General features: G+C 39.5%; 3 protein-coding genes and 4 long non-coding RNA genes across 7 annotated transcripts in view; 6 read left to right on the plus strand and 1 right to left on the minus strand.

Annotated features, from left to right (window-relative positions):
* Positions 1-9768: 9768 nt before the first annotated feature.
* Positions 9769-14178, minus strand: LOC148045488 (uncharacterized). The gene is made up of 4 exons (XM_087715128.1): positions 14125-14178; positions 12998-13293; positions 12683-12934; positions 9769-9897 (listed from the first exon to the last, which is right to left on the minus strand). The coding sequence occupies exons 1-3, from the start codon at positions 14176-14178 to the stop codon at positions 12712-12714; spliced, it is 573 nt and encodes a 190-aa protein (XP_087571254.1). The 3' UTR covers positions 9769-9897; positions 12683-12711.
* An 11098-nt stretch (positions 14179-25276) lies between these two features.
* On the plus strand, positions 25277-27397 carry LOC148045489 (uncharacterized). The gene is made up of 3 exons (XR_015696592.1): positions 25277-25323; positions 26385-26452; positions 27259-27397. It is a non-coding gene; the product is annotated as an uncharacterized LOC148045489 (long non-coding RNA).
* A 56-nt stretch (positions 27398-27453) lies between these two features.
* On the plus strand, positions 27454-28893 carry LOC148045490 (uncharacterized). Its single transcript, XR_015696593.1, has 2 exons — positions 27454-27529; positions 28757-28893. It is a non-coding gene; the product is annotated as an uncharacterized LOC148045490 (long non-coding RNA).
* An 11045-nt stretch (positions 28894-39938) lies between these two features.
* Positions 39939-45900, plus strand: LOC148045491 (uncharacterized). The gene is made up of 4 exons (XR_015696594.1): positions 39939-39974; positions 43665-43742; positions 44814-44989; positions 45764-45900. It is a non-coding gene; the product is annotated as an uncharacterized LOC148045491 (long non-coding RNA).
* A 28604-nt stretch (positions 45901-74504) lies between these two features.
* On the plus strand, positions 74505-79734 carry LOC148045492 (uncharacterized). Its single transcript, XR_015696595.1, has 3 exons — positions 74505-74648; positions 77700-77777; positions 79023-79734. It is a non-coding gene; the product is annotated as an uncharacterized LOC148045492 (long non-coding RNA).
* A 16509-nt stretch (positions 79735-96243) lies between these two features.
* Positions 96244-113594, plus strand: AMTN (amelotin). Its single transcript, XM_014052023.2, has 9 exons — positions 96244-96297; positions 98784-98828; positions 100659-100715; positions 104018-104095; positions 105940-105996; positions 108988-109083; positions 110115-110150; positions 112308-112334; positions 113160-113594. Exons 1-9 carry the CDS (start codon positions 96244-96246, stop codon positions 113592-113594), a joined length of 885 nt encoding a protein of 294 aa, XP_013907498.2.
* A 19630-nt stretch (positions 113595-133224) lies between these two features.
* AMBN (ameloblastin) overlaps positions 133225-144179 on the plus strand; it is a 13479-nt gene continuing 2524 nt past the window's right edge. Inside the window, exons 1-10 of the mRNA XM_087715130.1 lie at positions 133225-133278; positions 134422-134472; positions 136789-136836; positions 138206-138322; positions 139554-139793; positions 140976-141014; positions 141161-141163; positions 141230-141289; positions 142004-142048; positions 143442-143483. Of these exons, the coding sequence (XP_087571256.1) occupies positions 133225-133278; positions 134422-134472; positions 136789-136836; positions 138206-138322; positions 139554-139793; positions 140976-141014; positions 141161-141163; positions 141230-141289; positions 142004-142048; positions 143442-143483 (699 nt within the window). The remainder of the gene's footprint in view (positions 133279-134421; positions 134473-136788; positions 136837-138205; positions 138323-139553; positions 139794-140975; positions 141015-141160; positions 141164-141229; positions 141290-142003; positions 142049-143441; positions 143484-144179) is intronic.

Genomic DNA, 144179 nt, shown 5'->3' on the forward strand with positions numbered 1-144179 from the left:
AATGATATATAATCTTGCAGATGGACAACCAAGCTGATTTTGAGAAAAAGAGACATTGTGTTGAGTTATGGGAGACAGTTTTCATTTTTATGCCCTGTCATACCTCAGTCAAAGAAAAGGATTTTTAAAAGCCCTGTGGAAATGACTGCAATGTTGAACCACGTCTCATGGTGCATTTCGGGCTCATTTCACTCCTCATCCAAAGGATCAGGTAGCTGGAAGAGGTTTCTGTGAATGAACTTCACAAAATGAAAATGTCAAGCAGGACTATCAGTTGGACAATGGCAGTATAAAATAACAAATCAGAGTCTGGCATTGGGGTAAACCTTATCATCTCTTGCTGGTCATTAGAGATGATGCTACGGGGCCATTGATCCTAGTTCCTGTGGCCGGGAGCAGAATGGATTCTTAATCCCTTGAAGTTCTGAATCAAAGAGGAGATATGGAGAGAAAGAAGGAGTTACCCTTTGAGTGGGGGCCTAAATCTGCTTTCCAAATAGAATGTCTTCCAGGCACTTTGAACCCATTGGGAATGGGGAATAAGTATAAGTTGAGAAAGGCTGCTAAGAACTAATAAACATAATTGATACCCTGTAGCATAATCAATGCTCTGTCACTCAAGGAATAATAACTAACTTAAGGGAACTCTTAGTCTAGTCATAAAGGTCTGAAATAATAATTCCTGATAATCTTTTTTCCCTTGTAGATTTTGCTGGGATGCTGTTTGCAAGATAACTAGAAGACATTATTTTGCTTCTAGCACAGCTGAATGATTGATCCTGATTTAGACTGACTTTTCAAAGCTTTGCAATGGTTCCTTTAAATAAATTTGACCAGCATTATATTCTTTCTTCTATATTTTTATTTATATGTGTGCATGTGTAGATGAGGATTTTTTGTTTACAAATGAGATGGGAAACAATTGCCAAATACTGGCCTTTGGAACTGGGTGGAATGGACAATTGGTCGCGGTTATCTAGCACTGCCTACTTCACCCCAGTCCTTCTGCCCCAGCCAACCCTCCATGGGAGTTTATCCATGGCTGCCCCTCCTCTGTCACACCTCCCCTACCACTCCTCCCCCATCGTTCCTCTGCTTCCATGTTGCCTTTGGAGATTGGGTACGAGACAAATCACCATGGCCAATTTGTCAGAGTTTGTTACAGAAATCACATCCAGAAAGCACATAGAGATAACTGATTCAGCAGGATTCATGAACTTCTTTATATACATAATAACACATGAGTAAATGTACAATACCAATAGTGGATTCTGCAATGTGGTCTAGTTACAGGCAAAACACAGGCAGAGGAGAGATTGGTTTCAATTCAGAGTTCAGAGCTTAATACAGATCAAGGGAACCTCCTCTATACAGGGCAGTTAAGCGACGCCTAAGCCACACCCAGGCTCCTTGCTGTTTCAGCTCCCAAACAGCCCTCATTGACTGACTTAGTTGCTATGCCTATACATTGCCTGACCTTTGTTACCATGTCCTATTCCAGCCAGTCCCCAATGGCTGACCTGTTGCTATGTCCTATTCCAGTTCATGAATGTTCTGATACAATTCTTCATGCAGGACAATTAACTGTGCAACCAGGTGGCCAATCCATGTGCTGGGTATTGGGCCTCTGCCTTCTCATTGGACACAGAGATGGATGGGATGGACAGCAGCTTCAGGCACCAGCTTTTTCGAAAGCCTGTATTCTGGGAGGTGGGGGACACGATGGTTACAATCAGGCCACTCCTCTTTGCCAGGTGCACCTTCCTGGTGGTGGTACATCACCCTGTCACTTCCAAAATGGAGGGCAATGGGCTTCACCCTGCCTCACCATCTTCACTGACTGCCCAGTGCAACACCATCACCTGAGACTTGGAAGGGAAAGTCTGCCCTGCAGACTCTATTTGCTCAACTATTGCCTTGCCTGGGACCAGTAGCAGTGATTGAGTCCACTGCCATGCTGGGCAGAATGGCAAGCAGATATGTAGAGAGAGGCACTTCCCTGTGCCTCTGCCTGACATGGAGGAGAAGGGGCAGAATCACTGTGCAGCCCAGGGTCCACCTGGGCCCCTCTTCCCTAACCATACCTCTTTGGATGGCCAGTGGTGGCCAGCCTCCACAGACCCTCCATGATAGGCTGTGTCCAGTAGGCTCCCTTCTCCCACCTCTCCAGCCAGGCTGAGCTCTGCCAAAGCTGGTGAGGCCAATCAGGGCAGCTGAGAATGGGCAGCCAGGCTTCAGTGTCCCTTGCAGGGAAGCCCCTCGGGTGCCCCAGAGACAGCAGGCAGGTGGTGGGTGGGGTATCTTCATTCCACAAGGTCTTCCCTGTAAAAGCACGTTCAGATATCAGCCTCCTCTCCAAAAGGCAGAATGCCCCAAAGGCATCAATGAATCTTCTGCATTAGCCTCTGTACTTGCTAGCAGCAGGAGGGAGGTCATAACTCTCACTTTCCCGAAAAAGTGACTTTCCAAATATGACGAGTAAAGCCTACTAAACAACTCTCTTCCATGAACAGGGGCTTCTTGCTCTCTGGGCAGGCTCAGAGCTCAAGAAAATAAACCAAGGTATTGCGTCTTTGACTTGAAACAGTTTCAAGGAAACCCACTTTGCTCCTCATCCCCCAACTCAGAAACAATCAAAGGATGGGGTGGGGAGAGTGATATTTACTGCAGAGCAGATATCCAATCTGGGATGAAAGTGTAGCAGATTCGAAGCCTCTTGAAAGCTCAGGGGCCCACCCCATCCGCTGCATCCTGCCAAAACATGGAGCCCTCCAAACATGCTGGATTAAACTCCCCATGGTCCACAGTCAGGATGGGCACTGCAGTCCAGCAGGCCTGGAAGGGACCAGTCTGGGCTAAGCTGCTCTATCTTTTTAGAAGCCTCAGGCAAAATTTCCCCTTCTGTGAATTGAGAAATACTTACTGTTGAGCATTATTTCTCAAGGAAGCTTTAGGACTACTTCTTTTTTTAAATAATATTTTTATTAAACAGGTTTTATTTTAAAGACAAAACTATTGTTTTGCAATTTCCTTCTGTATAACATTTCCATCAAGGTATATATCCATTGTAAATGTTCTTCTGCCCCCTTATTTCAGTTTCTCTTTGTCTATACATATGATGCTATTATATACATTCCTTAATTTACAACCCTTCATTCCGTTTATACAGGTGAAACTCGAAAAATTAGAATATCGTGCAAAAGTTCATTTATTTCAGTAATGCAACTTAAAAGGTAAAACTAATATATGAGATAGACATATTACATGCAAAACAAGATAGTTCAAGCTGTGATGTGTCATAATTGTGATGATTATGGCTTACAGCTTATGAAAACCCCAAATCCACTATCTCAGAAAATTAGAATATTACATGCAATCAATAAAACAAGGATTGTACATAGAAAAATATCGGACCTCTGAAAAGTATAAGCATGCATATGTACTCAGTACTTGGTTTGGGCCCCTTTGCAGCAATTACTACCTCAATGCAGCCTGGCATGGAAACTATTAGCCTGTGGCACTGCTGAGGTGTTATGGAAGACCAGGATGCTTCAATAGCGACCTTCAGCTCTTTTGCATTGTTTGGTCTCATGTCTCTCATCTTTCTCTTGGCAATCCCCATAGATTCTCTTTGGGCTTCAGGTCAGGTGAGTTTGCTGGCCAATCAAGCACAATAATCCCACAATCATTGAACCAGGTTTTGGTGCTTTTGGCAGTGTGGGCAGGTGCCAAGTCCTACTGGAAAATGAAGTCAGCATCCCCATAAAGCTTGTCTGCGTAAGGAAGCATGAAGTGCTCCAAAATCTCCTGGTAGATGGCTGCATTGACCCTGGACTTAATGAAGCACACTGGACTGACACCAGCAGATGACATGGCTCCCCAAATCAACACAGACTGTGGAAACTTCACACTGGACTTCAAGCATCTTGCAGTGTGTGCCTCTCCATTCTTCCTCTATACTCTGGGTCCTTGGTTTCCAAATGAGATGCATGAGATTCATGAGTTGCTCTCATCAGAAAAGAGGACTTTGGACCACCAAGCAAGAGACCAGGTCTGTTTTTCTTTAGCCCAGGTAAGACACTTCTAATGTTGTTTGTTGTTCAGGAGTGGCTTGACAAGAGGAATACGACATTTGAAGCTCATGTCCAGGATCCATCTGTGTGTGGTGGCTCTTGATGCACTGACTCCAGTCTTAGTCCACTCCTTGTGAAAGTCCCCAACACTTTCGAATGGCCTTTTCCTGACAATCCTCTCTAGGCTGCGGTCATCCCTGCTGCTTGTGCACCTTTTTCTTCCACACTTTTCTCTTCCACATAACTTTCTATTAATGTGCTTTGATACAGTTGGGAACATCCAACTTCTTTTGCAATTACCTTTTGAGACTTTCCCTCTTTATGGAGAGTGTCAATGATGATTTTCTGCACATCTGTCAGGTCAGCAGTCTTTCCCATGATTGTGATTCCTACTGAACCAGACTGAGAGACCATTTAAAGGCTCAGAAACCCTTTGCAGGTGTTATGGCTTAATTAGCTGATTAGAGTGGGACACTTTGAGCCTAGAATATTGCACCTTTTCACAATATTCTAATTTTCTGAGATTGTGGATTTGGGGTTTTCATGAACTGTAAACCATAATCATCACAATTATGACAAATCACGGCTTGAACTATCTTGCTTTGCATGTAATGAATCTATCTCATATATTAATTTCACCTTTTAAGTTGCATAAGTGAAATAAATGAACTTTTGCACGATATTCTAATGTTTTGAGTTTCACCTGTACATGTTTGTTCATCTTTACCTAACTCCTGTGTCTTCTTCTTTTAGTCTTGCCTTAAGCTTTACACTTATCCTCTAGCCATTTATGCCACACATTCCATACCATATAATATTCTGTTTCCTCCCTTTCTTTTATTTCTTTTGTAAATTTGTCCATCTCTGCACACTCTAACACTTTCATTATTCCCCTCTGTTGGAATATTGTTATTTTTCCAATTTTGTGCATATATTATTCTCACTGCCATTATGATATGTATAATTAAATATTGTGAGTTTTTTGGTGATATTTCCTTGTAGGTATTCCCATTAAAAATAGTTCTGGTTTCATATCTATTTGCTGTTTAGTAATTTCTTTGAGCTATTTTCTTATTTTATTTCAATATTGTTTAGGCTTTGGGCATAACCACCACATGTGGTAATATGTTCCTTGATTTTGCCTACATTTCCAACAGTCCAGTGATAGGTTCGGGTACATTTTAGCCAGTCTCGCTGGTGAGAGATGCCATCTATAGACCATTTTACACATATTTTCCTTGCAGGCTACTGCCATTGTCAATTTATAATTTTCATTCCAAATTTTTTCCCATTTCTCCAAATCATTACTGTAGCCAAAATTTTTGAGCCAAGTTATCATAATTTCTTTAATTACCTCCTCCTCCATTCTGTAATTCAATCAGTAGTTGCATAATTTCTTGATCAATTTATCCTCTGTACCAGTGGTGGGTTTCAAAAATTGTTTGAACCTACTCTGTGGGGTGTGGCCTCCTTTGTGGGAGTGGCTTGCTGCCCATGTGACCGTGTGGGAGTGGCTTGCCGCCCATGTGACCAGATATGAAGATGCCGACGACCCTTGTCAGAACCACCTTAAATTACCTCACACACAGCACTGGCATGCATAAGAATATGATGTAGACTTGTTTTTTAAAAGGCATCTTTAGTTTGCGTTAAAATAACTTCAACACATGCAATGTTCTGATTGCACCACAAGCGCAGTAGTCATCCTTACCTTTCACAGAGGCACTGAGTTTTACAAATATGAGCATGATAGTGTAGAATAATCATATCCAAGGACCCTTTCTCTTATCCCCAGTCATGAAATTCTGGGTTTTTTTTTCTTTTTTCTTTTAAGAAAGAAGCATTTTTCATTATTAGGCCCCATTGTCTTTAAAGAAGCCAACAGCTGCCATGAGTCAAATGAAAAACAGAGTGGAAAAACGGGGCCTAACAAGGGGAATGAAAATAACGAGACAAAAGTAGAGAAAGGGATTTTCTAAATAATTACTACCAACTGAGGAGAGATAGTATGTCAGGTGCAACCATTTTCCTAGGGAGGACTTCCATCCTTAAATAGAAGTGGGCAAAAAGATACACCCAGGAAGATGTACAAACTGAAAAAGAAGCAACGTAGGGGATAAAGAAAGAGAGAAATGTAGTTGCTTCTTGGAGAAGATGGGTAAACTTGGTAAGCCCCCTTTGTGGGCAGCCATTCCTAGCTGCTTGCGTCCAGCACTGTGGCTGAAGTGAACCCCCAAAGCCCCCGCTGCCACCGGAATATCTGCTGCCTCCTTCTCCTCCTCCTCCAACAGCACTGCCGGATTTGCCGCCCTACACTGCGGCTGAGGTGAAGCCATCAAAGCTCCCGCCAGCACCCCTGCTGGTGGCAGCGATGCCCCCTCTCCGCTCGGAGCACCTGAGCTGGGCCCCACGTTACCCCTGCCAATGCCTCCTCCTCCGCCGCTGTGCTTTTGAGAAACCATGAGGACTTTTTTCTTGCTCCCGCCCCCTTCGCTGCCTTCCTACTGGCTCCCGCGGCCTCATGGCTCCTCAAAAGCATGGCAGAGGAGGGGGGGGAGGGATAATGTGGGCCCAGCTCAGGTGCTCCGAGTGGAGGGGGAGGCATCGCTGCCATGGGTAGGGGTGCCAGCGGGGGCTTTGGGGCTTCACCTCAGCTACAGCGCCGGGCACAAGGGGCTAGGACTGGCTGCCCACAAAGAACCTCCCCGGGCTTGCTTTGCTGAAAATGCAGCAACTGGCGCTAGTTTGAGCAGCTGCGGCTGGCGCAAACTACAGTCAGTCACCCAGTGCTCAACAAAACAAGTTTGGGGAGGTCCTTTGCGGGTGGCCAGTTCTAGCCGCACCTTAGAGGGGGCGTTCCCGGAAGTTAATTACTTCTGGGTTCACTGACCAACTGGTCCGCAAGGACTGGCAAGGACCGGTAGGAACCCACCCCTGCTCTGTACCTTGTAAAAATTTATCTAGATCTTGTGGTTCGTTTTGGAATCTGTGCTGTTCTTTATCTTTCTTGTATCTAGCCTGTAACTCCATATATGGCCACCAATCAATGCCTATGCACTGTTCTTTTAGTTGTAATCTTGTTTTTAATTCCTCTTGATCGTTTAGTAAAGCTTTGTATCTTTTTATTTTATCTATGTCTAATACATTTTGATAGATTAATGCTTCCATCATTGATAGCAATTCAGAATCTTAATATAGTGGGTTTTTAAAAAATATTTTGCCATACTTGTAGCAAAGCATCCCTACTTAAATGTTTCTGGAAATAACTGTGGGTTTTATTTTTGCTGTCCCATATAAATGCATGCCATGCATTTCTATATAAAGACACATCATGGTCAAACCCGATTCCTGCTGTGGCATTTCAAAAGGATGCATTAAACCTGCCTTGCTGGATGTCAGATCGCTTGTCCATTACTGCCAATGAGCAAAGTTGCCTGCCATGAGAGGCAAAGGCTCCAGCAGGAGATTAAAATTTTATGGCTGTATCCCAGGGAAGGAGGTTGTCCTCAAACCTGGATCTAGCCAGCTGTTAACCAAACTCCCCAAATTGCCATCTCCAGTTGAGGCAGAATCTGGCCTGGAAGCAGGAAAGCAGGATCAAATTTTTCTAGGAATTTTCCCTGTCCATAATAATACAAGGAAGGTGGAAGGAAGGTAGAACCAAGACAGAAAACTTTCTTGGCTAAAAGAGAAAAGCAACGGGAAGTCCCCTCACTGTGTTTTGCAACAGGCAGGGTAGACCTGATTCACATACCCTGCATTCTTGTTTAAAAGCATAGTTTATAGAATAATCCTAAAGAGAAATGATGATCAACAGGTGGGTGAAATATCCCATTTTTATGGCTTGACAAATAAGTATTTCTTAATTCACAGAATGTGAAAAAAATTATTGAGGCTTCTAAAAAGATAGAGCATCTTAACCCAGACTAGTCCCTTCCAGGCCTAATGGATTTCACTGCCCATCCTGGCTGTGAACTGTGACGGCTTTAATCCAGTATGTGTCGAAGGCTCCATGTTTTGGTAGGATGCAGTTGATTGGCTGCATCCTGAATCTGCTACACTTTTATCCCAGGTTGGATCCCTGCTCTGCAGTAAATATCACTTCCCCCACCACATCCTTTCATTGTTTCTGAGTTGGGGGATGAGGAGCAGAGTGGGTTTGCTTGAAATTGCTTCAAATCAAAGGCACCACACCTTGGTTTATTTTCTTGAGCTCTGAGCCTGCCCAGAGAGGAAGAATCCTCTGTCCATGGAAGAGAATTGCTTAGTAGGCTTTTCCTTTCCTCCTTGGAAAGTCATTTATTGGGAAAGGGATAATTATGAACACTATTCCCTCTCACTGTTGATGAGTACAGAGGCATTGATGAAGCCCCCTCAAGTGGTGAAGGCACCCATCCAGTGCCTGGCTGCTGCCTCTCAGGGGGATTTCTGAGGGATTTCTCTGTGAGAGATGCTGTACTCTGTGAGAGATGCTGTACTCTGTGCAGGGGCACAAGGCAGGGGCCTTTCTATCAACTTCGAACAGAACTTGTCTGAAGCCATTTTACTATTCCTCAGTTGTCACACAGAAGGGGAAGGTGGTTGGAATGCCTTGCTAGACACAACAGAGAGCTTTCTTGTAAGAATCAAGGTCATCTCCACAGGGAACGGATCAAGTCAGGGAAGGAGTGCCTGGAGAGCCCCCCAATTGACACAATTGGCCAATGGGACTTGTGACACTTGAGGATGAGTTTTTATTCTTCTTTTAATTATACTGAAACAATGGGAACTATTTAGAGTTGGTTTTCCTTTAATCAATGCCAATATGATGTACTCAATAAAGAAGTCATTTGAGGTGGATTCGAGTCTCAGAGTTCGAATTTGTTTGAGTTCATTAGTTGGAACCTTGACATTTTCTTTGCCTCTCTCTATGATGGTGGGCTGTCCACCTGGCTGGCTAGCTGACTGGTCTGCCATAAAACTGAGCTTCATCTGTCATCGGACTGCAGCAGTGCCACTGATGCTGGGCAATACAGGAGCTGACTGAAGCTGCTCCGCAGGGCAGACTCTCCCCTCCGGGTCCAATGTGGTTGCATGGTAGTGGGCAGGCAGTGGGATGAGGAGGCAGGGTGGAGTCCATTGCCCTCTCTTTTGGTAGTGGCCAAGTGTTGTGCAGCTTCTGGGATTGCATGACTGGTTGGAGGAGCAGCCTGATTTCCCCACACAGCGACCACTGTGTCCCCTGTTTCCCAGGGCAGAGCTTTTTGAAAAAGCCCAGTGCCAGAGGCCTCTACCCACCCATGCAGCACCCTCTCTGCATGTCACATCCAATGGGAAGGCAGAGTCATACTCCTTGGCACATGAACTGGCCACCAAAATAAACAGCTAATTGTGCCACACAGTGAATTGTCCATGGCTAATTCTCTCAGCCAATCTCCTGGGACGACATGGAATTTGAGGCGTAATGGGGGAGGAGTGGCAATGGAGGAGCTATGGAGTAGGGGCAGCCAGGGATGAACTCCCATGGAGGGTTGGCTGGGGCCTGAGAACTGGGGTGAAGTAAGCAGCGCCAAGTGACTGTGGCCAATTATCCATTCCGCCCAGCACCAAAGGCCAGTCTTTAGCAAATGTTTCCCATCTCATTTGTAAACATACATATCCTCATTTACACATGCACAAATATAAATAAAAATATAGAAGAAAAAAAATAAAGCTGGCCAAATTTATTTAAAGGAACACCTTGCAATGCTTTAAAAAGGTCAGTCCAAATCAGGGTCATGCATTTAGCTGTGCCAGAAACAACAAATGTCTTCTAGGATTCTTGCAAACAGCATCTCAACAAAATCTACAGGGGAAAAAAGATTATCAGGAATTATTATTTCAGACCTTTATGACTAGACTAAGAGTTCCCTTAAGTTAGTTATTATTCCTTGAGTGACAGAGCATTGATTATGCTACAGGGTATTAATTATGTTCATTAGTTCTTAGCAGCCTTTCTCAACTTATACTTATTCCCCATTCCCAATGGGTTCAATGTGCCTGAAAGACATTCTACATGAAACCGCTGGGCGAGATCATCCGACGGCACGGGATAAAATACCACCAGTATGCGGACGATACACAGTTGTATCTGTCCGCCCCGTGCCAACTCAATGAAGCGATGGACGTGATGAGCCAGGGCCTTGAAGCTGTTAGAGACTGGATGGGGGTTAACAAGCTTGTACTCAATCCAGATAAGACCGAGTGGCTGCTGTGCTTCCCTCCCACTAATTGGCCAAGTGTTCCATCTCTCAGGCTGAGGGGTCAAATAATACGCCCCTCAGATAGGGTCCGCAACTTGGGAGTCCTCCTGGACCCACAGCTGACTTTTGAACACCATTTGTCAGCTGTGACCAGGGGGGCATTTGCCCAGGTTCGCCTGGTGCACCAGTTGCGTCCCTACCTGAACCGGGAGGCTCTCACAACAGTCACTCGTGCCCTTGTGACCTCTAGGCTGGAGTACTGCAATGTGCTCTACATGGGGCTGCCCTTGAAGAGTATTCGGAGACTTCAGCTGGTGCAGAATGCAGCTGCGCGAGCGATCGTGGGTGCGCCTCGTTTCACCCACGTAACACCTATCCTCCGCGAGCTGCACTGGCTGCCTGTTGATCTCCGGGTGCGCTTCAAGGTGCTAGTTGTTACCTACAAAGCCCTTCATGGTATTGGATCTGGGTACTTGAGAGACCGCCTACTGCCAATTACCTCCACTAGGCCAATAAGATCCCATAGATTAGGCCTCCTCCAAATTCCATCAGCCGGCCAATGTCGGCTGGCAACTACCCGGAGGAGAGCCTTCTCGGTGGCTGCTCCGACCCTCTGGAATGAACTCCCCGTGGAGATTCGTACCCTCACCACCCTCCAGACCTTCCGTATAGCCCTTAAAACCTGGCTGTCCCGACAGGCCTGGGGCTAGAGACCTCAACCCCACTCGAATAGGATGACTGTTGCGTTTTTAATGATGTATTGTCTTTATGTTTGTAACTTGTTTGTCCCCCCTCCCCCTGAATTGTGAGCCGCCCTGAGTCCCCCCAGGGAAAAGGGCGGCATACAAATAAAGCAATTCAATTCAATTCAATTCTATTTGGAAAGCAGATTTAGGCCCTCACTCAAAGGGTAACTCCTTCTTTCTCTCCATTTCTCCTCTTTGATTCAGAACACCAAGGGATTAAGAATCCACTCTGCTCCTGGCCACAGGAACAAGGATCAGTGGCCCCATAGCATCTTCTCTAACCACCAGCAAGAGACGATCAGGTTTGCCCCAATGCCAGACTCTGATTTGTCATTTTGTTCTGCCATTGTCCATCTGATGGCCCTGCTTCACATTTTCATTTTGTGAAGCTCATTTCCCAGAAAACTCTTCCAGCTACCTGATCCGTTGAATGAGAGGTGAAATGAGCCCAAAATGAGGAGTGGTTCAACACTGCAGTGCACTTCATTTCCACAGGCCTTTTGAAAATCCTTTTCTTTGACTGAGGTATGACAGGGCATAAAAATGAAAACTGTTTCCCATAACTCAACACAATGTCTCTTTTTCTCAAAATCAGCTTGGTTGTCCATCTGCAAGATTATATATCATTCAATGGGTAAAGCTCCTTTGCCATGGGCCAAGAGAAGTGGGAATGTTGCCAGAAACAATGTTACCAATGTTATGTGGATGGAGCAGCTGTGTTGTGCCTTTTATGTGAATGGAAAGTATTTATTTATTTTCTATAATATATTACAGAGAGTACAGTAAACAATATAGTACCCATTACTATTACTATACAATACTACCCAGTATATAATATATTACCCAGGAGTTAGGACTTTTTGTTATGAAATAAAACTATACTATCAAGGATACCACAACTTTAACTGAACGTATTCACTTTTTCATCTCTAGGCCTTCATCACATGACTGGGGTTCTGGTAATTGGGTGGATGGAGTAGCTGTGTTATGTCTTTTATGTGAATGTGGATGTATTTATTTTCTATAATATATTACATAGAACACAGTAAATAATATACTACCCAATATTATACAATATTACCCAGTATATAATATATTATTAAGGATTTAGGCCTTCTTGTTATGAAGTATAACTATACTATCAAGAACACCACAAACTTTGCTTCAACATATTCCCTTTTCCTTCACTGGTTGACAGAGGTTCTGGAAATTATTAGGTTTTTTTTTTTTAAAAAAAAAATAAGGTTCTACAATCTGAAAATGTTTGAGCATCTCTCCTACATTAGAAGCAAACTGGGAAAATGGTAAAAAATTGTTTGCTGGTTCTTGTAGAAAATAGCTTCAGTCAAAGATTTTGATCTCTTGGTACAGTATATAACTTATATAACCACCTATCTCTCACAGAGTGATCCTTGATGGCTTACAGCAAGGAAAACAAAAACACCAACCCCCCCTCCAACATGCACACTCCAACGTCCCAGAACCATTCATATTGTTAGTTCTCTGATTCCACTCCATCCTAGCCCAATGGTTGAGGTAACAGCTTTCCTGTCATTCAGGAAGGCTAAAAGTATCGGCCATCTTGGAATGGTAGTAAAATGTAGCCTTCAAGAATATTCCCTTCTGATATGACAGGACTTACCAATCAACAACACAGGTTTTGCTTCCACTTTACATGGCCTCCATGGGAGGGTGGTTCTCAGAATTCATGGGCCCCATGGGGCCTTCAGGACTCATGTCTTGGGGGTGGCTATCAGGACTCATGGGCCATGGAAAGCTTTCAGGCCTTATGGGTTGTGGAGGAGTCTCAGGAGATATGGGACCAGGGTGACCCTCAGGACCCATGGGCCACACAGGAACCATAGGCCCCTCAGGCCCTGGAGGACTTTGAGGTCTGGGAAGCCCTGCAGGCCTTGGAAATCCTGGAAGTCTGGGAGGTCCTAAACGTCCTGGAAACCCTGGAGTTCTGGGAGGTCCTAAAGGCCCGGGAAACCCTGGAGGATTGTAAGGTCCTGAAGGCTCTGGAAACCCTGGGGGTCTGGGAGGCCCTGGGGGTCTAGGAGGCCCAGCAGGAACATTATACACTAGTTTTATTAAAGCCATTATTAGAGGGTCAACTATCTCTTTTGGATAGTAAAAACTGGAACTTAAAGGTTGGTTTTGAGGTGGATTGCCCAGAGTTGGGTAGCTTGGATCTGATGGATTGAATGGGAATGGCCATTGTTCACTGCTTTCAATTTCTCTAGGGCGAGCCTGGAAGAGAAGGGAAAAATGAGGGGAAAAAATAAGATTAAAAAGATTAAAGATGAGATTACAAGTTGTAGATATAATGATTTTACAATATTTCAGTTGAGATGATAACTGTTTTTTATGAAATCATTCCATCACATCCAGTTCTATTTACAGAACTGATTCCCCAAGTCAAATCAAGCCAGCCATCATCAAAGATTGCAGCCCATCACCAGAGTTCAAGCAAGCATTTTGTTTGCCTTTATCCATGTATCTGGAAGTCAACAAGAAAAATCTGCTCCCCATTCTTAAGATGGCTTAGTAGGTCATGGGATTGTAGAAGCTGACCTTCCCTTCCAAGTCTTCAAGAGACATCGATCCAAATCCACCTTTGGAAAACTTTTAACAGGAAATGCTTACTTTGAAACCTCTACGGTATGTCAGTGTTTCTCAGCCTTGACATCTGTAAGATTTGTGGACTTCAACTCCTAGAATTCCTTAGTAAGCCATGCACACATCTTAAAGTATCAAGGTTGGGACACACTGCTCCGTGCTAATGAGGAACTTCTGGTTGAACTTCTGGTTGAAATCTCTGCAAGGTCTACAACTTCCTACATTGACTGAACATTTCTTTTCTTTCCCTCTCTCTGTCTCTCGGATTCCTCCACCCCAGCCTCTATTTGCAGTGTGAAATAATAATGTTGATTACTGAAGGGTCTTGAGAAAATGACTGTTCTGCCCAAGTCATTCCATAAGCACCACATGTCTCCTGACTCCCAAACTTTGTGTGTTTTTCAAGCATTAAATGAATCCTACATATTTCTGACATGCAATCACAATCTATAATGTGGATACCTCAAAAGGAACAATGATGACCAAAAGACAGGCAAGAAGGGCCACAATCTTCATTTTGTTGGATAAACCTATAAGAACAATTTATCATTAGTTATTAACAGTTAGGTAACTGAATGCCAAGTTAATTCATGCTCCTCAAGAAAAAATTTAGAACTCTACCATGAGATGGGCATCTGGAATTTTGTTTCCCAGATCTCAAGGCTCTATCCAATTGTGTTTAAGACAGTGATATAATTATGTGTTCATTTCTAATGAATATCAATGATAAAAAAAGCCTTTCTCTGGAAAACATTCTAATTATTTTAAAGCGAACATTGGCCCCTCCCATTGGCTGTATGAGAGTCCAAACTGAATCTTCTGATTTATATTTAAGAGAAAAATACACTGAGACATTAATGATCTCAAACAATGTGGATTCATTACACTTTTGAGATTATATCCTTCCAAAGCTTTTGGGCACAATCCTCTGAGTGGCTGCATTCAGGATATGGAGCCTCTTCATACCTATGACTATCAGTAAGTAATAGTGATTATAAGTCATAGTGGCATGTCATAGACATATGACATATCTAATATAGTGATATGTTATAGATTATAAATGATAGTGATCATAGTGATATGTCACAGGTTGTGACATAAGTCACAACCTATGGCTATCATTAAGTGTTGTATCTTATGATTCTTGATGAATGTATTCTATTTTATTTTTATTTATGTACACTGAGAGCATATGCACCAAAGACAAATTCCTTATGTGTCCACTCACACGTGGCCAATAAAGAATTCTATTCTATTCTATTCTATTCTATTCTATTCTATTCTATTCTATTCTATTCTATTCTATTCTATTCTACTCTACTCTACTCTACTCTACTCTACTCTACTCTACTCTACTCTACTCTACTCTACTCTATTCCTTCATGAGAAAACAATGGAATTTCCAGTGGACAGAGAAGAGCATGGGTGATTCAGTGACTGACTTCTTAATACCGAAGCTTTACCTGACTATGGCCATTGGAAATATAATAGAAAAAGTATTACTATTTTATGTAAATACTTCAATGTTCCTCTATTCATCATGGTAAAAAGAAGAGTTAAATTAAATAAATAAATAAACAGTACTCTCCTATGGTCCTATGACAATATGTCTGAGCTCCTGAATTTGGAATGTAAATGTGAAGGAATATAATCTTCCCATACATGAAACATTTGCTATCTAGAAGCTGAAGCTGATTTTGACTTGCTCTGACAAAGCAGGGGAAGAAAAGCGGGAAATAAAATAAGGAAGGGCAAAGAGCCTGCTCTTCTAAAAACATGACTGGCTATTTGACCACTTTAAAATGAATATTATATTTCTTATATGACCAAAATAATACAAGAAGCAATGCAATTTTAAAAACTGGGGTGCAAAGTAGCTATAAGTCAGGGGTGTCAAACTCATGACCCACAAGCTGGAGGCGTCACATGCTGGCTACCCCAAACCCCAGTTTAGTGAAAGGGAAAAAAGTTGTGATATTTCATGTTACGACAACGTGATGACACCCCTGCTAGAAGTAAATTGATTTTAGTGAACAGGTTAAGCAGGTGTGGCTATTTCTATATCCCTCATTCATTTAAAAGTATCTCAAAATGATCAAAGTTCACGAGCCGATATTTATGCAGCTCTTCATATCAGTAATTCTGTTTGCCAAATAATAGTTGAAGAAGCATTAAAACAAATATATTCGGACTTACCTTTTTCTTTGCAATGAAGTTTTTGTTCCGCACTGAGCAATGTTCTAAAGTGAAGTGGCAATGCTTATATATTCTCTGGGATTTCCTGGGATTAGGTAGATCATCTAACCACACATCTTCTGTGGTTAGAAGACTTTCGCTCTGATCTCTTCCAAATATGTATGTAATAATCTTCAAAATTGCTCTGTTTTGAAATCTTTTGTGGCTTCCAGAAGATGGTCCTGTGGAAAAGTTGGGCAAGAAATTTCTCGTTAGGAGTTGATGGTAGTGATGCAGCAACAGACTTAAAGGGTTTCTTTGAATACAAGTAAAGTTACCTTCAAGTCAAGCTGGTTTCATAATGACTCCATGAATATATATTCTTTTCCTATATTGACATGAAAATGCTTTGCCATTTCTTTGTTTTGGATTTTTTTTCTCACTTTCCCAATTTAGTCTATAACCCTAGAATTTCTTCAGACTCTCCAGTCCAATATGTTCCAGAATGTCATTTTATTTTACTTATTATTACATTTCTACATCACAGATATCACCTATGTTACTCACAATTTTACTCTGTGGTGAAAGCAAACTTCATAAGCCATTTGGTTCTGTACCTCCTTCCCTCTTCAGTTATGCTTGGTGTCCTTTCTTAGAATCTCGTGGTACTAGTTTATAATGTGTGTCTTTAATTAAGAGTCTGGTTAAGTAGAAATTGTGTGTGATTTATTCTAAGTCATATTGTTATCCTGCCTTTCATAAAGCTTTAAGGACGTTTTGGAGTTAAACACTTTAGACTTTTTGTGTAACTGTTTTCACATTCTTAATTGGTTTACATCCCCTCCATGAATACTCTGTGAGAGGCTTGTGGGTTCTGTTAAGGTAGAAAGCAGCATTAGGTTTCACATTTTGTTATCACTGGTTCACCCCGCATGCGCTTGCATGCTTCACATATGTGCTTTGCTTGCAAGAGTGCCTTCCACGAATGCACCTGGCCTCAAAAACATGCCTAAATAGGATGGCATAGAGCCATGGCGGGCCCACCTGTATTTTCCGCTACCGTTTCAGACAGGTCTTAACTGAGGAGCCAGACTAAGAATATCCACAATGCATTAATCATGATGAGACAACAAAAAAGGAATCCCATATTGGATGGGTTGTCACCTGGGGTAACAAGGGACATAGCAGTTGGTATCCCTGGCAGCTGCCAAAAAGTGAGCTACAGGCGATCTACTCCACAAAGTACTCATCAAGTAAATTCTATGGAAAGGGTTTCAAACATGTCATATAAGACAAGAGGAATCCTAGTTGCTGAGTGGCATTGTGCAGAGATATATTGAATAGCCACATGGAATGTCAGAGGAATGAATCAGGGTAAATCAGAAATTGTCAAATGAGAAATGATCAGATCAGAAATTGATCTACTTGGTGTCAGTGAGCTTCACTGCTCAGACGATGGCTTTTTCAAGTCTGAGCATTCATTCACTCTATTATTCAGAACATGATATGTGGAAAACAAATGGAGTGGTATTTACTGAAAGCAAATAAACCAGAACATGATGCCAAAGAACATGATGGCTGGACCCCATTAAAGCTGACACCAGCCAGAGCATAGAAAAATCTCAAAGAAGCAGTGCAAGATAGTAAGAAGTAGAGAGACTTGGCCCACAAAACCCCTAAGAGTCAGATCTGACTGAAGGAAAGGAAAAAGGAAAGGAAAAGGAAAGGAAATGGAAAAGAAGGAAAGGAAAAAGGAAAGGAAATGGGAAAGAAGAAAGGAAAGGATGAAGACGGGAAGGGAAGGGAAAAGAAAAAAGGGAAAAGGAAATAAGGAAAGGAAAGGAGAAAGGAAAAGAGAAAGGAAAGGAAAAAAGAAAGGAAAAGGAAAGGAAGATAGAAGAAGGACCGAAAGGGAAAGGAAAGAGTGGAATGGATTGGTACTGCTCAAAAACTAAGTCTCAAGATCCTGTGGATCCCTTTGGCTCAGGCAGTCCAACTCCATGCTGCTTCCCTCTTTCCGCAAAGCGAAGGAATCACAGAAATACTGCCGAGCCCAGAATGGGGCTTCAGATGACGCAATGCCTGAGAAACCCCAGATGTGCAGAGAAATGCAGCCTACAACCAGCAAATCGCATTTTCCCAGGAGCCGATGAAGCCCCAGAGGACCAATGGGAATTTTCCTTTCTGCAGCGTCATCGGTCTCCGGGTAGGGTCTTCCTTGATTTCACCAATCACTAGATGGAGGAGAGAGTTCAGTGCAGAGAGTGAAGGGAGGGAGGGAGGGAAGATATTTATGACTATATAAAATATAGTCATATTTTAAGACATTAAAAAACATTGCACAGCAGTTTGAAACTTCTGTGTGGTGTTTTCTTGTTATGTGTGCGGCCACGCAGCTTAGAGGAAACATTGATTAGGACTATTAGACCAAAAAATGGATGAACAATCTCAATACATAATCATTGACATACTCACTGCAGCCAGGATTGCTTTTGCACAAAACTGGGAAAAAATCAATACACCCACAGATGAAACAATAATTAGAAAAGTACTCGAATGTGCAGAGATGGACAAAATGACACTAGAACTAAAAGAAAGAGAAGAATCGGATTTTTATAAAATATGGAATAAAATTTATAAGTGGCTAGAAAACAGAAGCCAAAACAGAAAATAGAGAATGTAAATATATGGTGATATAAATAATAAATATTATTATAAGTGTTAGCACTACTGTTGTTATATTATAGGACAAAGTAAAAGCAATAGGAAGGCAATGCAGACTGGAGAATTATAAAGGCTAAACAAGAAAGCCGATACAGGAGGCTGTATAATTACTTTATATTGTTATGTATGTTTTGTGTTTTGTTTGTTCTTGTGGTGTTTTTCTTTCTGTTTTTAAAGATTAAAGCATTCAATAAAAATTATTAACAACAAAAAAGAAAATCTGAATAACAGCTTTGGTTTCACTGCCCCATTCTAATCTTCATTATCTGTCTGTTCTTTATTATCATTTTGTTTCCCTATTGTGCCTCATTTTAGTAAGCCTAAATCTACAAGATTGGTTCATACAAAGAGGATTGTTTAGTTAAGGCCCCAGAACTGTGATCCACCAGGTAAGTCATAAATATGGAGGATCAAGGAACTAAAGCATTAATTCCTCATTAAGCTCAGCGAGTAGTTTGGTTTATCTTGAAAATGAGTTAATGCCGTATGTTAGAGCTTGTGCTTATCTTGGATCTTTTCTTCAGAGTATCTGGCTGTTTTTCTGGATTATTTAAGATTCTTATGATTATAAAATTCCTCTTTTCAGTCTGAGGAACAATCTGGCTTCTGACTTCATCCATTTCCTTCAGTGGAAACTACAGTTGACCAAGATTTTTGACAATGCATGATGTCCCCAATGTCCTCATTACATGAGCTTTGCTTCAGAATTCAACTTTTGTTACATGTATGATCTGATTTTCCTCAACCACCTCTAGCTCACTTACATGGGATTTTCTCCTCATTTTTCCCCATAACAACACTGTGAGGGAAACTGATCTGACGTTAATTGGCTCATATCCACTCTGTAAACTCTGAAGACAAATGGGGAATTGAGTTTTTCAAGTCCTAGTCTAGCATCTCAATCACATCACTAAAATGCTCCTGGACTTGAAATGCCTATGGTGGCGGCAGTAGTAAATTCTGAAATGGACAAAAAGTTGAATTTGTTGACCTTCAGAAACCCTTCCAAAGTATAATTCTATGACTGAACCTCATTTTCTCCCCCCACTCCATATTCATGTTGTGTTTTGTTATTATGTCTAACTTGACTCTAGTTTGGAGGGGGGAAAGTGTATGAGCATCAGTGCAATGAAATGTCATCTTTCTTAGATATTGCTTTTGGGTGGAGAAGTGACATCAGACTTATTCTGTACTTGATAAAAAGGTCTCAGAAGTTTTGTTTGTACATCAACTGTGAAGAATTAGGAAGATTATACTGCTTAATCCAGTACTTGGTCTTCCTTTTCCTATTTGGTAAGAGAATGGAGCCTTGTTGAATTAAGATTATCAAACTGTGGGAAACAAAAGAATTTCTACACTTGTGTTTTTAGGATTTAGGACTAGATTTAGCTAAACCCTGAATCTTAAGGGATTGTGTTTCAGATTTGCATCTCAGTGTGACAAAGAAGAATCCCTGCAAAATGAAGCAGATTGAACCAGGAAGGTTTTTACAAGTGATGTGCTCTTTCATAATGTTGCAGAAAGTGTGGTTTCGAAAAAGATATATATTTTTCTTTGTAAGATAATCAAGGAATAATTCAATGTCTCTCAAATCTCCTCCTCATAACCAAGTTAAAATTCTCAAACTAGCAGAAAACTATACTGGTGGAAAATGTGCCCTTTGCACTGGGAATCCTTACCTTGCTTAGGCTCAATGCCAGCCAAGAGTGATGTCCTTTTGTGGACATTAAGGAAAGGGACTAGTATTTTTTTGTGATTTTTAAAGAAATACTTGGATCCTGGAAATACCTCTGAAAGTATTCATGGCAAAAATGTTGTCACCTTTTGTCTTCTTGATGCAAAAAATTTCTTGAATGATGATACAGCTAAGGACTCATTTATATTCTCTTATGTATTGGTTGGAAATAAAATGAAGATTAAGAATGTAACAGAAAATAACATTTTATTAGGCCTCTTCTTGCCATGGGTAGATGTTGGTGGGCAAAAATGACTTAGCAGTACTCTCAGCTTTCCCTTTTGAAAAGAAAAACAAGAATGCAAATGTCAGAGAATAATGGAATGGATCAGAATGAGCATTTTCAAAGTAACATTGATGTCATAAACCATGCAGAGGGTTAAAAATAAATGAGAACAATATTTAGAAATTATAACTATTTCAATATTACACATTAGAACTGTGATTCTGCAATTCCCTTCAATTCTCAGAGGAAGGTAGACTTGTTTGGACTTCCAAAGTCTGAGAGGACTAGAAGGACTTGATGAAGTAAGAGCTTCTGTGGAAATGATGCACTGTTCTAAACAAAAATCTGTATTTCACTCAGTTACATGAAACACTGTCACCCCAGATGGTCAGATCAATAAAACTCTTCAGTCAATTCTGACTATACCATATAGAATAGAATAGAATAGAATAGAATAGAATAACAGAATTGGAGGGGACCTGGAGGTCTTCTAGTCCAACCCCCTGCTCAGGGAGGAAACCCTGTACCATTTCAGAGAAATGGTTGTCCAATTTCTTCTTAAAATCTTCCAGTGTTGGAGGATTCACAACTTCTGGAGGCAAGTTGTTCCACTGGTTAATTGTTCTAATTGTCAGGAAATTTCTCCTCAGTTCTAAGTTGCTTCTCTCCTTGATTAGTTTCCATCCATTGCTTCTTCAAGTCCTTAAGAGAATAGCTTGACTCCCTCTTCATTGTGGCAACCACTGAGATATCATGGCTATCATGTCACAGCCCTTCTTTTCATCAAACTAGACATACCCAATTCCAGCAACCGTTCTTTATATGTTTTAGCCTCCAGGCCTCTAATCACCTTTGTTGCTCTTCTCTGCATTCTTTCTAGAGTCTCAACATCTTTTTTACATCATGGCAACCAAAACTTGATAAAGTATTCCAAATGTGGCCTTACCAAGACATTTTAAAGTGGTATTAACACTTCAGGTGATCTTGATTCTATCCCTTTGTTAATGCAGCCTAGAACTGTGTTGGCTTTCTTGGCAGCTGTATATAGATTTGGTGGAAAGACAACATATTTATATTTATATTTATATTTATTTCCCTTTCTGCAACATTGCCAAGCACCACAGAACTTGTCAAACCTTCCTGGTTTAATCTGCTTCATTTTGCATTGATTTTTCTTTGCCATAATGAGCTGCAAATGTGGAACAGCCCACAAAATTCAGGGTTTAGCAAAATCCAACCCTAAGCCCTAAAACCTCAAGTGTAAAAACTGTGGCTTCCCACAATTTTATCATCTTAATTCAAGAATGCTCCATTCTCTTAGCAAATAGATAACGGAGGTGGGTCAATCAGAGCAAATACTAGATTAAGGAGTATAATCTTCCTAATTCTCCACAGGTGATGGACTAACAAAAGTTCTGAGACAATTGTATTAAGGTCAGAGTACATATGATGTCACTTCTTCACCTAAAAGGAATATCTAAGAAAGGCAATGATTTTCTCTGAAACATTTCATTGCACTGTTACACATACAGTTTTCTTTCTCCTTAAAAACACCAAAGAAAAACATGGATATAGAAGAAAACTTTTGACGTTCAGTCAAAGAATTATAGATTGGAATGAATTCTGGAGATCACCTAAGTCAGCCCTTCACCCTATTTACTATAACAGGACGCATATCCTAGGTCAGATCTGCACACTTTATGGCCCCCAAACCTCATCCAACCCTTGACTGTCCCTGTTCCACATCTATGACATCATTTAGAAATTAGAAATCAAATTTAAATAAGCACCTCGCAGGAGACAGGAGAAGAAGTAGAGTTGGGTCTGGTTCTGTGTAGTTGATTAATGGGTGAGAAAGGGCAAGGTGAACAAATGTTTATCTGTGCCTGCACAGCGCTCACACCTCACTTGGAGCAGAACAAGGAGTTGAAGAAATGGAGTTTGAGGACATCAGAATAGGTTACATTGATTTGCCTCTCCACAACAGTCCCAGTGCGACTCTTTGGGAAAGGCTGCTCCAGGGAAGGGTTGAGTGCTTAATTAATTAGCCACCCCTCTGCTACATCAAGGGCATGAGTATTCTGGTAACAAGATTTAATTGAAGATTGATATGATGGTCTAAGGGAGGTGGGGCACAGTGGCTAAGATGCTGAGCTTGTCGATCAGAAAGGTCAGCAATTCGGCAGTTCGAATCCCTAGTACCGCGTAACAGAGTGAGCTCCCGTTACTTGTCCCAGCTTCTGCCCACCTAGCATTTCGAAAGCATGTAAAAATGTAAGTAGAAAAATAGGAACCACCTTTGGTGGGAAGGTAACAGTGTTCCATGCACCTTCAGCATTTAGTCATGCTGGCCACATGACCATGGAGACATTTTCGGACAGCCCTGGTTCTTCAGCTTTGAAACGAAAACGAGCATTGCCCCCTAGAGTTGGGAACAACTAGCATCTATGTGCAAGGGGAACCTTTACCTTCACCTTATACTGGTCTAGAATTCAAGAGACTAAAACCTCCAGAGTTTGAAGCTAGGAATTTGGGTCAATTCCTCTCAGCCCAATTTCCCTTACAGTGCTATAGTGGGACAAAATGAGAGAGAAAAACCCATGTAAATGAGCTAGAGTTGTCTAAAGAAAAGCAGATCACACATGCAACAAAAAATTAATTCTGTAGCAGAGCTCACCTTATGAACACCTGGGGGAGATTATGCAATGTCAAAAATCTTGATCAATTGTACATTTCATTGATGATGCTGAAACTTTAATGATGATAATGATGATGATGCATCTGTCTCAGAAACCAGATTCTTTCTAGGACAAGTCCAGTGAAAAGGTTTTTTATTAATGCAAGAATGCTAAACAAACTAGAAAAACAACATGATTCCCTAAAGAAATAAGCCAAACTAAGCATGTCCAATATGAAGCAGTCACTCCTTTTTTGACATAAGCCAAACAACTGCTTAGCTTAATGAGGAATCAAACTTTTAATTCCGGCATCCACAAGAGTTGTGGCTTACCTGTTGGATCACACTGCCAGAACCTTAACTGAATAGGCCTTTGTGTGTGAATCAGATTTGCAGATTTAAGCTTATCAAAATATAGAACAACTGTGGAGAAACTGACAATAAAGAACATGGGACAGATAATGAAGACTGGAATCATCCATAACCAGCTAGGTATGTATTTTTTTCTCCCAGTCAAACTGATTTTCTATTTCTGCTTGTATCTAATATTGTACAAGGTCTGTCTGTCTGTCTGTCTGTCTGTCTGTCATCTCTCTCTCTCTCTCTCTCTTTCTCTCTCTTCTTGCTTTTTTTCTTCGACAGGGAAATTGGAAAGTTGAGCTTATGAGAAATAAACATATTGATTTATAAACTTTATATTCTACATCCTCATTGCTGTTAAAAAAACATACCATATTGGAGTTGTGGTCTGAGGATATAAAAAAAAAAGACTGTGAAAACAATTTCAGTAACAAATCTAAAAATATGATTAAATGCAAAAGTTCCCTGAAGTTCTACGAAGCCAGGATAACAACATGACTTAGATTGAATCACAGAACATTCCTAATTAACCAGAATCTTAGTGAAGGACACAGGTCATAAACTGGTGTCAGAAACTTCTAAGAAATAAGCACATCCATAACTCAACAGGGAAGTATTTCTACAATCAAATTGTTTATACCTTTTCATTTACAGCAAACTAAAATTGTGGGTTACTTAGGTGAGATATGTGGTGTAGAAATTTATAAATAAAACAAAGTGTCTAAAGAAACTCTAGGGTTGTAGACTAAATTGGGAAATTGAGAAAAAAAATCCAGAACAAAGAAAGGACAGAGCATTTTCATGTCAATACTAGAAAAAAATATGGATCCATGGAGTTATTATGAACCCAGCTTGACTTGAAGGTAACTTTACCATGTTTCCCTGAAAATAAACCCGATCTTATTTGCTTTTGGGCCCCAAAATAAGCACCAGGTCTTGTTATTGGGGGATATCTTACCTATTCACCTAAGGACCACCGCAGCCTGGCCCCAACACCTGTTGCAATGTTGCCTGATTTCTTCTGTGCATCGCACTGATGCCACTGCTTGTGGCAGGAGGCCGCATGGCTCATTGCATAAGTGCTACTGTGAAGCATTCTGTCAAGAGCAGTGTCACCAGCATGATGCACCATATGGCACCTGGCAGCAAGTGGCTGCAGAAAAATTCAGGCAGTAGCCCTATAGGTATTGGGGCATGGGAGTTGGGCTACAATGGTCCTAGGGTGAGTGGGTGCAGGGTGCTTGGGACAGCTCCATCCCCCACCCCAACTTGATTTTTACTCATTTATCTTGCCCCACCTCATACAACCAGACGGTGGGATGGAGTTGCCGGGGTCTTAACTAGGGCTTATTTTTTGGGGTGGGGCTTATATTAGGTGCACATGTAAAAGCACAGATTGGGCCTTATTTTTGGGGTAGGTCATTTTTTGAAGAGGAAACACGGTACTTGTATTGAAAGAAACTCTTTAGGTCTGTTGCTAGACCACCATCATCAAATCTCAAGGAGATAATTCTAAAGTAACTTGCTCAACTTTGCCACAAAACCATCTTCTGGAAGCCACAAAAGATTTCAAAATGGGTTTTAAAAGGATGATTACATGTGTACTTGGGAGTGATTAGGGCAAAATTCCTCCAGCCCCAGAAGATGGTGTGGTTAGATGTTCATCCTAATCCCAGGAAGTTTCAGAGTGTATATAAGTGTTGCCATTACACCTCAGAACATCACTCAGAGAGAGCAGAACAGAAACTGCATTGCAAAGAAAAGGTAAGTCAGAATATATTTGTTTTAATGCTATTATTTGGCAAACAGATATGAAGAACTGCATAAATATTTGCTTTCAATTTTGATAGTTTTGAGATAATTTGAGTCAGTGTGGAATGTAGAAATAGCAACACAGGCTTGATCCTTTCACTGAACTCAATTTATCCATGGCTACATTCTTTATATAGTACTGCTTCTTATAATATTTTGATCTGCTCTTATAAGACATTATTCATTTTAAAATGATCAAAGAGTCATCAATGCTTTTAGCCGAGTAGGGCCTTTGTCCTCTCCTATTTCCTTTCCTTCTTTTCCTCCCCTGTTTTGTCAGAGCAAATGAAATCAAACTCATGTTCTCCTGAAGCAAAGGTTTCATGTATTAGAAAGATACATTCCTTCCCATTTAATTCCAAATTCAGGGCAGACCCATTGCTCTAGGAAATACCAATATTTTTTCTATTAATAGTTTATTTTCCATGCCAACATTCAGGTAAAGCTCGGGGATAAAGGAGTCAGAGAGCTCCCATGGTCTTCTCTATCTGTTGGAGATTCAGTTGTTGTTTTTTATGAAGGAAGGGGGTTAATAGACTGAATGTAGCCACTCAGACGATTCTCTCCAAAAGTTTTGGAAGGGTGTAGTATCAAAATTGTAATGGATCTGCATTGTTCAAGATCATTAATGTCTCTAGTGTCTTTTCCTCTTAAATATAAATCAGAATATTCAGTTTAGACTCTGATATAGCCAATGGAAGGGCCAATGTTTATATTTGCTTTTAAAATAATTAACACATTTTAAAATGCTGAAAGATATTTTTAAAAAAATCATTGATATTCATTAGAAATCCACACATTTATATTTACTTTCTTGAACACAATTGCATAGCATTTGTGCAGGTATCATTAGTGCCATGATATTTGGGAAGCAAAATTCCAGATATTCACCTCATGGTAGGACAGAGTTATAATAGTCATTTGGAGACCAACAGAATTTTCTTGATCACCATGAATTAACTTGATGTTCAGCTAACTAATCGTTAATAAATAAAAACTAATTGTTCTTACAGATTTATCCAACAAAATGAAGTTTCTGATTGTTTTTGCCTGTCTTTTGGCCATCATTCTCCCTCTTGAGGTACACATTAAGGATTGTGATCGCATGATAAAAATATCTAGGATTCATTTAATGCTTGAAAACTGCAAATGTTTGAGGGTCAGGGGGTCGTGTGGTATGTATGGAATAGATTGGGCAGAGCATTATTTTTTTCAAGATTTTTGCCTGAAGATTCAGTGAGGGAAGTCAGCATTATTATTCCACACTGCAAAAGGAGGCTGGGATGAAGCAATTGGATAGATAGAGAAAGGGAGAAAGAAGCAATGTTGAGTTCATATAGCAAGTTCATCACTTGCAGAGTTGAACTAGATTCTCCTTCTCATTAGCATGGAGCAGCGTTTCTCAACTTGGCAACTGTAAGATGTGTGGCAATGACTTGCTAGGAAATTCTGGGAGTTGAAGTCCACATATCTTCAAACAATGCTGAAATACACTGATCTACTGTGGATGTTTCAAAGTTAGTATTTCTTGTTGATAAAATTTCCAAAGGTGGATCTGAGGATGATGTCCTTAGCAGCCTACTAGGAAGATCAGTTTCCACAATCCCATCACCTTCCAAACCAACCGAAAACTGGGATCCAGATTTTTTTACATGTTCTTCTGGATACCTGGCTGAAAGCAATCAAAATGCTTGGTGCTCTTGTGATGGGATGCAATGTTTGCTGATGACTGGCTTGATTTGACTTGGGGAGTCAGTTCTGTAAATACCACATTTGATTGACTGCAATTATATCACAATAAATGACATATTTTAAAATAATTGTAACATTAATTACATTTGCTCATTTTAACCTGATGTCTTTCTCATTCTTCTCTTCCTCTCACAGGCCAGTAGTAGTAGTAGTGAAAGTGGAAGCCATGAAAGACGGAGATATCCATCTCGTCCTCCAGATATTTTAACCAAAGATTTAATTGAGGCCTTAATAAAGGCTCTAGCAGCTGTCCCACCACCCCCTCCCCCACCCCCTCCACCTCCGCCACCACCTCCGCCACCACCTCCGCCACCACCTCCGCCACCACCTCCGCCACCACCACCTCCGCCACCACCTCCACCACCACCTCCACCACCACCTCCAGCTAAGTGAAATCTATTGACAGGTATGTACTGTTGAGATATTTCACCTCAGAGGGCAATACATTGTGGGCTACTCCTGCTAGCATTTCATGATGACTGATCTAGTTACTTTCTAGAGGAAAAACTGGTTATTTTCTTAGGTAGTTGGCTAGGGTGGGATGGAATCAAGGAATTAGCATTATGAGTATGCTGGTGGCGATTGTGATTTTTGTAGTGGTGGTATTCAAAAACTTTTCCTACCAGTTCTGTGGGCATGCCTTAGTGGGCGTGGCTTGGTGGGGCAGCATTTGCTGTGAGTGACATTGAGTTGGCCATGCCTGCACAGTCATATGACCCATCCACAAAGCCACGCGCACAGAACCCGGTAGGAAAAGAAAATTGAACTTACAGCTATTGCAACCTGTTTCTTCATCCCACACTGTGACCTTACCTTCCTCCCATGGTTGGCTGCCAGGGAAGGCAAGCCAGGACTGACCTGTCACCACTGAGCCATTGCTGCTCGGCTCTCCACCAGTCCACATCTTGCCCCCCTTATCGTGAGATGCTTGCAGCTGCTGCCTCTCTTTTTCTTTGCAAAAAGCCTCCCAGCCATCGCCTCTTTGCCAGCTTGAACCAAGCCTTTGGGCAAGGTGACTGGTGAGGTGATTTGCTGGACCGCATGGCGAAGGGAACATATATAGCACGTGGGGACGGGGTGAGCATCGAGCGTCAAGCAGGGGATGAGGGTGGGCCCAGCCAGAGGTTGTATTTATTAATTTGGTGAACTAGTTAAAATTGCTGCTACTTGTCCGTCCAAACTGGTCCAAACCAGCTGAATACCACTCTGGGTGTTTGTTTTTACTGGTTGCTGTGGGCCATCTAGGATCACTCTGTGAAAGATAAATGATTACATCAGTTCTGCTCCTTACCAAAAGAATGAAAGCTTTGGATGAAGCCATCTTGCCCAAGAAGCATCAAAGACCTGTTTACAAAAGCCAACTTGGCTCTTCTGTAGATTGGGTGGGGGGCTTAAAATTGCAGAAACCAACTGAAAAATAAAAACCCTGGTAATTCCAAGAACCCCAGTCCTTTTAGAACCCTTTAGAACCCTTCTAAAAGTGAAGGACTAGTTTACAACCAAAGAGAATAAGTTATTCTGGAGCTGTGACAACTAACTTATGAATACAGCAGGCAATACTTAGTCTATTCATAAAGGGAGGAGTTCTGAAATAATACATAACAATCTATTTTTGTTGTTGTTGTTGTTGTAGATCTTGCCGAGATGATCTTTACAAGATACCTAGAAGATAACCTTTTGCTTCTGGCACAGTCCAATGAATGACCCTGATATAGATTGACTTTTTAAAGCTTTGCAATGCTTTCCTTTGAATAAATTTGAGCAGCATTACATTTCTTCTATTTTTTTCTTCTTTTGGTACATTTGTGGGTGTGAGTGTTTATGAATGAGATGAGAGACATTTCCCAAAAACTGCCCCGTGGAGCTGGGAACACTTTTTACTTCATCATTTTAAAGTTTATGATGGCAAAGAAAATAAAAATAAAAGGAAATTGAAGATGTTATTCTTCCAAAAGAAAGGCCAGTTATCAAATGCTGAAACTTTCTTACAATTTTTCAGCCTCATCATTAACATACATAAGTCAAAATAAAGCAATCATCAGGCCACAAAGCTTCCAGCAATTTCAATCACATCTAAATATAACTAAATTATATTTAATATAATTTAAATTTATTATATTCAACTCTAGTGGACTCTTGATGATATACATCCCCTGCTAGAAAACCTCCCGTAAAACAAGGTAAACCATAAAGCCAAACAGGCAGCCCAGGCTTAAATAAATAAACAGATTAATCTGATCTAACAAACAAAACAAAATATATATCTCTCTCCCTCTCCTTCCCTCCCTCCCTCCCTCCCTCCCTCCCTCTCTCCTCCCCAGTGTGCATGTTTTAAAACTGTATTTCTTTAAGTTTTGATTTCATAGAAGAAAAGCCTATAACTTGACTTTTTTGGGGAAAAAGGATGTTTGCGAAAGATATAAAAATATATCTGATTTTAGAGAGATTTGCAATAGTGGTGAATATCTGTAGCTGTGGTGTAGAGCTATTTAGAGAGATTGTCTGAGGGGTTTTTGTGCATCAGAGCAAATGGAAGTAAGCAATTATGCCAAAAATGGCTGTTTGGGAAATACAACTTTTTAATAAGATATTCAGAGAGCTGAAAAAAGAGAGACATCGCTGTTCCAGATTAAAATTATGCTCCATTCATTCAGGAACTTTATATTTGAGCTAGTTTTCCATTTTCCAGATGCTCCCTAGAATATTCAATGGCACATTATTGCTACCTGGAATAAGGCCCATACAGGTGTTAAAGCACCTTCCTTTTTAATATGAATATTGGGAAAAATAGCAGAACAGAACAGGCCACAATAAGTATTTTAAAATTAAAATTAATTTAAAAAACAGTGAAATACATTAAAGATAAATAAGAAAAAGTTAGCGATATATTTGATATAGTGCTGAGTAAAAATATATATTTTCTTCCTCCAGATTTTCTAAACTTTTGCATATTTTAAAAATTAATATTATCAGAGCTTTGATATATAAAATAAATTTAAGTGTACTAAGAACAACCAAGTATGGGATTTGTTTCATTTACTTCATAAACCAAGTGATCAAACATGTGATGTCCCAGTATGAAAAAAGATAATTGCATCATACTAAAGTAGGACATAAAGTGAGATTTGGACATTAAGAGTGAACATATGGGGTCAGGCTGGATAGCCTCTTAGGGCCCCTTTCATCTTGTTATTATAAAGTAAAAGACCAAGTTTGAAGCTTGCGGAAGAACAAGAAGTGTGAATGCCAAAACCGCAGAGTTCAGCTAAAGTTCTCACAAAACCACAAAGTTCAGCTAAAGTTCTCAGAAAGCCACGTAGCCATTATAAGACTAGAGCTCCATGCTCGAATACCTGCGGCCCATACAAAAGGGGAAACAAGACAGTAACCAATCAGAAATGGGTTAAGTGTTCCATGTTGCGCTGCTTTTGACAAAGTATAAGAATGTGTGCCTCCATTAGAAGAGTTGTTCAGAAGTTACATGCTTGCTTTGACTAGCTTTTCTGAACCTGACTGCCAAATAAACTTCTCCTTGATCCTGAAACATCTAAGTCCTGTTATTTGCTGCAACCATACTGCTGTCATCAATTAAAGGAGTAAAGGTAAAGGTTCCGCCACACATGCGTGCTAGCTGTTCCCAATTCTAGGGGGCAGTGCCCATCTGTGTTTCTAAGCTGAAGAGTCAGCGCTGTCCGAAGATGTCTCTGTGGTCATGTGGCCGGCATGACTAAACGGTGAATAGCAGTAGCAGTTAGACATATACCGCTTCATAGGGCTTTCAGCCCTCTCTAAGTGGTTTACAGAGTCAGCATATCGCCCCCACAGTCTGGGTCCTCATTTTACCCACCTCGGAAGGATGGAAGGCTGAGTCAACCTTGAGCCGGTGAGATTAGAACCGCTGAACTGCAGATAACAGTCAGTTGAAGTGGCCTGCACCCTAATCACTGCGCCACCTCGGCACACAGAGTGCTGTTACCTCCCCACCAAAGTGGTTCCTACTTTTCTACTTGCATTTTTACATGCTTTTGAACTGCTAGGTTGGCAGAAGCTCACTCCATTACATGGCACTAGGGATTCGAACAGCTAAACTGCTGACTTTTCTGATCAACAAGCTCAGCCTCTTAGCCACTGAAACACTGCATCCCTCCCAATTAAAGGAGTAACTGTGGCCAGTTATGTGAGAACTGACAAGAACCAGATAAATCCTAGATAAATTTCACAAACTATGGTTTCTTTCTCCACAGTTAAAGTCTCATATTGGAGATTTTACAGGCTGGTCATACTTGATTCAAATTCATTTATGGATAATCAGTCTTGATATGGAGACGATTTGGGACAATAGTAAATCCTCCCACAGGTAGCCATCCAACCTGTTGGAATCCTTCCAAGATTGCAGACCAGAGGTGGTATTCAGCAGATTCTGACCAGTTCTGGAGAACCAGTAGCTGAAATTTTGAGTAGTTCAGAGAACCGGTAAATACCACCTCTGACTGCCCCTGCCCGCATCTATTCTCTGTCTCCTGAGTCCCAGCTGATTAGGAGGGAATGGGGATTTTGCAGTAACCTTCCCTTGCCACATCAAGCCATGCGACACGCACCAAGCCATGCCTACCCAGCCACACCATGTCCACCAAGCCGTGCCCACAGAACCAGTAGTAAAAAATTTTGAATCCCACCACTGTTGCAAATCACAGAAATCACACAAACACAAAACATCCAGAAACTGCTGGCTTCTCTCATGTGAGCTAAAGTCAGTGTGAATGACTTTACCATTACAAAAGCTCTGCATGAAAATGGGATTCATAGGATACTAGTCATGGGCTTTCTGCTAAAACAAAGCAAGGTTATGGCATACACTTGAAAGTAAACCAGGAAGTGTATAATTGTGGAGTCTGTTTGGCAAGAACAAAGAATGCTTATTCATAGGGAATATGCAAGTGAAAAGCTTGTAACAATTCTGGGTGGTTAGAAAGCTGATAAAAGTAACAAAGAGGTCTTGCAGACCTCAGCTAGACATTAGGGATATAGATGGCATAGAGTCAATATAATGTGTATTAGGTAACTCCTGAAGCATTCGTTGGCCAAGGCTTAGAACATGGATAGCTAGAGACCAATAGAATAATTGTTAGATCATTACTAAAATGTTTATTAGATGATATTTCTTATATATGCTGCCTTATTCCGCTTTCTGCTTTAGTGAAAATGTATAAAGTTTTCTAAATTCTATGGTTTGGGATTCTTGGCATTTTGGCCAAGACCCCTTTTCTTGGAGCACTCCAATAAAAAGCAAAACAAAACCTACACCTCGTGTCTGGTATACTTCATCGGCCTTGGCACCAGGCTCAGACCCAAACTGGGGACAAGAGTAGCAGAACAGAATATTTAATTTTGGAACAAAATCAAACATACAAAATCCCTGTTGTATAATCTGAAGCTACCAGTGAGTTTAATTGTTGTGAACAATAGTGTTCTAGATAACTGAGTAAAATATAGTGTCTGGAACTGATAACCATGCATCATTTCCATGGAAGCTTTACCTCTTCCTTTATTAAGGAAAATATGTTTAGTAGTACTATAGGCAGCGCTACCATACTTTTCGGAGAATAAGACACACCAAGATTTTGAAGAGGCAATTTTTTTTAAAAAAACCAGTTTCTGCACTCTGCAGACCTCCAAAAATGGGCCCATTTTTGGTTAAAAAAAAAAGGGGGGGGGGCATGCATAGCATTTAGGAGGCTTGTAGAGTGCTCCTCGGAGCTGTGGGGAGGGCAAAAATGAGCAAAAAATGGGCCATTGTCATGAAAACAGGGCTGTTTTTCATTTAAAAAGGGCATCCATAGCCTTTAGGAGGCTTACAGAGTGCTCCCAGGGGTTGGGGGGGGGGGCAAAAACGAGCAAAAAATGGTCCATTTTTCACTCCTTTCTGCCCTCCGCAGCCCTCAGGAGCATTCTGGAAGCCTCCTAAAGGCTACGCACAGCCATTTTTGAGAAGGGGGCAGGGTTTAGGGAGGCCAAAAATGCTGTATTCAGTGTATAAGATGCACCCAGATTTTCATTCTTTTTTTGAAGGAAAAAGGTGCATCTTATACTCTGAAAAATATGGTATTTCAGGATTGCATGAAGAATTTCCCCAAAATCCTATAGTTTATAGCCTAACTATAATGAATGTTTCACATAAGCCATTAGTGCCACTCCAGCATGAACTTGCACAATAAGCTATGCCCACCAATCTTTCCATCTGTCAAAAACCTCCTCCTCTCTAGCCCCCAACACTATCCCACGTCAAGGAGAATAGATAGTGGATGTTTTCCCATGACTGATAATATTTTATTGAAGAGAAGAAAAGTTGGAGAAATCTATTTGTTTCTTTCTTTAATGAGCCCTGCATTCCACACATAAGAGGATCATCATGGCTGGTATTGATGAGGATTCCCAGTGGAGACTACATATTTTTTGCCAGTATAGTTTTCTGTTAGTTCAAGAATTTTAACTATTTTAACTTGGTTTGAGGAAGAACCCTTTGATTGAGATACATTGAATTATTCCTGTGATTAAACAGTAAATCTCTTAGTCAGCTGGTTCAATTCTTCTTCCTCCTCCCACCCAACATACTTACTATCCAAATATTTTATAAAGTAAGATCTACTTCTTTTTTACACCCTCCCTTTCTACAATATTATGAAGCATCACTTGTAAAACCTTCCTGGTTCAACCTGCTTCATTTTACAGGGATTCTTCTTTGCCACACAGAGCCAAAGTTCTGAAACAGCCCACAATCTCTTAATATTCAGGGTTTTGCAAAATCTACTCCTAAACCCTAAAAAACCAAGTGTAGTAACTCTCCTGTTTGTCACAGTTGTATTATCTTAATTCAAGAAATCCCCATTCTCTTAGCAAATAGGAAAAGGAAGACAACATTCTGGATAAAGGAGTGTAATCTTCCACAGGTAACAGTTAAACGGAACGTGATTTGTACAGAGTAAATTTAACATCACTTCTCCACCCAAAAGCAATATCTAAGAAAGTTAATGATCTATTCTGCAACATTTCATTGTGCTGTTCCACAGTTCCCCCCCCCCCCCTTAGACTAGTGTAACATTAGAGATTATATCAAAGCATAACATGAATATGGAGGAAAACATTTTGAGGTTCAGTCATGGAATTATACATTAGAAGGGATCCTGGAGATCAATTAATCCAACCTTTTGTCCAGTTTCAGAATTTACAACTACAGCAACTATATGCATATGGAGGCCATGAGCATTTTATTGATGAGATTAAATTGAAGATTGAGATGCTGGACTAGCCCAAATCTTGAATTAACTACAGAGTTTACAAAGTCAATTTGAGCCAATTATTCTCAGATCAGTTTTCATCACAGTGTCCTTATGGGACAAAATGAGGAGGAAATCTAAGTGAGTTAGAGTTGTCTGAGGAAAAGCAGATCATACGTACAACAAAAACTAAATTCTGAAGTTCTGAAGTTCGCCCATGAAGACTTGGGGGAAATCATGCAATGTCAAAAGTGTTGTTCACCTGTAAATTCCAATGAAGATTCTTAATCTTCATCTGCTTTAGAAGTTGAATTCTTCCTTGGATGAGGCACGTGAATAAGTTGAATTTATAGCCACAAGAATGCTAAACAATTTTTTAAAATTCTAATTTTTTTTATTTTATTTTATTTATTTTTTATTTTTTTGTATTTTATTTAACATTTATAGGCCGCCCTTTTCCCTGAGGGGACTCAGGGCGGCTTACAATAATGAGGGAAGGGGAGTGAAAGACAAAATACAACAAAAGAAAAGTGAAATAACAAAAAGTGCTAAAACACAACATTCACTCAGCATTCGGGAGGGGCAAGAAAATTATCCCCAGGCCTGACGGGCTAGCCAGGTCTTGAGGGCTGTGCGGAAGGCCTGGACTGTGGTCAGGGTACGGATCTCCACGGGGAGATTGTTCCATAGCGTCGGAGCAGCAACTGAGAAGGCTCTCCTCCAGGTGGTCGCCAGTCGGCACTGACTGGCGGATGGAATACGGAGGAGGCCCGCTCTATGCGATCTGATGGGACGCAGGGAGGTTATTGGCAGGAGGCGGTCTCTCAGATAGTCAGATCCACTACCATGGAGCGCTTTATGGGTGGTAAGTAAGACCTTGAATTGCACCCGGAGATCTACAGGTAGCCAGCGCAGCTCGCGGAGGATAGGTGTTATGTGGGCGAACCGAGGTGCGCCCACAATCACTCGCGCGGCCGCGTTCTGTACTAGCTGAAGTCTCCGGGTGCTCTTCAAGGGCAGCCCCATGTAGAGCACATTGCAGTATTCCAGCTTAGAGATCACAAGGGCTCGAGTGACTGTCGTGAGAGCCTCCCGATTCAGGTAGGGCCGCAACTGGCGCACCAGGCGAACCTGGGCAAATGCCCCCCTGGTCACAGCTGATAGGTGGTGATCAAAACTCAGCTGTGGATCCAGGAGGACTCCCAAGTTGCGGACCCTATCTGAGGGGTATAAGTTTTGTCCCCCCAGCCTGATTGATGGTACGGTGGTCAAATTATTGGGAGGAAAACACAACAGCCACTCGGTCTTGTCTGGGTTGAGCACCAGTTTGTTTGCTCTCATCCAGTCTTTAACAGCTTCCAGACCCTGGTTCATCACGTCCGCTTCATTGAGTTGGCACGGGGCGGACAGATACAGTTGTGTATCGTCCGCATATTGATGATACTTTATCCCGTGCCTCCGAATGATCTCGCCCAGCGGTTTCATGTATATGTTAAATAGGAGGGGGGACAAGACCGACCCCTGTGGCACCCCATATGTTAGGGGCCTCGGGGACGATCTCTGCCCACCCACCAACACCGACTGCGACCTGTCCGAGAGGTAGGAGGAGAACCACTGCAAGACAGTGCCGCCCACTCCCACCTCCCACAGTCGTCGCAGAAGGATACCATGGTCGATGGTATCGAAAGCCGCTGAGAGGTCAAGGAGAACTAGGATGGACGCAAAGCCTCCATCCCTAGCTCTCCAGAGATCATCGGTCAATGCGACCAAAGCGGTTTCTGTGCTGTAACCTGGTCTGAAGCCGGACTGGAAGGGGTCAAGATAGTTTGCTTCCTCCAAGGTACGCTGAAGCTGGAGAGCAACCACTTTCTCAACAACCTTCCCCACATAGGGAAGGTTGGAGACTGGACGGTAGTTATTAAGAACAGCTGGATCCAAAGACGGTTTCTTCAGAAGGGGCCTCACCACCGCTGCCTTAAGCTCGGTGGGGAAGTGCCCCTCCCGAAGAGATGCAACAACAACCGCTTGGATCCAGCCTCGTGTCACCTCACTGCTGTTGGCAACCAGCCAGGAGGGACACGGGTCCAGTACACAAGTGGAGGTACTCACAGCTCGCATAGCCTTGTCCACATCCCCAGAGGCAACTTCCTGAAACTCAACCCAGAGATTGTTTGCCAAGTCTTTCCCCTGTGTCTCAGCTGGCTCTGCAAGAGTGGAGTCCAGGTCCGCTCGAAACCGGGCAACTTTGTCCGCCAAGAACTGAACATACTCCTCAGCCTTACCCTGTAAGGGGTCCCCCGTCTCCCTCCTATTTAGGAGGGAGCGGGTTATCCTAAACAGGGCGGCTGGGCGGGACTCGGCGGACGCTACCAAGGAGGCAATGTATGTTCTTTTTGCCGATCTTAAAGCTCGGGTATACTCCTTGGTGCATGCTGTTACAAGTGCCCAGTTCAATTCGGACCTGTCTGATCTCCACAGGTGCTCTAGGCGTCTCCTCCGGCGCTTTATCTCCCGGAGCTCCTCGGTGAACCAAGGAGGCCTCCGGGGGCCGCTGACCCGGAGGGGCCGTAGTGGCGCAATCCGGTTTAGAGACCCAGAAGCTGCCGAGTGCCAGGCAGCGACAAGGGTCTCCACCGAACTGTGGGCGAGAGTATCTGGAATAACCCCAAGCTCCGTCTGGAACCTAACAGGGTCCATCAGTCGCTTGGGGCGGAACCACCTGGTCGGTTCCTCCTCCCTACGGTGGGGGTTTGGCCTCCGGAAGTCTAGCCTCAGTAGGCAGTGGTCTGACCACGACAGGGGTATGATCTCATTACCCCTCAGACCAAGATCATAACTCCACTGCTCCGAGAGGAATACGAGGTCGAGCGTGTGACCCGCTGAGTGGGTTGGGCCTCGAATTACCTGAGTCAAGCCCATGGCTGTCATGGAAGCCATGAACTCCTGCGCTCCATCAGAGCGTTCACCGAGCGAAGGCAGGTTGAAATCCCCCAGCACCATAAGTCTAGGGAACTCAACCGCCAGCTCGGCTACTGACTCGAGAAGCGAGGAGAGGGCTGTTGCAACGCAGTTTGGAGGCAGGTACGTAAGCAACAAACCCACTTGACCCTTGAGGTCCAGCTTCACCAGTAGGGACTCACACCCGACAAGCTCCGGAGCAGGGATCCTACGAGGTACTAAAGACTCCCGGACTACAATAGCCACACCGCCACCCCTTCCCTGGGTTCTCGGCTGATGCAGCACCTGAAATCCATCTGGGCACATCTCTACGAGGGGGACTCCTCCCTCCGTGCCCAGCCATGTTTCAGTAATACATGTCAGGTCTGCGCCCTCATCAATTATCAAGTCCCGGATGAGGGGGGCCTTATGAACCACAGACCTGGCATTTAGCGACAGCAGCCTGAGACCAGGGTCCTGATCACTCGCGCCATCTGACCTTGGAGTGGGACTCCTAGGGCCGGAAGGAGGGATCTCTGTAATATAGCGAACCCTCCTTCCCCAATGGTGGCCTGCCCTAAAGTCCCCGCCATATCTGCCTCTCCCTGTTATGACCGCAATGCTCCGACCCTCTCCCGTGGATATAGCCCCCCCAACCACCCCGGTGGCCCCCACATATCCCGCCAGGTCCTCCGAATCACTCATACCCAAGCTCTCACCCAAACAGTCCTCACTAAAAGGTTAAAAACACAAATACAACTATATAATAATAAAAAGTGAGATCATTCATATCATCTCAAACAATCCCATGCACTCAACATACCGATTAAAAGAAATATAAGAAAAAGTTGCGCAGTTTGTAATAGTCCCAAGGTGCCTTCCACCTCTCCTGAGGAGGGTAGCACCTTAATGGGAGCTCCGCTAAGGAGACCAATATCGTCCAAGGGAGGGGAGGATGGGGGACAAGGTAGGTCTGGGCAGCAGCTGTAACAGGGGGAGTCCAGGGGCTAACCATAGTGGGGAAAGTCTGATGGTTAAGTTCAGTTCCAGCCATCCCCTTGATGTTATTTCTAGGATAAATCTTAGGGTGGGGGAAAGAGTGTCTGTCTCTGATGGAAAAAGACAGGGGGAAGATGTTCTAATCACCAATCACACTCTCCTTCAATTCCGTCCCCTCGAGCGGTTTCCTCCCTCACCAGTTCTCTTCTTTTGGTTACAGCGTGAAGGCAGAGTAGATCTAAATATCAGCGGCAGCAACAGAGCCGGAAGGCCAATCAGCATAGTCAAAGGCCCAAATATGCAGAAGTCAGTTCACAATAGGAGTCGTACCGATCGTACCAGCCCCCTTAGTAGTCTAAGCCCAAGATTGAAAAGCAAAAGCTTCGTCCAAGGTGGAAGGAGGGGGGGGGGGTGCCCCATTCAGCAGCTGGGCTCCGGTGTTCTCAAAGGGGCCTCAGCAAACCAAAGAATTATCAGGCCAACAACGACATAAAGATGGTTATGGTAGTCGGGGCGGTGATCGTAATTAAGTCAGGCTCCCCCCGAAGCAGTTGGGCCGTAAAGAAATATTCTAAAGAAATAAGCCCAGCCAAACACAAGTCCTATTTTATAGCATTCACTAATTTTTCAAGATAAACCATACCACTTTGTCATCTTAATGAGGAATTAAATATTTAATTTCTGGACCTTCAAAATCTATTGCTTACCTGGTGGATCATAGCTTTAGGACCTTAACTGAAGAGACCTTAAGTGTGTGAATCAGACTTGCAGATTTAGGCTTATTAAAATGAGGAAGAACTGTAAATAAACTGGTAGCAAACAACATGAGACAGATAATCAGATTGGAATGGGATTGTGAAACCACAGCTTTTATTCAGATTTTCTACAAGTGCTATAGAAGGAGGAATCAATTGGTAACTAGGTATGCCTTATGTGTTTACTGCCAAAACTTCCTTAAAACTCTATGAAAGCAGGATAATGCTATGACTTAGATTGAATCACACATTTCTAATTAACCAGAATCTTAGTTAAAGATTTATTATACATTAGTATTAGACATTTTTAAGACACAACAGCAACCATAAGCAAACACGGAAGGATTTACATAACTGTATTGCTTGTATCTTTTAGCTCACCACAAAATACAATTGTGAGTTATATATGTGATAGAAATGTAATAATAAATAAAATAAAATTCTTGGACTGGAGAGGATAAAGAAATTCTAGGATGGTTGACTTAATTGGGAAATTGAGAAAAATCATGACAGACCAAAGAAATGGGAAAACAATTTTTATATCAATGCTAGAAAAGAATATTTATACACAGAGTAATTAGGAATTCAGTTTGACTTGAAGGTAACTTTCCTTTTGCTTAAACTCTCTTGCTGGTCAAGGTGTATTGCTGAACATTGCCACAAACTAATTTTCTCAACACCCCAAAGCATTTCAAACATGAATATATTGAAGATTATTACATGCACATTTGGAAGAGATTAAGGCAAAAGTCTTCTAATCTCAGCAGATGTGTTATTAGATGTTCCACCTAATCCCAGGAAGTTTCAGGGAGTACATAACCACTGATACTACATCTCAAAACATCACTCAGAGAGAACAAAGCAAGCCTACAACACAAAGAAAAAGGTAAGTCAGAAGTTTTTGGTTTTGATGCTTTTTATTTGGCACAGACTTACTGATAGGTAGAGCTGCATAAATATCAGCTTGTAAATTTTGATTGCTTTGAGATACTTTGAGTTCAGTGGGGGATATAGAAGCAGCAATACATGCTCAGCTACTGTATATCACTGAAAACAATTTACTCATAGCTACTTTGCACCCCAGTTCTTTATACTGCACTGCTTTTTCTAATGCAATGGTCAACTCTTACAACAAAACACATTCTTCTTAATATGATCAAATAGTCAGCCATACTTTTGGAAGAACAGAGTCTTTGCCCGTCCCTGTTTTATTTCTATCTTTTCTTGTCTTTTGTTTTCTTGTCTTTTCTGTGCTGTTACAGAGCAAGTCAAAATTAAATTCATTTTCTACTACAGCAAACATTTAATGTATGGGGAGGACACATTCCTTCAAATTAATATTCCAGATTCAGACCCATCATCCTAGGATTATGAGGACTCTAGTTTTTTTTGTTTTTTAATTGATATTTTAACTGCTATTTTATTTTTACCATGATGAATAAGGTACTTATAGAAAATAGCAATACTTTAAATTACTTCCAATGTTCACAGTCAGATGAAGTCACTGTATTCCAAAGAGAGACTGGACAACCATTTATCTGGAATGGTATACAGTCTCCTGATGAGGTCCCTTCCAACTCTTTTATTTAATGTTCTCCACTCTAAAATTGGGGTGAAATGCTACCAGTTCGATCCAGTTCACCTGAATTGATAGTAAAAAAAATGCTTAACAAAGTAAAAAAAGTTCCAATGAACAGCAGTGCTGCGTGATTGTAGGAACTTTTTTAAAGCTTTTTTTTTTTTTTTTTTGCATTTGTGGTCCATTTTTGGTTCCAGGAGACTTCCCTGAAGCCTGCTAGGCCAGAAACAGGGGGGGGGGAGTGCTATGAAAAAAAGGAAGGGAGGGAGGGAGGGAAAAAGGAGAGGGAGGAAGGACCACAAACCTGGCACTAGACGCAGCTTCATAGGATACCTTGAAAAAGCACACCAATCCAGGACAAAAGGGAGCTGGAGGTCATCTAGTCCAACTCCCCTGCTCCAGCAGGACATTGTTAAAGTGAGTTTCTGTCTTTTGACACCCCCCAGTCACATGACTAAATAGCCACCCCCACCCAAGTCTCATGACCCCCACCAAGTCATGCCCCCAGAACTGGTAGGAATTTTTTTTCCAGCACTGGTACAAAGAAATAAGAGAATTAGTCACTGACCTTCCTATGGTCTTCTTTGTCTGTTGGAAATTCAAGGTTTTTTTTTCATGAAGCAAGAAGGTCCATAGTCTGAATGCAGAAACTAAGTGGATTCTGCCCAAGAGCTTTAGAAAAGTATGTCAACAGTGCGATAGATTCAGATTGTTCAAGACCTTTAACATCTCTAGTGTTTCTGTCTCTTAAATATAAATTGAAAAATTCAGTTCAGACTCTGATGCAGCCAATGGAAAGGACCAATGTTTAGATTTGCTTTTAAAATAATTAGAATGATTTCAAGGAAATGCTGAATGAATAACATTGATATTCATTTGAAACCAACTCATGATTATATCACTTTCTTAAACACAACTCTATAGCATTTGCAAGTATAATTAGAGCCATGAAATCTGGGAAGCAAAATTCCAGATGTCTATTTCACAGTAGTATAAAGTGACCAGATTTTCAGATTGGTAAAGAGGGACACCTTTGACCGGGGGGGGGGGGGGGCTTGATTAAAATTTTTATATGGAGCAACAAAAATTTTCATACAACGCAAAAATAGTATTGTAATATTTTTTTTTATTTCAACATAACTACAATTTACAAATATAAATTGTAACTTTTGCCAAACATCAAAGTTTTGATCACGTGACCATGAGGATGCTGCAATGGTTGCTAAGTGTGAAAATGGTCGCTAAGTGTGAAAAATGGTCATCAGTCACTTTTTTCAATGCCATTGTAACTTTGGTCACTAAGCCATTATACCACCTTTCTTGCCACAGTTCTTAAGTGAATAACTGAGCTGGTATTTTGTATTTTGGATAGAATCTTTTTTTAAATAGCCTAAGACAATTTAAAAAAAGAATCCACACAGAATAAATTGAAGTAAAACATTTCAAACTATTCTTTCTATGCACAATATATTTCAAAGTATTGTGCATAGAATTTTTAAACATGGTTTCACTTAAATTAATTTTGGATGGAATCTTTTTTTAAATAGTCTAAGACCATTTAAAAAAAGAATCCAAACAAAATGTTAAAAAATCCTATGCATAATAAATAAAATATTATTTTAAAATACATTAAAAAAATAAAAGAAAAAAACCCAGCTCACATACCAGCAGGCTTGCACTACAAGTCAACCCAAAATGATGTAGATGTTAATACAAAAAACTGAGCAAATTGAAATGGTGAAATTGGTCAGGGAAATATTTTTCAAAGAAACTTTGCCACCATTTTGGAGCAGTCCTCCAACCTCCGTGCCCCTCCCCTCTGGAAAATCCAGGAAGTAACACTCCCAACCTCTCTAGCCACGTGTTTCCTGGAGCTCTATGGTACTTGGTCATTTTTTCTTATAAAAGGGAGTAAAAGGGGCGGGGGGGGGGTCCGTTTTGTTGCTTTAACATTTTAATATCTTCAATGAAAGTACTGAGACACAGAGAGAGAGGGATTAGACAGGGTATCTTTTGTCTTGCCCCGGTTAGGATTTCTTAAGCAAATCCACTGGGCTTTCAACATGAAGCCAGAAAATCGGGACCTTTTAAAAACGGCCCGGGACACGGGATAAATTGTTATAAAACGTGACCATCCCGCTGAAATCGGGATGTCTGGTCACCTTACGGTAGTAGAGACTGCTACTTTTCATCTAGTGTTGTAACTTAGATCTGGTAATGATAAAAGTAGATTTTACAGATAGAATGGAGATCACCAACAATTTAGTCTCAGCATTTTCTAATGCTAGGCTGTTGTTATTTTTAATGGTATTCTTTCATTCTTACATGTTGAATTTTAAAGGATTGTTACTTTATTTCTGGACACATAATGGGAAATTTGCTGGTATAGTTTGGAAATATATTGCCTACCAGATTTGAATTAAATACTGTACATTCAGAATGAACTCCCCGCAGAGATTCGGACCCTCACCTCTCTCCAGGCTTTCCGCAAAGCCATTAAAACCTGGCTGTGCTGGCAGGCCTGGGGTTGATGAGTTCCCTTCCCCTCTCAAATTGTGTGACTGTTAACTGTCTTTTTAAATTCTCTTTGTACTTTGTTTGTTGTATTCCCTTCTTGTTTACCCCCCCCCCTTGGGTTTGTTAGCCGCCCTGAGTCCCTCTGGGAATAGGGCGGCATATAAATACAATATAACCTTATAATACTTTTGTTTGTTTGTTTATTTGTTCATTTAAGAATAACCATTATTTTATAAAAATAGTTAATTTGTGTAAAACAAATTGTATTGATTATTACCTACCTTTCTGTAGCTTTGAAATCACAATTCTCTTCAGAAGGTTCATGAAGGTACAACTTGGAATCACATCTGTTCCTTTTCAGAAGACCATTTTCCCCCTAAAGCACGAAAATTAACTAGCATTCAGGATATGAAACCTTACATGTGTGACTTGTTCATTTTTTACTATAAGAGTTTTTTAAATATCTTATTGTTCTTACAGATTACAGGTTGGTAATCCAACAAAATGAAGATTGTGATTGTTCTTGCCTGTCTTTTGGCCATCATCGTTCCTTATGAGGTACACATTAAGGATTGTGATTGCATGATATAAATATATTGGATTCATTTAACATTTGGAAAAACTGCAAAATTTGGAGGCTGGGGGGTCATGTGGTGCTTATGGAATGAATTGAATAGAACCAGAGATGGTATGCTGCTGATTCACACTGGTTTGGGTGAACCGGTAGTGGCGACAGTGTGAGTCTCAGCCCATCCACCCAGATGTCATCACGGACCTTCTACGCATGAGCAGAAGGTTCTGCACATGCCCAGATATATATGTCCAGAGTGCTCGCGCTCCCACTCCCGAACCAGTAGTAAAGATAGGATACCATTACTAGGCAGAAGAGTCATTTTTTCAAGATTCTTGTCTGAAGGTTCAGTGAGAAAAGTCAACATTATTACTCCACAATGAAAAAGGAAGCTGGGATGGAGGAATCAGGGAGACAGAAAAAGGGAGAGAGAGGGAATGTTGAATTCATATAGCAAGCTCTTCACTTGCAGAGACTTGAACTAGTTTCTCCTTCTCATTAGCATGGGGCAGTGTTTCTTAACTTAGCAATTGTAAAATGGCTGGCCAAGGAACTCTGAGAGTTGAAGTCCACACATCTTATAGTTGCCAATGCTGAGAAACACTGGTCTACTGCACAGGTATCAAAGTATTTCTTGTTAAAAAAATTCCCAAAGGTGAATCGGAGGATGATAACCTTGAAGGCTTGAAAAGTGATGGCCTGGTTGGAAAGATCAACCTCTGTAATCCCATGACCTTCCAAACCAATTGAAAGTTGGGATCCAGATTTTTTTATATGGTCTTTTAGATACTTGGCTGGCTGAAGACCAATGTTTGTTTGATTGCTCTTGTGATGGGCTGCAATCTTTGCTGATCCATAAATAGTACTACTGATCTTACCTTTTGATTTGATCAAAAACAATTATCACAGAAAATGTTTTTTTTAAAATAATTATAATTACAACATTAAATACCTTTTCATTACAACATTAAAATCTAATTGCAACATTACAATATAATTACAACATAAAATATCTGTTTCAATGTCATGTATTCCTCATTCTTCCCCTTCTCTTCCAGGCTAGCAGTAGTGAAAGTGGAAGCATTGAAGAATGGATATACCCATCTTATCCATCATTTTCAAATTTTGCCCCTATGTATCCCCCAAACTATGGTGCCATGTTATTTGAGGAGTTAAAGAGGGCGGTAGCAGGTGTCATACCTCCTGCTAAGAAATAAACCTGTTCTGTTGACTGGTAAGTCTTGCAGAGATACTTCACCACAGAAAAGAATATACAGTGGGATGTTCCTATTATCATTTCATGATAATATATCCTTTTAACCTGTCTATTCCCACAAGCATTTGGCCAATATAGGATGCAGTCAAGGAATTAGCGCTATAAATGGTTCTGGGACCTTGGTATTTGTGTTTGCGGGGAAGAGTGTTGGTGGTTGCTGTTATTGGTTGCTGTGAGCCACCTAGAATCACTCTGTGGCAAATAGACACTCATAAAAGTTCCTCCCTTTATCAATAGAATTAAAGCTCAAAATCAGGGCTGGGGATTTTTATGACCTGTGAACTTCAATTCCCAGAATGCTGGGAATTGAAGTCTGCAGGTCATAAAGGGGGCATAGCTCCCTACCCCTATTTTAGATGAAGCCATTGCCCAGGAAACACCAAAGAACTTATAGATGCCAGCTTGGTTCTTCTGTAGAATAAATTGCAGAACCTGTTCTTTTTTTAAAACACACACACACGCACACACATACACACACACACACACACACACACACAAAAACTCCCAGAACCCCCAGTAAAGGCAAAGGCCTAGTTTAGAATCAAAGAGCAGAACAGTTATTCTGGAATGGGGACAATTAACTAATAAAGTAGGCAGGCAACACTTAGTCTATTCACGAAGGGAGGATTTCTGGAATAATACCTAATCATCATCATCATCATCATCATCATCATCATCATCATCATCATCATCATGGTTTTTTAACTGTTTGTTTTTACATTTCTGTTGTAGATCTTGCTGAAGTACTTTTTACAAGATACCTAGAAGACATCCTTTTGCTTCTGGCATACCCTGACAAATGATTCTGCTTTACATCGACTTTTTAAAAGCTTTGATGTTTTTATTTGAATAAATTTAATTGAATTACATTTCTTCTTGAAGATATTTTTTCACATAAGTATGCTTGTGGTGTGGTGTTTATGAATGACATGGGAAACATTTTCCAAAGATTGGCCTTTGGGGAGGAGACCTATTCTACCTCATCAGTTTAAAGGACTGAAAATAAAGTGTGCAGGTTTAAAAATTAAAAGAAAAGAAAAAGGAATTGAATATATTTTTCTTCTTTAAAAAAAGGCCAGTTATCAAGTTAACCCATATAACTGTATATGAAGTGATAGTCATGCAACAAAATGTCCACCAACTGCAATCACACAAACACACAAACACACACACACACAAACACACATACAAACACATGCCTTAGAGGCTGTACAAAGAGCACTATTAGGAAAACAAGTGAGCTATTATCAAAAAGAATTGTTTGGACACTTGATTCAGTGCTTTTGAAAACACTTTTTTTTCCTTTTAGATCCTAGCTGGTGATGATATTTAATTGAAAAAAAAAGAGATGCTGAAGTAGGATTGAGAAAATCAAGACCCCATTTGACCACAGAGCTTACAGATTGGAATTGTGGCCAGTTACTTTCAGATCAGCTTCCTTCAGTGTTGTAGTAGGACAAAGTGAGGGGATATCCCATGTAAGTGAGTCAGAGGAAAAGCAAGTCATACATGCAACAAAAACTGAATTCTGAAGCAGAGCTCATCTTATGTAAATATGGGGTAAATTATGCAGTGTAAAATATCTTGGCCAATTGTGGATTCCATGCTGAAACTTGATGAGGATTCATCTGATTCAGAGGCCAAATTCCTTCTAGAATCATAGAAGGGACCTTGGAGTCTGAGTGTAGCTTTTAAGATATTTGTTGTATGCGGATTGGGGGGGGGGGAGAGAATTCCAATTTACTTGAAGCTGATTTGACAGGAATTAACACCAGGTTTAAAGCTGCTTGACTATAATGGGAAACTTGACCACAAGAGGGAACTCAAGACTTGAACTTTGCTTGTACATTACACCTTAATAGGACAGTGATGATGTTTGACCACACAAGGGAGCCAAAGACCACAATATTGCCCATAAGTGCCTAAATTAAATGGAATTAACTTTATAATTCATATTTTTGTGACATTTTAGGAATGATCAATATGATGATGAGAAGAAACCAAGAAAGAAGAGATTCAAGTGAATCTGAACTCCTAAGAACTATTTTGTAGGAATATTCAAATAACACATATCAAGCATTTCAGGGAATGGGATCAAACCTTGAAAAAGTGATACGCTCTCAGTGGAAAACATTTATCATGTCAGCTAACTGGAGAAATTAAACAGATAAAAGATAGAGTGGATTTTTTTAGAGCACAAATCAGAGAAGAAAGACATTCAATATGAAGCTGATCTAGATGAGACAACCCTCTTGGCATTAAAGAGCACGGAAGTTCAGCTAAGATTTCAAGTAGTTCCAGAAATGTCTGCAGAAAAATTCGAGATTGACATTGAGAGTGATTAAATCCATGGCTTAATTAATAGGTTGGGAAGAAGAGACAATCAAAACAGTAATAGACAAAATATATAGAATAAATTTCTGATTTGAAAAGTACCATTTTTTAAAGTTCAATTTGTAGTAAGAAAAGCAAGAGAACAAGCCTTAGCTTATCACTTTAAATCTACAATGAAAATTGACAGTGTGGACATAATCATCCTGGAGGAAATCCCTGTCAGAATTTTGAGACTGAGAAAAGCTTATACCTTCTTAACAGACATCCTGAAGAAGAGAAAAATCCCATTCCAGTGGGAATGTTATTTACTTACCTAGTACAAAGATTTAGACTGAGTTCCATAGGAAAAGCCAAGGAATTGTTGATTGAATATAAACTAATTTTGTACTTAATGCAAGAAATGGATACCAATAAGCAGTTGAATATGGATCAACTTCAATCATCGGAATACAGAAAAACAAGAAGAGGTGGAGGGGGTGACTTTACACAACTTTGCTAAATTGCCCATAGATACAGAATAAATATATAACATGGAATATTTATAAGAGAAAAGACCCCATCCAAGCAGCAAATATTTTACTATTTGAGGAAACTATGTAAATGTTGATATAATTTGTTTGAAAGAAGCCCATATTCAGGTACAAGACAAAAAAAATCTAATAATTAAAATATTAGGTTGGGAATTTATCTCAGCTGGAGTATAAAAATATTAATGGAATTATCATGTACATAAAACCCCAATTTAAACTTATTATTATCAGATGAGCATAGTAGATTTGTAGTTGTAGAAGTGAAGCTTAATAAAATCAATAGTGAAAATGTATGTAACAAATGATGATAAAAAATTTTTTTGAATTAAAAACGTCCTCAAGATTTGACAGAACATCTATCTATCTGGGTAATTTATCAAAGATTTTCTTTGAGTTGATGAACAATTTATTATTGGTAGATTAGTGGAGATTTTAAAAATGGACTTGCTGGATAATATACTTTCTTTTCAGAATGGCAGAAATAATTCTCAAGAATTGATATGATACAGATCTCTAAAAACATCACAAATAATATTTTAAAAGTTGACTTTTTGCCTAAATCTTTTTCAGAACACAATCTAGTTCCTTTGATACTGAAATTTTCTTTTTGAATTATATATGAACATTACACAATGAGTTGATTAAAAAGGATTATTACAAGGAAATCAAATGAACATTTTGATAGTTTGAACAAATTTAATTGACTGTTTGGGATGCTAGTAAAGTGGTAATAATGGGTTACTTAAACAATAAAACCATTTAAAGGAGAAATCTTAGGAAAGGATGCAAAAGGATGAAAGTAGAAATAAAGAAATCAAAAGACACCAAGTGATTCTAAAACCTTATATCAGGTTAAATTACTACACAATTGTCCATGTTACAGTTTGAGAAATAGTATCTAGACTGAATTATGAGAAACAGAAGCATTTTGAATTTGCAAATAAATCAGGAAGATAACTGGTACACAAATTGAGACAGAAAGAAAAAAGAAAATGATAGAAGAAATACAAGAAGGTGACATGGTAATAACACATGATGATGTCATTAAAAAGTCTTTTTTATAATTTTTACTACAATCTTTATAAGAAACAGGAATTAAACACTCAAAATTATAGATGGTTATCTACAAACATTACCTATGCTCTCGCAAGCTGAAAGAGACAATTTATCAATAAACCAGCAAAACCTTTGAAATATCAGAAGCTATTTAAAAAATGAAAACAGGCAAAGATCTGGATCCAGATGTTCTCACAACTATAAACTATAAACATTTTGAGGACCATGTCCTACAACCATTAAAAGATATAATGAATGGTGTACTACAGGGAGCAAAGATGACTCCAACTTAGAAAGAAACCAACATTGTGCTTCTACCAAAGGAGGGTCAAGATGCCTTGAGGATTAAAAAAAATTGTAGCCCAATTTCATTAATAACTAATGGATTTTTTTTTGCTGAAATATTGACAAAAAGATTCAAGAATATCTTGTTCATGAAGACCAATCTGGCTTTTTGCCAAAAAGACAACTGAGAGCGAATGTGAAAATTGTTTGAATATTATTGAATATTTACAATATCACAATAAGAAGCAAGCAGTTCTAATATTTCTGCAGATAAAGTCTTTGACTATTGAAATTGGGTCTTTATATTTAAAATCTTGGAAGATAAGAACTTTGGGGGGAAATTTATTCAAGCAATTTTCAATTCACAGTGAGCAAATGTTATTATTAATGGAGATTTAACTAAACTGTGAAATTCAAAAGGACATACTGAGATAAGGGTATCTTCCCCCACTTTACCTATACTTCTTTGTCTTCCCTTTTCTTCTCTCATTTTCCGATCATTTTCATTTAGTCTTCTACTTTATATCTTGACAAGTTTAATAAAACTATTAAGAAATGAATTTAACCAAAATTCATAGAACAGTAGCAGAGCAGAACATTTAACATTTGAACAAAAAGAAACATACAAAATCTGCATTAAGTTCCAACAAAATCTGTATGGAGGAGTCTTGAAGTGACTGGTGAGTTTTATTGATCTGACCATCTGGGACAATAATATTCCAGATAATTGAGTGAAATCCAGATTTTTGTCTGGAACAGATAATAGTGTATCATTACCACGGAAGCTTTATCTCTTACTTATCAAGTCCTTCTAGACCTCTTGGAATTTGGAAATCCTAGGAAGTCTACCTACCTCTGAGACTTTAAAGGGGTTGCAGAATCAGACTTCTAATGTATACATAACACCGGAATAGTTATAATTTCTAAATATTGTTCTGATTTATCTTTAACCCTCTCCATGATTTATGATGTCAGTTTTACTTTGAAAGTGCTCATTCTGTGATGTTCTTTTTTCATCACAGAAAGGATAGATTACAGCTATGCTATTTTGCCCAATAACATCTAACCATGGCATGAATAGGTCCCAGCAACTTTGGGAAAATCAAAACATTTCTTTAAAATGACAAGAGGAGTGCCACACTGTGAGTTTTACCCTTTTTGCAGCATCATAGCACATATTCAAAAAGAGCAGATTTTATGTAGGAAAGTACAATACCACTTTCATTATTTACTTCCTTTTGATTTCCTCTGTAGACATTTGTGGATGCAATCTGTCTACTTCATTGATCCTGTATTTATTAGATTATCCCACTATTACTTTATATATAACTCAAGGTAGCTAACATACATAGTACTCCTTCCTCCATCTATTTTCCGCACAACAACTCTGAGTGGTGGATGGAACTAAGAATAATGACTGCCTCAATCTCATAGCCTCCTGGTTCCTAGGCCAACACCTGAACCTCTATACCAAGCTGGCTCTTTTTGATGTTGCAGTCAGATGACCTCTAGTGAGTAGGATCAGCTCAGCATGCTTCCTCTTTTCTGTCTCCTTGGCACTTTCTTTCCAGCAATTCTGCTTTAACCAACAGTGTGGTCCACTGCCTTCCCTCCTGTACTATGATTTCAGAAATCATAGTACAGTAATTATCTCTTTCTGAGTGATCTGGATCAATATGAATAACAGATGAGTATAGCATAGTATAGCCTTTATTGTCATTGTACATCTTGTATACAATGAAATTGGTTTTAGCCTCACTGGTGCAATCCATGACTAAAAATACAAACAACATAAATAGTATAAACAATAATCCCTATGCAAGAAATTAGGGGAAAAAAGAAAAAGAAAAACTAGTTATACATTTCCATGTGTGCGTGGAGTGATTGTGGTTGTGTTAAGAGTCTGAGAGCCCAAGGATAGAAACTATTTTTAAACCTATTTGTTCGGCTGGCTATGCTGCTATGTTTTCTGCCCATTGGTAGAAGTGTGAAGACTGACCAGGGTGTGAATCATCTCTGAGTATCTTCCTTACTTTGCTAAAACAGCGAGACCGAGCAATGCCATTCAGTGATGTTAGAGGGCAACCAATGGTTTCTTGTGCCAAATTGATCACTCTCTGTAGTGCCTTCCTGTCTGCAGCAGTTAAACCAGCATACCATACTGTAATGCAGTATATGAGGACACTTTCTATTGTGGACTGATAGAAAAAAGTCATCAGCCATTGTTCCACCTGATTTTTTTCACAGGACTCTAAGGAAATGAAGTTTCTGTTGGGCCTTTCCAATCACCAGAGACATATTGTTTTTCCAGGTGATCTTGATTAATAAACACTCCCAAGAATTTAAAAGAGGAGATATAGCAGAGATGGCTATAGCATGAAGCAGGAGAGAGAGCACCAGTTCTTTATTGGTTTGTGGTACAATGTCCTCACGATTGTCAGTCATTGTTATAGCTGTGTTTGAAAATGGGTTTCTCACTCTTTTGGAAGAGCACTAAATATATATCCAAAGGAATCCAGAGGAGTAGCTCTGGTCCTGTGCAAGTATTTTCTGCTGGTGCACTCAAAGAGAAGCCAACAATCAGCTGTTGTTAGACTTCTTTTAATTTAGGCTTAGTAGTAGTGCGGGATAGATCCATTTGAGGATTGCATTAAGGCTTTCTCCAAAAGAGCCCAATTACAAACTGAATATATCACATAAAACATTGCTGTCAACCCAGCCTGAATTCTGACAATGGGCAGAATGCCTGCCTATCTTTCCACCTGTCAAAATTATCCTTCTTTCTAGCTCCATCTCCCCCCCCCCCCCCCACAACAAGGAGAATGGATGGTGGGTGTTTTCTTACACCTGATGACATTTGGCTGGAGATTTAAAAAAAGAAAAATTGTGGGAAACTACTAATCTCTTTTATTAACGTGCCCTGCATTCCACACAGAAGGACATCACCAGTCGCTTGCATTGAGCTTATCCAGGATAAGGATTCCCAGTGGAGACCACACATTTTATGACTGTATAGTTTTCTGTTATTTCAAGAACTTTAACTTGGCTATGAGTTTATGAGGAAGAACCCTTTGATTGAGAAACACTGAATTATTCCTATGATAAAATAATAAATCTGTTAATCAGTTGACTCAATTCTTCTTCCTCCTCCCACCCAACATACTCATCATCCAAGTATTTCACAAAGAAAAATATATCTCTTTTTTTATACCCTTTCTTTCTGCAATATTACCAAGCAGCACATCACTTGTAAATCTTTCCTGGTTCCACCTACTGCATTTTGTAGGAATTCTTCTTTGCCTCAGGTAACCACAGATCTAAACAAACTTATATTCTCTTAATGTTAAAGGTTTAGCAAAAATCTAATCCTAAACCCTACAACTGCAAGTGTAGAAAATCTCTTGTTTTGTTAGTTTTATCAAAGCCCCATTCTCTTAGCAAATAGAAAAAGAAGTACAAACCCTGGATTAAGGAGTATAATTTTCCTAATTCTCCACAGGTGATGGTTAAACAAACCTCTGAGGTAATTGTATCACGAACAGAGTCTATTTGATGTCACTTCTCCATCCAAAAGGAATATCTAAGAAAGGTGATAATCTATAACAGTCCACTGCACTGCTGCTCAAACCAGTCTTTTATCTAGACTAGAGTAACATTAGAGATGATATCAAAGTACAATATGAAGTCATATTGATTGGAAAGAATCCTGGAGATCAACTAATCCAGCCCCTTGCTCAGTTCAAGAATTTACTGCAACAGCATCTACAGGTAGTCCTTGACTTATGACCACAACTAAGCTCAACATTTCTGATGTTAAGTGAAACATTTGTTTGCTGTTGTTGTTTATAGTTGTTGAATGAATCACTGCAGCTGTTTAGTTAGTAACACAGGTATGAAGTGAATCCAACTTCCCCGTTGACTTTGCTTGTCAGAAGGTCGCAAAAGGGGATCACATGACCTTGGGACACACAGCAATGGTCATAAATATGAATCAGCTGCCAAGTATCTGAATTTTGATCACATCATGGGGATGCTGCAAAGGTTGTAACTGTAAAAAATGAACATGTCACATTTTTCAGTGTTGTAACTTTGAATGGTCATTAAATGGACTGTTGTAACTCAAGAACTACCTCTATATGCTAGATCAAGGCCACGAGCATTCTGCTGATGGAATTAAACTGAATATTTAGATGCTGGACTAGGATTTAAGAGACTCAAATCTCCACTTCACTGAACAGTTTACAGAGTTAATTCGAGCCAGTCTTGAATAAAGCTTGGAATCTGGGCCAGTTAGTGTCAGCTCAGTTTACCTCACAGTGTTGTTGTGGGACAAAATGAGGAGAAAAACCCATGAAAGTGAGCCAGAGTTATCTGAGGAAAAGCAGGTTATACATGTGGCAAAAATTATGTTCTGGAGCTCACCTTATGAAAACATGTGGGAATTTACCAGTGGTGAAATTCATTTTTTTACTACCAGTTCTGTGGGTATGGCTTGGTGGGCATGGCTTGGTGGGCATGGCAGGAGAAGGATACTGCAAAATCTCCACTTCCGCTCCACTCTGGGGCCAGCCAGAGGTGGCATTTGCCAGTTCTCCGAACTACTCAAAACGTCTGCTACCGGTTCTCTGAACTACTCAAAATTTCCACTACCAGTTCTCAGAACCTATCAGAACCTGCTGGATTTCACCCCTGGAATTTGGAATTTATGCAATGTTAAAAAATACGGGCCAATGGTGGATTCCGTTGAAGATGCTGAAATTTAAATGATGATACATCTGACTAAGAGGCCGGATTTTTCCTAGGATGAGCAAGTGAATAGAGATAATTTATTACCACAAACATGTGGAACAATCTAGAAAAGCAGCCCGATATTCTAAAGAAATAAGCCAAGGCAGCGACAAGCCTTAATATACAGCATTCACTCATTTTTAAAGATGTGCCCATACCACTTGGTCAACTTAATGAGCAATTAAACCCTCAGGACCCTCAAGATTTTTGTTTTACCTGATGAGTCACAGTTCTAGGACCTTAATAGGCTTCTTTATGTGAATCAGACTTGCAGATTTAAGCTTATTAAAATATAGCATAAGCTGATAATAAGGAACATAAGAGAAACAATGATGGTTGGAATGGGGCTGTAAAACCACAGCTGTCATTCCAATTTTCTTTGTGTTCTATAGAAAGAGGGATCAATCCGTAACTAGGTATGTTCTTTCCCCCCCCCCAGTCAAACTGGACTTTCAATTTCTCCTTGTTGTGAGTCTCCCTTTATTTATTTATCAGCACAAATATAACATACATACATACATACATACATACATACATACATACATACATGTGTTTGTGTGTATGTGTATGTGTATGTGTATGTGTATGTGTATGTGTATGTGTATGCGTATGCGTATGCGTATGTGTATGTATGTATGTATGTATGTACGTATTCATTCACAGGTGTAGGTATGCTGGTCTTGTTGTATTTGGGTCTTTTCCCATGTAAGATTGAGATTGTCTTGGCAACGTTTCAGCGAGGTCTCGAGTGAATATATACATATACATATACATATACATATACATATACATATACATATACATATACATATACATATACATATACATATACATATACATATACATATACATATACATACACACACACACACACACAAACATATATATATATATATATATATATATATATATATATATATATATATATATATATATATATATATATATATATATATATATATATATATATATATATATATATATATATATATATATATATATATATATATATACAGTTATGTTCCAGCATAACTCCAGAATGCCTGGGCTGTTGACAATAAAAGGACTGAATTATATCTATAGAGTCAAGTAACAGTACTTTTGACAGTGATAGTGTGCATTTTGGATTCAAGTTCTGTTAAAATACACCCTGTTGTGCCTTAAAATAGCTGTACAGTACAGTGGAATTGCCATGGTAATGGCTTTGTATTAAAGGGGGCTCCCTTTAATACAGGATTCAGATAAATATATATCCGGGCTATGCCGGGTTATCAGCTAGTAATTAATAAAAATTCTGGTAGATATTGGACTGGAGAATAGAAAGTAATTTTAGGATTATGTACTAAATTGGGAAAATGAGAAAAAGCATTCCAGAACAAAGAAATGGAAAATCACTGCCATGTCAATACCAGAAAATAATATGTATTTATGGAATCATTCATTATGAATCCACTTTGACTTGAAGGTAATTTTCCATCTACTAAAAGAAGCTCTTCAGGTTTCTTGCTGGATCACCACTATCAATTCTTGAGAAGAAATTTTGCTGAACTTTACCACATTGCTCAACAAAATCATCTTCTGGAAGACCCAAAATATTTCCAAATGGGTTCTTGGAAGATTATTACATGCATATTTGTAAAAAGATTACAGCAAAAATCTTCTAATCCCAGAAACTGTGTTGTTAGACAATCTACCTAATCCCAGGAAATTTTGGAGAGTATATAACCACTGCCATTACATCTCGGAATATCATTCAGAGAGAGCAGAGCAAAAGCAGCATTGCAAAAGGTAAGTGAGAATATTTTTGTTTTGACACTTTCTCGGCAGTTATTTGGCAATCAGAATTACTGACATGAAGAGCTGCATAAATATCAGATGGTGAATTTTGATTGCTTTGAGATATTTTGAAATTGGTGGGGGATGTAGAAACAGCAACACATGCTTAACTATATCATTGAAATCAATTTACTTACAGCTACTTTGCAACCCAGTTCTTTATATTGAACTGCTTCTTCTAATATTATGGTTATTCAAAACACAGAAACTCAAATTACAGCATAGAGGTGTTCTGTTTATTTTTAAGCAAGTCTTACCAGAATACTAAAGGCATCCTGGAGGTCTTCCAATTCAATCCCCTGTTCAAGCAGGAAACTCTATACAATTTCAGATAAATTGTTGTCCAATCGCTTCTTAAAAACATCCAGTGAGGTAATACCCACAACTTCTGGAGGCAAGTCGTTCCAGTGATTTATTCTAACAGTCAGAAAATTTCTCCTTAGTTCTAGGTTGGTTTTCTCCTTGATTAGTTTCCATCCATTGCTTCTTTTCATGTTTTCAGGTGCTTTGGAAAATAGGTTGACCCCCCCCACCTTATATGTGGCATTCCATTAGATATTGGAATACCACTATCATATCACCGCTAGTCCTTTTTTTCATTAAACTAGACATACCCAATTCCTGCAACTGTTCTTTTCTTGTTTTAGCCTCCAGTCTCCTAACCATCTTTGTTGCTCTCTTTATAGAGTGTCAACAGCTTTTCTTACTATTGAATTTCATTTTGTTAGATAGGACCCAGTGTTCAAGTCTGTCAAGATTCCTCTGTATCAAGAGTATTGGAGTATTGGTTATTCCTGTCAGTTTGCTGTCATCTGCATATTTGATGAATTTCCCTTCTATACCCTTATTTAAATCATTGATGAAGATATTGAAGACTACAGGGGCAGAGCCTTAAGGTACCCCATCCATGTAGATGTAGTTCTATTAAGGATAGCACGTTGAATGCAGTTGGTCAGCCAGTTACCCAACTGGAACTGATGTTGTCTAACCCACATTTTCCTATCTTGTCAAGTAGTAGGTTTTGGTCTACTTTATCAAATGCTTTACTAAAGTCCAAGTATATAGTATCCACAACATTTTGTCAGTTGTTGAAGAATGCAATAAGACTTGTCTGGCACTATCTGTTTTGACAAACCCATGTTGGCTTCTGGTTATGCCATTTGTTTGCCTCTAGATGTTTGCAGATTTGCTGCTTGATTATCTTTTTCAGAATCTTTCTAGATACTGATGTCAGGCTGATAGGTCTGTAGTTTCCTAGATCCATTTTCCCCCATTTTTGAAGATAGGAACTACATCAGCTCTTTTCCAGTCCTCTGGCAGTGTTCTAGGTTCTTTGAAATATATGGTTCAGTAGTTCTTGAGATCTTGTCTGCAAATTCCTTCAGAACCTTGTTGTAATCCATCTGGTCCTGGTGATTTGATATTATTGACATCATTCATTTTAAAGTGACCAAACAGTCAATTATTCTTTTAGAAGAACGGGCCCTTTGCCCTTCCCTGTTTTATTCCCCACTTTTCTTCTCCTGATTTGACAGAGCAAGTCAAAATCAAATTCATCTTTTACGTTTGGGAAAGATACATTTCTTCAAATTTACATAAAGGAGAACATGAAAGTATAAGGTGACCAGACATCCCGATTTCAGCAGGACAGTCACGATTTATAACAATTTGTTTTGTGCCCCGGGGCATTTTTAAAAAGTCCCGATTTTCTGGCTTCATGTTGAAAGCCCAGTGGATTTCCTTAAGAAATCCTAACTGGGGCAAGATAAAAGACACTCTGTCTAACCTCTCTCTCTCTGTCTCAGTACTTTCATTGAAGATATTAAAACTTTAAAGCAAAAAAACGGACCCCCCCGTGCCCCTTTTACCTCATTTTATAAGAAAAGATGACCCAGTACCATAGAGCTCCAGGAAATACTTGGCTAGAGAGGTAGTGAGTGTTCCTTCCTGGATTTTCTGGAGGGGAGGGGCACGGAGGTTGGAGGTCGGCTCGTGTGGAAAAAATGGTGGCAAAGTTTCTTTGAAAAATATTTCCCCGACTAATTTCACCATTTTAATTTGCTCAGTTCTTTGTATTAACATCTACATCATTCTGGATTGACTTGGAGTGCTCACTTGTGCCTGCTGGTAAGTGAGCTGTTTTTTTTTCTTTTGTTTTTTTTAATGTATTTTAAAATAATATTTTATTTATTGTGCATAGGATTTTTTAAAATAGTTTTATTCTGTGTGGATTCTTTTTTTAAATTGTCTTAAACTATTTAAAAAAAGATTCTATCCAAAATAAATTGAAGTGAAACCATTTTTAAAAATTCTATGCACAATACTTTGAAATGTTTTACTTCAATTTATTCTGTGTGGATTCTTTTTTTAAATTGTCTTAGACTATTTTAAAAAAAGATTCTATCCAAAATACAAAATACCAGCTGCAGTTATTCACTTAAGAACTGTGGCAAGAAAGGTGGTATAGTGACCAAAGTTACAATGGCATTGAAAAAAGTGACTGATGACAATTTTTCACACTTAGTGACCATTTTCACACAGCAACCGTTGCAGCATCCTCATGGTCACGTGATCAAAATTTTGATCTTTGGCAACAGTTACAATTTAGATTTGTAAATTGTAGTTATGTTAAAATAAAAAAAATATTACAATACTATTTTTGCATTGTATGAAATATTTTTTTTAAAGTTGCAACTCCATGGAGTGGTTTAATAGTTTTAATAAATAACATATTTACTTTTATTAAAGTAATAAATTATATTAATGTTGTGTTAGTTTTTCCGGGTTAACAATATTTTTATTTTTCCATTTTCATAACATATAATCACATGATACTATTACATAGACAATATCATGTTGTAGGAGAAGACAATATACATGTGCGATCATATTACTTTGAAATCTAACACCCCTCATCAGGCCTAATATGCTTCCCCCCTCCCGCCCTCCCCCAAGCCCCCACAACGTACCCCCCCCGACTTCCCAGAACCCGTACACGGTATAGATATTTGACAAACACAGTCTAAGATATATTGGGGGGGGGGGGGGAAGAATAAGAAATTAATAACATCTTTGCGTTGAATTTAGCTCCTCCTTGCTAAACTAACTTTAAACAATTTAAATCATTCCTGATCTTAAGCATAGGCTATCTGGAATTTCTTAGTCCCATATTTATTTTGTATATAATTGATCCATTTTTTCCAGTCTCGTTTATATCTCTCATTTGAGTGGTCTTTAAGATATGCAGATATTTTAGCCATCTCAGCTAAATTTGTGACTTTCAATGTCCATTCTTGGATTGTAGGCAAGTCTTCCTTCTTCCAGTATTGCGCCACCAACAGTCTTGCTGCTGTTATTAAATGCAAAATCAAGTTAACCTCTACCGCTGCGCAGTCTGTAATTATACCTAACAGAAATAACTGAGGAGTAAACTTTATCCTTTTTTAAAGAATATTTTGTATAATCCACCATATTTTTATCCAATTGCCTTAACCTTTTGGCAACCACAAATTTTTTGTTGCTCCATATAAATTTTTTAATCAAGCCCCCACCCATCCCACCCCGGTCAAAGGTGTCCCTCTTTACCAATCTGAAAATCTGGTCACCTTATGAAAGTACTTACATAAAATAGTGATACTTTTTTCTATTAATGGTTTCCTTCCAATGCTCATAGTCAGATAAAGCTTAGGCACAAAGGAATTAAAGAATTAGTCACTGAGGCACCAAAAGTCTTCTCTGTCTGTTAGTAATTCAGAGTTTTTTCCCCCATGAATCAAGAGTTTCCATAGCCTGAATGCAGCCACTGAGAAGATTCTGCCCAAAAGGGTGAAAGGGTGTAATATCAAAAGTGCAAAGGATTCATATTGTTCAAGACCATTAATGTCTCTAGTGTCTCTTCTCTTAAATATAAATCAGAAGATTCAATTCAGATTCTGATACAGCCAATGGGAGGGATAAAAGTTTAGATTTGTTTTAAGATAATTAGGAGGTTTTTAAGAGAATGTTGAAAGCTTTTGTTATTGTTGACTAGCCGATAACCTACTGTTGCCCGTGTATTTATTTATAGGGGGAAAATGTCCAGACCAAATGTAATTTCTAATGTTGGATTTTCCCCTTTACCAGAGGGAGCCCCCTTATGGAATACTGTGAAGCTGTTACCATGGCAACTGCACTGCGCTGTACAGTAGAATCCATCTTATGGAAGTACAGTAGAAGCCAATTTAAGGCACAACAGGCTGTATCTTAACAGAACACACACCTTGAGGGGGTTTAGGGGTGTCTTAGCCCCACAGTATTTGTTTCCAGAGAGTAAGTCATCTGTGTAATTTGGTTGAAATTACTTGAGGCGTTCCAGAGTTATGCTGGAACACACAAACACACACACACTCACACACAGATATAGATGCATATTAATTAGAAATCAATGCATGATTATATCACTTCTTAAACACAAGATCTGGGAAGCAAAATTCCAGATGTCCATCTCATGGTAAAAGAGAGTTCTAATAGTCATTTGGATATCAACCATTTTTTTCTTGAGCAGCATAAATAAACTTGGCATTTAGTTAACTAATTATTAATAACTAATACAGTAACTATTTGATCTTACAGGTTTATCCAACAAAATGAAAATTGTGATTGTTCTTGCCTGTCTTCTCGCCCTTGTTGTTCCTTTAAAGGTACACATTATTTTATTGTGATTGCATAATAGAAATTTTAGGTTTTATTTAATGCCTGAAAAAAATGACAGTAAGAATGTGATGGTCGGGTGGTCATGTGCTGTTTATGGAGTGGGTTGAGCAGACAATCTTTTTTCAAGGTTCTTGCTTGAAGGTTCAGTGAGGGAAGTCAGCATTATGATTCCACACTGCAAAAAGGAGGCAGGGATGAAGGAATCAGGGAGAGAAAGGGAGAGAGCAGGAATGTAGAGTCCATATAGGAAGTTCATCATTTGCAGAGACTTGAACCAGATTCTCCTTCTCATGACCATGGAGCAGTGTTTCTCAACTTCATCAACTTTAAAGTGTGTGGAATGGCTGGCTGTGGAATTCTGGGAGTTGAAGACTACATATCTTATGATTGCTAATGCTGAGAAACACTGGCATACTTTAGAACCATGATAGTGAGCCTATGGCATGTGTGCCACCAATGGCACCTGGAGCCATATTTCTGGCATGCCAGCAGTCAGCTCTGGCACACATGTGCATGTTGGCCAGCTGATTTTTGGCCTTCCGGAGGGCCGGGGTAGGCAGTTTTTGTCCTCCCCAGGCTTCAGGAAAGCCTCCGGAGGTTGGGGAGGAGTCGTGCGCACATGCACAGGTGGGTGAGGACAATTGAATTGGTGTTTGCATGCACACACATGTGATAATGCACACATACACAATGTTAGCATGCCATAAGAAAAAAGGTTCGCCATCACTGCTTTAGAGGTCTCAAATTAAGTATTTCCTGTTAAAAATTTTCCCCGGGTGGATTTGGGATGATGTTCCTTGGAAGTTCATTTTTCATATGATCTTCCAGGAGCCCCAAAATATTTGGTGCTCTTATGATGAACTGCAATTCTAGCTGATTGATTTGGCTTGGGTAATCAGCTCCGTAAGTCCCATAGCTGATGGGCTGATTTGGTCATGGGGCTGCCCAATCCCAAAGGACTCTGGGAGGCTTACAAGAAATATAAAAACCACATAACGACAAAACAATTTAAAAACTACAGACACCCCTCATACATTCATTCTAGTCGGGGCCTCACCTCAGCAGTGAGGTCAACAGCCCCAGGCCTGCCGGAACAGCCAAGTTTTTACAGCTTTCCTGAAGGCCATGAGAGTGGGTATGGTCTGGATCTCTGGGGGTAGCTGGTTCCAGAGAGTCGGAGCAGCCACAGAGAAGGCTCTCCTCTGAGGGCCCGCCAGCCGACATTGTTTGGCCAATGGCATCTGAAGGAGGCCCAATCTGTGGGATCTTACTGGCCACTGGGAGGTATGTGTCAGCAGGCGGTCTCGAAGCTATCCTGGCCCTAAGCCATGTAGGGCTTTAAAGGTAATAACCAACACCTTGAATTGAGTCCAGAGACCAATTGGTAGCCAGTGCAGCTCACGGAGGACAGGTGTCCACACCCAATATCGCCCGCGGGGCCGCATTCTGAACTAACTGCAGTCTCCGAATGCTTTTCAAGGGTAGCCCCATGTAGAGTGCATTACAATAATCCAGCCTCGAGGTGACAAAGGTATAAGTGACTGTTAGAAGCGCATCCCGATCCAAATAAGGCTGCAATTGGTGCACAAAAAAAATGAAATGGTTTAAATTAATTGTAAACCCAAAATTAAATCCATTTATCCATTTTCATGTGATAGTTTCCTCATTCTTCTCCTTCCCTTCCAGGCCAGCAGTGAAAGTGGAAGCCATGAACGACGGAGATACCGATATCCATCTTATCCAGCTCCAAATTATGGCCCTTATCCAAACGCAATTGATGCTCTTTTAAAGTATGCTAGACCAGCCGGTAGAGGCCCTGCAGGGCCACCAGGAGCTCCAGGGGCCAGAGGCCCAGCGGGACCTGCTGGGCCTGCAGGGCCTGCTGGGCCTCCGGGGCCTGCTGGGCCTCCAGGTGGCCCAGGTCCTGCAGGACCTCCAGGCCCCCCAGGTCCTCCAGGAGGCCCAGGCCCTGCAGGTCCTCCAGGCCCCCCAGGCCCTCCAGGCCCCCCAGGTCCTCCTGGTCCCCCAGGACCCCCGGGTCCCCCAGGACCCCCAGGACCTCCAGGACCTCCCGGAGGCTAAACCTGTTTTGTTGACTGGTAAGTCCTTCTGAGACATTTCACCCTAAAAGGGGATGTCCTGTGGGCTACTTCTACTACCATTCCAAGATTATTTATCCTTTTAGCCTTCAGGGATAGGAAAGCTGTTCCCTGAAGCTCAGGTAGTATAGGATGGTTCGGGAACTTGGTATTTGTGTTGGAAGGTGGGATGGCTTTTTAAAAAATTAATTGGTTGCTGTGAACCATCTGGGGTCATCCTGTGAAAAATAGATGGTAATATAAATTCTGCCCTTTACCAAGCGAATTAAAGCTTTGGATGAAATCTCCTTGCCCAAGTACCACCAAACAGATGTTTACTGTTTACCTAGCTTGGTACTTCTGTAGCATAAGTGCTTAAACTTTTTCAGGTTACTAAACCTGATTTTTCATTTTTCATTTAAGAAACCTTGTAATTACCAGAACTCCAATCAAGGCCACTCCTAGTGATAGAAAAATGGTAGAAAAGTGATAGAAAACTAAACCCTGTGTTGTCCTTTATACTATAGTTTTACTTTATAACAAGGAGGCCTAAATCCTGGATAATAACTTATATACTGCGTAATCTCATATAGCAGGGGTCCCCAATTCATGGTCTGCAGCCCATTACTGGGCCTTGAACTGTTTGGAACCAGGTCATGGAAGTGGCGGGCAAGCATCTGCACCAGGGTTGGGTTCCGGCCGGCTTTATTGCTGGTTCGCTTGTGTGCACACTTTGTGTGTGTGTGCATGCCCTGGATGTGCACAGTGCACGCATAAGCAGTTCAATTAAAAGTGTTCTGTGCATGTGCAGAACTTAAAAACAAGATGGCAGCGCTTGCTGGTGAATAGAGAAGATGCTCCAGAGCCACTTATCACTGTTTCTGTGGCTGGGAGCAGAGTGTCCTATTTCCCTGATCCTTAGTCCCTTGATGTTCTGAATCAAAGAGGAGAAATGGAGAAAAAGAAATTAAGCCTATACAGGAATTACCCCTTGAGTGAGACTCTAGATCTGCCTTCCCCAACAACATGTTTTTCTGGTATGGGGAATCCATGGGGAAGACATCTGAATGGATACTTGATAAAGGCTGCTTAGAGCAAAGAACATAACAGTTATTCTGGAGCTGTGAGAACTAACTTACAAAGTAGGCGGGCAACACTTATTCTAGTTGTAGAGCTGAAAGTTCTGAAATAATACCTGATCATCTCCCCCCCCCCCTGTTTTGTAGATCTTGCTGAGATGCTCTGTGCAGGATATCTAGAAGACACCCATTTGCTTCTGGTACAACTGAACAAATGACCCTGATTTAGACTGACTTTTTAATTTTTGCTGTATTTTCTTTTAAATAAATTTGATTAGCATTACATTTCTTCTTCCAGATTTTTGTTTATATTCGTGTGTGTGTATGTGTAGGTGAGAGTGTTTATGAGTGAGATGGGAAACATTGTCCAAAGGGCATGTGTTTATCCCAAATGTGTTTAAACTCATAGATAATTGATCCACTACCTCTGCTGGAAGTTGGTTCCTAGCTTCCATTACTCCTTCTGTGAAGTAGTACTTTCTAACATTACTTTTGATGTTCCCTTGTTATATCCCTGTGTTCTTGATTTTTGCTTAATTTTGAAACTTCTGCCTTCTAGAACCTTATTCACACACTTAATATATTTAAATGTTTCAATCACCCTCCAAGCTCTACATATTCAATTCCTCCAATCTCTCCTGATACATTTTATTCATTAGATCTTGCATCATTTTTGTTGCCCATCTCTGGACTTGCTTGATCTTATCAATATCCTTTTTAATTGAGGTCTCCAGAACTGGGCAAGGTATTCCAAGTGGGATCCAACTAACGCCCTATATAGTGGGAGTAGGACCTCCTTTTTTGTGCTGGTGAACCCTGTAGTAATGCATCCCAGAATTTTATTTGCCTTCACAGTTGTCTGGCCACATTGTTTACTCACTTTGCAGTCAACTGCTATAAATGCACCAAAATCCTTTTCTTCTATTCTGCCTAACATTGTACCCCCAATAATACTATACCCTGCCAATGTCAGCGTTCCAAATACCATGCAGAATTAAATCAGAGTCGAAGCCAAAACTATGCTTAAAGTTCCAATTTAATAAGGCAGGCATGTTGGCATCATGTTGTGGGATTCCAACTCTGGAAGTTACATCAGAATCCCACCCAGTTAAAAGTTCATAATCTTGTCCCCACACCCACAGTCCATCATATGGTCCAATCTTCTTCTTCCACGCTGGCGTGACAAAGGATGACCTTGGCTTCTAGTAAAGAATGAAAATAATACATTCCACAATCCTACTCCTTCTATTCCCCTCTCCCATCAACTATACTTAAAGAAACAGCATAATGAAATAAGAGAAAGTGTGGCAGGCCAAAATTCTAAAAGGAATATAAATACAGGCCTGACAGCCAATGGATTCTTCTTCCCCAAATGCATGGCCTTACATTTAGAAAACCCAAAATACAATATTCACATTTTTAAAATTAATTTTCCAGCAATGCCAATTTTTTTTAATGTGCTTTGAATACCCCGCAGGAATATCAACTCTATTACCCGCCTTTTTGCCATCAGCAAAAAGACAAATCTTAACTAGCAATCCTTCTGTTACATCACTTAAAAACACTTTGAACAGAGCAGGACTTAGAACTGAGCTAGTGATACATCCGTTGTGACTGGTCTCTGGTCAGATAGTGCCCCATTAACAATCACACACTGGGCTCTATCTAGCCATGGAACCACACCCCAGCCTGTACAACTCGGTTCATTATGTTGCCATTCTGTTAGAACTGTATCAAATGCTTTTGCTAAAATCCAGATAGGCCATGTCCATGGCACCACTTTTATCCAAAACATTTGTAACATAGTTTAAAAAGTCAATCAGATTAGTTTGATACTTTCCACCCTCAATAAAGCCATGCTGCTTTGCGTCTAACAAGTTGTGCACTTTTAAATGTTCATTAATCATTTTTTCAGTAGTGATTCCATTGACTTCACTGCTATAGATGCTAAGCTCACTGGTCTAAAGTTTCCAGCTTCTTCCCTAGCTCCTTTCTTGTGAATGGGTAGAAAATTAGATCTTTACTAGTCCTGAAGAACTTCATCTGTTAAAAGAGACCAGTTAAATGGATCAGTTAATGATCGAGTGAACACACCTAGAACTTTCTTCAGAATTCTAGGATGAATACCATCCAAACCCTTTCCTTTATTAAGATTTAACTACCCGCCAACTCTAAAAAAGAACGTGTATTGCTAGGACTAGTGTGAACCTCCATCCTATTTTTGTTACTGGCATTTACTTCTTAGAAGACTGGGCATAAGTATTTGTTTAGATGGTTTGCTACAGTCAGGACAGGGGTGGGATTCTACTGGTTCAGACCAGTTTGGGCAAACCGGTAGCTCTGACTATCAGCTGGGAACGAACTGGTTTGCTCTGACTTTGAAGTAGGCCTGCCTGCCTGCCCCTGCACTATACTCGCCTATATTTCCTTTTCCAAAGCCCAGAGTGGCAGTGTCTGCCACTCCTCAGCTGTTTTCCTCACCAGCAGTAATGTGGAAAGTGAGTTTTTTGTAAATTGTGCACACACGTGCAGCATGCGCAAAGTGCGTGCTCAGTGGACCAGTTATTAAAGTGGTAGGATCACATCCCTGAGTCAGGGCATCCCTTAACTTAAGAATTGTTTGCATTAAAAAAAAACAATTTGGAGTTTACACAACTCCACCAGCAATCAGCACCCAAATCAGCGTAGATCAACTCAAAAGTTATCATCAGACCAACAATCAAGTAAACAATACCCCAATCAAGAAACTGCTAATGAAGCCAACATCAAAGAGTCTGGCCAAAGAATCTCTAAGACCACCCTCATCAACACTGACATGTCAAGCCACTAGATAGAATATAAACTGCACTTTTTACTAGCACTGATGGTGTTACCTAGGTTGGGTAATGAAACATCTGCAAGAAAACCACCAAGAGAGCCCCAAGGACCCCTCATGCACATTTTTCTCCTCCTGTCACTAATATACCTAAAAAGTTCCTGACCAATCAACCCAATACAATACAACCAGAAGTGGGTTGCTCCCGGTTAGACTCGGTTTGGGCGAACCGGCAATAATGGCGTGGGAGGCTCGGCCCACCTGCCTGGATGCTTCTGTGCATGTGCAGAAGCTTCTGTGCATGTGCAGAAGCATCGTGCGTGTGCGTGCAAGCACAAGCAAACCGGTAGTAAACCAGTTAGGAACCCACCGCTGAGCACAACCAACACAAACCCTAGAAAGAATCACATTGCCACAGCAAGTATATCTCAGAAACCACAACCACATGGAATCAACACAGCACACAAGCCAACAAAAAGCCCTTCAAAATATCTTCAGTAACTAAAAGTTTTAGCAACCCCAGAAGAAGAAAACAATAGTCGTCTACAACCAGAGGTGGGTTCCTACCAGTTCACACCTATTCGGTAGAACTGGTTCATCAAATCTACCGAACCGGTTAGAAGAGGTTCCACCAGTGGACCCGGAAAGCAGGCCACACCTACAGAAGAGGTTCAAAAAATTTTTGAAACCCACCACTGGTCCTTGGATATGATTATTCTACACTATCATGCTCATATTTATAAAACTCAGTGCCTCTGGTAAAGGATGACTACTGCGTTTGTGGTGCAATTAGAACATTGCGTGTGTTGTTTTAACACAAACCAAAGATGCCTTTTAAAAAACAGGTTTACATCATATTCTTATGCATGCCAGTGCTGTATGTGAGGTAATTTAAGGTGGCTCTGACAAGTGTCGTCGGCATCTTCATATTCGGTCACATGGGCGGCAAGCCACTCCCATCCGGTCACATGGGTGGCAAGCCACTCCCACAAAGGAGGCCAGACCCACAGAGTAGGTTCGAACAATTTTTGAAACCCACCACTGTCTACAACATACAATGAAAGAACTGCAACAACTACTATGTAGGACAAACAGGCAGAAGACTGGGACGGTGCATCCATGAACACCATATCGCAGTCAGAAGACATGATGAAAATTCTTTAATTTCACAAATATAGACAGATTTAACCATAGTTTGAATTGGGAAAATGTGACAATCCTAGACCAGGCTAAGTCCAAAAATGCCAGGGAATTTCTAGAAGCCTGGCACTCTGACAAATCAGACATCAAGAGACACATAGACATTAACAACATGTATAGTCGATGCAAAAGAGACAACCAACCAGCCCAAAAGAGAACAAAAAGACTCAAACATTTTTCCACTAGTAATCAGCACCCAGATTAGCATTGATTAACTTCAAGGTTAACTTCAGACCAATTTCTGACCAATAATCAAGTAAGCCATACCCTAATCAAGAAACAGCCAGAGTCATCAGTAAACAGCCCAACCAAAGCATCTCTAAGACCACACACACAGAGAGACAGGCAAGACAGCAGAATATAAACTGACAGCAAACAGCATCTTAACTAGCATTGATGATGTTACCCAGTTAGGGTAATGAAATGTCTGCAAGAAAACAAGTAAGCTCAGAGAGCAACCAAGCAACCATTTCAGTCCTGAGCAAGTTCTTAGAATTTGTTTCATTTATTTCAGTACAAATTAATCGAACATGTGATATCCCAATATGTAAAAAATTAATTGCCCCTTACCACTATAAAGTCAATTAAAGGGATAATCATGGCCAAATTGGCTGATTACTGGCTGGAGCCAGCTCTGTTTTAGATAAATCTCACAAACTTTGGTTCCTTTCTTTACAATGAAGTTCTCATCTCACAGGCTGGTCATACTTGGCTCAAAAGGAATATCTGAGGATTCAATTCATTTGTGATTATCAGTCTTGAGATGGAGAAGATTAGGTACAATAGTAAATCCTTCCATAGGTAGCTATCTAACCTGTTGGAATCCTTACAAGACTGCAGACCACAGAAATCACATAAACACATTACAGAACAAGATCCAAGAAGTTATGGCTTCTCTCATGTGGGCCAAAGTCAATGTGAATGACTCTTCCATTACAAAATGGTATGGTATGGTAATGGTATGCATGAAAATAGGATTCATTGAACAGTAGGAGAGTGGAATATTTTTAATTTTGGAACAAAATCAACAGACATAAATCTATGTTATGTAGTCTGAAGTGACTGCTGAATTTAATTGATCTGATCATCTTGGACAATAGTATTCTGGGTAAATGAGTGAAATACAGTGTCAGGAACTGATAAAAGCACACCATTTCCTTGGAAGCTTTACATCATATTTCACCAAGGCCTTCATGACCACTTAGAGCAGGGGTCAATTGAACCCAAAATTTTGGTTGCTAAGCAATAGCGTTGTTAAGTGAGTTTCATCACATTTTCCAAGTTGGCCATATCCACCCAGTCACACAACCACCAAGCCACTCCGACAAAACAGGCCACACCTACAGAATAGGTTCTAAAAAAAAATGAAACCCACCACTGGGTAAGATTCATATTTTAACACAGAAGATTCTTAAAGTAAATATAAAAATTAAACAAGACACTTCTCTTTTAGGCTTAATGGACCTGAAACATTGGCAGAAATATCTGGAACATTGCTATTAAATATGTTGGCAGTATCACGAATGCCTTAGGAAAAAAAATGAAACATTGATTTTGGGTTTGTTGATATGTTTAATTATTATAGAAAAGGCTAAGGGGGGACTACACCTAGACTAGAACTCAGAATTCTTTGATTTCCAGGCCAACACATTAGCCTTTATACCAAGCTGGCTCTTTTTGATGTTGCAGTCAGATGAACTCTAGTCAGTAGAATCAGTCTAGCACGCCTCCTCTGCTCTGTCTCCTTGTCACTTTCTTTCCAGCCATTCTGCTTTAAGCATAGTATGGTCCACTGTCTTTTTGTCAACTTTCAAAACTGCCTCTTGCTTAGAGAACTGGATCAGTGTGAATAACACCAGAGGAGTGGTGTCCGTAGCAGAAGCAGGAGAAAAATCTCCATCACTTTCTCTACTGCTTTATGTCCCTATGATGTCAGCCATTGTTTGAGTTGTGTTTGAAAATAGGTTTAGCACGCTTGGAAGAGTATATCTGTATATCCAAAAGAATCCAGAGGAATAACTCTGATTCCATCCAAGTATTTTCTGCTGGTTGCATTCAAAGAGAACCCAATAATCAGCTGCTGTTAGACTTCTTTTAACAAAGGTTTAGCAATAGTACAGAATAGAGCTATTTCAGGAATAGAGTCCAACTATAAACGGAATGTCTCACATAAGCCATTGGTGCCAATCCAGCATGAATTCCCACAATAAGATATGCCTGCCTATCTTTCCATCTGTCAAAATTCTTCTCCTCTTTAGCACCATCATCATCCCACTTCATGCAGAATGGATGGTGGATGTTTTCCCATGGCTGATGATATTTTATTGGAGAGAAGAAAAGTTGGAGAAATCTATTTGTTCCTTTCTATAATGAGCACTATTCCACACTTAAGGGCACCCTCACCAGTGACATTGATAAGGATTCCCAGTGGAGAGTACACATTTTACGCCAGTACAATTTTCTGTTTGTTCAAGAACTTTAACTTGGTTTGAGGAAGAACCCCTTGATTGAGAGACACTGAATTATTCCTGTGATTAAACAGTAAATCTCTTAGTCACTTGCTTCAATTCTTCTTCCTCCTCCCACCCAACATACTCACTATCCAAGTATTTTATAAAGTAAAGCATGCCTCTTTTTTACACCCTCCCTTCCTACAATAATATGAAGCATCACTTGTAAAACCTTCCTGGTTCAACTTGCTTCATTTTACAGGGATTCTTCTTTGCCACACAGAGCCAAAGATCTGAAACAGCTCACAAGTTCTTAATATTCAGGGTTTAGCAAAATCTAGTTCTAAACCTTAAAAACCCAAGTGCAGAAATTCTCCTGTTTGTTTTATCATCTTAATTCAAGAAATCCCCATTCTTTTGGCAAATAGGAAAAGGAAAAGGGATGTGTGTGTGACCAAATGCTGGATTAAGGCATATAAACTTCTTAATTCTCCATAGGTCGCAGTTAAACAAAAACTCTGAGACAATTGTATCATGAATAGAGTCCATTTGATGTCATTTCTCTACTCAAAAGGGATATCTAAGAAAGGTGATTAATTTCTCTGGAAAATGTCATTGTGTTGCTGAAAGCAGTTTTCCCCCTCTAGAGCAGAGTAACATCACAGGTAACATCAAAGCTCAACCAGGATATGGAAAGAGTATTTCTATGATTTATTCAAAGAATTATAGATTGAAATGGATCTTGGTAAGTTAAGAATTTACTGCTACAGCATCTCCAAGATATGGTCATCCAGTATATCCAGTGAAAGTAAAATCAAGGAAGTCTTTTGCAGAGCTAGGAAATGTTTCCTGTTGTCTCACTGGGCCCAAACAAGAGTAACTCATGTGTTTAACACTGTGCACCTGGATTACTGTAATATACTGTACATGGGGTTGCTTTTGAAGGCTCACTATAACTGCAGATGGTACAAACTGCAGTGCCCTATTTGTGGGTAGGTTACAGATATAGTTGCCAAGATGTTTGCAGTTGCCATTCAATATCCTGGTTTTAGTTTACCTACATGGTTTGCTTCCAGATGACTTTATCCAACCAGAATCAATCTGTCCTGCATATGCATGCTGAGATAAACTATTAGTAGTTCTCTACCCTTATGAAAAGAATGGTACATAGAGTAGCTATTTCTTTTTTAAAGTTTTCCCCTGTTTTATAATAGAATTCCATTTTGGAATCTCAACTGCCACACTAATGGCATTCTAGAAATGAGTTAAATGGGGCATTTTTGGAGCAGTTTCAGAAAGAAACTGCTGGCAAGGGGGATTCTATCAGGGTTATTTGTTTGAGTCTCCCAATTGCTTTATTGGTGTACAAAACTAATAAATAACCCTAATGAATAAGTACACTTCCTTGCTGTTCAAACCCATTGCTTCTTGTTCTGTGTTCTGAAACACATTTGAACAATTCTATTGTCTTCTCGATGACAGCTCTTCAAGTACTTGGAGACACTTTTCATGTTGTCTTGCAACTTTCTGTTTTACATACTAATGCTTCAATATTCCTTACAATTTCCTTTATACACCATATTATCTTGGTTGCTCCCCATTGGATGCAATTGTTTATTAAAATCCTTGGTAAAATGTGACACTGGATTTGGACCAATATTCCATGTAGAATTTTGAGCGACGTGAAGATGCTTGCCTCCCACTATGAAGGTTGAAAATTCAATCCCAGGTAGTAGCAGATATTTCTCTTCTACAATTGAAAGAAAAAGTACCTGCTATCAAATTCTGTATGGTGTCGGGAAGGGCATCTGGCTAGTAAACACTCAGCTCCATCCAGTTGCCTCAAAACCCCTGAATTAAGGGATTACAGCAGGGGTGGGTTGCTGTTGGTTTGGCCTGGTTCGGCTGAACCAGTAGTGGAATTCAGGCTGGGTTGCAGAACCGGCAGTGACCCAGGCCTGACACCCCCCCTCCCTTGAACCAGTTCTCCGGTGTCTTCTGCCATTGCTGGCATGGTTCTGTGCATGAGCAGAGCAATTTTTAGTCAAATGTGCATATGCAAGTAATGCATGGTTGGCGCACGCGCAGTGAACTGCTACTAACCAGTTCAGGAACCCTGGATTACAGAGTCATAGAAAGGGAGTTTATTCCATGTAGAATTTTACATTTACATCAATTGAAATGCATCTTGCAGGTTCTTTCTCTTTGTTGCAACTGATCAAGATATTCCTATCCCCTCCATTATTTCGAAAGCCTTCAAATGTGACAAAACTGAAAGTAGGCATGGTGATACATGTAATATTTAGTTTGGGAAAACAATGAAAGGTAACAATGGTGCATGTGTAAATATTTTTTTTTAATTTTTTAATTTTTATTTTATTTCCAAAGTTAAAGTACAAATTTCAGCATAACCAAAAAAAGAAAAACAACAACAAACAAAGCAAAAACTAAACAAGATGAAAATGTGCATAAAGAAACAACAAACATACATATAAATTATGTGCCCCTCCCCCCAGTTGAATACTGATTAGGCAGAATGGGATTGATTAAAAACAGCTCTAGATATTCCTCTGTACTACAATTAAAAATTGAACTATTAAAGTCCTACAGAAAGAAAGTTAATATGAAGAAAGTAATGTTTCTTGCCCTGAATTCAGGGAACATGTGGCTCTTCAGATATTATTTTATTTTAGTTCTTATCATCTCCAACTAGAATGTCCCAAAGGAGCTTTTTCAAAAGGCAACTGGACTTTCTTGTTTTTCTTTGAAGAAAAACAAGAGCTTCTTCAGTTCTTCTGGGATGAGAAGTGAAATGTCTTCAAAGAAAAACAAGAAAGTCCAGTTGCCTCTTGAAAAAGCACCTTTGGGACAACTATGACCTGGATGACTTGAGAATCTCTATAGACGTCCTCCAACTAGAATGGTCCATACAGAGTCTTTCACTTACAACCACAATTGGAACCAGCATTTCCATTGCTAAACAAGGCAATTATTAAACACCAATTTTACAATCTTTTTTGCTATGGTTGTTAAGCAAATCACATGGATGTCAAGTGAATCCAGCTTCTCCATTAACTTTGCTTCTCAGAAGCCAGCTGGAAAAGTCACAATGGCCATGACATGACCCTGGGACACTACAATCATTGTAAATACACACTAGTTGCCAAGCACCTGAATTTTGTTCACATGACCATAGGGAAGTTGCGATGGCCATAAATGTGAAGACCAGTCATGAATCGCTTTTTAAAATACCATTGTAACTTTGAACGGTCACTAACTGAATGATTGTAAGTTGAAGATACTAATTACAACACGTTTCCCCTTCATCCTTTTATACTTGCCTTTAATATAAGTTCTTATATTCTTCTGATCAGATACAAGCTAATAATGTGGAAGATGATGGCTACACACCACTTCCGGAGAACCGGTTGTTAACTTTCTGAGCAGTTTGGTGAGCTGGTTGTTGGAAGAAATCATTAGGGCAGAGATCCAATTGTTAAATTATTTGAATCCCACCACTGGCTATAGTCCTAATCTTACGATAAACAAGATTAAATATAGGTCCCATAACTTAGTGATAATATATACAGTATATCAAAGCCTGGAACATTCTGGTAATGAGATTTAATTGAAAAAGAGAGAGAGAGAGAGAGGGAGGAAGGGAGGGAGGGAGGGAGATATGGATGGATGCTGGAGTAGGCCTGAAGGAATTAAATCCCCCTTCGCTCTAGAACATACAGCTTGGAATTTAGGCCAGTTCCTCTCAGCTCAGTTGCCCTTATAGGTTATTGTGGGACAAAATGAAGAGAAAACCCCAATAAAGTGAGCTTGAGTTGTCTGAGGAAAAACAGGTGATACATGCAACAAAAACTAAATTCTGATGTTCAGCTCACCTTACAAAAACATGGAGGAAATCACGCAATGTCAAAAATCTTGACCAATGGTGAATTCCATTGAAGATATTGAAACATAAATGACGATACATCTGATTCAGAGGCCGGCTTCTTCCTAGGATAAGGCAAGTGAAAAGGGGAAATTTATTACCACAAGAATGCTAAAGAATCCAGAAAAACAGCCTGATTATCTAAAGAAATAAGACAAACACAAGCCCTAATTTACAGCATTCACTCATTTTTCAAGATAAGCCATATCTCTTGGTCAGCTTAATGAGGAATTAAACCTTTAGTTCCTGGACCCTCAAGATTTATGGCTTACCTGGTGGATCACAACTCCATGACCTTAACTGAATAGGCCTCTTTGTGTGAATCAGACGAGCAGATTTAGCCTTATAAAAATGAAGCAACATTGTCTTGAAGGCAGTTCTGTTCTTTTTGCAGTAGTTCACACAACTCTGGATCAACGGACCATAAAGAACATGAGACAAATGATGAAGCCTGGAATGGGGCAGTGAAACCACAGCTGTCATTCAGATTTTCTAGGAGTGCTATAGAAAGTGGGATCAACCTATAACTAGGTATGTCCTTTTTTTCTACAAACTGGCTTTCTATTTCTGCTTGTTGGAATTAACATTGTACAAAATCTATATAACTTTCACTAATTTTTTTCTAAAGAGAAATTGGAATCTGGGTTTTGAGAAATAAGCAGATTGATTGAATTATAAACTTTATAGCCCCTATTTCACTGCTTTAAAAAGAAAAACACCAATGTAATCCCAAATTGGGATTGTTATCTGGGAGGTTCAAACCAATTAAGAATGTGTACACAATGAAAAAGTCTAAAATGCATTTAAAATCAAAACTTCCTTAAACCTCTGTCAAGGTAGGATAACAATATGACTCAGATTGATTCACACAGCATTTCTAAATAATCAGAGCCTTAGACACATGCCATAGATGAATATCAAAAGCTTCTAAAACATACCACCAACCATAACGGAACAGGGAAGGATTTCCACAAGTGAATTGCTTATATCTTTTGACTTACCACAAGAAAAAATTGTGAATCACTTAGGTGAGGTGTGTAGTGTAGAAATTGGATAATAAATAAAATAAAATTCTGGCAGTTGTCAAACTACCAGATAGGTATTCTCATGATTTTTAATGGATAGGAGGGTATATGATGGTGGGAAACACTTTGCCAGACATCCAAATATTCTTGAGTTTATCTCAGTAGCAACTTGGTACAGCACGGGGCTTTATGAACAGATAAATATCAGGCTTAAGTGGGCTGCACCGTTGGCAACCAAGGTCCTCTCATATTTTGTACTAGCTATAGCTGCCAAGCCAAAGTCAGTTGCCAACTCATTAGAACACACTGCAGTAGTTCAATTTGTATGTGGCTTACATGACCAGGAACTGTTCTAGGTAGTAATCCAGCTGCTGTTCTCCTTGTTCCGCTCTTCACATAAGCAACTGGGGCATAGATAGATAAACTTTCTGGATATGACTGTACAGTTTGGGGGTTGAGGAATATGTTAGGAGAGCTGACACAAAATGAGAACTAGGGTTCTATGATCTGTGACTTCATCCAGGTACCAAAAGCTTTCTTCCTTCCCTGGCTTACTTTTGTCTTATTTCTGAGTACATGGATATTATTTCTGAGCAAATAATGGGCTACTCAATAATTCAGAATAGAGCTGTAAGGGACCTTGGAGGTCTTGTAGTCTAACTCCCTGCTCAAGCAGGAGACCCTATGCCATTTCAGACAAGTGGCTGTCCAGTCTCCTCTTAAAAACCTCCAATGATGAAGTAGCCACAATTTCTGAAGGCAAGGTGTTCCGCTGGTTAATTGTTCTCACTGTTAGGAAGTTTCTCCTTAATTTCAGGTTGTTTCTCTCCTTGATTAGTTTCCATCCATTGATGGTTGCCCTCTGGTCTTGCCCTGTGGTGCTTTGGGAAATAAGTTGACCCCCTCTTTGTTGTGGCAGCCCCTCAAATACTGAAATAATGCTATCATGTCACCCCCTAGTCCTTCTTTTCTCTAGCCTAGCCATATCCAGTTCCTGCAACCATTCTTCTTATGTTTTAGTCTCCAGCCTCTTAATCATCATAGTTGCTCTTCTCTGCACTTTTTCCAATACCTCAACATCTTTTTTGTAATGTGGTGACCAAAACTGAATAAATATTCCCAAAGTGGTCTTACTAAGGTTTTAAAAAGTGGAACTAATACTTCATGTGATTTCAATTTTATGCTTCTGTTTATACAACCAACGATTGTATTAGCTTTTTTTGGTTGCTTCCACACACTGCTGGCTCGTATTTAAGTGACTGTCCACTAGGACTCCAAGGTCCCTCTTACAGTTACTGTTTTTGAGCCAGGTTTCACCTAATCTGTACTTGTGCCTTTAGTTTTTCCTGCCTAAGTGTAAAACCTTGCTTTTCTCCACATTAAATTTCATTTTGTTGAATATTGTCCATTGTTCAAGTCTGTCAAGATATTTCTGGATCCTAAGCTTTTCTTCTGGAGTGTTGGTTATTCCTACCAGTTCAGTGTCATCTGCAAATTTCATGAATTTCCCTTCTATTCCCTCATCTAAGTCATTTATGAAGATATTGAAGAGTACTGGGCATAAGACGGAATCTTGTGGTACCCCACTGCTTCCTTCCTTCCATGTAGATATAGTGCAAGCAGTATTAAGGACTACTACTATGAGTAGTATTAAGGAGTAATCACTGAGCATGGTTTGTCAGCCAGTTACAAATCCATCTAGTGGTGATGCTGTATATCCCACATTTTTCTAGCTTACCAAGAAATACGTTGTGGTCTACTTTATTGAATGCTGTATAGCAATCTAAGTATACTATGTTCACAGCATTTCACTGGTCTACTAATTTAATCACTTTGTCAAAGAATGAAGTAAGATTGGTTTGGCATGACCTGTTTGGCATGATCTCTTAGGCATGATCTGTTTCAGCAACCCACATCTTATTTTTAATCTATTGGGTACATATGAGCCCAGAAATATTCTTGGAAATCACAAAATTTCAGAGGTGGATCCTTGTTTTAAAAGCTTTTATGTGAAACCTTGAAGAAAAAAGATAAGGGAAAGTGTTTAAGAATGAGAAGAGGAAGATATATTTGAAAAAAAGCAAAGGCACCTACATCCCGATTGCAATAGATAAGATCCATTTTCAATCAGAAACTGAGATGGCATTTGTTCCTTCATCTAAATTGCACCTCTCCCAATGGGGGCAATTACACCACACTATTTCTGATCGACAAATAATAGTAGATATGTAAATCCTTGTTATAGTGAACAAAATTTCTCAATTTTTCTCAGACTGAAACAGCTGTTTGGCCATAAATGCCACTTGGAGGAGCCTGATTTCCAACCCCAACCCCCATGTATTTGTCATATTACTGGTAAACATAGTATATTACTCCTTTTCATTTTACAGAATGTGGCTCAATATCCTGTTCAGCCCTCTTCAGGCCAATTCACAATGTTCCATGAACTGCAGGTGCTAGAGGCTAAGAAATGTTTTCTATCAAGGGGTGCAATTGGCACTTCCATTTTGTCATTGACCTGATTTTCCTTCTCTCTCTCTTTTTAATCCCTGCCAAGACATATCTTTAGAAGATGAGAGTCATCGTACCATTACTGCTATCTTTATTTTTCACTGTGGGTGTTTCTCAATTCCCTGTGAGTATAATGCCTGTATCATTTTCACAAGCTAATTTACTTGCTTTGATCCAAAATGTTTGAATGATTGCTGTAGAAATATTGGTTCACAAGACATTGCATCAAGTGTGGCTGCCGTATGTAGATACAAAGAAAAAAGGGTCTTGATGCTTGTATTCCAACCTACATCAAGGTTTTTTTTTTAAAAAAAAAACAATGTATGAATTTTGCTAAATATATGAATGACTTTTGATAGATTAGAAGGAATGCTGGATGAATTGATCAACGCCAGCAACTGTGGAAAGCAGGAATTGAAACTTCATTCAAAACCTTGATAAGTAATGAATATGGGTATTTTATGTCAATGAATGTCAGATGGAACCATCCATCAATCCACAGTATATTGCTGGAAAGGGATTGCCCTTGCTAAAATATTTCAAAGTGACTGAGATGTTCCTTTTCCCCTTAACACTGAAAAAACCTGGCATGCTTATTGCAATGCTGGGCTCTTGGATAAATAAAGATTTCTAGGTGCTCTTTGGAACACATGATTATGGTCACATAATGTTGTACCATCACATGGTGATTCCAAAAATCATTTTCAAAAATCTGCCATAGCTGTAAATACGACAGGCTCCTAAATTATTAAGCAGAAAAATAATATCATCTTTGAAAACCTAGATAAGAATGACCATCCTAGATCCAATCTGGTGAATTTCTATAAATTTTAAAATCAAATCAGTAGTATAGCACATGAGAAATCTGACAAGAGCTGCAGTGACGCAGTGGTTAGAATGCAATACTGCAGGCTACTTCTGCTGACTGCCAGCTGACTGCAATTTGGCAGTTCTAATCTCACCAGGCTCAAGTTTGACCTAGCCTTCCATCCTTCTATGGATGGTAAAATGAGGACCTGGATTGTTAGGGGCAATATGCTGACTCCGTAAACAGCTTAGAGAGTACGGTGAAGCACTGTAAAACGGTATATAAGTCTAAGTGCTATTGCTCTTATAAAGACTTGCCCTGGTCTGCTAAACTTTATCTGGCAGTGGCAGATATATTGTATAAAGAAAATAAATATAACTTTGGCATGGTCAGGCAATTCAGAGATTTGAAAATCGTTATAGAAAATGTGATATCAATGATCCAAACAATCCTCAGGTTTCTAAAGTGATGTCTTCAGAATCTTTCTATTCAGATAGGTATTTTAATCTGTCATTTATGTGAGAAGGAAATGATACAGTGATTTTTTTTCTATTTTCACAGGATCCTCGAATTCCACAAGAGAACCTAGACAGATATGCAAAGGCATATCTGAACTGGGTGAAATACTTATATCCCAACTTGATTGGCTCAGTTGACACACAGCCATATAATTTTGTTCCTTTTTATTATAACCCAGTGAAACCAGATGCAGATGAAGGAAGTGGTGGCGGCCCACCAGCAGATATTGAACCAAGAAGAAGGAGAAGCATCTTATTAAGAATGATTAAGAAGTAATAATTCAGAAAGAGAATATTTACGTGACACGGGGAGGGTTGAATCAGAGCATGAAAATGAAATGGGGATTAGGGTTAATTCAGCTTGTGTAGGTCTTCAGCTCTTGTTTTGTTTAACCACACCCCATTTTATCTCCAATACTGCAAACAGTATTAAAAGATAATTCAGGATATCCAAAGAAATGATGCAAATCTGAACTTGAGTTGGAATGTAATTATTCATTGTTCCTGTTATAATCTGCTTTGTGGAAAATAAGATGTGCTGATATTGTTCTCGCTTTTTTTTCTGTTTTCTTTTTGCCACAATTCACTAAATCAAAGATACTTAAGATTCAAGAATGGCTATTTTCTGCCTATGATAAAATACTTATGTAATCACTGGGAGTACATAAATGTTTAAATTAAAATGAATTTGAAAAACACGCTTTGAAATTTATATTTTCTTTAGAAGCTGGGCCAGGTTTAAGATATGAGGATCATGAGGAAAACGTTTGCATTACCTAGGAATCTTTAAGTAGTATGTATGAACTTCAAATAGAACATATGTGAGAGTATCTATTTATTTGCAGGATCCACTATAACCCATTTTCCAATTTTCCCACCTTTGGATCGATGATTTTCAAGAAGTAAAATACAAATATCTCATCTGATAACCATTACTTCCTTCCTATCAGAATACTCCTATCACAAAGAATATTGCTTTTGGCAATCATGGGCTGTATGTTTTATAATTTGGAGATGTTAGGGACAAATGAGGAAGTTAGGAGCCTCATCAACTCTAAGGGCAAAACTGTTGGAGGGCTAGCAACTCCAAATCCGACCGAACACTATTAAGAGCCTTTATTAGGACTTATTTAGTGGCGCTACGGGCGGCAAAATGTGCACATTTTTCCGCTCTTATTGCATCCGCAGAATCTCGCTCAGCCACCCTGTTTAGGATAACCCACTCCCTTTTGAAGGGGGAGGATGCGGGGGAACCCTTACAGGGAAGGGTTGAGGAATTTGCTCAGTTTCTGTCGGACAAAATCACTCAGATTCGGGCAGACCTTGACTCCACTTGGACAGTACCAGCGGAGATGCCGAGGGAGGGTCTTGATCAGATTTCCTGGAATGAGTTCCAGCTTGTCACTCCTGAGGAAGTGGACAAGGCCATGGGAGCAATGAGTGCCTCCACCTGTTTACTGGACCCGTGTCCCTCCTGGCTGGTCTCAACCAGCAGGGAGGTAACACGAGGCTGGCTCCAGATGATCACGAACGTGTCTTTGCAGGAGGGATCTTTCCCGCAACCTCTGAAGGAAGCGGTGGTAAAACCCCTCCTCAAGAAGCCTTCTCTGGACCCAGCTATTCTTAAGAACTACAGTCCGGTCTCCAACCTCCCTTTTTTGGGGAAGGTTGTTGAGAAGGTAGTGGCCCTTCAACTCCAACGCTCCTTGGATGAAGCAGATTATCTAGACTCCTTTCAGTCTGGTTTCAGGCCTGGATACTGCACCGAACCCACCTTGGTTGTGCTGACCGATGATCTCTGGTGGGCCAGGGATAGAGGACATTCCTCTATTCTGGTGCTCCTTGACCTCTCAGCGCCCTTCAATACCATTGACCATGGTATCCTTCTGCGACGGCTGGAAGAGGTGGGAGTGGGAGGCTCCGTTTTATGGTGGTTCTCCTCTTACCTCTCCGACAAGTCGCAGTCGGTGTTGGTGGGAGGGCAAAGGTCGACCCCTAGTCCCCTTAAATATGGGGTGTCGCAGGGCTCGGTCTTGTACCCCCTCCTATTCAATATCTACATGAAGCCACTGGGTGAGATCATTCATCGGCACGGGATTAAATACCATCAATATGCGGATGATACACAGGTGTATCTCTCTGCCCCATGCCAGTTCAGCATAGCGGTGGAAGTGATGTGCCAGTGCCTGGAAGCTGTCAGGGTCTGGATGGGAGTGAACAAACTTGCACTCAATCCTGACAAGACCGAGTGGCTGTGGATGCTGCCCCCCAAGGACAGCCCAGATAGTCCATCCCTAAGCCTGGGGGGGGGAAATGAAAATTTACACCCCTCAGAGAGGGTCCACAACTTGGGGATCCTCCTGGATCCGCAGCTGACATTAGAACATCACCTGTCGGCTGTGACCAGGGGGGCCTTTGCCCAGGTTCGCCTGGTGCACCAGTTGCGGCCCTATCTGGATTGGGAGGCAGTTCAAATGGTCACTTATCGCCCAGTCTCCAACCTTCCCTTCCTTGGGAAGGTTGTGGAGAAGGTGGTGGCCTTCCAGCTCCAACGGTCCTTGGAGGAAGCAAACTATCTCGACCCCTTCCAGTCAGGCTTCAGACCCGGTTACAGCACAGAAACCGCTTTGGTCGCATTGACCGATGATCTCTGGAGGGCCAGAGATGGAGGACATTCCTCCATCCTGGTCCTCCTTGACCTCTCAGCGGCTTTCGATACCATCGACCATGGTATCCTTCTGCGACGACTGCGGGAGGTGGGAGTGGGAGGCACCGTGTTGCGGTGGTTCTCCTCCTACCTCTCGGACAGGTCGCAGTCGGTGTTAGTGGGGGGGCAGAGATCGTCCCCTAGGCCCCTAACTTATGGGGTGCCTCAGGGCTCGGTCTTATCCCCCCTACTATTCAACATCTACATGAAACCGCTGGGAGAGATCATCCGCAGGCACGGGATCAGATACCATCAATATGCGGACGATACTCAATTGTATCTGTCCGCCCCGTGCCAACTCAATGAAGCGGCAGACGTGATGAACCGAGGCCTTGAAGCCGTTATGGACTGGATGAGGGTTAACAAGCTTGTGCTCAACCCAGAAAAGACCGAGTGGCTGTTGTGTTTCCCTCCCAAAGATTCCACCAATATTCCATCTCTCAGGCTGGGGGGTCAAATTCTATACCCCTCAGAGAGGGTTCGCAACTTGGGAGTCCTCCTGGATCCACAGCTATCGTTTGACCACCACTTGACGGCTGTGACCAGGGGGGCATTCGCCCAGGTTCGCCTGGTGCGCCAGTTGCGACCCTACCTGAATCGGGAGGCTCTCACAACGGTCACCCGGGCCCTTGTGACCTCTAGGCTGGAATACTGCAATGTGCTCTACATGGGGCTGCCCTTGAAGAGCATCCGGCAACTTCAGCTAGTACAGAACGCGGCCGCGCGAGTGATTGTGGGTGCACCTCGGTTCACCCACATAACACCTATCCTCCGCGAGCTGCGCTGGCTACCTGTCGAGCTCCGGATGCGCTTCAAGGTGTTACTAGTCACCCATAAAGCCCTACATGGTAGTGGATCTGGATACTTGAGAGACCGCCTTCTGCCAATTACCTCCCTGCGACCAATAAGATCACATAGATTAGGCCTCCTCCGTATTCCATCGGCCAGCCAATGCCGGCTGGCAACTACAAGGAGGAGGGCCTTCTCAGTAGTAGCCCCGACCCTTTGGAACGAGCTCCCCGTGGAGATTCGTACCCTCTCCACCGTCCAGGCCTTCCGCACAGCCCTTAAGAACTGGCTAGCCCGTCAGGCCTGGGGACAAGGATAGCCGCCCCTCCCGAATGATGAATGTATGTTGCTTACTATTTTATTATATGTTTCTATGTCAATGTCTGTATTCCCCCTCCCTGATTTTATGTGAGCCGCCCTGAGTCCCCTCAGGGAAAAGGGCGGCCTACAAATATTAATAAAATCTCTAAAAAATCTCTACTTATGCCCTCGTCACCTCAAGACTTGACTACTGTAATGCGCTCTACATGGGGCTGCCCCTGAAAAGTGTTCAGAGACTACAACTAGTCCAGAATGCAGCCGCCCGAGTGATACTGGGTGTACCAAGATACACCCAAGTTACACCTATCCTCTGCGAGCTGCACTGGCTTCCTATTGGTCTCCGAACGCGATTCAAGGTGCTGGTTATTACCTTTAAAGCCCTAGATGGCCTAGGACCTGGATATCTGCGAGGCCGCCTGCTTCTGCATACCTCCCAACGACCGATAAGATCGCACAGGGTGGGCCTTCTCCAGGTGCCATCAACCAGACAATGTCGGCTGGTGGCTCCCTGGGGGAGGGCCTTCTCTGTAGCCGCTCCGACCCTATGGAATGAACTACCCCCAGAGATCCGGACCCTACCCACTCTCATGACTTTCCGAAAGGCTATCAAAACCTGGCTATTCCGGCAGGCCTGGGGCTGTTGACCTCATGACTGAGGTCCAGCCCCGACCAGACTGGGTGCTTGATGTGGTTTTTTTTAAATCTGTTTCCTCTGTTTTTTTAATTCTTTATGTTTTTTAAAATTTACTTTCTGTAAGCTGCCCGGAGCCCTTCGGGATTGGGCGGCCTATAAATTTATTAAATACAAATACAAATACAAATAGACCTTGGAGCATTGGATACATGATTTTGGGTTCTGAAAAACTTAATATGGCTATTTGAGGTTGTCACTACTAAGTTTTACCTATTTCCTACCTGAAAATAACAAGAACTAGGCTGACAATTTTCAGGAACTGCACTGAGATGGGGTTTCGAAAGCTATCAAAAGAGGACTCTAGAATTAAAGCTCCGCACCCAAATTTTAGTGTTTCCTCCATCTTCCAGATACAAAGGAACTGAGTTGGCAGTCCTGGAACAATGTGTCAAACCTGCACAATTTTCAGATGTATGGACTTCAACCACAGCCAATTCTGGGAGCTGAAGTTCACACATCTTAAGGCTACCAAGGTTGAGAAACAATGTTCCAGAGAATTAAAACACATTAGAAATTAGCTGGACCATTTAGAGAGAATTAAAACTCAATGTTCAATTAAGTTCTTCATATTGTAAGTCCAAAAAAATGTGAGTTATGAGGCAAAAGGACACATTTCAAGCTCAAATCTTCTCCTGGATAAAATTAATTTGAGGAACTATTTCTTGAAGTTTTGCCTTTGCAAAAAATTTGTACAGCAACTTTGCCTTCCATTCTGTTGCTCCAGTGATTCCATAACTGATAGCTGAGAGAAGGTGATTTCCAATTTCTCCTCCTGTGGCCTGGGCAGGTTTTTTAATTGCCTCGATTTAGCTAACTAACATTTTCTCCTTCTTGCTGCCACAGAGCATGAGCTTTTGTGAGATTTCCACATGTAGTTTCATGAAAGGCTTAAGGGCAGTGTGATAAGAGCAACCACTGCCAACATCTCCTTTCTAGGGTAGAGGTAAGGGGTGGGGCAGAAAGGCTTTGTGATGGCACTTCTAGCACTTTCCAAGCTGAAGCCTCTATTTCTCAGTATTTCGGATAGGACAGTGGCAATGTTTGCATGAAAAGAAAGTCCTCAAGGATCTTAGGATAAAGGACAATAGTGGTGCTATGCTGGTGACAATTGTCCTAAATTGCTTAGAAGTATTCCAGCCAGGATACTTGTGGATTCTCACATCCATGGCTCATGAGAATCCAGTCATTATTATTACTTCTAATGCAGTGTAAAAGTGTGAACTCAACACTTCCATGAGGGTTCTGCAATTAGAGTAGCAGAGAAGAAGACCCCCTTTGACCCAGGCTAAGAAGGTGGTTAAGATGAGAGAAAAGCATCTCATGTGCTTAAATTTGATGGGTGGAATCCAATCCAATCTAATCATCTAATCTAGAGAAAGGAAGAAAGAAGATATAAGACTAAGCACACCCTGCCATACCTCAGAAACATTTTGGAAGCAGTAGAACACAGCTTCTGAGATCCGCAAGTGGGCATTGCACACTGCCCAGAGGCTATCATAAAAGGACAAATCAAGCATTGCAAATATTACTTGGAGATGGAAGATCTTCCAATGTAATCTACTGGATACCCAGGGTGGATTGCCCTTGTGAGTATGTAGAACAGATGGGGAGGTAGCTAACCTTAGATTGAAAGACCACAAGAGAGCAGCCAGACAAAGAGATCCGAACTTATTGATATCCTCACATTGCAGTGAACAAAGACACACATTCAATTTCACAGGTACAAAGATTGTTGGCCGAGCAAGTACAAAGATATCCAGGAAAATAATTGAAGTCTGGGAAACAGGCCCTTGTCAGTCAACAGGAGTGTTAATTTACACCAGACTATCAGGTACTTAGAAGGATTTAAGAGGACTTGGCAGCACAAGGAAACAACAGCCAATGACTTAATAGCCAGCCATCAAAACCCCAATCAAGGAAAAGAAAAAGCCCCACACAACCAGGCACTACATAAATACTATGCATAGAATAGCTCAACACACACATTTTGGTAGATAGAGGTTCCCTGGCTCCAGCATGAGTCCAAAAGTTTGGAAGACTAAGTCTCTGGTCCTGATGATCGACCCAGATGGAATCCTGGAATCTAATCTGGTTGTAATTTATTCACCCTATGTTGAAAAGGTAGACAGAAATCATCTTCATCATCTCTCTAGTAGTATATAGCTATTTGACAGTATTTTTTTTTCTAATTTCACATTTATAGTAGTAACAAGTTGAGAAAGCATTATTGCAAATGACAGACGGAAAATTCTGAAGCCACATTGCAAAGTAAAATATAAAACAAGACTTTATTATAGTAACTGCACTTCCTTAACATTGCCATCAGAGGGAGAAATAACACAAGCTACTGGATAATCATTTTTCTTTTATTAAAACAAAATCACACATTTTGTTACTTCTCAACAGAATTCTTCTGAGAGTATTAAATGTAAGGGTATAAGATGAAATCATGAAAAAAAATCCTCTTCTAAACAGCTATAAGAAAGGCAGATACTATAGTTGGAGCTGCAACGGGACTAGAAATGCTTTTAGCTTGTGCCTGTTTATTGAGTTAAAATCAGAATCATCAAAGAAAAATAAATTATCTTATCTGTTGTACCAAATCATAATGCTAATGATAAGATTATTCACTTTTAAGCAGTCTCACAATTTCACTCTGTGTGTGTGTGTGTGTGTGTGTGTGTGTGTGTGTGTGTGTGTATTTATATTCCTTCTTTATAGCTACCAAATATTTTGCAGTCTGGATTAATTGTAGTTTCCAAATAGTTGTTAAGGGCAACGCTATGTAAAGTACAGGAAGTCCTTGACTTACAACAGCTCATTTAGTGGTTAAAACGGCACTGGAAAAAGTAACTTACGACCGTTTTTCACAGTTATGACCATTTCAGCATTCCCCATAGTCACATGATCAAATTCAGATGCTTGGCAACTGACTCATATTTATGGCAGTGGCTGTGTCCCCAAGTTTTGTAAACTTCTTGCAAGCAAAGTAAAGAAAAAGAAAAGGAAGCTACATTCACTTAATCACCATGTTGCTAACTTAAAAACTGCAGTGACTTATTTAACAATGGTGGCAATAAAAGTCGCAAAATGGGACAAAACTCACCTAGCAATGTCTCACTTAGCAACAGAAATTTGGGACTCAATTGCAGTCATAAGCCGAGGAGTTCTTATATAGTATGTTGAAATAGTCTGTCTGGGTGGTAATGAAAGCATGAGCTCCTGTAACTCATCTCCTACACCAGGTAACGTCATGATGCAAAAACAGAGGCTGGGCAAAGGTTGTTCTAGCGATGGCCCTCATCTATTGTTCAAGCAGAAGCTGTGAATCCAGAAGGACCTGCAGATGACACTAGTGTTGATGGAGAATCCCAATATGCAAACAGAAACTCTATTTTTCTCTGCTTGTTCTCTTTCATCAAGACCCTTTCAGCCTTTTAGCACTGGGATAGGATGATGATATCTTATACAGAGTTGGCATCATCAATCTAAAGGGGGAATCACAGTCCAAACTGTCAGTTGACTTGTCTCACTGATATGGATACTAAAGAGCGGAGAAGAAAGAGTCAACCTCAGTGAGACTCCAAATTGCAAACACCACCAAGCTGATTTCTCATCGGTACCATAGACTAAAACCACCACATGAGGAAGGAATGGAACCACAATGCCTTCTATCCCCAACCCTTCTAAACAATCCAATGTCTTTTATGAGTAAAGTTTTATCTGGGTAGATTTAGCATCCTTATTCTGCAAAGAGCTGGGCATAATGATGTTCCCACATCATCTTTTTGCAAAGGGTTCAGGAAATTTAAACTATATTTTTATTGCATTATAACTTGAGCAGCTGTTACTGAGGGGCTAGTAAATTAAAGAAGTAAACAGATTGGCCATTTTGTGAAATAATTGATAGGAACCAAACTGAAGTTCAGACTGAAATGTTATACCAAATTTTAATTGAAACTTAAAACATGAATTTGTCCTCAACATCTACGACAAACCGTATTCTAATTTCTAAATATTTAAGGAGATGCTGTGTTTTAAACTGACACATTTTTTTAAAAAAGGGAAACAGGCAAGTAAATCAAGGAACTCACTTGGCTAAGCCAGTTAAGTGTAACAAGGATAAGGGCTAAGCCAGCTATGTATAACAAGGAAATAACATATGTAGAGTACCAAGGGGTATTTTCAAGGGACTGTTTTCTTAGAAGCTAAATGCATAAGCAAAGACACATAATTTTATTAGCAACATAGCTAGTATTTGATAATAGATGCTGGCCATTGTGCTCAAACACGTTATGAGGAACAAGAAAAGAAAGTTGCTGGTTGAGACAATGTCACTGATGGCAAGAGTTTCCACTTGTTAATAATGACTGATATCCCATCATAGCTTGGGACTGACTCTAACTTCTACCACTACTTTCCCTTCAATGTGTTTCTCTGATAATGGAAGTATCAGAGTTCTTGAACAATGTATTCTTAATTCTCAGAGAGACCTGAGACTTTCTAACTGCTGTATTTGAACTCCTATCAAGATTTGATCCATTAGAACTTAGCTGTATTTGGGAAGAGGGCTTGTCTTCTGAAAATGATGCACTGAGTGGAAAGGCAATCTTTTTCTCCACTGACAAACAGCTGATTTTGCCACCAAAGCTAGTTCTTTCATGGGGCACTCTCCAATTCGAACAGAAGCAACTAGGAATGATCTAAAATGACCCTCAGACTACTATGTACCTATCTGACAAGAGGAATCTTGCTGGTTGCTATTTTCAGTGGGAGTGGCTGGAGGATTGGCTCTCCATCTTTTCCTTTCAGCTGTTTGTTTTTTTAATGCACCTCAGTTTTAGCTGTATGTTTTGAAGTTTCTTTTTTCATTTTGATCGTCATCTTTTCCCTTGACACCGAAAATGGTAAAAGAGGAAATTAAGAAGATTTTCATCTTTAACTATTAATCAACTGGTTGAATGTTGAATTACTCCACCCCCTTGCAGAATTTTAATGTGAAGTTTTGGCATCTTTTTTAATGCTTTATTTTGGAGTTGCAAATCACTTTTTCTTTCATCAGTCAATGGTGATGTCTTGGATAGCAAAAGTGATCTGATTTGATTTACATTCACATTGAATTTTCACTACAATGATTTTGTATTCCATTAATTTTTAAAAGCTCTGGTCTTATTTTTCTAACCTCTGATGGGAATTTCCCCCTTTTTTCTATTCACTTTTTATGTGGGAAATATTATCTTAATTCTTTCTGTGTTCATTCTGTTATAGTACAGCTGCTACCCCACCCTTAAGAGGAACTGCTTAAGTTTGGTTGTGAAAGCTCAGCTATTGGGGAGTTTTGGACTATATTAAAAATGCAAATAATGCATCAACTTAATGTTAAAGCCTTTTGGGAAGCTTTTGAAAAAAATGCCTTTTAGTTTACAAGTTGAAGATGTACATAAAAAGTTTGATAAAATAGCAATTGTTTTAAATCAATCCAAATATGGCACTCAGACACAAATAAAGGAAACTAAACAAGGCTTACAATAAAATGGATTGGAATCTAATTTGTTGCTGGAAAATTTGAAGGAGAAGGTCCTAGTTTGAGAATTGAAGGTTTGTTGAAGAAGGCTGAAAGGGATCTGAATTCTAAAGACTTAGAGAGGACAGAATCAATAAGTGATGGACTAGACTTTCTTAAGGAGATTGATGAAGTTTGGGGAATGGACTTATTAAATCCAATCAGAGAACAATTGTCAAGAGATGCTGTGTTTCAACCTGTAGACAGATTTTTTTTTTTTTTTTTTTTTACAAAAAATGCTGTGGAGATATTTACAACAAAGAGTTATGATTTGGGGGAATGAGAGCCAATTGTTGGGAAATATCCCTGTCAAAATTTTAAGGAAAAGTTTTATCAATCAAGGATATTTGATCTTGGACAGACAATTGTGGCGGTTTATGGTATACAAGAAGCCATTGTGAACTCTCTGCAAATTAAATACAAAAATAGATTGTTAACAGGGCTTTGAAGTTTAACTTTGCTGTAGGCTTTATCTGTTAACTATGTTTTTGTTTTATATAATAGATAAATGCCAGGTCAAATTGGTTTCGTTAATGGAGTTGTAGACGTTAATAAACTGTAGGCCTTTTTTTTTACAAGAGGAGGACGACATTATTCTTGAAATATATCTGTCCGTATTCAACTGGGGAGACAATCTCTATATATACTTTGTTTTCTATGCACAGTTTTTGTATATATTGTTTAGTTTTGCTTTGTTCTTGTGTTTTTTTTCCTTTGTTTTTTCTATTTGCTTATATTTTAAATAAAAATATAAAAAAACAACTAAGTTGTGGGATGCTCACAACACCCATCTTTTACAGAAAAAAATGCACCATTTCTCTGCAAACCCATTTCATGCAGTATATTCTAAGCACTCTCCAAAACTCATCACAAATATTATGCCCCCATGTTTTCCCTAATCAATAAGTTGTTGTCTACTTTGGGAGACTTGTCCGGAAGCTTGATAATGGTTTTGAACACAGTGAAAATGGCACATCATCAACTTTGTGGCTACACATACCTTTCAGTGTCCTATTTTTTTGAAAACAAAACATGTTTGAAGAAAGAGATTCATTGCTTCTGCACAAACATCTCTTCTTAAAATATATCATACATTTCCCACTCATAATGTTTAAGAAACAATCCTTCCTACATTCCATGCACTAGAACTGCCAATAGTTCACATACAGCTAAGTCACAAGCCATAAACCTATTTCCTGAAATAGCAACTACAGCAGCAACATCTTGCTTGACAACATTCAAAGATTAGGTAAGGCCGGAGCATAGTAGGTGCAATAGAAGAAGGAAAAATGGATGAGGTCAGAGAAAAAGAAAAAGGTATACATTCATTTTTAATCAATGGATGAACAAGTGAATATTCTACCTTTGGCAGTGGTCAGTTAGATACTTCCTAGAAATCCATCAGAATTATAAAAGTTTTAATATACAGTAGAAGACGCATAATATATTCTTTGGTCACTATCGAATTTTAAAATCTGTTCCAAATTCATAAACATTGGTGTGCGTGCGCGCGCGCACACACACACATACACACACGTAAATATACATGCATACATACATGCACTGCCCACATTTTGAATCCATTTCAAAAGTAGAAAGCACAATTTAAAAGAGAAACTGATTAAAACTATTTATAAGTGTATTTCAAATTTTTAGATACAAATCGTCTTAGCTGATTTGTTTTCATTAATCAGTTTCTTGGTATTGAGGTCTAGTGAAAAATAATTGGGGGCAAATTAAGAGAGAAGTCTAGAGGCTACAACTACTGCTTAGTCTTATTCTTGAGGGAGATTGCTTACTCTTGTCCTACATAGATGGCATATGAACTCCTCTTTTTCACAAAAGTCATTTGAATGGTGCCTACAGATAATGTTTACATGCCATGGACTTTTCATGTCACTGGCATTTATTTAGATGTAGTTGTTTCTTGGTTATGTTATAGAGTACCCACAGCACCGGAGTATTATACCAAAAGTAAATAAATAAATAAAAGTGATACATAAGCTGAAGCAAAATTTCTATGGAGATTCTCAGGTCATGGTTGTCCCAAAGGTGCTTTTCCAAAAGGCAACTAGACTTTGTTTTTCTTTGAAGACATTTTCACTTCTCATCCAAAAAGCTTCTTAGGTTCTATCTGAATGGTGGAGGACAGAAGGATGTATATGCACTTATCTGGTCATTAGCACTCTTTATGAGAGTCATTGAGGCCACTTGGACATTTATCTGTGCTCTCAGGGTCAGCTGAATATTTGTTTGTTTGTTTGTTTATTGGATTTATATGCCGCCCTTCTCCCAAAGGACTCAGGGCGGCGTACAGCATTTAAAAAAAAGACATATTACAAAAGTTAAAAAAAATTAGATAGAGTATTCAAAAACAAACCCAATTAAGATTAACAATAACATTTAAAAAATTAGATTGAAATTAACAATAATCAATCATTTATTTTATTTTGTTCAGGCCAGGCCGGCTTGCTGGAAAAGCCAACTTTTTAGGGTGCTTCGGAAGGACCGGAGGTCGGGGATTATATGAAGCTCCGGGGGCAGCTCATTCCAGAGGGAAGCCAACTCTGTGGGATTGCACTGGATGGTGGGAGGCTACCGGTGGCAGTAGGTGGTCTCGCAGGTATCCTGGGCCTTAGTACCTTGAATCACACTCGGAAGACAACCGGAAATCAGTGCAGGCCTCCTAAAAGGGGCGTAACATGGGAGCACCTAGGTACCCCCATGATAATGTATTGTAAATGCATACGGAACCCTCTTATGACACAGTCCTTTCAGCAGTTCAAAGCACATTCCTTGCTCATCCTACATCATGTGTGGTAGCTTAATCTACTGTGAGACTGAACAGACACTTTATCTAGAAACAACCTTCCAAATCCCAAGTATTGGACAGCAGAATCACTTTACGTGGAACACGAGTAAAATGAATTGGAAAAACTATGGATGGATATTATCAATGCCATTCCCATGGAGCAACCTGGAAAGAGAAGAACAAGACTGTTATAGCCCCAAACAGTTTCTAAACAATTTTTTTCTGTTTGGGAGGGTAACATCTTTCCCCCCCTCAATAAATGATCTGTTCTCCCCAGTGAGACAGGAGTTTTCTTGATTTCAGACAGACTGATTTTTGATGACTGAGCCCTGCGTCAAGATGGATTTGAAATTATTTTTGTAGTCATTAGACATACAGGAAAGGAAGCTCTTAACTGGCAAAACAGTACCAAAACTATTTTCAGAGATCAGTAGGGGATTAGGAGTACCTTGTGAATCAGATGTGTTGATTGGTTTCTGCCATTATATATAGTTACGCTAAGTCTGTTGTGAATCGTGCTTCTGCTTACTGTACAAATCTACAGAATAATTCATTTATTACATGCAGTTCTTAACCTAGAAAGAAAATATTTGTTTCTCTGCACTCTACAGAACAGGTAGAGAAGTAAAATTATACACCATTAGTTGGAGCTGTCATTTTCCACTCTGTTATCACACAAAAAAATTAACCCTGCTTTCTATCTTGCTGATGCTGCATTCATCTCTATTACAATTTTGTTTTATAGTCTAAAAGACAATTTAGCTCTGCATAACCATTAATTTTAATGGGATGGCCACTTACCCAATTACCAGATTAGGTGTGGGATTGATACAAGAAAGAACTTGTTAAAATGGTCCTTTTGGAGGGTGGATGTGGAGGTGGAAGGGGACTAAGAAAGATGGAGCGGTAAAGGTGAGAAGGCAAGAAGAAGAAGAAATGAATAGCCTGGCCAAGACTCAATACTAAACCAGAAATCAGGTTTATTAGAAACCAATATACGTGTTTGATTGCTCCATTGCTACAGTTTTGTCCGTCTTGCCAATGGCAGTCCCTGGATTGCAGATCATATGTTGTTTTCAGTCATAAAAAGTTTGGACGATGCAATCAGAGCAATAACATTTAGATTTATATACCGTTTTACAGTGTTTTACAGCCCTCTCTAAGAAGTTTACCGAGTCAGCATATTGCCCCCAACAATCTGGGTCCTCATTTTACCCACCTCGGAAGGATGGAAGGCTGAGTCAATCTTGAGTCTGGTGAGATTTGAACTGCCAAATTGCAGGCAGCCAGCAGTCAGCAGAAGTAGCCTGCAACACTGCACTCTAACCCCTGTGCCACTACAGCTCCAAGGGTATAACTTGCTTTTCTCACCAGCCAGCTGAAAAATGGGGCAAAAAGATCCTTGGTTTCTATCAATAGAAATAAAGAAAATGCTTCACTGATTTCTCTTTCCTGCCAATATTTACCCTCCTTTCCCCAACTTGATCAACTCATTGGCAAAAGAAAGTAGCAATCCTGAGCAGAGGTGAGACAAGCTTAACGTAAGTGAGATGATGTTTTCTTTTCATTCCCAGAGTTGTGCTCAAAAGTCTCTGTTTCCCACAGTGGAAAACCAGGAATGTGTGAACAGGTTACTGAAGGGGAAGCTTACGTGCATTCATTCCCCTACCATCCACCCACACATCCGTTCTGTCTAAGTTTGCTGGAGAAGGTAAAGAACAAAAAATGTGGATGACTGTCACGCATGTGTACTGTATGTTGTCCATGCTTATCTTGTGACACAGACATATAATAGTATATACAGCCTCTACTCCATAAAATAATGAAACAATTGGGCCAAAATATTTGTTCATTCCTCAGCTAAATAAACTAAATATACTGGGATTTACAAACCAGAGGTTAAAATAGAATTTAGTCCAAGTAAAGCAACAAGAGTTGCTATTAAAAGACTGCTAGAAGGGCTGAAATAATAGTAGGATATAAAATGCTCCATTAAAACTTTCATTGTGTTATTGTAAAATTGACATAATAATCATTACAGAACATTGTGTACAGGCCTGGTAAAAAGAACACACTGGAAGAATTTATGCAATATCTTATCCAGCTAAAAATCCCTGGTGAAGCTTCCTTGATGTAGAATAACCAATGTAACTATTCATATATGAACATCTGTATTCGTTCCAAGAGCATAGTCAGATGGCTGTATTCATATATTATCTTCCTGCTCCATTATCAAGCTTTTTTCTGTCTCAGGAACAAGCTGTCATGTGGTGCTGTCCTTACAGTTTTATTGCAGAATGTGTTAAGGAAAGGGAGTAGATTCCCCAGGCTTCCCGCACTCTGAGTGTTACCTGCTGACAGAGAAAACATCAACCAGTCACTTACTTTAAAGTGTGATGGAGGCTATAGGTAAACTGCCTGGGATAAACCATCTCAAATTGCTTGATGGCTAAGTTGCTCTAATAGCAGTAGCATTTAGACTTATATACTGCTTCACAAGGCTTTACAGCCTTGTCTAAGCAATTTACAGAGTCCAGATATTGTCCCCCCAAAATCTGGGTCCTCATTTTACTGACCTCAGAAGGACAGAAGGCTGAGTCAACTTTGAGCCACTCACAATCGAACTCCTGGCACTGAGCAATGATCTAGCATGTATTCTAACCACTGCACCACTGCGATCACTTGGGTTTCTTTCCGAATAAGAGTTTAGCACTCTTTTGAAAGAGTGCTAAACTTATATTAAATGCAAGACTGACTGATTCATATATAACAGTTGGACAGGAAGGATTGCAAGAAGCTCTTACTTCCTTTATCCATACCCTTCCTTCACATCTGCAACCTGTTAGCCCAGCAGGCATGAAGTAGGCACAAAGTAGATATGAAGTAGATATAAAGTCAACCTGTTAGTCTAGCAGGCCTGAAGTAAGGTAAAGTAAGAAGGGGTGATCATTAATAAGCATGCTGTTATTTATTTATTTAGCATATGGTATATCATACATGGACTAGCAATATATATTAACTTTTCATCTAGATTAGTAGAACACAATAAAATATAAATGCTTAAAAGATCTATGTTTAAATACCAATATCTAGGCCATTTAACCATTAACAGATACTGGACCGGTATATGCCCACTGTTTACAGACAGTCATGGTGTGATCTACAGTTTGACGTAGGACCCCACAGCAAGCCATATCTACTACTCTAAACAGAATTCTACATAAGAGGCCATTTTCTATTGCTTATGGAGAATAGCATTACACCAGCACTGTGGGTATATTGGAAAGCCATTAAGACCTGGTGATTCCCTAAGGTGTTTTTTCAAATGGCAACTGGACTTTGTTTTTCCTTGAAGATGTTTCACTTCTCATCCAAGAAGCTTCTTCAGTTCTCCAGTCAGAGAACTGAAGAACTCCAAACATTTTTTAAAAGATCACCAAGAACTGACAAGCACATTAGAACCTGTCAACCATTATTTGGGCAGCTGCTTCTGTGGAAGTAAGGTATGACCACATCATCAGTCACATGGTTGATGGAGGATTCTAATGTCCACAGCAAAAACAGTGTCTGGAGAAGGGGAAAAGCTCTCCTTTAAAACTGGAACAGCTAAAGAGAATTTCAAGATCCTTCAACTGTAAACTGGGGACGAAGCAAGCAAAGACAACATCATGAGAACTTTGGATTTAAACATAGTTTGTGAAGCATGTTTGTGATTCAGTTGGAAACCACCTCAAGAAGATCTCTTTTGGAGCCCAAACTAGATGCTCAAAAATAGGTTTTTTTAAAAAAAAATGCAGTACAGGGGAACTCAGACATCGGGGTATCTAAACAGTAAGTGGATGGCCATTTTTAAGTTGTGATCTTCTATACCGTTCTGATCTAGACTGAGAACCTGGTATACACAAGATGCTTTTAGACTACAAATCATGCTATTGTTCATCTACTCTGACCCTGAAAAAGTGGGCTCGATTTTCTTTAGCCCATTCAATATATTATTCCATTTCTTCTCAGAAAGGAAAAAAAAAAATCCCTCCATGACCACAGACATTCTGCGACATAATGATACTTACTGATAATAAGATGTTGGGTACTGCGTGATACACAAATTATCACCTGTGGGTTTTACTCTGATGACTACCCACCTGAATAGGAGTTTAAATTCATGCAAGAGGGGACAGATACCATTCAGAAGGGTTCCAGCTACTGAGGGAAGAGCTTTAACGAAACTCTAGGCACCAACCTGTTGTTCTGTTTACATCTGGAAGAGAATTGTGGGGTAAGAGTCAAGTTTGATAATGGTGAATAATGATGCTTATAAGATACTAGAGGGAAATAAAAACAAATTTCTGATTCCTTCATACAGATACCGTCTTGAAATATGAAGATTATAATTTTACTTCTTTCTCTTTTGGGGCTGACATTCTCCATTCCAGTAAGTTATCTTTAAAATTTTGCATGTGTTTCTTTTGGTGGTGTACCTTCTTAGCAAGCTGAAAGTGTATTATGTACTTCATAAAGCATAGAGCCAAGTTTCACCCTGATGCCAAAAAGACTTGTTCTCTGTAAATCTAAGATTGCACCAGCACCAAATCCTTCCCCATCTTTCAAAATTTGGGATTTTAATTTGTATAAAGTAATTTGGTTCTTTATCTGATCTTACCTATTCTCATTAGGTAGCAAAATCTCATGGATTAACAGCTGTAAAAATGTCCAATTACAAACATTTCTAAATAGAGTTTCAGTTTTCTTGAGGCTATTCTGGGGTATATTTGTTCTCCACACATCCTAGGGAGAGAACTACAGATGTCTTTATTTTACATTGTTGTAGGAAGGAGAACTGGGAGCAAGGCATGTGCTGAATTTTAAGCTTTGTCAAGATTTTGTGGGGTTTTTAAATGATGTTTGGAAGAGGAAGTTTGCAATTGTTTCTTTCAGTTTGTTTTTCAGATAGCTTGTCTTCAGGATATATATATATGCCTTCTGGGCAGCTTGGAACAATCTTAACCACTTGGGTTAAAATGTATAAAATAATCCCTCACCTTCTCTTTTGAAGGAGAGATGAGAAAATCACACTCTTATAGTCAACTCGATCCCTTAGATTTCACATGTGAAAAGTCTGGTGCATTGAGAAATATCTAAACAACGATAATACTCTACTATTTGTGCAATGTCTGTGCATGGGCTTATGTACATGTTCAGAGATTGAAAGTAATATAATATTCTGCTGGCTGAATTGAAAATGAGAACAAAAATAATATATTACCTTCAGAAGATGTGGGTGTTCCATCACTGGAGGCTTTCAAAAAGAGAGTGGACAACAATTTGTCTGAAATGGTTTAGGGTCTTCTGCTTGAGCAGGGAGTGTGGACTAGAAGATCTCTGAGGCCCCTTCCAATTGTTCTATGTTCTAACAAGTTTCAGTATTCTAGGACTGTACTTCTTCATGTGTTTTTATTTTGTTGAAATAAAGTTAGGGGGGGGAGAGGAATAAAGAGAAGTTGAGAGGAAAAAGAGAGACTGAATCAGAGCCTCCCTATCTTTCCTTTTAATGTTTTAAGGGCCCTGGAGCAAGCCTAAGAAACTGGAAAAAAAAATTTTTGAAGGACTTTAAACTTATTTAACATCCTTTAAGGAAGTTACCAAACATATTTATATATTGAGCATTGATTCTATTACAAACACACAGAGAAGTGTGAACTAGAACAGAAATAAAATGCATAATGTTAAGCAGAACTATAACCAAGGGGGAGACAAGAGTGAAGGAGAAAGATGGTAAAAAGGAAAGAGAGAAAAGGAGAGACACAGAGAGGGAGAAAAAATGGTTAGTGATAAAAGAAACCAATAGCAGACAATATCCATATGCTGAGAAAACATCAAACATGTGAGTCCATTGAAGATACCAGGAGTTGAGCAAAACTCAATTGAACTCCCAGGTGACCTGACTTTCTTTATTCTATATATTTGTAGGACTAAATCAGTGTCCCTCAATTTTCTTTTCTCAAAGAAAAAAGTTTAAAGCTTTGTAGGGTCACTTTAAGTTGGCCTCCAAGAGGTCCCCCATCTTTGTGGCTATGTAAAGTGAGGCCAGGAGGAGCAGATTTGGTTCTTAGCAGCTGCTCTGATCAAATGGATGAAAGGAAAATAGAGAATGGCCTAGGAAAGGACATTGATTAGGAAATTATCTTATTGCTCACAGCAATTTACACCTTAGTGCCTTTCCTGAGCACTATTCTAGGAAAATAATCTAAAAAATAGTAAGAGCAAAGAGCCTCTCTAGCCATGAATTTTGGTGTCTTTCAAACTGGTGATTGTCTTAGGGTTGGAAATCCCAGGAGAATTTCTCAGTACTACATTAAAATGTTTTGGTGATGTGTTGGTAATTTAACAGTTGAGGAAAGCTGTGAATAGTTAAGACTCTGTGATTCTCTTTTACCTCTGTGCTTTTAAAGAGCCACCAGAAAAGGAGTGAACACTCATTGAGAAATGAATCATATGTTATGTTAATGTTTCTCTGGCAACCAATACAACCTTAATATCGCTGGGAGTGTGCAAATAACTCCCCAGAATATTCATATGTATGGTATAACAAAGTGCCTGGTACACAATGCATGTCATAATTTTTTGTACTCAAAGAATGTAAATGAGGGTCAGTCTTATGTTTTTGATTCATTATGGGTGGTTAATGGAAATCTTATTTTTGTAGCTCCCTAGCCTTGGACAAAGCTGTGAGAATGGTGTAGTATTGTTCCTCCTAGGTGATACAGAACATGCTTCTAACACTGAAGTGTTAGAAGGAGTCTTTGTAAGAGGCTACTGCAGCAAATCTTAGCTTGAATAATGACTTAGGTGGAGACTAAATTGCATAAGATTAAGACATATTGGTATGCTTCATTTAGAATTTATGTTCTTTCTCCTCAGATCAACCACATTGGTGGGATTCTGGCTACAAGCAGCAGCAAAGAAGTAAATAACGTAGGGGTGACAGTGGGGGAGGGGGGGCTGCAGGATTGTTTGTTGCAAAAGCAGTGTGTGTGTTTGCATGATCATCGCAGGTTCTGAATTGTTTAATTATCTAGAAAATGTTGACACATTATTATGAGGCCTAGGTTCCTCTACTTTGGTTCTGAGCTGTTAGTTTCCTTAGCCACCTTCCCTGCTTTGGCTCACCTTATCTCTTGTTATTGGCCAAACAAAAGAGTAATGGAGACCCTCATCAGATCTGGCACCTTTTCTCGCAAATCAGAGTAAAATCAGTGCACTGGAGGAATCAAGAGAATGATCCAAAGTTACAAGATGAATTGGTAAAGCTCTGCCAAAAAATTTCCCCACTGCTTCTTTGTGGTTCCCTGCTTCCCCTTTTCTTTGCAATACGCCATCTGAAGCAGATGAATCAGGAATGGAGGCAGCTGTATTGCTGACATGGAGAAGGCAGAGGCGTAATAGCCATAGCATTTAGACTTATATACCACTTCACAGTGCTTTATAGCCTTCTCTAAACAATTTACAGAGTCAGCCTACTGCCCCCAAACAACCTGGCTCCTCATTTTCTGAACTCAGAAGGATGGAAGGCTGAGTCCACCTTGAGTCTGGGGAGATTTGAACTGCCAAATTGCAGGCAGCCGGTAGTCAGCAGAAGTAGCCTGCAGCACTGCACTCTAACTACTGTACCGCCCTGGCTCTTGAGTAGCCACAAAAAGGCCAAAACTAATCCAGGACAATTTGGTGCCTCAGGCAGAATATTTGCATAGAATTTTTATCAACTTTCTCACAAATTACCCAAACGTGTCATCCATTCAGAAGTTGGGGTAATCTTGAAGTACATTAGAAGGGAGTATGTACCAGTGTAACAAGACAGTTATTTCAATGGGACTTACACCATATGAATATAAGTGCCCTATGAACCAAATCCTCCTACCTCCAATCAATTCTCCACCAATTCTTATAAAGTCATGCCACTACTCACTGGTTCAATTTATCTTATGACAGAGCTGTCTCCAGACATGGCATTACTTTCCATTATTTCCACCCTTTCTCTTTTAAGAAACCCTCTATTCTATCCACCGAAGGACAAGAGGGGAGAAAAGGTTAAAAAAGAAATAATTGTGACTGCAATCTTATAAATCAGCCTTCTCCAAGGTGGCAATCTCCAGATGTTGTCAACGGCAACTTTCCAAGCATGCGATTAAATCAGTATTGCAATGAGCATTTTGGTTGGGAAGGTTTTGGAATTAGGGGCCCACACAGGTGGAACGTGTCATATTGGGAAAGACGGATGTACGGTGCTGTCTTTGGCATGTTTACTCAAAAGTAAATCTTTATATGTTCAATGGAGTAATTTTAGACTTCCAGCATTAATCCCATAGCTGTTCCTGGAATGTAAGCAGCTGGCGAGCAAAACTGCAGCCAGAATAAGCATATGCAGAACTTCAGGATTTTTTTTTCATGTCCTGGAAAAAATATTTAATTTATTTGTTATAATTACTGTTGAAAATTCTGTATGATCAAAACTATTGTCCTATAAGAAGTTTTTAAAATCATGCTGCCTGTGTTCTATTGTAGAATTATCTAAAGTGAGAAGGTCAAGAAAAAAATTTCCCACTACTATTCTGCTAACATAATAGATAAATTTCCATAAAAAGGAGCTGTTAAGTATATATGTGCATAGTAAACAGCTCCAGCACAAGAAAATCTGCAAATAATTATATATCTTAGCAGGCAGCTAACCTACAGTGGTCTGATTATGATGAAATATTAAATCATTGTATGAAAAACTATTTGTGATTCATTTGCCAGATATTACGCCTGTTGCAAAGGTATATAGCCATCGGTAATACTCCACAGCAAGCTCAGGTACTGCCGTTTTTATTTCTCTTAATGGAAACACCTTGGTTAAAAAAAGGTCACATTTTAACTGTCTTGCGCTGCAATTGTTCTGATATATAGTGCTATAAAATAATAACAATTCTATGTTATGATATGAAGCCAAATAATATATTCTGAATAAATAAAAATAAGTAAACATTAAAAAAACCAAAGTGAAGTAGGAAACAATGGGATAAAAGCAATACCTAAAATAAATAAAAATGAGATAAAATTGGCAAGTAGCTACTGATTAATCTTATTGCTGGCTTGAAGAAAATAAACTTATGATATGTTTGCTGGGTAATATTTTTTAAAAAAAACTCAAATCTAATGGCAATTGATTTAGCCTAGAATAGGATGTCCAATCTTGGCAACTTTAAAACTTATGGAGTTCAACTTCCAGAATTTCCCAGTCAGCATGGTGTCAGCCTTGAAACCATTTTGGGAGCATCTTCAGGGCTGCCATAGCAAGGATGGATGGAGCTGTGGGAATGTTAGGGGGGAGGTAGAGATAGCTGGGGGATGTGTAGCCAAACTAACATTCTTTCCCGTGGGAGCCAAGGACGTTTTACTAGGTGTTGGAGAGGCGTGAACAAAATGGAGTTGGGATTGCAACCTGATTGGACCATGTGATGGACATGTGACCTGGGAGCAACAATTTTGGGTTTTGATTTGGGTGGGGAAAACTCTGGGTCCTTCAGAGTCAGGTTTTCACCAGCTGGGTCAAATTGACGTTCCAAATAAAATTGTGCTTTGAGGAAACTCTTGGCCTCAGAGTTTTGATTGATTTGGGGTTGTTACTTGGAACCCTGACACATGGCTGTCTGGGGAATTCTGGGAGTTGAAGTCCACAAGTCTTAATGTCGATAAGGTTGGACACCTATGGCCTAGAATCTAAGGTAGCAAAGTATGCATAGAAGGAAATCCTGATTCCAAATGGAACAAGAATGTTCTGAGAAAAAATGATAGAACAACACTTGGAGGCAGAGGAGCCTGAGAAAGGCCAATTCCTCCTTGCGTACAATGTAGTTTACATTTGCCAGCACTACCTTTGAGCTTCTCTCAATTCCTCCCCCTCTGCTGTTTGCAAATGGAGATGACATCCAAGCCAAAGGACTTTCCAGTTGCAAATGATGCCTCTGAGTCCCAAGCATTTTCTATTGTGCCGAAGGGAGAAATTCACTGGGAGCAGGGAGGGTAGTGTTTCCCGGTCTCAATCTGCAAACTTTCTTTGAAAGTATTCATGGAATATGCACCCTCCCCCCCTTTTCTATTTGCCATAAATGCTTGCATATCCAGAGGGTTTCTGAAATAAATAAGAGAGTGGTCCATTATTACCATTTAATCAGGAAAATTCCTAGGGTTTAATCCTTGCTTCAAGATGTAGCAATTAGTGCTCATGAGAACTACTTTAATGTTGTTATAATTTTTTTTATAATGCTGCTAGCCAATAACCCGGTGTTGCCTGGGTATTCTGGAAAATGTCCAGATCAAACATAATTTCTAATGTTGGATTTTCCCCCTTACCAGAGGGAGCCACCTGGGAAACTGTTACCATGGCAACTCCACTGCGCTGTACAATAGAAGCCATTTTACGGCAGTACAGTAGAAGCCATTTTAAGGCACAACAGGCTGTATCTTAACAGAACACAGATCCCAAGGGGTGTTAGGGTATCTTACCCCCACAGTATTTGTTTTAACCAAGTTTGGTTGAAATTGCTTGAGGTGTTCCAGAGTTATGCTGGAACACACACACACACACACACACACACACATATATATCTCCCCTCAGGTTGATGTTTTTGGCTTAAAGTGTGGCCAGAGCTTCCGTCTTTCTATAAATCTTGGTGGGTGGGTGTGGAGTGCTGGCGTTGTTTCAGTAAGTGGATTAATTAGACGTGTGGCTGTATCATGATTGGTAGATTGGTGCTGATTGGTGCTGGCTGTGGGTCTGTTGTTGTTTTGTGTTGTAACAGCCTGGGTGGTGGGTGGGGCTCGTTTGTTTACCAGGGCTAGTTTCCAGATGTCCAGAAGAACACAGTAAGAAAAAAAAAAGAAAAAACTTCCTCCCTTTTCCAGCACCTTAAAGCTACAAGACATGAAATTAATTTTGAAGGAACCAGGTTAATCTCCAAAACTGAACACTTCAACAAGAGAATAATTATGGAAGCTATCGAAATAGAGAAACACCCCCACAACATGAATAAACGTGACGATACCTCCCACCTACCAGACATCTGAAAACCAGCCCTGGTAAACAAACAATCTCCCAATCATGATACAGCCACACTTCCAATCAATCCACTTACTGAAACAAAGCCAGCACTCCACCCCCCCCCACCCTCCACTAAGATTTATAGAAAGACGGCAGCTCTGGCCACACTTTAAGCCAAAAACACCAGTCTGAAGATGGCGAGTAAGACCTCTCCGAAACGTTGCCACGACAATTTCAATCTTACATGGGAAAAGACACGAATACAACAAGACCAGCATTATATTATATATAATACCTGAGCTTCTCATTATCTTTCCTTTTTCTTTTCCTTGGATTTTGCATCAATCCCCAGCTTGACTAATAAATCTCTTCATATAATTATGGCTGACAGAGGGTTGTGTAGTGAAAGAGCTGTTTCCTTTAACTTCATTGAAACTGAACCACTGACACCATTTGTAGCATTTTGGTAATATTCTTTGTAAGATGCTCTATTCCTGGAGTTTCTTACAACTGAACATCTTGTTGAATATTGAAAGTCTTATGTACAAAGATACTAGTGGTCTTAGACTAAGAGAGAGAGAATGAAATAGTCTTTGAAATCATGTTGGCAAAGGCAGTTGCTATAATGTATAATTCTAATAAGAATTAAAAATACAGGTCAGAATCAGGACTTTGGGATGGAAGTAGGCTTTTTGTTCTCTAAGAGGATTCTTTTCTTTTAGAATGTAAATAATCACAAAATCTTACCCTAAGCCTTTCAATTAATTTAAATTAAACTTCAGTATCTAATCAAGCATGGTATGGTGGTTAAGATGTTGGATTAAGTTCAGGAATTAATATAAAAAAATCTAATTCACTTTTAGCCATAGAATTTCCATCGGTAATTTTGGGAATTTCCATCGGTAATTTTGGGAATTTCCATCAGTAATTTCACCATCTCTGAATCCAACTTTCCTGACAAGGTTATTGATGAGGGGATAAAACTAGAAAAGGAAGTGCAATGCATATTTCTTTAGGTGCTGAAGACAAAGTATAAATGTAACAAATAAAAGTATTCATTCCTTTCAAATTGAAGTCTCGGCAAAGAGCTGTACTGCCTCCAGCAAAGCTGGTTCCAGATCCAAACCTACCAGGAAATCAGCCTCCAAATATGGTAAGCTGAAAAAAAAAAAGTTCATTATCTTTTGAATAGCACTGAAAGAGAAAACCAAAACTCAGCATCCATTGGCTGCTATCTGGGCTCCATCCAACTAAAATCCTCTTCTTAGTTAGAAGTGGACTGAAACCTAGGAATTCAGAACTCCATTGACCATTGATAAATGAAACTTTGGGGTTTGGCATGAGAAAAATCCCCAAAATGCCTAATTTGATTCTGTTGGTGTGTCACATAGATCCTGTCAAATAAAAGAGAAACATTCTTTTTAAATTTTCCCAATCTAGGCCACCCTGCATTTGGTGGGAATGTAGAGGCTGGACCATATATAGATGCCGAAGTCTTGTCTTCAACCCTAGCACCACTGCCACTCAAAAAGACCACCTCACACCATTCCCCAAGGCAGAATTGTCCTGTGGTTCAGGGACAATCCTTGCCCAGCATCTGCAATGCAATGCTTACTATTCCAGGCTGTGTTGTTTTCCTGTGGACATGCCCTTTATGGCCTACCCTAGCCTTCTCTGGGTTGCATGAGGCCTTTATTCTTCAAGGGCTTTGGAGAATGATCTTCCACGGCCTGTGCAGTCTCCAAAAACTGTGGAAAACACAGGCTATTTTCATATGATTTTCAGAGCCTCCAGAGGCTATATGGGGGCGCACCCCATTCTCCTACAGGCTCTGAAAATTGTGTAAGAATAGGGCATGCTTTCAAGAATAATTGCTGTCAGGTGTTAGTGAATGCAGGCATGTCACCCAAAAGGTGCATGTTACCTTTGACACACACACACACATCATAGAGTTTCCATTGATTTTGGTCTGAATAAAAAAAGATTAGCTGGAACAACTAGAGTATTGAATGCATAGAGAGATCCCAGCTGCCTACACCAGAGAAGGAAGCTGAGGGAAACAGTTAAAGATTTCTTTCTTCTGTCTTCTTACTGCTATCAGTTTTGTTAAATTGACAGCAGAAAAATGAACTGGATTAAAAATAGTTGACAAAACTGATCAAGTGTATCAGTTTTCTCCCTTTCTGCTATACAAAGGGGAGGCTCTGAATATAAGAATGGTAACATCAGTGGCAATTCCTCATATTTTATTCGCCACAACAAGCAGGGGTGAAATGCTACCAGTTCGAGCGAACCGGTATTTCCTATGATCAGCTGTGACATGCAATTTAGATTAGCTAGAATCGTCGGATTTCCTACTCTGTAGCTAATCTAAATTGCGTGGCACAGAAGATTCCCCCCCCCCGCATTGTTCTACTTATCTTTGCAGACTCGGAAGGCTTTAAAATGTTCCTTTTTTAGTGCACGTGTTTTGCACATGTGTGCACAAAGCACTTGCTCGGTAGCAGATTTACCAAACCGGTAGCAGACTTCAGATGATTTCACCGCTGATCACAAGGCAAAGGGTTTAAAAAAATTTCCATTAATATTCTACAAATATTATAAATAATTTTCTATCAAAAGATGCTGTCCTCCAAGCTTAAGTGTATATGTGCATGGTATGCTCAAGCAGAAGATCTGCAAATAATTATATTTCTTAGTAGGCAGCTAACTTTCAGCAGTCTGATTATGATGAAGGATTAAAATCATTTTGTGAAAAACTATCTCTCATTCATTTCCCAGATATTACTCTGCAGATATGCTCTCTGTCCCTGAACATTAAAGTGCAAAGTATGAAGAACTGTTGCACTAATGCCAGATCTAGCAATTATTTTTTTTATGCCTTCAGGATCAGGTTGCTAGAAGCAATTCCAATTGAACTGAATAGCCATGCACAGAATTGCATTAAAACTCTCACAAGAATCAGTTTTAAAAACCCATACATTCTTTGTATTACAGAACTTTCCTGTCATCAGCCTACCACAGAATCAGGTGTTCCCGATAGATATGAATTATGTAAGTTATTTTCTGCACTAAGCAAGTGTACCATTGTATATGTTTTGTTTTACAGATCAGATAACTAGCAGATCTGGGCTGCAAAGATCCCAACAAACTGGATGGCAGCAAAGAATAAATTTGTGCTGCTAATGGTCATATAGATTTGCGTAACCCAGATCTGATAGCCCTACATATAGTTTTTCTTGGCAATGGTTCAGCCATTTTTATTTCTCCGTGAGAATGTTACTTCTCCATCAGGGGTTAAATGCTACCAGTTCAGATGGGTTCACCCAAACCGGTACTAAAAATGCTACCCATTCGCCTGAACCGGTAGTAAAAAAAATGCTACCGGTTTGGATGAATTGGTTTTTCTGACGATCAGCTGTGACGTGCAATTTATATTAACATAAATTGCGTGGCAAAGCGGATTCCTCCCCTTGCTGTTTGCTTACCTTTGCAGGCATGCTCTGCGCACGCATGCTCATATTGCTACCAAACGGGTAGCAAAGATAAGTGGATTTCATTGCTGTTCCCTATGATATAGACTTTTTATATCAAGTTTGTCATGAGTGAGCTGAAGGGGAAGGGTAGAGGTAGAGATAGAAGTAGAGGTAGGGAAAGGAGAGGAGAGGAAAGTAAAAATTCCTGAGCATTCTGCTTTCAGTATCTTTTTTTAAAAAATCAGAATGTTTTTCTATCTTTTCAATATTAGCAAAATTCTCCAAACTTGTCTGAGAGGGCTGGTTCTAAATTCACCCAGTTTCATGCATCCACCTACTAGAGAAATTCATTTTGGAAGATTGCAGGATGCTGCTGGTTTTTTACTGCTTCTGCAAATCAAAGAACTAAAACTCTCAGCCAGAAAATCAGGATGGGATCACTTCTTGAAGAAAAACTGAATGCCACAAGCAGAGAAGAGTCTTTAGCAATATCTAACAGTAGATGCTCTGAGTAGTACTTAGCCAGCAATTGTGACTGCAGAGCATGGCAATTACTACAAAATGATGGAGAATCTCTTCAGCATTTATGACAGCTCAGATAGTATGTATTGTGCAACCTGTGGAGTCTTTTTTTGAATAGGATCCTTCTTATAGGCAGCATGTAATGGATTTTCAATAAAGAGGAGAGGTTTGAATAAGGGAACTATTTTCCCCACTGTCATCTTTGGAAATCCAAGTAATATTGGATTTCCACTCTGTGGAATGTATGATTCTGTTTTGTATCTGCACTGCTTCTCAGAGACAATTGAAAGGATTATTATTTGCAAAGGTTTGGGACCAAGCTGCCTAGAAACATTCTGTCTGTTTGTCTTTCTGTTTAGCTACCTAACACCTCTCTACAGTAGGGGTGTCAAACTCACATCGTCATGCGTCATCACATGATGTATCAGACTCCCCCCCCTTCACTAAACCAGGCATGGGCATGACGCATCTGGCACGCAGGTCTGATCTATGGTATCATATTTAAGAACCGCCCATCTCTGTGTGGTGTACAATAAAATATCAAAAGCATAAAAACAGTAAATAAAATTCAAAAGAAGCAAGAAACAATGTGATATTTCTTCTCACATTAAGCCTCTTGCCTTCTTAGAGAAGACAAAAGGATGCCTTTGTGGTTATGCCCTATTTGTAAAACTGCATCTCAGGTGGCATTCAGAATGAATTTTTATGCGAGATCCTTCCAGTTCTATTACTTTAGAATCTATAAGGTTTGGTTTCATAATAATTTTAATAATGTAAAATTTAATAATACAATAGATTATAATGCTTCTAAAAGGCCTGAAGTACCAGGTTGGGGACCAATCCTCCAGGAGAAGATCTATTGATGTGGTTGCTAAGCGTCAACATTGACTTGATAGCATATAATCAATCGATGAATGATAATAAGGGGAAAAATCAATCATTAAATCCTGTTAACATAGAAGGGGGGGATTCTGATATAACAAAGGCAATGATAATGAAAATGCAAGCAGAACACTGGAAGTGATATATTTCCACAGGAGTTGAAAAAAGTAGTTAAAAGAGAAGCCATGATGTTAGAAACCCAACTGGAATTCATTCCCAAGATCCAGGTGGATTAAAATAATTGCCTTGCCAGGGCAAAAAAAAGGACTTTTTAAATGAGCCAGCCAAATGAGAAAATATAAATGAATTCAGAGAGGGGGCTTTTGTAGTTTCCCATTTAGTACCCAACTAAAGGGTACTAATAGTACTAAATGGCTCTTAAGCCACGCTTTCATGCAAGTAGCAGTTTTTTCCCAGCTGTACCCCAAGAGCCCCCATCTCCAACCTCCAGGATTTATTGTCAGGGATGGTTAGAATGTGAATCTAATAACATCTGGAAGATCACAGGAATGTTGCCTTGTTTTGTTGGTAGAATATGTAAGTCTTCAGAAGTTGCAGAATAGCCAAAGGGCTAACTTTGGTGCCAAAATCCTGACACTTTGCCTGACAGTTGAAACATCATGCATGAGTGGGAAGCCCTACACATCTTGCTCAGGATGATGGTCAGGCCTGAGGAGAGGGGGGTGTAGCTGGTACATTGTTCCAGGGCCATGGAGCTCAAAGGGGGTCCATGAAGAGGAATTTTTTTTAAGTTTTTACAAAACCAAATATTGGATATATACTTCATACTCTATACTTTGTGTGCATAGCAAAAGTGCCTTGCAACCTTGTTTGACATAACCTTTATGGTTGCGCATCTCCCCTGCACTCCGTTTTGGGCCTTCTAGGCTTCACTACAGTACAATTATGACATTATTGATTTATGTGTCCATGTGTAGGTGAGGGGGGGCCATATTAGTCTTGTTCCAGCACTTAATAATCCTCTCGGCAGCCCTGATGATGGTGGTAAAACTGTTGTCCTTTTTTGCGCTATATTTGACACTAGAAAGAAACAAAAATATTTTAGTTGAAGATTTTAATCGTGTCACCCAATGCAAAGGAAGCTGCTTTCTTTCTTTCTTTCTGTATTTCTTTCTAACCATGTTCTAATCCATTTGCCATGCAGCTTTCTACTCTCCTAGGAATATTATCCACAATGCAAACATTGCCTATAGTTGGTGGAGGAATGACTGTACCACAGCAGCTACCGCCAGGGCAAGCAGTAAGTATTTTATAACTAAGAATCCATGCTGGCTAATATCCTCATCTGTTTCCACTGTTCATCTTTCTCCATTTTAGAAACTAAGCAATCATAGGAAGCAAATATACTTACCTTCCAGACTTAGACATTGGATAGTAAGCATAAATAACTTCTTAATTCCCTTAAATCAGCTTCTGTGATCATCTGTATATGTGGTGTATATTCACACACTATTACTCTGCATGTCCCAAGGGTGGTTTTTCAGGAGGCAACTGGACTTTCTATTTTTTTTTCTGAAGACATTTCGCTTCTCATCCAAGAAGCTTCTTCAGAGCTGAAGAAGCTTCTTGGATGAGAAGCAAAACATCACATTTTCCCCCAGGGATGGTTGGAGCTGGTAGGAATTGGAGTCAAACAAATTGGAGGGCACCTGATTGGAGAAAGCTTCATCCCAGTACAACCACTGAAGAATAGTACCAGCTGCTTCACACAAAGTTGAGGTGCAAGAGAATGAGGTTCACACGAGAATTATGGGAAGAAAGTCCAAGCAGAATTGTCATACTGGCTACATTGATTTTGTCAACTTAAATATGTTTGTGGAAAGTGTAACTTAAAAGTGAATCTAAAGAAAGGCTGTCTAATGATCCAAAACAGAGGTGGGTTGCTAACGGTTTGTACTGGTTTGGGCGAACTGGTAGTGGAAATTGCAACTGGGTCACCGAACCAGTAAGGACGGCAGGCTCGCCACACCCCTGAACCAGTTCCCCAGTTGCTGTGGCATGTTTTTTTTTTGACATTTTTAATGTTCTGCGCATGCGCAGACCTATTTATAGGCAACTGTGCATGCACGTGCACTGAACTGGCAGTAACACCAGCAGAAACCCACCCCTGATCCAAAGGATTGCAAGGTCAGAATAGAAGCATGTTTTACAAGTACTGAATAGCTGAACAGATAAAAGACAAACTATCCCCAAAGCCAATTCCTTCTTCAGTCTTACCTGTAGTTAACTAAAGGCATAACATACATGCAATTATTATTACTTGTCTTGCAGATGCTGCCAATTATAGTTACACAGATGGGACCACAGGTAAGAAGTGAGACAGAAAGTCTGTTTGAGATTTTCAGGCTTTTTTTTTTTGCATAATGAATAGTTTTGCTTTTTTTTTTGAAGTGGATGTCTGGTTTGTTTTCGCTGGAACAGCAGTGCTTATTCAATCCTTTATTGGGAATGTCCATAGCCTGAAGTGGGCTTGAATAAATTGTGAAATCTGTTTCCCTTAAAGATCATGTAATTCAACCCTTTTCCAATGAAAGAAAAATGGATCAAATTGTGATCCTGATCACTGCTATCCAGCTATTCTTGCAATTTGGTGCTTTGCCATGCCCAAGGTCTCAATTTCTAAGCATCTGCAAGTGGGTCTAGGAAAGCAATCTTTCTGAAACATCTGGAGCAACCAACTTTTTTTTAATCTTAATGGGACTGAATGAAATGGAACAGTGGCCAAGCTTAGTATCAAACAACTTTCTCCCACATTCCTACCAGAGGTGGGTTGCTCCCGGTTCGGTGAACCAGTAATGGCATTTTTGCCTGGGTCGCAGAACCGGCAGCGACCCAGGCTTGCCATGCCCCCAAACCAGTTCCCTCACCGCCACTGATGTCACCACCATGTTGTTTTTAGTGACTGCACATGCGCAGTTCACTGTAAATTGTTCTGCACATGCGTGAATGACAATCTACATTGAACAGTGCACGCACGCTCAGCGTGTTGCGCACATGTTGTGAACCGGTAGTAAAACCAGCAGGAACCCACCACTGATTCCTATCATGTGTGAAACACACTTGGGAAGAATATGCAATGGCCTTCTTTTCTTCAGGATCATATCTGGCAGGGTATCTTCTTCCAGGAGGGTCAGGACTCCGTTAAAAAATGAGGAACTTGGGCACCTTAAATAGTGTTGCTAATAGGCTTGACTGAAGTGGAAGTCCATTTCATATCTTGGTTTCACAGGAAATGGATTTATATATCTTTCACTAATCCACTTCAAAGCAGTATTGAACTAACATGTTTGTGCTCTTTGGACTAATTTCATGAAATCACAGCAGTGACAACTATTTAGCACTATCAAAAACAATTATTTTTATATTAAAAAATAAGAGGATGTAGGTTCTTTTAGGAAAGGCATTTGGGCCACAGAGCACTTCTAGAGGGTCTTTCAATTATGCAAATAATTGGCCTTTTTGTGGAAGATAGGGGCTTAAGGTTTTTAATGGAAAAAGTGGTGAGACAGTAGTATTGCAGGCTAATTCTGCTGGCTGCCAAGGATTCAATGCTCACTGGGCCAAGGTTGACTCAGCCTTCCATCCTTCTGAAGTTGGTAAAATGAAGTCCCAGATTATTGGGGGCAATAAGCTGACTCTGCAAACTTCTTAGAGAGGGCTGTAAAACACTGTGTAGCAATATATAGGTCTTAGTGTTATTGCTATTGCTTTCTTAGAAAAAATCAGAATCAGGCAAAATCCAACAAAAGGGCCAAAAATCTTAACCTAACTCACGCTGGGATATTCTCTAGGATGTGGCTGTGGGAGGATTGTGTGTAACTACAGATTGCTCTCCCCCAGACAACATCCATGAGAAGGGGATGTGGAAAAGTACAGAGAAGGAAAAATCCTTTTAAAAATATGAGCTTGTGGAACAGATAGCAAGTGATGAGGAAATAAATTCAGATTTCCCTGTCTTGATTATGTTTAGTATAAAACTGGAGAAACAAACTGTCAGGCTTTCAATATCCTGTTAACATTTCATATAATAATAATAATAATAATAATAATAATAATAATAATAATAATAATAATGATGATGATGATGATGATGATGATGATAAAGTTGTGCATTTCTTGTAGTGTCTGTTTCCAGACCTAGCCTATCACAAAGGCCTTATTGAAGAGATGTCTGTGTGTGTGAAAAGGTCTGCAGGATGGTGGGCTTGGCTCCATTATTAAAGGCGTAGAGCTTGGATCACTATTCCATGCCCATAATCCTGTAGATTTTGGAACACCTATAGATACCCCTGTATCTATTGTAATAAGACTGTGCATTATCATCATCATCATCATCATCATCATCATCATCATCATCATCATCATCATTTTTGTAAACCTTTTAGAAATCATTGCTCCATGCCTTTAATGTTGATTTATTCCATTCTGCTCCCTCAAACCCGCATTTTCTGATTGGTGTTCTAGGGTGCAGTGCTCAGCTCTGAGGAAATGGTAAATAATTTACTAACATATTTCTATTTTCATGGGATCATTCAGAATCATCATAAGCCCAATTCCAAACCATTCACACTGTGTGATAGATTTACAGCTTCTAATCCTTCTTCACAGGGTCAGACAAAATGCCATTAGGGGACCAAGGGTCTCACCAATTCACAGGATATTTCAGTTGGGTTAATAAAAAAAATAAGCCTTCCTTCCTTCCTTTTTTCTCCTTCCCTCCCTTCCTTTTTTTCTTCCCTCCCTCCCTCCCTCCCTCCCTCCCTCCCTTCCTTCTTGGTCTGCTTTAGAGTTTATACTACAGTTTGAAGTGACAAAACAGGAAGACAAAACATGATACAGATTTGTATACAATTTTACAGAAGCTAATTTAGATAGATGGCTGTAAATCTAGAAACAATTGCTGCAACTTTGGCTGCCCATTTAAAAATACTATACATGAACAAGACTTCTTTCATATCTTTCAGGGTCTTGCTTTGTCCAGCCAATTCTCTGTCTTGAGAATTTTCATTTAGACTGAGAAGCCCTTTAAGTGAAGAATGTTTTCAATAAGATTATCATCTTATTGAAGTGGGGCTAGGGTTCAGGATACTTTTGGATTTAAAAATATGGTTAGGCTATGGAATCCGGCATTCTGTTTTCCAGAATGCTGAATTCCTTGCATTTTTATGGAGGTGTTAAAAACAAGAAATACTACTCTACATTCTCTCTCTTTTCATTCTTTTCTCTTCCGTCTTTCTCTATAATGTCCAAAGTGCTCCATGAGTTCTTTTAAAAAATTTTGATGCATATTCTCTTATTTTCTTTTTGCCTTGGCAGTCACCTTCACAGTTTTTCACTGGGCTTCTCGTTCCTGGCATGCAAGGAGCTATGTTCCCTTCAGGCCAAGCTGAACCCCCTCCTGACGGTCAAGATGGATTTCTTCCAGTGGGCCAGGCCAATCCCGAAGGCACGGCAGCAGGCATCCAGAAGGTCTTCCCCACAGCCACTGATGGACTGAGTGAGATTCCAGGTGAATTGTACCCAACTCCCTCTGGCTTCAGACAGCCAGATGCTGGTACAAGTGGCATATTTGTAGAACCAACTGCGGACATCAATATGGAACCAAGTGAGCTTCGGGAACCACCCACCTCTCTTGTAAAATTTGATATGGGTAACATGCAGAGTCCTCACAATCTCTCTCAACCACTTGTGAGAGGAGACAGCCACATACCCATGAACACTGCAGCTAGTAAGCCTCTGAATGTGCCCTGATCTATGGGTGACAGCAGTTCTTCAATTCAGGCTAGAAGTGGCAAAAAGCCCTTTTTATTTTGGGTTTAAGAAATAAAACATGATTTCTTCAAAAGATGTGGGCATTTTTCAGATCAGACATCCAGCATTATCTAATTCCAGTGTCAAATCTTAATAATCTGGAATTTTTATTTCATGACAAAAAGTTTCTTAGCTTCACATTTATTCCTTAGCAACATATCTGGCCAGTTTAGTACTCTACATAACCATTGCTATAAACTAGCTTTCTCCAAACTAGCATCTTTCAGTTACTATATACTAAGTGCCTGAACCTACATTGTTTTTAAAAACGTTAAATAACACTCTAAGCACAAAGGCAGAACTTTCTGCTCTAGACATGTGTGAAAGAGGATGTGGCATCATTAAAAAAAATGAGTAGCAAATAGTCCATCTTCCCATGATTCCCAACCCCTTTCCAGATCATGTCAAGTACTGGAGTGCATCTCAATATTTCAACATGCTTCTTTGTGCACTCCCACTACTATTTTACTTCTGCTTGCCTCTTTTTTTTGTTCTCTGGACAAATTTCAAAATAGGGAATTTGACAATTTCAATGGCAATAAGAGAGATTATATTCCTCCTTCTCCCCAGATCAAATGGATTAGTATAGCTATGTGATTATTTTTCCAGCTAGATATATAACCTGGAACAAAACTTTATGTACCGTAATGTCTTTTTAAAAATGAATTCTATTAACACCATCAAATAATTAGATGTTGTTAACTCAATCACTTCATTATATTCTGTGGTTTGATCTGATGGGGGATACTATGCCATCAATTTTCTGTTTTTTCCCCTTGAGAATCTAGGGAATGCTATATGTGCTATGCTATATATATATTACATTTTTCTGAAAATGCATTATGAACATTCCATCAATAAAGGCATTTTCCAATGCAGTTACAATGTCTTTGAATTTTCTGTTTTATTCTCCTTTATGGTTACAATAATTATACTTTCCCCCTGAATTATTTATCTAATGATAGTACAGGACAGACAGCTGGCACCAAGGTGTGTGTGTGTGTGTGTGTGTGTGTTTCTTTATTTCTTTATTCTATGTTTATAGCTGCCCACCTAAATCAATGACACTGGGTGGCTTACAGTTCAAAAAATAGATTGCAACTAAAGCACTAAAACATTTAAAAACAACAATGAACAATAAAAACATCCACAATAAATAACAGTAGCTGTGATACCAGTTGACAATAAAGTCAGGAAATGGGACCCTTGACATATTCAGCACCTCAAGTTGGGGAACATAACCAGGTTTTGTTGCAATATAATGATATTACATTATTACAGTATAACAATATTACAACACAACGTACTAACAGTTTTACTACAACTCCTACCATAAAATTTGTGCCAACATCTGTGACAATGTCAACTGACCATTTCATCATAGCAAACGTATCTGCTTGAAACACCATCTGGCTCTGAGCCTCACCACCCATGGCCACAGGATGGCATAATATAATGAAGTCAAGGCAGCACTTGGGCTGGGTAATTTCAATAGCACTTAACAATAGCATTTAGGCTTATGTACCGCTTCACAATGCTTGTTGTGGTACACCGGTGGCCTGCAGAGCTGGCAGCAGAGTCAGACAGTAAGGAGGTTGGGGGAGGGGGGAACATGGGCCAGTCCTGGAGTCTGGGGAAGGCTCAGATGAGGGCTCAGTGTTGGAGGCAGAGAGGGGGCCAGAGCCATCTACTGCCTCCGGAGCCTCTGGAGTCTGACATCAGTGAGGCAGAGGAACAAGGGGAGACTGTTCCCAGTGCACACATGTGCAGAGCTGCCAGAGAACAGGTATGACAAAAAGGGCGATTCGGGAGTAAGGCTTGGAGATAATTGGCCCCTCCCATAAAAAATAAAAGAGGATAAAATGGGTGTGAGCCTTTGCAGGAAGTAACTTTGTCTGGTCAGTTTAAACTCTGAAGCTCTGTTTTGACTCTGTGTTCCATTTGGCCTTGCAAAACTAATTGGCAGTTAGGTCTCTGGAAGCATTTCAAGGAAGATAAAGGTGGGTGCTTATCAGCCTTACCCTGAAGGACTGGGGCAGACTTCAGTCGGACTCTTCACAAACTGTTGGTGACTCATTACAGGCTGTGAATGAACATAATTCACAGCTGTTTGAATAAAAAGAGGGTTTTTGGGACTAAGTGTGTGATTTTTACAGTCTCAGGAAGCCTAGGTCAGAACAGTGCTTTATAACCCTCTCTAAGTGGTTTACAGAGTCAGCATATTGCCCCCAACCATCTGGGTCCTCATTTTACCAACTTCCAAAGGCTGGAAGGTTGAGTCAACCTTGAGCCGGTCAGGATTAAGTTCCTGGAAGTGGGCAGAGTTAGCCTGCAATAGTGCATTCTAATCACTGTGCCATTAATGCTCAGGATGCATTGGCCAACAATATTCTCTGTGGAAGTTGTAAAGCAATGTTAATCTTATTGTGGCAATTCCCTATAATATGCTGACCTTGATCACAGAATCTCACATACAAATTACATCCTATATTCTTTTCAGTAGAAGCTTTGACTCAGTCTTCCTTTCATACTGCATTTTCATTTGGCTGATCCTAAGTCAGACTCAACTTCATCAAGCAAAATTGGTTGGGTGCCAGAAGCAGTCTATAAGGCTTATGTTCCTTCTTCCTTTCCCTTTCTCCCTCCCCTTCCGGCCATTATTAAGGCCATTCTTAATAATGTTCCAGAACTTTTGGGCTCTATTAGAAGGTGACAAGTCACTCTCCACAAATATTAAGACTGTCGATGGATTTGCCTCACATTGTGTGCATGATGGAAGGCTTCCATCATTGCAACAATATTGCAACTATTATTCCTATCAGCCTTAAACCCCTGGATTTGTTCTGAGAAGGTTCCCAATAAGGGTTTTCCCCCACTTCCCTGGAGGTCTTTAGTAAGTTGTCTAGTCAGGACAAGCTTTTAGGGGAAATGGCTTGAAGATATTAATCCTTTGAAGGATTATCTGTTTCTGGATTGTGTGAGGATTGTTTTAAGAAGTTTCCCTTTAAAATAATGCAGGCTTAGCATTAAACACATAAATAATGCACTTATTTGGGAAATGATCTAAGTAGCCACTTGAGTAAGCACTCTAAATTTCAAATAAAACCAGCAAAATCACCTTAATTTTATTTGCAAGTTATGGGCGTCATTGGATTCTAGAACCTAAGTAGAATTTATATATTCTAAATATTTGTTTAGATGTTCTTACATAGTAGTTTACTTGTCTCCTTTTGCCAACGCAGAAAACCTGCTTCTTAGGGAAAATAATATATTGTCTTGTCCAATTAAAGAGTACATTTTCCCCCTGATATTGAATACTTTCTGGTTTTCTAGTGCATCTTATTTTGTGCATGGTTTAGTTTCTATATGCTTTTTGTTTGGGCATACTTCAGCCATTTATGAAGGCTGTTCAACTTAATATGCAATCATTACATTCTCATTTAAGACAAGCAGCTACCTTGTAGCTTAAACTTTCTTAGAGGTATTAAATAGAGGGGTCCATAGTATGCAGGTCATATAAAGTATAATGAATGCCCATCAGTATCTTTGTTATGTGTTGCCCTTTGGTATTCATCAGGCCACATGAATTAGACCATGAATTTTGAAAGAGACACGTTTAATTATTTTTCAAGGATATTTGAATGGAAATGTGTTATTTCTGAAGCTGTCCTGAAGATGGTGGGGATTTTGAAGTTGGTTCTGAAGGATGAATCAAGTAGAATTAATACTAAAGAAAGGACAATTTGTTCAGACCCAGCTCAGGAGCACCTAGCTAATTTATTTTGAAGGATGTCACTAAATTAAAGGAACAAGAGGCAGAAAAATATGATATTATTTCTGAAATTTGTTAAGTGGGTGTTTAAAGCACCAAGGACATGAAAATGAAGGCAGTACTAAAGTATGATCACTATGTCCATGTTTTTTTGCTCACCCAACTACCTTCCATTGTTGGGGCTAGGAATTGAATGTATTATTCTGACAAGAAGCCTCATAAAATGTGTTGTGGGATCTCTTTATTCATATATTTGTTTATTTATTTATTTATTTACATCCCAGCTTTATTATTTTTATAAATAAGTCAAGGTAGCAAACATAACTAATACTCCTTCTCGCCTTATTTTTCTCCATTTCAACCCTGAGGTAGATTGGGTTGAGAGGGAAGGACTGGCCCAAACTCACCCAGCCAGATTTCATGCCTGAAGTGGGACTTGAACAGGGGTCAGCAACCTTAAACACTCAAAGAGCCACAAAGGTCCTAACTGAAAGTTCCCTGTTCAGTTCTGGAGCTGATAAAGTCTCCTAGTGCAGCATCCTTTTTCCTCTGCAGACCGGAAGTCTGGTTCCCCCACCATAGTCTCCTTCTAGCAAGGCGTCCTTTTTCCTCTACCTGTCCTAACCAAAATTCCTAACCCAAACCCTATCATTTGTGGAGCCGACAGCCAATAGGGAGCTGCAGCAGAGGGATGAAAGAGCCACATGCTGCTCCAGAGTCACGGGTTGATGACCCCTGGACTAGAACTCACACACTCCTGGTTTCTAGCTTGGTACCTTAACAACTAGATCAAACTAATTCATCCCACAGATGCCAACATAAGCTTATGGCAGTAACTAAGCACACATGCATGTCAGTATTTCGGTCTAGTAAGGATAAGGTGACCAGATTTTCAGATTGGTAAAGAGGGACATCATTGACGGGGAAGGGAGGGGGGCTTGATTAAATTTTTTATATTTTGTCAAACATGACCCCAGGACACTGAAACCATCATAAATACGAATCTGTTGCCAAACATCAAAATTTTGATCACGTGACCATGAGGATGCTGCAACGGTCGCTAAGTGTGAAAATGGTCATCAGACACTTTTTTCAATGCCATTGTAACTTTGGTCACTAAATGAACTGTTTGAGGCTTGCATTATAATGCCAGCTTACATTTTCAAGAGAGAGAAGCTAAACTCCTTGCTAGAATTGAAATAGAAATGAATAGAGTAGAGTAAAATAGAATAGAATAGTTTATTAGCCAAGTGTGATTGGACACACAAGGAATTTGTCTTTGGTGAATATGCTCTCAGTGTACATAAAGAAAAATAAAATAGTAAGATAGCGGGATCCTTGCTGCACCAAGCCTTCACTAATCCTCTCACTTTCATCAAAAACAGTAAAAATCAATCATGCGTTTTTATTTCTATTTATTATTTTGCTATGGCCACATATGAATATATATGCACAGATTTTCTTACTAAACAGCCACCATTCTCATCCATAGGCCACTAAATGCCTCACCAACCTTTTCTGTATTCTTTCAGTTCCTTCCATTCATTTTATTTATTTAATACAGAGTAGATTAGGCTGTCAGCCTTAGTCATTCTTCTAACATGACAACAATTCTTACCAACAAGGATGGTATTGGCACATTTTAGCTAATGCAACCTAAACATAACCAAAGCCTATTTCACTTCAAGTATGCTAACTTTATTCTATGCCTTCCCACGCATTACATGGCTTGAACGTTCGCAGATCGCCACCAAATTGCACAGGTGGTTGTTCTACCAGATGGACATCCTTACTTTTTCTCGAAAATGGGAGAGAGGCTGCCTTTCCTAGTCTAGCCCCATAACAACAACCCTACGAGGTAGGCTGGGTTTAAAAAAAGCGAGTGGCTAGATAGAATAGATGGGGGAACGGAACGAGCGAGCTAGCGGCAGCTGATGATGGCGGGGGAGCCAGCGAGCGCCAAAATAAAGTGGGGTTTTTTGAGAAGCGGGCGGGACGCGGGAAAAATGATGAAAAATCGTGCCTGTCCCACCAGATGCGGGACGTCTGGTCACCCTAAGTAAGGATAGATAGCTGTTGCTGTCAAGCTACACTGATGCAGCACAGAAAGAAAACAGGAAGGAAAAGAAAAGTAAGCTTCAGCCTTCCTATAATGATTTGTGGGTTGTTTAGGTCAGGGATCCTCAAGCTCTGGGCCATAGATCAGTGCCAGTCTGTGACCTGCTAGGAACCAGGCCACGCAGTTGGAAGTAAGCAGTAGGTGAACGAGCAAAGCTTCATTTGCAGCTGCTCTCTGGTGCTAGCATCAATACCTCAGCTCCACCTCAGATCATCAGGCATTAGATTCTCATAGGAGCATGAACCCTACTGTAAACTGCTGTTGTGAGGGATCTAGGTTATGTGCTTCTTTCCCCCCCCCTCCCCTGATCCATGGAAAAATTATCTTCCACCACACTGGTTCCTGGTGCCAAAAAGTTTGGGGATAGCTGGTCTAGAAAGACTATTCTACCACTTCCATATCCTGTGTTTCTGCTTCTCTTCTGCACAGAGAGGGAACCAGTAGCCTCAGTGAGAAGGAAAGAAGATCCTCAATCCAATTGGTTTCATTTATGAGGGAGATGGTAGCTGATCACTTGTATGTTTCTTTCTCACAAGCAATTCTGTGCTGTATTCATCCTGTCCGCCATCTCACCATCTGTCTGCTCCTGTCTCCCATTTATTCTCCTCTGATGTCCCCCAATCTCACATTTATTCTACAAGTCACATTACTCAGCTTCCAGCCATATGTTTCCAAAGGAACAATGTAGTGTTTAGGTGAAGGAGAATAGCACAATTTAATAACAGACAGCTTCTTTTGGAAGCGGAAAATTCCCGAGCAACCCCAATTGCCAGGTTTGCCCCCTTCATTTTTGACTGATCTTTGAATTCTTTTCATTCTTCTTTCCTAAACTCATTTCATTTGTGGAACCTATCAAATACTGGCAGATTATGGCGTTTTATAAACTGCCTGCCTTGGAAATGTTTCCTGGAATTCAAATGCAAGTGATTCTAAGGTCTTTGTAATGCTAAATATGATTTCCAATTTGCTCCAATACTCCCATCTGGTCTGTCTGAGAACCATTTACATGTGTTGGGTACCCATGAGATATCTCCTGGGTAAGTGCTAATATTCTAACTTGTTAACAGCAGCTCTTCATCTTTAGAAGCTTTGCTGTTTATAATTAATACTTGCTTCACCATGTCCCCTGGCTAATCAATATTGATTAGAAAAATCAAAGTGCAGCTGAATCTAGTGTGATCTTTATTTATTTTTTAAAATAAATTGCTCCTCTTTAGGAACTTGCTAACATGCTGTATCTAGTATGTAGAATTACAAGGAAATGTGCAAATGAACTAATCTAGTGGTTAAATTATTTCCATTTCAAAGCCAAAAGGAATGTTTCTGTGAATCTTATGTTGGTGAAGGATGAGATTTCTTACATAGCAATAATAATAATGAGCATTTTAACTGCTAGCCGGAATTGTCTGATTACCCACTCATGCTTTTAACTAAGGTTTGCCAATGGAAAGTTACGCATAGTGGGTATAAAGTGGACAAGGAGAAACTATTTCCCCTTTTTCAAAATATTAAACCAGAAGATATTCAATAAAACTGAATACTGGAAGAATCAGAACAGACAAAAGGATTTTTTTTTACACAATGCATAATTAAATTTTGGAATCTGAAAATAATGTACTATTAGCAATAAAATATAATTTGGTATCTAATGTAAAATATTTTATTTGAATGCTAGAGGTTCAGAAAGTATCCAAATGTTTGTGACTATTCACTCCTTCATAAATAGATGAGAGAATTTGCTCCTTTATTTCTTCTCCCCCTCCTCCAAAGTCCATTTATTTGCCTGTTATTGTGAATACATCACTGGTCTTTTCAAAGTGGGCTGTCAAATAAGAGGAAGATCAAATGAGAATCTGAATGAATTCATTCTATGGACTTGACATCATTGAATGACTGTCCACCAGGAAGAACTTTACAAATTCTTGCAGTTACCTTGTAGGGGAGATTGGCAGCATATTTTTTTTAAAAAATAAATAAATAAAAACATTAAAACATTGAAACATTTGAATGAAGCTGATATCTGGTAAGGATTCTGAGAATTTTCCGTGAACATGGCAAACATGGAGGAACAACATATTAATATGGAGTTGCATACCATGAGATATTGGTCTCATCCAGAGAATATATTTTGAGTATTTGTCATTTTTGGAATGGCTGTTAAATCAAAACATGAAAGGCCTTTGTTTTAGGCCAATTTCTGTGATTTTGTAACATAAAACATAGTTATACCCTTAAGTTGAGCATAATGAATGAATTGAAGATGGCTATATTTAAATTGATTTTTACTCACCTATTATTTACTGTGAATGTTTTAATGATTTATACGGTTGTATGCCTTAATTATACAGGTAGTCCTTAACTTACAATCACAATCAAGTCCAAAATTTCTGTTGCTACGTGAAACAGTTAAGGGAGTTTTGCCCCATTTTACGATCTTTCTTATCATAGTTGTTAAGTGAATCACTGATGTTTTACATTAGTAACACAGTTGTTAAGTGAATCTGGCTTCCCCATTGACTTTGCCTGTCGAAATGTTACAAAATATGATCACATGTCCCCAGGACACTGTAGCCACCATAAATTTGAGTCAATTGCGAAGCATCTGAATTTTTTTTTGAAAAAAAATAAATGTTATTAATTTTCTATTGTTTACCTTTGTTAGTGCTTAATAAACATTGTGTTTGTGTATTTAATTTGCTTAATAATACTGATTACATTCTTAATCTCCACCCTTTTTTTCCAACCACTGGTAAAATAAATTCCATGTTTGATAATATTCTGTATCTTCTTTCTGTTTAATCTTCAATGCAAGTCTATCCATTTCTGCACAAACATCTTCCTAATTATCTTTTCATCTCAAGGTGTTTCATTTTTCTAATATTGTGTGAATATAATCCTTGCTGCTGTTAAGACATGCAATATTAAATATATAGTTTGCTTATCAAGTTTTTCTGGTATTATGCCTTAATAGAAGCAGTTCAGGTTTAAAATCTACATTTCTTCCTATCATCTTTTCTAACCAAAGATGATCACGTGTCACTGGGACACTGTAACCATCATAAATTTGAGTCAATTGCCAAGCATCTGAATTTTAATCATGTGACCACAGGGACCCTGCAATGGTCATAAGAGTGAAAATGGTCATAAGTCACTTTTCTTGATGCAGTTGCAACTTTGGATGGTCACTAAATGAACTGTTGTAAGTCGAGGGCTACCTGTAATCAGTCAATAGCAATAGCAATAGCAATAGCAGTAGACTTATATACCGCTTCATAGGGCTTTCAGCCCTCTCTAAGCGGTTTACAGAGAGTCAGCATATTGCCCCCAACAATCTGGGTCCTCATTTTACCCACCTCGGAAGGATGGAAGGCTGAGTCAACCCTGAGCCGGTGAGATTTGAACCGCTGAACTGCTGATCTAGCAGTAGCCTGCAGTGCTGCATTTAACCACTGCGCCACCTTGGCTCTCAATCAATCAATCTATATCTATCTATCATCTATCTATCTATCAATCATCTATCTATCATCTATCTATCATTAACTATTTATAAATGTCTATGTGCATATGTTCCAGCATAACTCTGGAATGCCTCCAGAAATTTCAACCAAACTTACTCTCTGGATAAAAATACTGTAGGGGTAAGACACCCCTAACACCCCTCAAAGTGTGTGTTCTATTAAAATGCAGTCTGTTGTGTCTTTAAATGGCTTCTACTGTACTGCTGTAAAATGGCTTCTAATGTACAGTGCAGTGGTGTTGCCATGGTAATGGCTTCACAGTACTCTACAAGGGGATTCCCTCTGGTAAGGGGGAAAATCCAACATTAAAAATATGTTTAGTCCAAACATTTGCCCCTATAAATAAATACCAGGGCAAAACTGGGTTATCGGCTACTGATACATAAAGAAGATATAAGACAAGACAATAACAAATAATCAAATGGTACGTTTGTGTGTTAGCGTGGCAAGTGTCATATTCTATTCTACTTTTCATTGAATTGAGGCTGCCCAGGAATAAACTACATGTAGGATCATAATAGGGTGTGCATTGGCATCAGCTTTCCATCACTTTCCACTTCCACCTTGCCACTTTCCATTGAAATTTAGGTGGTGGGAATAGAGTTCATTCCAAACTGAGTGAATACAAAGTGGGGGCTGAAGCTTTTTCTGAAAAGCAATTGGAATATGTTATGATTTCATCTCTCAGCCAGCATCTCACTTATTCCCAGGGATTTTTCACCTGAAGTCAGACAGCCGCAAACGCCACAAGTTATTCAGAATGTTCCATTGTCTAGCCAGTCCCTTGCCTGACTTGCTGTGCTATACAGACAAACCAATAGTTTTCTAACCACCATAGATCATCCTTGTTTGTAACTGCAAGCTGTGCAACATCCATTACAAGCAATTTCACCTTGTGCTCCCTGTCGGCTCCCATTTTAATTACAGTTGGTTGGATGAAATATTGCCAAAGCTGCAAAAATCCTTAGCTCATCATTCTGATCTGAGACACTACTTCAGTTTATATAGAATGCAGTCTTCTAAAAAGTTACCCAGAGATTAAGACAAGCAGACATTCTGTCCTAATTCAGATATTCACAGGAGTTCAGCAGTTTCTATAACTTCCATAATGAATATAAGAGCCATTCAGATGGCAGAGAAACACAACCCAAAGCTTGTGATGGCTCATTTCCAGTGTGTGGAAGACACACTGGGGGTGTATCTTAGAACCCTAACACTGGCTTTGTTTGATAATTATCAAAAAATATCAAGGTTCCAGGACACTCTCAGCCTATTTGTTGTTGATTTCCTATAGAGCTGACACTTCCCCAGTCAAATAGTTTAGGATAAATCTTTGTTTATAGTTCATTTTGCATTCAAGATTAGCTGAAAGCAAATTGATCAGATCTTGCTAGACTCTTCCCTTGCTACTGCTTCTTCTTCAGTCACATAACTGGAGCCAATAATATGGATATTGTGCTCACCCAAGTATTTTTGAAGCATGTTTCCCATGGATGGGTGAGCTGCTATGGGGAACCACCCATTTATGAGGGCCCCAGGATGCAGTCTGAGAAGAAAACAAAATCAAATTCATTTATTTGTATCCCACCTTTTATTATTTTTACAAATAACCCAAGGCAGCAAACATGTCCAACACACCTTCCTCCTCCTATGTGCCCCATAACAACAACCCTACAAGGTGGGTGGGACTGAGAGAGAGGGAGGGAGGGAGAGGGAGGAAAGGAGGGAGACTGGACTAAGGTCACCCAGCTCTCTTTCACAGCTAAGGTAGGACTAGAACCCACAGACTCCCAATTTCTAGTCTGGTGCCTTAATCACTAGAACAAACTGGCTCTCCACTAAAACAAACTAATCAGGTGGCACTAAAGATCACCAGAATGAAACTCTGGAAGATAATATCAATTACTCCATGATCTGAAAGCTCTAAAGGTCTTATATTTTTTTTAAGTTTCTTAAAGCCTTTATAGTTGTTATCATTATAAATCTTTGTAAGCCACCCAATTAATTGTCACAATGTTGTACTATGACTCAGGGGTGGGTTCCGGCAGGCATGACTGCCGGTTCTCTCATGTGTGCATTGTTCATGCATGCACAGTACAAGTAAAATTGTTCTGCACTTGCACAGAACTCAAAAACAAGATGGCGCTGCCTATGGCCCCACCTGGAGAACCAGTTTGGTGGTATGGCAGGCCTGGGTCACTGCTGGTTCCAGTGACCCAGGCTGCCAAATGACAACTGGTTCAGCCAAACCAGTTTGAACCGGTAGGAACCCACCAGTGCTATGATTTCTACAAGCCTATCTAATTTATGAGCACCATAATACTTTGATTGATAGGAAAATCAGATGATTATAAGATTCACCATCACAGATCTTCTAGATTTCAGTTTTCAAGTTTATTTGGCACTTTTGAGGTGGGTTTTTTTTTTTTTTTTGGAGAATCTGGCTATGAGAGAAAGTAATTTACACATTAACTCTTTAATAAAAATATGAAATATAAAAGCCAACCCAATCAAATCACATTGGAGGACAAGAACCTGATTGTTTGGTTGTCTCTACTGATATACAGTACAAAGTTTAGGAAAAGAAAAATAGTGCTATAAAAGGAGTTTAATTTACTTATTGAAACAGAATTATTTATCAGTCACACTACTTATTGAAATCAAAATTAACTTTCAAAGTTTCAAGCCATCAGAAGATTACATAGTAAGGCAATTTTTTAGAGTTTTATGCATTTTTCTGCATATATTTTTCAAACTTACTTGCCAGAAATATCCATCTTTGGACTACTATATTCCAGAAAAGAAAAAAAATGTAGAAATTTCTGAGGATTTATCATCTTACATCTTGACTTTAAAAGTATTTTGGTAAGACGTTTAGATAAATTGCATTTATACTTCTGCAACTTATCTTTGGGTAGGAGGAATTCAAATGATCTTGGAATCAGTACTTTGGAATAACTAAAGAATTGGATTGGAAATAGAGAAATATTGGACCAATTTTTCATATTGGATTATTGCATATAATGGAGATTTGAAACCAGCTGCTCTTTCAAACCAATGCACATTGTAGGGTTGAAGGATGATGAAGATTAAAACGAGAGGATTCCCCAATATATACTGTGTTGACCTCCTAATGGAAAGGCAGAATGTAAGTGCAGCAAAAAAATAAATAATTAACAGACATAAGGTTAAAAAACATCTGAGGATTTTAGGATTAATTTTTAGAAACAAAGTCATAATTGACTGTCTGGCTAGCTCCACCTTTTAACAATTTTTTTTATCATGGCTTGCCTCTTTTAAATGTTATATAGCAATAGCATTTAGACTGTATATACCGCTTCACAGTGCTTTATAGCCCTCTCTAAGCAGTTTACAGAGTCAGCATATTGGCCCTCAACAATCTGGGTCCTTATTTTACCCACCTCAGAAGGATGAAAGGCTGAGTCAACCTTGAGCCTGGTGTGATTCAAACTGCCAAAATTGCAGGTAGCCAGCAGTCAGCAGAAGTAGCCTGCAGTACTGCATTCTAACCACTGTGCTACCGCGGCTCTATATATTGTTTTTATGTCTTTAATATTTTATTGTACACTGCCCCGGCTCCCTCTTTGAGAGAGATGGATGGTATTAAAATAAATGAAATATATAAATAAAATAAATAAAAATAAATAATACTGGGGCTATTTCACATAGCATACTCAACACTTGTTTATTGCTACATCAAGTGACAACTCATGATTGAGAAATAAGTGTCTTGATCACGATATCTTTTTTTGACAGGTAAGTATAGAAAAAAATACATCAGCTAATGATTACATTTAATTCTATCGTATCACTGAATGTTGTTCACATATGTCTTGATTTTGATATCTTCAATTTCTCTTTGCATTATACAATTATCTATTATTTGCTACAAATCATTCAGGCTCTTAGCCAACAGTGAGATATTCCCTGCACACAAGAGTACACAAATATTCATATCCTCAACACTTCTCTAATACCACTCCAAACTTTTACATTTATCCACCAAAATATTAAACAATCAAGTGAATATCATACATTTGTGTCTTATACCCTGCTCAGGGTTTAACCATTTGCGAGACATTTCATTTATTGTCACTCATGTTTGATTTTCATTGTACATTATTCTTGATGTGATGAAATGTGGTGAAGAGGTAGATTGTCAACAGGGTGCATTCTTAGAGGCATAAGAAATATCTCAGTCCAGAAATTATGAGGCCAGTGTGAAGGAAAGAGAGTGAAGACATCACCTTCCTATTTGTTCACAGAGTATATTGTAGAAGCAGATATTAGAGTCTTCAATCTGGTAAGATTTTGTCTATAGGAATCAAATAAAACAAAATCAGCTTGGAAGAATTACCACATTCTTGGTTTGGGGCATGACACTTATACATCCAGCAACTAAACTTCACAATTTCTTTCTTTCTTTAATTATATTTTTTGCAATTATCCATTCCTTTTTAAAAATACAATGCAGCCACCATTCAATTAACTAAGGCTGTTGGGATGACACCCAACAGCCTCTCCATCCAGATTCCAACAGCTTTGAGATAAAATCTTGACAATATTGCTGAATTGACCCAGGCTTAAGAAATACAAATTCAAAAGAAGGGGACAACAGAGAATGAGGTGGCTGGATGGACTCACTGAAGCAGTCAGCGTGAGCTTAAATAGACTCCAGAGGATGGTACAGGACAGGAAGGCCTGGTGGAACATTGTCCATGCGGTCATGATGGGTCGGACACCATTTTGCAACTAATTACAAGAAATACAACTTGGTAGCATCAGCATATCGATGGACCTGAAACTCTGTTGTCAGTGAGCAACAGCTTCATTTAGATGGTAAATAGGAGAGATACAGAGACTGACCATGGCAAAAGGGGAACCACTGCAGCACTGGGCCCACTGCTTCTAATCCTTAAAGTCAGTCCAGAAGGATACTATAATTGATGATATCCAGCACTGTAGGCTGCATCACATCCATCTCAGCAACATCAAGACCATCTACAACAGGGCTGTAAAACTTGCAGCCCGGGCCAGAGGCATCACATGCTGGCCACGCCCAGTTTAGCGAAGGGGAAAATAGTTGCAATACATCACGCAATGCCGCCGTGAGGACGTGAGTTTGACACCCCTGATATACAAGTACAATCAATGCAGTATCTTTGTTATAACCAGGCATGAAAGCTGACTAGAAAGGATATATCAGTGAGGGCGAACCGTTTTCACCTCAGCTGCCAAAAGCACGCACACTACCCCGATAATTTAATGCCTCCCCTGTGTCATGTCCCCTGCACATGCACATGTGACCCCCCCCAACTGCCTTGCACATGCTTTATTGGAGGCTGGGGAGGGTGAAAATGGCCTCCCCTGCCCTCTGGAGGCTGGAAACAGCCCATTTCCGACTTCTGGTGGGCCCAATAGGTCCATTTTTTGCCTTCCCCAGGCTCCAGAGACTTTCTAGGAGCTTGAAGAGGGCAAAAATGGCCTTCCTCTCTGCCCGGAGACCCTCTGGAGGCCAGAAATGGCCCATTTTCCAAGTTCCAGGCTTCTGACACTTTCTAGTCTGTTCCCGAACTTCCGGTTTTCGCATTGGACGGTTTTTCACTTCCAGAGGGTGAAAAATGTCTGAAAATCAAGGCCAAAAATCATCTGGCCAGTGTGCACATGCGTGTTGGAGCTGAGATGGCAACACCTCCCATGCCCTCAGAAATGGTTCCGTGTGCCACCTGTGGCACACATGCCATATGTTCGCCATCACAGGGATATAGACTTTTTTCAGGAATCTCTGAAACCCGACCACCAGACTGGAGACTGATCAGAAATTGTTTAACGTTGCTATAACTAATGATAGTTGAGGAGGGGGTACACTATTGCTGCCTTCAGAGCCACAGGACTACCCCTCATTCATATTTCTTCTGGCACAAATTCTGTTACTGAACCATGACATAACAGGCAGTTATTTTACTGGCTAATTCTTCTAGAGATGCTGGGCGCCTACATGTGAAATTCTAGCCTTTTAGGGATTTATGAAAAATGTACCACCTTTGTCAGCAGGTAGAGGACTATCTTGAGACATGGTGTCATAAACAGACTATCACCCTGTTGTTTTGTTGCACATTCTGTTCTGATGCTCATGTTTTATCTGGTAGAAAATACTTCCTTTAAATACAGGCCTAAGAATCCAATTATAAATAATAAGATGTTACAGCTACAGGTTTTGTGAGACACAGAAAGAATGGGTGGGATAAAGTGAGAAGTATGTAATTCTCTTGCCCTCTTCCTTGATTTGATTGGCTAACCAGTCTTTTCAATCAGGTTTATATTCTAGAATGGGAGAAAGAAGCTCTTGTGCCTGTGAAAGCTTTATTTTGTGAAGATTTCTTGAATTGCTCAGCAAGTATTGGGAGGAAATTTCCAGACACTTTGAAGGTAAAATTTATTTCAATATTCTGCGTTGGACAAGCTTGGTTTTACAATCTTGTCACTGGTGGGCTTCTACCTCTTTAAAACCTCTCAGAAACAAGGATATTTCCTTTCTTCTCCTCACTGCAGCAATTGAAAACACGGCACTTCCATAATTTTCGGCTGCCACAAGTTAAAAATGTACAGAAACAACCCAGGGATCTATGACAAAGCATCAGTTTGTATGTTGATCTTAAAGGAGTCCCAAATAACTCTATTGTTTGCTGCAAAGATTATCATGATTACTGAAATGTGATCCACAAGAAAGCTTGCTAGATTGAAGTCCAACAGTATACAAAGAATTGCCAAATTCTTTGCTTCTGCTGTGAGTGAATTTAGGGATAATTTGGCTTTGTCTGGAAGCCCTCCAAATAGTGAAACATTGCAATTTTACATGGGAGATTTTGGTTTGGTTAGATTAATTCATTCATATGAAAAAACCTTGCAGTCGTCTGGATCACTGCAAATGGTAGGCATAATTGTTGTTATTATTGTTTTTTATATTTGCAGCTTGTGAAACTCAAAACATTTTTTTTCTTTTTGCTGCTAGCTTAATAATGTCTGAGAGACACTGCTACAAGGCAGAAAAGAAAAGAAATCCTAGGTACAGGATGAACATGGCACGATTAGGTTGATTTTATCCAAAATAACATGTCTGTATCTTGAAGTTCATTATCTGTGTTAAAAGGCCTGGAAAATGAACAAGAATTATTTTTTACAGCATAACTGAATTGTACGGAGGCAATAAGCTCAGCAGAAGCAGTGACAGTTGTCTGTTGGTGGGGAAAAGAAAGGAAAATCACCATGCTTGCTAATAGAGGTGACCATCCATTATGGAAGGAATGGTGCCACTAGTTTTAATAGAAATGCCACGTCTCATTTTGAAGTTAAGTCATGCACATTATCATTTAAAGAGCTTTTCCTTGCATTCACCTACACCAGTTCTTTTCATGCCGAATCTTCCTGCATTCATTAAACTCCAGAACCAGAGGTGGTATTCAGCCAGTTCGGACCAGTTCTCACCCGAACCGGTAATGGAAATCCCGAGTGGGCCTGCCCATCCACCCCGGCTATATGCTATCCTATTTAGGCATGTTTTGAAGTCAGGCGCATGTAAGGAAGGCGTGTGCATGAGCAAAGCGCATGCATGGAAGGCTGGGTGCATGCGCGGAAGGCATGTGCACCTGCAAAGTGGGTGGGTGCGCGTGAGATGAACCAATGGTAATAAAATGTGAGACCCACCTCTGTCCAGAACCATACTTGAGGCCATCTTAAAGATACACTGTATTCCTGTTTCATTGTTAAACTAGTGCTTTCCTCCTTACTCTGACACAGATTTTGCTTCAGATACAATCTGTTATGATTCTGCTAATGATACAATGAGATGACTTTTTGTGTGTGTTTGGATTAGCCCATCATGTACTTTAGGCTAGTGCTGATACAGTCCAAATACCAGTAGTGCCAGGCAATGGCTCCTGAATGATTCCACCTTGGGCAGTAGAAGTGTCTATTTACAGACAGAATGGAATACAGAATAATGGAGTTAAAAGGGACTTTGGAGGTCTTCTAGTCCAACCCCCTGCTCAAGCAGGAGACGGTATACCTGTTATTTCCATCGGCTTCTCTCTTCCTTGCTACTTACAAGTCTCTGAGCAATTTTTAAGCTTTGAGATCTGAGACAGACTAAACATCTACTGACTTATTGTTTCAGCTGTTATCAAAATGCACACTTAGCGTTATTTCAGACTAAAACTATCCCAACATAGAGCTAAGCCATGTCCAAAAAGACATTTATTATCAGCTGATTGTCAATCTTCCTTTAAACAAGTCTACACACGAAACATCTGCAAAATCAGACCAGGTTTTCACAATTGGGTAAACCTGTGCTGGAAGAGTGAGTAGAGGGAAAGAAGGTTGGGGAATCCACTACAGGTAGTCCTCGACTTACAACTGTTCATTTAGTGACTGTTCAAAGTTACAACAGCAATGAAAAAAGTGACAATTTTTCACACTTATGACAGTTGCAGCATGTCCCAAGTCGCATGAGTTACATTCAGATGCTTGACAACTGGTTGCAGTCTCCCAGGATCATGTGATCAATATTTGTGACGTTCTGACACACAAAGTCAATGGGGGAGCCAGATTAACTTAACAATCATGGCTCGTGTGATATGCTATCGCTTGGGAGGTGGGGGTGATTTTATTATGTTAATTTATCTGATTTTTTAATTAGTTTTGTTGTTCTTTTACTGTGGTTTTAAATTATGTAAGCCGCCTTGCTATGGGTGAATTGGTGGCAATAGAAACTTAATAAATAACAAATAAATAAATATTACTAATTTAACAACTGCAGTGATTCCCTTAACAAATGTGGCAAGAAAAGTTGTAAAATGGGGCAAAATTCATTAAACAAATTTCTCATATAGCAAAATAAATTCTGGGCTCAATTGTGGTCATAAGTCGAGGACTACCTGTAAGTATGCCCTACACCTATTGCCCTACAATAAGAGTATTAGATTATGCAACATTAGTAAATTAATGTCTGGACAATACTGCATGAGATAAGGATAGCATAATATGCCAGCACTGTGGTTGTGGAGGGCAGTGATTGCCTGTAGAGCAGCCAATGTTACGCTGGTCTAATTTTCTACCAGCTTAAGGACTGGTGGATAACATTTGGCACTCAGCTTTGAGGAAGAAATCATTAAGAAGGCCGGTTTGGTCTAGTGGTTAAGACACCAGGATAGAAAGCTGGAGACCTGAGTTCAAGTCCTACCTTTGCCATGAAAGCCAACTGGGTGACTTTGGGCCAGTCACTCTCTCAACCCAAGTCAGGGATAAGGGGATACAAATCAATAAAAATTAAGTTCAAAGGCACATCCTAAGAAATTGCTTCATTTGCACAATACAGATCCATGGTTGTGATTGCACTAAGGTCAACAGGCAACTGTGTGGTCACTGTGTGACTTGCCACTCCCTTCTCTGCCACCTCCAATCACTTTCTGGCAGTGAGTGAAGGACACTTTGGAAGACTTTCCTAAAGGCCTGGTGTGTTTGCATCAGTGTTGGAAGGAAGCATGCCCAGAGCATGCCTGTCCTGGTTTAATTGTTTTTCTTCTTAAGGTCATGGCAATCATTTTATCACCGGAATTGAGGTGACTACAAAGACAAATCTTCCTCTGTAGAGGACCTGCTTTCTTAGGTCCAATGTCCCTCAGTAACATTATGGGACATAATAATCCTGCTTCATCTTCTAAGGTTGTTGTTAAGATGATGAGAAGCTAATATAACTGATGGCTGTGAATATTAAAACTGACCTACTGCGAACATTGCTTTTTTCTATCCAGGGCACTTGCCCTCCACTAAATACTTAAAATATTTTTGATGGACATCAGAAATGCACTAACTGAGCTACCCCGAACTTGCCATTCAACTGCAATTTTTAATGTGACAGAATTATTCGTGCAGTTAATACTTTTAATGTGGAAGAATAGTTGATGGGACAAAATCATCATCCATCCTACTATCAAACTAGCAGTCAGAATGGGATAAATAATAATAGGATGTTTGTATATTGGTGATTTTGCTGTTTCATTATATATCTTGTCTTTTTTTTCTCCATACAGGATTTTATCACCTTCTACAGATCCTTCTAGTCCTTTGGGCTACATTCCAATTATGAAACAATGGACATTTGTCTTATGCCTTTTAGGAACATGTTCTGCTTTGCCGGTAATTCTTACAACTTTATCTGAAACAATTACTTATACAGAATAAATTAAAATGAATCAGTTTCTTAAAAAAAAAAAACCAGAAATATATTATGTGGTCAACCATTTTGTACAAAATTGTGTTTCTCAACTTTGACAACTTTAAAATGTGTGAACTCCCAGAATTCCCTAGTCAGCATGCTGGCTGGGGAATTCTGGGAGTTGAAATCCTCATCTCATAAAATTGCCATGGTTGAGAAATACTGTGCTAGGAGATCATTTTTAAAAAAATATCCAATCTACTAATCTCCAAATATAGTTCCCAAATCTTAGCTTTGGTGTTTTTTTTTCATATCAAAATTACAGTTTATAACCATTGTTTTTAAAAACTGTATTAAAAGGCACTTTACGGCAATATCCTGCTCCTTTGAACTTCTAGCATTAATTATGGTTTTTGTATTTCCTGTAATGGGGAATTTTGAACAACCATTCTACTTCAGAATAGTTTATTTGAAATTTTCATCCATTGTTTTCGATGTGTAAAATCTGCTTTACCTTCCTAATTGTTTTAATTAAAGATCCACAGAGAAGGCTGGGGAATTTCTAGTCCAGTGGTTCTCAACCTGTGGGTCGGGACCTCTTTGGGGGGTATCGAATGACCCTTTCACAGGGGTCGCCTAAGACCATCGGAAAACACATATTTTCAAAAAAAATGGAAAACATAAAATAATTTTTATGGTTGGGGGTCACCACAACATGAGGAACTGTATTAAAGGGTCACGGCATTAGGAAGATTGAGACCCACTGCTTTAGTCTAAAATATTTCATCCCAGTGATGGAAACCTGAAGTCCTATACTTTAAAAATCCAGAGTTCATCTTGACATTTGGTAATTTAAACCGAGTCAGTGGAGTGCCAGCTTTTGCTTTTTGTACTCCACAAATTACTCTAGATTACTGAAATATGACAGTGGTTTCCTCCACTAACCAAGGAGGAGGAAGAATAACAAAGAAGAAATCATATTCAATGTCATACACAAATCCTCCAATGAGGTCATCATGTCATCACCCAGCCCACCACAGCAGTTCTCAGTAATATTATTCATATTCTTTAAAACAGTTTCATCTCTGGTCTCATAAACTATTCTTAATCTTGCATATCTATAGGTACTGCCTCGTCATGCTGGGATTCCTGGAATGGGTAGTATAAGCCTTGAGGTATGTATTTGTGTGTCTATATATCTCTGTCTCTATCTCTATTTATCTATTTCCAAAGATTTACACACACATACGCATACACACACATGTATGTATGTATGTATGTATGTATGTATGTATGTATGTTGCATTTGTGCTGATAAATAAATAAAGGGAGACTAGTATAGATCTATTTCAAGCTATTTAGCTCTCATCAGCTAGCCATACCCTTGCTGGGATTCAAACCTGGGCTGTTTTACATATTAGGCAGTTGTATTAGCCTGAAGGCGACAAGTTCTACTCCCTTATCAGCTGAGCCAAGGAAATAGTTAAGTATTGTGTCAAAACACCTGGTATGTGCTTTGCCAAGACAATCTCAATCCTACACGGGAAAAGATCCGAATACAACAATACCTACACCCGTGAAAATCTACGAATGTGTGTGTGTGTGTGTGTGTGTGTATGTAAATCTTACAAAGGAAAAGACCCGAATACAACAACATATATATATCAACCCAGTTGAAAGTTCAAGCTCTTACCTCATCCCACCAGTCCATCACATGGTCCAATCTCCCACTGCCGTGTTGGCAGTTCCACTCATCCAATTCTGGACAGGTGCAGAGGTGCAGAGACAAAGGATGTCCTTGGCTTTCTAGAAAGAATTTTGTTGTGACTACATAGTCTGTGACTCCTTACAATCGCTCGTAAACTAAAACTAGTTGCCTTCCCTTCCGCATATTTTGGAAATAAACACATTCACATTAGTTGTGCAAATCATATCTGTTCTCTAAAGCTACTACATTACTTCACAGTTTTCATGTGTGGTAACTTAGAATGGAAGTTTCCCAAGCTGAGTATAAACACTTTGGGCTTTTTGGCATTGCACTTGAAGCTGCCTGACTCCAAAGAATAACCTGGTTGGGAATAGAGCTCTTTCCTCTTTGGCCTGGAATTGGTCGGGTATCTGTTTGCCTGTGATTGGTGGATTTCTCAGTTTCTTTACTCCTCCCTCCTGTGCAAAGAAAGCAAGCAACAACTGCTTCTTCTTTTCTTTTCTATTTGTTGAGTCCTGTTATTTATTTTATAGCTTCTTTGGGTTGACTCCTCATCCTTGACACTTCTATCTGTTATACCTAATGGTTATGCCTAACTTTCATCTGTTATGCCTAATGGTTATGCCCAGTGGTGGGATTCATTTGTTCTTACTACCAGTTCTGTGGGCATGGCTTGGTGGGCTTGGTAGGGGAAGGATACTGCAAAATCCCCATTTCCTCCTGATCAGCTGGGACTCGGGAGGAAGAGAATAGATGGGGACGGGGCCAGTCAGAGGTGGTATTTACCAGTTCTCTGAACTACTCAAAATTTCCACTGCTGGTTCTCCAGAATGGGTCAGAACCTGATGAATACCACCTCTGCTTATGCCTAATAGTTCAAAAAGGAACACTATGTTACCTATTTTTGTGAAGGAGGGAAGGAAGACCAGTGAAATGAAAAAAATAATAGATTTAGGGGTTGAAGTCACTTCGGAAGGGGCAGGCAACCAGGCACCCAGCAGCCCAAGACCAAAGAGCTGTAGAAGGCAACAGCCAATGACCAAGAAAAAGAGATATTTGCCTAGAGTGAAATGAAGCATAGCAGGCAAAGTAGGCAGAGCCATTTTTGCTCAGGAAAGTTGGAAAATATTACTTTCAATGCCTAGTAGAAAATGGAGAATATCTTCACAGTTGGTTGAAGGGGCAGTTGAGGACAATGCCATGCATTCTTGCCCTCAAGAAACGGCTACATGGTCTTTATGTGGACTAGGACAATTTAGTTGTACTGATCCACCTTTGTATTCTCCAAAGTAAACATTTTGGAAGTTATTTTCACATAGAAGGACCAATTGCAATACCTCTATATGAATAACTCTGCTCCCTCAACACCTACCTTTTGAATCACTTTTGTCAAACAGCTGAAAGAGTTTTTCTTCCCTTTTTTATACAGTACATGTAAAGGTAGGGGCATCCATACAAATGAGTTGGCATTAGATTCAGGACAGACAAAAGAAAGTGAATCTTCACAGAGACCATAATTAACCCCTTGTGACTGCAAAGAACTGAGATGCCTTGTAAAAGGAGATTGGATGGATGTAATAGAATTTGTGTAGATGGGATTGTGATCAGACACGTCTCTTCCAGAGGCAATACAATTCTGAATAGAAGCTGCGTTAGGTGGAGAGTGAATGGAGGCTATTATTTTTAACTACTCTTTGTGAGCTCTGTGAAAAGATGTGTAAACATCACAAAATAGAAAATACTGATTACAATAACACTGAGGATTTTAAATATTGCCTTACAGGGAATGAGACAGCTGGGTGGACCAAATGTACCCAAGGTACTCCCTCAGGTAATCACAGTTATGCCACATAGCCTCTTTGCAGAAAAATATATATTAATGATGATGAGAATAAGCTGATGACACTATTCTATACTTATTCTATTTGTTGACTTACTTACATCCAAAGCAAGGAACATTTGACTTTAGAAAGAATTGTAATTGATTAACTGTACTGAAATGATCACTGATTAGGGAATTAGGACCAAATCTCACAAAATCTAAAAAAAAAAAAAAGAGGCTTCTCATCCCTAGCTTATCTTGATGAGTAAACTTAGTCTTGACCAAGTTTACAATCAAACTAAATATTTACTTTACTTATTGAGCAGCATGACATGACTATGTTTTGATGTATAATTATTTTAATTGCGTTCAATAAAAGATGCTTCTTAATAAACAAGTTATAGATTGCGTTCTCAAGAAATCCTACCCTGTTTCCCTGAAAATAAGACCTCCCAGGATAATAAGGCCAATCGGACTTTTGAGTGCATGCACTAAAATAATCCCACCCCTGAAAATAAGCCCTCCCTGAAAATATTGCAACACAGCAACAGCCATGAGGTGACCACGCTCGCCGCTTCCTGTACCTCAAAAATAATAAGACCTCCCTGAAAATAAGGCCAAGTGCTTATTTCAGGGGTCAAAAGAAAATAAGTCTTATTTTCTGGAAACCACGGTACCATGTTCCCTATTACTTTATCCCAAGTAAATCTCTATGGGAGTTCAGTGGCTAATAAGTTTAAAATAATAACAATAAAGTGTAGATAAGTCAGAAGTATTCTATTACTTTTTTAGATATGCAGCTCAGTTTAATACTCCATATTTAATAGAAAGTATTACTAGACTCAGTAACTCTTACTGTCAAGCAACCGTGCAGTGAAGTTTGATTTTAATCATAACCTAACTCAATCACACTGATTATTAAAAACCCTTCACTTATTTATATAGTGATCCTGAAGGCACTCTGGAATTTTATGTTATTGTTGTGTTAAATATCCTGTAGTCAACTTCTAGGGTGTTTGTTAAACTCACTGTAGATAATATTTATTGAAAGGATTTCAAGCTGACTTCATTTGTTTCCTTATTGAGGCTTGTGTGTTGTCAAGAGGCAGAATGATTAATAAATAGATATGTAGGGCCTCTTCCTTCACTTCGGCCCTTTTTTCTCTAGCTAAATTTATGGATCTATTATCAAAGAAAGGAATTTGGTATATATATTTATATACCATTTATAAAGGAATCAAGTGGAAAACTCATCACAACATCTATCTATTATGAATTAATTCTGATTGATAATATTGGCTTGAATTTAGCTGCTGTTCTAACTTGTTAGCCTCTGAATTAGCTTCAGAATAAATGTATTTAATCATACCACTTTTAGTATGGCCAGACTTACAGCTATGCTGATCCATTTAATTCGATGTGGATGCACAATTTCCTACCGTCACATTCATCATTTTACTTGATACGACAAAGACCTCAACATGAAACCCAACAAGTAAGCAATTTAAGCTGTTATCGCCTCAGAAACATTGCAGTATTAAAGCAGAATTCTTCTTTTTGGCTTTCTAGATATTTTTCCCTAGACTGGTTTTTTTTCTGGATATGATGAGATTACAACTTTAAGAATTCCATGCCACCCATTATGGTCCTCCATGAGAACTATAATTTCCTGGATCTTCTGTGGAGATACTCAGTCATCCAGGTCATGGTTGTCCCAAAAGTCATTTTTTTCAAAAGGCAACTGGACTTTGTTTTTCGTTGAAGATGTTTTGCTTCTCATCCAAGAAGCTTTTTCAGTTCATTTGAAGAAATGTCTGGGATAAGAAGCAATACATCTTCAAGGAAAAACAAAAAACAACAAAAACCAGTTGCCTTTTGAAAAAGGACCTTTGGAAATTTCTGGATTCTCAACAGCATCTTCTGCATGCAATAGGTGACATCAGTCTCAGTCCAGTCCCTCAGAATGGCTATATGGCATGGCCAATCACAAAACTTCCATTTACTAAAATGCTAAGTGATACTGAATCTACTCCTTTGGCCCAACTTTCCCAAATGCTTTCTATCATTTCTATCAGTATATATTTATCTTTATCCTGGGCTTGTGGTTCACAAAGCACTGAGTTGCAGTTCCCTTCTTATTCAATATCTAGGAAAAGCTTTGAAATCATACATAACAAAAATCATTTTTCAAAATTGTCTGTGTAGGTTCTCATTCATCCAGGTCAGGGTTATCCCAAAGATGCTTTTATTTTAAAGGCAACTTTCTGGTTTTACTTTAAGACATTTTGCTTCTCACCCAAGAAGCTTCTTCAATTCTAGAACTTCACCAGTTAGTTAGAACCGAAGAAGGTTTGTGGATGAGAAGCAAAATGTTTTAAAGAAAAATTAGAAAGTCCCATTGCCTTTAAATTAAAAGCATCTTCAAAATTGATGAAATGCTAGATGTTGACATTTTTCTCTGCAACATGGTAGCTTCCTGAGTCATGCTTATATTAAAAGAATCAATAATAATAATTGGGTGGGACGTGGCACAAAGTTAGGAAACTTTGATGGCCCTGAGAATTGAGCATCCTCATTTGGATGGCAAACAAATGTATGGCATTTCATAATCCAGAAATTCATTTGTCAGATTCATTGTTCATGCAACATTTCAGTATGCCTGAAAATGGCTCATTCATGATTTTTAACCTTTCTCTTCTGGTTATTCATCTTTTATCACTCCATAGTATGAATACACAATGCCAGTGCACCCTCCTCCGTTGCCATCTCAAACACCCACTCTGCTCCAACAACCTGGGATACAAGAGCAACCTCATTACCACTATGCACACTTCCTTCCTACAAGGCAAGTCCAAATGCAACATTATGATGTCCAGCCGCCATTTCATCCAAAGCAGTTTTCTCCATCAGAAGGAAACCAGCCAGATGTTCAACAACAGCTATCATTGGACAGACAGGCTCAACAGGTCAGTTTTGACAAGCAATTGAGATACTTCTAATATGAGTGCAAAATCTCTGCATCTCCAGTGCAGGTAGCCCTCGATGTATGGCTACAATTGGGCCCATGGTTGTAAGTCATTATAGTTGTAAGTCAAAGCATCACATAACTGGATCTGAAGTTTCGGCATTTTCTATGGCAGCTGTGAAGCAAATTCATTTTACCCAGTGAGGGTTTTTTTTTGCCGGAAACTGGAAATAAAAAGAAGATGACAAAAAGAAAATCACATTCACTTGACTGTGGGACACTAGAAATGGTCTTAAAGGTGATCCAATTGTCAAGTGCCAAATGATGAGACCATGGGGAGAGGGAGGCCATCGCAATCTCAAAATTGGGTCATAAATAGCTTTTTGGGGAGGTGTCAGTTAAATTTTTGGTTGGTCACTAAGCAATTAGTTGTAAGTTGAGGACTATCTGTGATCTAATCATTAAGCACTAATCTTTGGCATGGAGATTATAAAGAATATGAAGGCACAAGATTAACTAAGGCTGAATTAACCATTAAATTCTGATAGTTCTCACTTTTTCCATGTTACATAGTTTGCAGGGGAGGGGGAAAGAGTCTAAAATGTGTATGCATTTTACTGCACATTTCTCATTTTTATTTGCCTTGTTTTTATCCACATATAAAGTTTTTTTTAACAAAGAGCCTTTCCTAATATAATACATTTTGGATTTTTAATTTAATTAATATGTGCATTTTTCAGCAGACTTTTCCTTAAAACACTTTTTAAAAGAAACGTCAACTGCATTGCATTAAATTAGACATTTGCAATCAAATGCAAAGAAAATATTGGAAGATGGTATTTACTAAATAAATGATGTAGATTCTTTGGAATATAAATTGACTGATGTAGATTCTTTGAATGTGATCTTGCAACAATTTATTTTAAATCTACATTTGAACAAATTCCCTAGTTTAAAAATCCAACTTCCTAAATAAATGTGGTTCATTTATGTGTTAGTTTCTGAATTTCTCTGAAGGATACAAATAAATATTTCTTCTAGATTTTAAGCTTCTTCCAAGAATTTAAACAATTATTAAACATAACACAATTATATTTAGATTGAAAGCTTTCCTTAGTTTATTCCTTATTTGCTACATGTTGTCAAGCTAATGATATCCAATGTTTTCTTTTATTAACTATAGTTACCTGCCATACAAGACTATTCAGGGACATTGGGCCAAGTAAGTATATTTTAACTATGAGAATTATAAGAGATAAACTTCTTGACCAAAACAATTACTTACAATTACACACACACACACACACACACACACACACACACACACTAAGTGTGCCATATGTTCTTCAGATTTTTTTTTGTTTTAAGGCAGTATGTATTGTAATCACTCATATTTTTCCTGATAACCCATTCAACTTTTTCTTTCTTTTTGAAAAGATCTACCCTGGCTTATTTGGAACCCAGCAAAACACAGCCCAACAACCACAGCAAAGATCTGTAAGTTGGTTCCCTGACTAAAATCTTATTGCTAACTGTTAATGCAGTTGAATTTCCATCACTGGAATTCCATTTCCATCTTAACACACAAATGTAGACATACTTATTTCCAATTAGCTTTTGCTTCAAATCTTTCAGTTCTCCGAAATGCAAACAAATTTACGAAGCAACTTTTCCCCAAATATGGTTCTTCCCTAGAAAGAATTTGATCCATGAGTTTATTAAATGATTAAGAGATTCCAACATAATCCTGATACTTTCCCGGTTCTTATAGATTCCTGCAAAAATGGCATAATCTTAATAATGAGAACCAGTTGGCCAAGCAATTAAGGCTAGAAACAGGGAGACCGTGAATTCTAGTCCCACTTTAGTCATGAAAGTCAACTGGGTGACCTTAGTCCAGTTTTTCTCTTTCAGCCCAATCCACCTCACAGGGTTGTTTTGTGGGGACAATAGGAGGAGGGGAGGCATACTAGATATGTTATCTGCCTTGAGTTATTTATAAAAATAATAAAGGCAGAATATAAATTAAAATAAATAGTGAGGGAATTCCTTAAAAATATTTATATGAGTCCTGTTAAAGCCAGGATGTGGATAAAGATGAATCATTGTTCTGGCTAAAATGGCATGTTCCTTTCCAGTCTATTTTTATAAATATTAAAAAAAAACAGACATCTTAAAATCAGTTTAATTTTTTCTTTTCTTTTTGTTTAGATCTATCCTAATTTGCAATATATGTCTTATGTAGCAAACAAAGGAGTAAGTACTTAACATTAATCTACCCCTAATGAAAACCTTCAGACTTATCATATTTGGGATAAATTTCTGCGCATTTTGTATAAAATACCACATTGAAATAGTGAGAACCAGTTGATTACAATAAGAGATCATTAACAGGGTTTTAGAATTTCAACATTGTCTTTTTAATTACTGTTCACAATGTTTATTACATTCATAATTTTGCATAATATAGTCACTATTATTGTTTTTCTGTTAACCATTTTGTTATTAATATAGTTATAGATGACAAACTAACAATTTGATGTAGATGTAATAGTTTAACAGTTTAAAATTCTTTTAGCCTATTTTGCAAGGGGTGACAAACCAACATTGCTGCATTATACTAATCAGCATTCAAGTAAGGAGGATAATAGGTGTATATGTGTTAGGTTTTATGTAGGACATTTTTTTTGTTAATGTCTTTTTGTTGTGGTTTTTTCTTTTTGTTTAAAAACATATTTTGGCATTTTGTACTTTAATCTTTGAATAAACAAAAATAAAAAATAAAGGAAACAGTGGGAATCAGTGCCATCACAATTGAACTTTGAGCACCTAGAATTAGATCTAAGGAATAGATTAAATCTCCATTGAGAAAGTGTTCTTAAGGGTAACAAATCACTTCCCCACATTCCCCATAGGAATGGAAAGGATTATATGAATCTTAAACTTGGCACAATTCTTCAATTTCCTTCCCATCTGTTAATCTGCTTCTGTGTGTTCCCACTTATTATTTTGTAAGTCACACTAAAAATGAGCAAAAAATAAAAAGAAGTGACTTAGTCATAGATCACATTTTTCTCAACATAGGCACAGACCCACCTAAAATTTATTTACAATAATAATGGTATTATACATCAATTTACAGATGTGTGTTAAGAGAGTTATCTATATTCTTCCTGAGACACGGAATACTATATGTGCATTTAAATTCCCATAATTTTTCTGGCCAGCATATTCATTGTTCTGGAAATTAATTCATACATTTAGAAGTTGGTCAGATTGGGGGAAGCTATAATACATGACCTACATATTAATATATCAACAAGTTTGAGTCCAGCTGTTTAAATGGCAACGGTAATGATTATATCCAAGTTATTGTGGCCACAGGAAAACTCAGATTTCAGATTTTTCATTTACAACTTTTAAAATGGAGAACAGTTATCACAATATTTAAGTTTTTGCCCCAAACATAACATTAAATATTTCAAAAGAAAAAAATGTTTTAAAAGCATAGATGATGTTGTTGGCAATACAGGAATATGCACTATTATATGCAACAAAACATTAGATCCTGAAAAATTAGGACTCTGTTGATATTAGACTGGCATGTTTCATTCCTGATATGTGGTTTGCTTATTTACATGTTCCACAGGTTCCTACCAGATTAGGAATAGTAAGCTCAGAAGAAATGCAGGTATGTTGTGTACATCATAATAGCAATAGCACTTAGACTTATATACTGCTTCACAGTGCTTTACAGCCCTATTTAAGCAGATTATAGAGTCAGCATATTGCCCCAACAATCTGGGTCCTCATAATCTTAATAAAAATTCAATAAAAATTGACTTTCTCTTTAAATATAACCAATCATACAACCCAAGGCTGAGAAATGGATGTGCAGATCAAGCTTCAAGGTTTTTAGTCTTAGTAACATGAACATAAAGTATAGTGGAGGGAAGGGAAGATATTATGACCAAGGATAAATATTTAAATGGGAAGAATTCTGAAAAGCAAAGATAGATAGTCTTTTGCTCCAAAGTGGGGACTTTATGCAACATAAACCTGGAGACCCTTGAAGAATAGCCTCTGTCCTTCACCTTTCAAAGATTCTCCGAGGGGAAAAATGGGCGACACTATTATAAATATGAAATATTTCCATGGACAGCATTGATACGAAAGCTTTTATAAGACAACTATTTCCTTGGCATATGTAAGATCAAGTACTGATAAACATTATTACATTACACCAATTTCTGCAAAATTTAGCACATGCTCATTTCTTCTAACGAAATTGATGGAATCCAAAGTACTTGTTGCCTTGGAATGGATGGAGGATGGAAGGATGGAGGATGGATGGAGGAAGGGAGGGAGGGAGGGACGGATAGATTGA

This window comes from Thamnophis sirtalis, unplaced genomic scaffold (assembly GCF_051295495.1).
Source record: "Thamnophis sirtalis isolate CommonGarterSnake01/CBP01778 unplaced genomic scaffold, rThaSir2_p1.2 scaffold_5, whole genome shotgun sequence".
NCBI lineage: Eukaryota > Metazoa > Chordata > Lepidosauria > Squamata > Natricidae > Thamnophis > Thamnophis sirtalis.

What these genes read in the sequence shown, in the direction of transcription:
- AMTN (XM_014052023.2), top strand. Translation starts at nt 96,244, where the DNA reads ATGAAGATTATAATTTTACTTCTTTCTCTTTTGGGGCTGACATTCTCC. An exon ending in GAAATCAGCCTCCAAATATG is followed by an intron (nt 104,096 to 105,939) that starts GTAAGCTGAAAA and finishes TTTGTATTACAG; the next exon opens with AACTTTCCTGTCATCAGCCT. An exon ending in AGCTACCGCCAGGGCAAGCA is followed by an intron (nt 109,084 to 110,114) that starts GTAAGTATTTTA and finishes CTTGTCTTGCAG; the next exon opens with ATGCTGCCAATTATAGTTAC.
- LOC148045488 (XM_087715128.1), bottom strand. Translation starts at nt 14,178, where the DNA reads ATGAAGATTGTGGCCCTTCTTGCCTGTCTTTTGGTCATCATTGTTCCT. An exon ending in TCATCATTGTTCCTTTTGAG is followed by an intron (nt 13,294 to 14,124) that starts GTATCCACATTA and finishes CTTCTCTTCCAG; the next exon opens with GCTCGCCCTAGAGAAATTGA. An exon ending in GGACCTCCCAGAACTCCAGG is followed by an intron (nt 12,935 to 12,997) that starts GTTTCCAGGACG and finishes AGGGCTTCCCAG; the next exon opens with ACCTCAAAGTCCTCCAGGGC.